Genomic DNA, 139,190 nt, shown 5'->3' with positions numbered 1-139,190 from the left:
TCCTAATGAGTCAAATTGCCTCATGACATTAACACTGACATGTAAAATAATATTGAAGAAATAAATGTATCAAATCTAATTAAAAACATAAATAAGTGATAAGTTCTTTATTGTCTACAAGACATATTTCTTCTTAGTACTAGTTATGGTCTCAACAAACTCATCGCAATTCAACAATATTATTTGACCTTTTATCTGAAAACAGTGTCTGTTTGCCCATGGAAGGTTTTTTTTATTTTATTTTTTATTTTACTTTGGTTCATTTTTCTGAGGGATACACAGTGAGGGTATCGTGATTTTAGTAATCACATGTTTATAAGATCGATATTCTGTTGTCCTTTCATGGAAGCGGGCAGACGGACATTAAAACACGCTTTAATATAAGTTGCTGCTTTGACATGATCACAGCACTGACAAAACATATGTATAAAAATCCTCAATAAAACATAAAATATTTGAAAATCAGACACCAGACAAGTGAGTCGCAGCAACGTCATCAGCCGGTGTGACGCTGAACTGATGCGGTGAAGCTACCAGTAGCAGGAGAAGCTAACAGACACTGAAGAGGAGGAGAGCTGCTATTGATACAGCTGCAGCCAAGCATGTTTTAATGTTACACAATACAGTTTTAGCAAGTTGATCAAAGTATAAACTGGTGGTGTTGTGGATTTAAGAAGTAAAGTTTACCTTCGACCAAAAGCCCCAGCGCCCCCTGCCGTCCTCTGACCGCCCCTGTTTAGAAACGCTAGGTTAGAATATCATAGTGAAAGGGCAGCAATGATACAAGGCTTGTAATGTAAATTTATGTATTTTATTTTTATTCTATGTACTTTATCATTTTTAAGTAGACTGTCTTTCTTCATTTTGCATATTAATGAGCGGCTCACTCATTTGGCCTCAGCTTGAGATTTGGTTCAATTGTAAAAGTAAAATTTATTTTTGTTCTAAAATCTAAATATATATATCTATATATCTATATATAGATATATATATATATATTTACTCCAAAGCTGTCAAAATACGAATAAATAATTTTTGGTGCGTACTTATGAGATCTTTTTTTTTTTTTTTTTTGGTTCTAGCTATATAAGTGTAAAACTAGTTGCAAATGTAGCGACTATCACCTTTAATATGAAAAAAAAAACTCTAAATGTTTTAAGGATGCTTAAGTTAAGACTGACCAATCCTTGCTTATCTTTTATTTGCTCTTTTCTTTCATTATTTTATATAGTTCAAAACTATATAAATTATTTGATGAATTGCACACAATGTACAGGCATGTTTTCTTTCTGAAGATAATCTTCTCCCCTGTCGGGCCAAATTTTGCTGAAAAGACTGAAAACATGATATAAATTTCTATCTCAACACGTTTGCACCTCAAGTGGACGGTGAAAAGTGAAAAATGTGTTTTCACAGAAAGATATTTAATCTGGTTTGCAGGTCATAAACTGTTTTTGTTTAGACTATATTTTGGCAGGCGATATGAGCTGAATATTGAGAGTTTAATGTCCTTTCTGAACGTAGCAACCAGAAGCCACCGATCTGAAGCTCCCAAAAAATAAAGCTCACAGCAGAGCGTTTCTCTGAATATGTCACTGAACTATGAAACAATATTCTTCCATATTCACTAACAAATTTGCATTGTGTACCAACCCTATGCTCCAGCAAAAGGAATGTGAGGTATTCACTCCATTTTTCTATTTTTTTCCAAACATCATAAATCATCTTAATTTAGATAAACTAAATTAACAAACCAACTACGGTAATTAACTTTGTTGAATACTTTGCCGTTGGTGTGTTGTGTACTGTTCAGTCTGTTGTTAGTGATAGTTTGCCGTTTCCTGATTTAGCCAGTGAATTTCCTCATGTCTCAGCTCTCTGCAGCTGTCTCTCACCTGCTCATCAACTCACCTGCCTTCCATCACAGCAACCAACCCTCCCAGCATAAATACCTCTCTGTTTTTCTCAGGGTTGTCCAATTATTGTCCCCAGTCTGTTTTGCTTCGTTCCTGAGTTCAGTTGCTATAAAAATCTGCTGCCTTCACACACCTGCAGTCCTCACCTCCACTGCTTATTGTTCTCGCGTGTGTGCTGGTGTGGACTTTTACTCCGCTTTGCTTTCCGATAAAGTTCTTCGATGAAAAACCTCGTAACATCGCGGTAACAGAGGTCAAGTATGGCTGCTGTGCCTGTCCAGGTTTCTCCATATAAAGCATTATGTAAGCATGTGGGAAATCACCTGACCAGGGGGTTTCTGTGCCAGCTATTACAACCCTAAACATGTAAGAAGTGAAAGTAATGAAGGTCTAATCTGTGTGGACGAGAATGTGATCCGATTTGTGGTGGAGGCAGCAAGTGGATCAAAGTCTGCACCACCCGGAAAACTTGTCAAACTGCACATACTCGGCGTTTCCATGGCGTCCGTTCTACAGCTTGAAAATTAAGGATTACAAAATCATCTGAAAGAAGTTTAAGAAGGTTACAGTCAAGCCTTTCCAGTTTATACATTCAATTTTTCTATGATTTGACATTTTCAGCTGGGATAATGCGCACAAAGTATTAAGCTAGCAGGACTGCTAGGTGCTAGCTAATGTGGTAGTGTTGAATTATATGAATTAATTTAAAATTTTACTGTATTTCTATAATAGCTCAAGCTTGAATGATAGAGTATTGTCTACACATTGTATTTCTGACAGATAAATAACATGTTTATTTATTTGAAATAAACATAAAACGTCCCTAGCAGCTAGCTAGCTAGCAAAAATATTTATTTTGGACTATCTTGTTAAACGTAGGATGTGCTGAATGTAGGATTCAGCACATGGAAATCATCCCAATAAGCATTATGTTTAATTAATTTACACTAAAAAATATTTATTAAAATTTGAAGCAAGCAGCTGTAGTTCTTTTTAAATCTCGCTGTTGGAGAAATTGCTGGTAACTATACATTTTTTTAAAAGTATTTTAGCTTTTGCCAATAAAATCCTCTGCAAGCAATATTGGACGAATTTATACCTGTCTGAGTTGTTTGTTTTTTTGTTGCTTTTTTTTTTTTTTTTTTTTAGAAAAAACTTAAATAAATGATTTTATTGACCAATTGCATTTTGCACCCTTCTGAAGACATCCAAGGTGCGCCTCAGAGTTCTGTTTTGGGGCAGGAGCATTTTTTTAATTGAAAAAAATATATATCTATATTTTAAATGTTCTTTTTCTTTTTCTTTTACCGGCACACAATAAATTAAACATACTTTTCACTACCAGGTAAAAGTCTGGACACATCTCATCCAAGTCAATATTATGTTGTGTCCCCACTTTTGATTTGTAGCACATGTCTTGATTTTACTGGTCAGCTTTGGGTGGAGCTTAAAAGCGGAGCCAAAAACTTCTTTTCTCAAAGAGCCTTATTGGTTTGTGTAGCTATTTCTGTATACAACTCTACAGGATTTTATCACATTTCTCCAAACAAACTCACAAAGAATATTTTATAAATTTTATTACTGACATACGGGAGAAAATATTGAAAAAACATCATTCTCGAGGTACAATCAGTGATTGCATGATTTCATTCTTTTAAGCAGTATAATGAAACATGACCTCTAGACTACGTCAGCTACGTCGGAAACACCGGGGCCTATTGCTGTCGACGAAACTGCAATGCCTTCCTCCTTTTCTTCCTGTTGAACTGTGCTCTCGCTCGCTCAATAGAGAACTGAAGCGGACTCGTGGGTGGAGCTGCAGACGTGGTCGTCCAGGACCTTTCGGATCTGACCTTGATTGGCGAAGTTGGAAGCGTCTCTGGCTCGTTTTGTTCCTGGTCGGATTTCTGCCGTTTCCTCAGAAGCACGTTGAGATTTGTACTCACTGTGGGGGCGGCCGTTGTCAAGAGCCTCAATTCATCATGAGCTTCTGTGTCTTGCAGCGCAGGGGTGCTCGCGAAACCCGGCCGACCAACCAGGGTTTGAGGAGTTGTGGGAACAAGGTTAGCATTTTCAGGGCCGCTGTGGGAAAATAGGTTTTGACTGGAGAGAAGGATGGCAGTTTTCCTCCTTCTGTTTCTCTGCACGCTCTCTTTTGACCTTCGCCTCTTTGAGGCAGAAAAGTTGGGGCTGAGAGCCGTAACCTGACTGTCCGGTCTGTAAAACGGCGTTCTTAAAAGCAGCAGCTCCGTGCGTGGGGCTGGTGCAGAGGTGGGAGACCCGGTGAGAGGGAACGCAGTCTGACTCTCTGGAGAGGAATCCCGAGGGTCAGAAGGCACAATCAGAGCGTCTGAGCTAACTTTCTTTCTTTTCTTCCTCCTCTCCTTGTCTCCTCTCTCCTTTGACCTGCTCCTTTGCACTTTGGGGGCTACAATAGGAACACTGGCAGTGCTTGTAGTAGTGGAGCTACGTTGCTCCAGTTCTGGCAGAATAATAATTGGAACAGAGTCTACAGAGTTTAATCTACGGTGTTCACAAGAAGGAGGTGAATTTTTCTTGCCGCTCTTTCTCCCACCCTTTTTCTGCCCTCTGCCTTTTACTTTCTGTGGCGTGCTAAGAGTCATCAGGTTCTCTGACAAAGGGACTTCCTCTTTCATCCCCTCAACTGACTCATTCGGCATCTTCCGGGCCTTCAGAGGTGATGATGTAATGGAAACCGTCTCCTTCCCCGAGGCAGGCTCATCTTTCATGACGTCATTGGAGGGCTCGTCTGTCCTTCTAAGCTCAAATTCCCTGTCATCAACTATGTTTGCATTAATCCTTGACTGGTTGCGTTTGTTGGACTCACTGATGAAGTTGCTCAAAGACAAGAAGATGTCTTCTGCCTTGCTTCCTGCAGCTCCTTCCTCTGCTTTCACAGCCGCCTCCGTTTTCTGCTTCCTCTTCCTGCCCTTCCCTTTCTTTTTATGTTTCCTGTTTGCTTTCTTCTTCGCCCCAGCGTTCTTCCTCCTCTTCTTCTCCGAGGTTTGCGCCTCCTCCTTGTCGGAGTCTGCGTTGGAGCTTTGAGACGTGGAGACGGTGGCGAGCACCTTGATGAAGTCCTCGGCGGCGGTGACGACGTTCCTTAGCGACGGCTCCGATATCGTACTTTGAGTGGGACTCTCCCGCTGCTCCTCCTCTTCGCTCTGCTTGGATTCCTCCCGCTTGGGTGGCGCCACCGTCAGCTCGTCTATGACGTCAACACCGCCGTAGTCGTACGGCACCGCTTCTCTCAGCACGGCGATGGGGAACTTGTCGTATCGCTTGCACCTGCGGGACGGAGGAGGCGAACGGAAAGGAAGTCCATAAAGAATTCATGATGAACTGCAGCCTTGCGAGTTGTTGGCGGTGATACTTACAGGCCGTACCAGTGCCGCTCAGCGCACTGCTCCTCGTAGGTAAAGTCGAAGCAGGGCACACCGATGACGTTGAAAAACGCCTGACCCACAACCCTGGAGGATGTGTCGTTGACTTGTCTCAGGCAAGCTTTCAACCTGCAGGAAGAAATAAAAGAGTCGATCAAAAGGGAAAAAAAACAAGAGGATATGATGTGGGCAAAATGGGGGATTCTCTTGTATCTGACAAGTTACAAGTTACATGTAAAATAATGCTTAATTTTTTTTACTGTACTTGATTCTGCTTTAAATTTACAAGTGAATCTTTTTATTTTGTCTCAGTTGAGCCAGGACTTTAAAAGGCCTTATGCAGTGGTTCATTGATATGGGGTCAACACCAGTGACCATCCAACTGGTCCTCCATGCTTGGCAGCTTTTTGATTTTAAAACCTGCTCTATAGTACAGCGCACATGAGCCGACCAATGAATTAAATTCCCTAAATGACAGAGCATGTTTTCCTTGACAATCACAACACTCGCTTAGTATAAAGTGGTTATTTCAAGCACTTCTTTATTTTTCGTTTTTTTCTTTTCTTTTACAGAAACCCATAAAGCTTCCGAGTTCACTGAGTAAAAATTGTTTACAGTCTGTTTTCTCCTTGTTCTTTAAATGGATAGATTTTTTTTCTACAAATTTCTTGTCTTATATAACTGACACAGCAGCAGAAATGAGTTGAAATAGTCGCCATGAGAGATGCAGGGATTCCTCAAACCTCCATGAAAGGATCACAGCAACATTCCAGATTTGATAAGGGAATAACAATATAATGTGATATAAAGATCAGAGTTGATTTTGCATAAGTTCTTGGTTGTCCCAGGCCAGCTGGTGACCCTAAAACAAACATGGAATATTTCTACCCTGGTCATCTTAGTTTAACACTTTGGTTCCTGAGTTAAACGGTGCATTAAATATAATATCATCATCATTCTATACGGACAGCTCAAAATATTTAGTTTAATGATTCAATACAACAATAAAAACTAAGCTTCCAGTGTTACTCACTCCTCATCACAGTCACAGTGGCAGATGGAGTGCCACTTGAAGTTGGTGTATCCGTAGTTTGATGAGAAGGCGTGGATGACGTGGGGGCAGTGGTCGTGGGTCCTGCAGCAACTGTCCGTGTCTGCAAAGTCTCCTGCGGAAAGGAGGTCACGGGGTCACCGTTTAGTCAGGCGTGTACATGCGCGTGCGATCATTTCATTTCGACAACGCGTCGCCTTCTCTCTTACCCAGCTGGTTGTAGTTGTCCGCATTGTTCCCGGCTCCGCACCAAAGGGTCCCCGGGTACGTGAAGCCCCTCTTGGATCTCCTCAGACCCTTCCCCTGCTCATCCTCCCCGCCGCCGTGCGCCCTGCTCTCCTCAAACTCCCGGCACGCCAGCCTGGCTTCATCCATGCGCGCAAAACGCGCCTCCTCCTCCTCTTCTTCTTCCTCCTCCGGCCGCCGGCTGGTTCCTCTCCGCTCCTCCAGCCCCAGGCTGCACTCGTGCGCGAACGCCTTCGCCTCCGTCCGGTTCACGACCACCGAGCAGGTCACCAGCTGCCCGCCGGGGCTCACCACGGTGCGGACCACCTCGGCTCCGTCCGACACCTGGTAGAGAACGTTCCCCGCCAGCGGGGACAACTTTGCGCAGAAGGTGCCGTTGACCATGGAGAACATCTCCTTGCTCTCCTTGTCCGCGTCCGAAGCGCGGCTCGGGAAGTCGCCCCTGGCCACGTTTCTGTGCAGGTAGGACAGGAGGACAAAGATGACTGACCACATGATGATGGTGGGCAGGTGGCACTTTTCAGCACCACGCGTAGCGCAGACAGCTCCCCTGGCGAGCCTCTTCTGGCGCTGTCTGGCGCAACCCTCCCACTTTTAAAGCCAGGCTGAGGTGGTGCGACTCGTAACGCGCAGGGTGACCACATGGGGAGGAGTCAGTGCAGCGAGATTAACCTGTTTAGCCTGGGGGGCATTGTGTTTCTGGTGCGCGGCCAGCAGGTACAAGCCGCCCGGTGTAGGGTTGCACGGAAGGAGAGCAGAGGGTTAAAGCCGATCTGAACTTGAACACCCCCCCCCCCCCCCCTCCGGAGCTTCACCAGAGAGACGTGACCGCAAGTTACCTTCCAGGCCCCTCCCCTCAGAGAGGAGAGGAGTCCGACTCTCTGGGAACATGCGTGGAGGAATTCGGGCTTGCCTACGTTTCCCATGGTAACGCAAGCATCATGGGGTGGTTGTGCCAACACACCACGGACGTTGGACATCCTTCAAACGCAACAAAAAAAAAAAAAAAAAAACGAGGCGGTGAATCGGTGTCGACCTAAACTCCCGACGTCGGGACAAAACTCTCCGGCTGAGGAATGTGGAGAGAGAGAGAGAGAGAGAGAGAGAGAGAGAGAGAGAGAGAGAGAGAGAGAGAGAGAGAGAGAGAGAGAGAGAGAGAGAGAGAGAGAGAGAAATGGCTCCAAACTGAACTCCAGGAGTCAAAGCGTGTCAAGTTTAGGGGCCAAATTCAGTTGTGGGCACCGAAGATGTAGGTCATCTTGGTCCAGAAGAGTTTGAGATGAAGTTAGAAGATGTTTCCTCTCCTTGTCTAAACTTTTTGTGTGTCTTCCTGTGCTGTTAAAAATCCTAGTGAATTAAAAAAATTCCTCTATTTACATTAAGTGTCAAAAAGTTTTTATAAGATTTCTTTTTTTGTATTTGTTTTGAATCCTGCATTCAGATTGCAAAGGTTCCAATTTCAGACGGTGTCGATTTATTATCGGCAATATTATTACTTTATTATTATCTGATTTTGTTTTCCTCTTCATTGTTAAGAGTGTTATTTTTATTATCATAAGCAATGTAATGTAGCTATTATTATTATTATTATTATTATTATTTTTCTTCTTTCAAAAAACGCACGCCATACCTAACATACCTACAGGACTGCACTGTACTATGCTTTTTTCCCCGCACATTTCGTTTTGTTTTCGTGTACGTTCACTTAATCTTAACACATATTTGATTTGTTTACATCATAATGCAAGAAAAAAGGAGATTTTTCGAGACGACCAACACAAATTAGTGACATTCAGAAGCACAGTAGAAGGAAAGTGCTTATCCGGAAAAAGAAAATAAAATAAAAATTCCCCCTCATTTGCCTACAGAGCTCACCTGTAGGGAAATCCCCAACAGCACAACTATTAGCAGTGGCGGTTTGTTTATTGGCAGTTGCCCAGGGCGGAACTAGAACAGGTGGCGGCGGATGTTTTCATTGGTCCAGAACGAGGGATTTGACTATTAGTCATCACTGCCCAGAGGCAACATTAGCACATTAGCTTAAACACAACGAGCTTTTCTGTTGATGGAGGACAAACCATATTACTAGTGTTATAGCTTGGACCAGCCAAAGCGTAATAATCAACAGCAGGAATTAAGTTAATTATTGATATTTATTGTTGAATACATGAAGGGTTCCCCGCTAACTTTATCCGTTCGTTGTCAACCCAACATGGGGACCACGCCAAACAGGACAGAAGAGTTCAGGGAAGTGACACAAAATAAACAAAAAACAAAACAAACAAAATGAATGAAAAAGTTGTCAGCCCGCCCTCACAAGTACTACAAGCTGAAAAATGATCCTAACTGGGCGGACTAACAAAAAAGAAAAAAGAAAAACCAAACGCTAAAAGGACAGCAGGAGGCAGTCCAAAAACTGTGAAACAAAAACACAAAGATTACTAAATGCGTATTAAATCATTTTAATCAAATCAACCTAAAAAAATGGCTTAGTCAAAGTTCAAAGTCTTAAACCTAACTGAAAACCCTTGACCCTCGACAAGATCTGAAATCTGAGGTTCAGATAAAATGTCCACCCAACTGACTTAACGTTCCAAAGAGGAATGGGCAAAAGCATCAACCGTACATGTGTAAAGCTGCTTGACTTGACATTTGACCTGGAAAGATTCAAAACATATTCAATACATTTGTGAAATGTGAAATAGAATTTTCAGATTATCTGTAAAAGAAAATGTATGAGAAGCATTTATGAATTTGCTTGCACTTAAAGTGACAAAAGTAAAAAAGTTTAAGAGGTAAAAGAAAATATTCAGTTTACATAATCATACATAATTGAATACCTCTGTAAGGCAAGGTATATTTTCCTAATCTGCCATTTTCATATGATGCCTCTTGCTAATAAGTGATGCATCTCAGTGGAAGTGATTTTTTGTCCCAGGACAACAAAACCCTTCTTGTCAGGTTGGCTTTCTAATGAGCCCAGTGTTTTTGTCACATGGTTGGTCTTTACTCTGAGGCGCTGGAGGAGGAGATCCAACCCACACAAGCCGCTGAAATCGGATTGCTGGAAGGCGGAGAAAAATGATGTAAAATCACCAGAGGCAACATTCGATCACATCTCGAAGGAGTGAGAGGAAGGGCGGGGAGGGGAGAGAAGAAGAAGGAAGAAAAAAAAAAGTTTCCCATGAATTGAAATGCTCAGTGGTGGAAGGATTGGGGGCAAGAGAACAAGAGTAATAATCCTGCAGTTCCTGTGGAGCTCGTTGAAGAAATAACACAAAACCATTTTGAAGGGGTATAAAATACTTAAACATTGAAGAAATAGACTTTTTTTTTTTTTTTTTTTTTAGGATTTCCAGATTTTTTTTTTTTTTTAAATCTAGGTTATCAATTAACGGCCTGTATGCATAAAAAGTCTCATTTGTTTTTCCACACTGAACTATCTGGATTGTTCATTTAAATAAGATGCTAAAGTGGCCATTTTTGATATATTTTTTGGAACCTGTGGCATTGATTCTTACAACATTAGAACCCTCCACTTTATTGCACACAGAACAGCACCCTCTGGTGGCCGAGCAGTGAGTGCTGTTAATGTACTTTATTTGGGATGGGGGGGTTGTGAGATGTTTCTCAGATTGTTGTTAGTTTGACATTGTGCTATTTTTTTGTAAGTGTAGTTTGTAGTTTACGCAGATTAAAGATTTTCTTTGTTTTTTCTCCCACCTGGAAACTTCTGGAATTTGCTGATTCATCACGATCTGTTACACATGTTAAAGGTTCAGCGTGTAGCTTATACTGACATCTAGTGGAGACATTAGATATTCTGTACTTACAGTATGATATGATCTATCTATTGCTCACCTGAACACCAGCATTGGTTTGTATCGGAGGAAGCAACCGAGGCATCCTTGAGGAACTTTGTTCTTTTTCAGCTGTTTTTTGTTGGTTTTCTTTTTTTGTAAATGAGTAAATTTCCGCTTCTAGACTCAGAAATTTATAGAATAATCTAAGAAATTTTCTAGAAAAAAGAACAAATTTCTGAGTTTCAGAAGTTGAAAATCTGCTAGAAAAACTAAGACATTTTCTAGGAAAAAGCGTTGAAATTTCTCAGATTTCAGTGAAAATTCCCTTTTTCTCTCTCTACAATGGCCCTTTTAGCCTGCGGTGGCTAACATTTTGTGCCAACTATGAGTTAATTTATACACACATTAAGGATGTTTTAGACCCACAATGACAACCAAGAATTTAGCATTTGAGTCCAATAACTGCTGGAAATTTAGTTCACTATAAGACAAATATGGCTCTGCAGCATCAGTTTATTCCTGCTGGACAGTTATTAATAACAGGGTACTTTCAGTTTAATCAAGGGTCATAACCTATCAGATTTCATAAGAGTCGACTGACGAAAGTAGCAGTTAGCAATGGGGTATAATAAATAAAATAGATAATTAAAGAACTAAATTCTGGGGGAAGATTTGACCATTTTTATGACCTTTTATCTCTTTATTTGTTTAAAAATATTGAAAAAATAAACTGCTACATAATGGCTTAATGGTGCGTTCACATAAAATGCGTTCTCAGCGTCTGGACTTGTCTGGTCGAGTGCGTCTAACACATCCGATGTTCCAAATGGACTTTGAATGTCAACCAGACGTGCCTGATGCTCAAAACGCGTTTCGTTTGAACGCATCAAAAGTGAACATGAGTCGAACTTGAAGCCTCAGACGTGTTTTTGACGAGCGTAACGTGCTTAGTGTGAGCTCCCGCTTCTTTCATCTGGTACCTAGGTACTTACCAAATAGGTACTTACAGTAGCTAGGTACCGTAAGTACCTGTAATGAAAGAAGAGGGGACTCAACATGGCAACGCATGCTTATGAAATGCAGGTGTGAGACAGAGGCGTTTGGTGCCCAAATATGCTTTTCCTCCTTGTGTTTTTACCTCCTTTGGCGAGACTAGTTCAATGTCTATTAATGTCTGTTGCATTATGTGACAGTTGGTTTGCATTTTGTAAAGGAAAAGCCTCAAACGCTTCGTAAAACAGCATCAAACTTCATGCATTCTTCTTTTTCACTACAGAGCACCTCATTTCATAACAATGAGACCATACCTAAACATGAAAGCTTGTTCATTCTAAGGTCATACAGCCATAATATTCACCACACAATTCATTGTGGGGTCATTTGGTTTAAGCCACTCATGAGTCAGACTGTGGGAAAATGTCAAGGCTGCTGACTGAAGCGTCAAGCACTCAGCGTGAGTTCTGGAAACTGGGATGAAATTTCAGATATGAGTTTATTTAAAAACAGTGAGCAGCTTTCAGACGGAGAGCTGTGAAATTGAATGTGAATACACGGAGATGTAGGGTCAAGTTGTGGCTACAGTGAGAGTGAACTCCACTTCAGCTTTCTCAGAAATGGATCCTCTCTGGCAGCAGCGGCTTAAAGCAGGTACTTACAATAATAACCTCAGGTATGCATGAAGGAGGCTTTGAGATCTTTTTTTCTTTTTTTTTTTTTTTGCAATCTGTGGTTCAACTTCAGCAAGCGCAGTTGCAAGACGGAAAGAAATTATATGTTATTTAAAGTTTCTAAATAAAGCTTCTCCTTTTGAGCATTAAATAGCTTGTCTTTGTAAAATGGTAAAATATTTGCAGTTGAATATAGGTTGAAAGGGATTTGCAAATTATTTCATTTATATTTTACACAACATCACAGGAATTGGGGTTATTTGATTTTATTTTTTAAAATGTGGCCTCTGCTATTACTTACATTTAACATTAGTCTTTGTGACTTGTCTAGAATTTGGGATTTGGTTTATTTATGATAATTATGTCTTCCAAATTTGTATACAAGTCATAAACATTAATCATGTAGCTAAATACCAGCAGAAATGAGCATTTAGCCAAATGTTAGCAGCAGCTAGCTAGATTATAACAGAAGTTAGCATCTGGCTAAAGGTAAGAATCAACTAGCATGTGTATATACAGTATGTAAGCAGAAATTAACATCTAGCTACATTTCAGCAGCAGTTAACATCTACCTAAATGTAACCAGAAGTGACTATATAGTTAAATGTTAGTAGCAGCTAGGATCTCGCTAAATGTTAACTTATTAATTTGATCTCTTCTATGAATGTTATCATCTAAATGTTAGCAGCTATCATCGAGCTAAATGTTAGCAGAAGTGCACATCTAGCTATATGACAGCAGCCTTTCACATTTAGCTACTTCCTGGTAGGAGTTAGCATATATCTTAATGCTATCCATCTGGCTAAATGTTAGCAGCAGCTAGCATCTAGCTAAATGTTAGCAGACAATTATCTAAATAAATTATAGCGGTAGCCTGAATCCACAGTGGAAGTTAAACATCGAGGTAAATATTGGCAATATCCAAAATCCAAAATCATAAATAAAGATACAGGAACTGAAAACATGAAAAATTAACCATACAGGTTGATCGAAGTAAACAAACAAAGAAATTGAAAAAACAGAAACACAAATGAAACCGAAAATCAATCACAAAACAATCCTAACAGAATATTTTAAGATTATAACAACTATAAGTTATTATAACATATTATATTATATATAACGTATATTATATTAACTTAATTATAACTTATATTATACGTTATAATAACTTATTATAAAAACTTATAATCCCAGATGTATATAGATAAGTTATTAGTATAACTTAATATAATAATAACTCTTATAAGTTATAATATTATAATAAGTTATAATAACTTATTATAAAGTTATTATAACTCTTATTATAAGAGTTAGTATAACTCTTATTATAAGAGTTATACTAACTCTTATAATAAGAGTTATAATAAGTTATAATAACTTTATAATAAAGGGCTGCACTGTGCGGCAGTTGTTAGCACTGTTGCCTTGCAGCAAGAAGGTCCTGGGTTCGATTCCCGGCCCGGGGTCTTTCTGCACAGAGTTTGCATGTTCTCCCTGTGCATGGTGGGTTCTCACAGGGTACTCCGGCTTCCTCCCTCAGTCCAAAAACATGACTGTTAGGTTAATTGGTCTCTCTAAATTCTCCCTAGGTGTGAGTGTGTGTGGATGGTTGTTTGTCTTGTCTGTCTCTGTGTTGCCCTGTGACAGACTAGCGACCTGTCCAGGGTGACCCTGCCTCTCGCCCGGAACGTTAGCTGGAGATAAACACCAGCACCTCCTGATCCCACTAGGGACAAAGGTGTTAGAAAATGGATGGATGGATGGAACTTTATAATAAGTTATTATAACTTATTATAACTATTATAATAGTTATAATAACTTTATAATAAGTTATTATTATAACTTATTATAATAAGTTATTAGAACTTATTATAAAGTTATTATAACTATTATTATGAGTTATAATAAGTTATAATAACATTATAACTTATCATAACTCTTATTATAAGAGTTAGTATAACTCTCATTATAAGAGTTATACTAACTCTTATAATAACAGTTATAGTAAGTTATAATAACTTTATAAGTTATAATAACTTATTATAAAGTTATTATAACTATTATTATAAGAGTTATAATAAGTTATAATAACTTATTATAAAGTTATTATAACTATTATTATAAGAGTTATAATAATTTATAACTTATTATAAATGCCAAATGCCAAAGTTTAACATTTCAAACTTTGAAATGTTTCCACTGACATTACAAAATTTGCGCTGGATTATTTGCTGATTTTATTTCCCTATTTCTGGGATCTACAGTATATGTGGGATATAGATCCCAGAATTCAGAGTTACTGGGGAACATTTTGAATATCCAATCAGATTACACGAATGGTTTTTAAAAGGAAAAACCGGAGAACCCGGTGAAAACCTAAAGTTCAAGACCCCAGGTGTACAAGCGGCGGCCATTCTTTTCAGAGTTGACCTTTCTGTCACCGGGGAACATTTAGAATATCCAATTAGAAAACAGGAACTGTGAGACTCCAGATATAAAAGGGCCAGGCTGTGGGTTTTAATTTTGATGCCCAGACCTAAAATATGAAATAAATAATGGGTTTATGAGCGTTTATTCCGGAATTTTGTTTAGTCTGTCATCAAATGCCAAATTATTTCTCAATGTAAAAAGTGATGTTAGCTCTTTTTACATTGAGAAAAAGATGTAAAGTTAACCAGTTGTGGTTAACTGGTTAATCCCAGTAAACCACAATGTTAACTGGGATTGTGGTCTGCCCGCTACTGGCAGGTAGAAGAGCCTCTCTATTTTCCGTAGAAGCTCTTGAAAGGTTTTGTGACTGCCGAAAAGAACTTGTGAACCGGACCTTTTGGGGGTGTGGATTGAACGTAGCTTTTTAAATATGATATCACGGCACCCTTAAAAGGACGACCGCCGTGCTGTGTTGCGGCCCTCCACACGTCTTCAGTTGAACCAAACTGGCTTTTCAGATTGCTGTAGAGGTCTTGAACAAAATGTTTAATGTTTTCATTGTCTTTGCTGATGGCAAAGTCTGCGATGTCCTCTACTTCCTCCCCGGACAGGTAATACAAGATTTTCTTCATGTCAGTGGACTTCAGGGGCCCACCGTTTTCCTCGGAACAGCTTAACACTGTCCTCATCACGAAGCACGCCATGCCTTCCTCTAGTTCGATCATCCTCTGCTCTGGGGTTTCAGTTTTCTGCCCCTGCAATTTACGGATTGCCTCGCCAATTGACATATTTCTAATATCTGGTGATGCAAACAGATCGCTCAGTGACGCCTCAGTGAGACTCTGCTCTGTCTGAATCACGGAGTCAGCGTACGTTTTTAAAGGAAGTTGAGATTGAGGCTGCTCTTTCACTTCACTTGGGACGGCTGCGGCGAAGTCCCTTTCCTCTTCTGCCTCACAGGGTTCTGGGCACATGGGTCTTGGGAGTTGGTTCGACGTGTTGTATATTTGTCCAACTAGATCATTGATCTCCGAGATCGCGTTGGACACCCTGTCGGTCTCACTTATGCGATTTGTTTCCTCGTTTTTGATCCAGAGAAAGATGTTCTGGATAAATCTCCTCACTTCGTCTTCTATTCTGGCGCAGAAAACCTCAGGGCAAATCACTGTCTGGCCGGATATGTCGCTTATTTTCTCGTCGGAGAGGACGGAATCTGAAGGAATTTTTGGAGGAACAGGAAGTGTATTATAATAGCTCCTCATGATATCGGTATATATTTTTTCTGACAGTTCTATTTCAAACTGTTTGATCTTGTCCTTTAGCTGGGGGTTTTCCATGAATTCTGCACACAGCCTCTCAATTTGAGGTTTGATGGACTGAAAATCCAGTTTAGGGATTCGGTCCGTCTCGGCGTGGTCAAGTAGTTTCACCCTCTCCTCATCTGACAAAGCGCCAAAGAACATCAGTTTGGTTGGGCTACCTGCGCCACGCTTCAGTTTCACCACGTTGGTCTCACTCGAATCCTTGACCGAGGTCTCCAAAGACGACACCATGCGGGTGAACTGGTCACTGGCAAATCTGGAAAACTCTGGTTTTCTGACTATTTCTTTTTTTCCAGCACGATCAGCTTTGCCCTTTGACAGGAAAAGGTTCTTGATGTCACCTACAATATTCTTCAAGTTGAAATGAGGTGCACATGGACAGTGTGGACCGACCGGTGCAGCCGAACCCTCAGCCTTACAGTAGTGAAGGTCGTCGATAATTGTTTTGCTGATTCCGTCTGCAACTTCATTCACTTCGAAGCTATCCGTTGAGAGAGAAAACCCTGCGTCGTCGCCTGCCCCGTTGCTGGCACCTGATTCGTCTGAATATTTCTCTAATATTTCAGTGACGCTCTCACAAACGGAGGCCACAGAAAAGATGGATCTTACATCAGCAGAAACGCTTTTCTCTGAAAGGTCAAAAGCAATTTCTGACTCGGTTGCAGGTCCGCCTGAGATTCGCTTTTTTGTGAAGGCACACCAGTATCGTTCGGCGCATTTCGACCTGACTATGTTTATATGGTCTCGGAGACACTGAGATGTGTTGGAAACCATTTTGTTTAAATTTTTCAGGTTAGAAATGCAGCCACTCGCAAATACCGCAGGTGATTGAGGAATACTAGAGGTTTCTTTGATGCCATTTGTGATGGACGTTACTTTTTCAGAGACCTCCTGCTCCATCAACGAGTTTAGCTCCACGCCATGGTCACAGACCTCTGGTGGCACCTCCAGGACGGTGGCCATTTCTGTGGAAATCATGTTGGTCAAATGCACGCTGATGTCTTCATCTGGAATTTCACTCTTCATGCCCGGCACAATGCTTTCCTCCATTACTGGCACCAGGAGTGTCAGTGAATTTTCCACACAGTGCTGGAAAATGTTGTTAAGTATGTCAGACATAACGCCGGTTATATGTGAATCCCTTAAGCCCTGTGAAAGCAAGGTCCACTGTGCTGGTGACAGTGTGTTTAAACGAGGTAATATGATGTCCTCCAAATTGTCGATGGAAATGTGGATGTTTCTTTTCTCTTGCTTGTTGGACTCGGCCATTTTTCAAAGTTTTTACTAATATTATTATTACTATTATTATTATTTCAATGTTTTCTGTAAAGATATGACGACCTACTCACTACGGCTTCTCTTTTCGGAATGACGTTTAACTTAAAACTAAACAATACGCCGCATTTGCCTTTGACAACTGTTCACGTCACAATCCATTACGACGTAGCCCTCCTTTCCACAAACCTTATCACGCATGCGTATTAGACAAGACTTGTTTACCGAGCGCCCTCCTGGGAACAGCCGGTGGAAGCGCATTCATGTCTATGGGTGGAAGGTTGACGCCTCCACTGTCACGTGGTCTACTTAGCTCTGTTACCATAGAAACATAAACTGCGCCTTAAAGCTATAACGTTCTTTCTGACCATTTAACGTATCAGCCTAGATTGTGAACCCATAAACCAAGTTGTATAATTAAATTGACAGGTTAAAGTTTCTACCTGCTAAAGTTCTCCACATAAAGCGTCAGCTGCTGCCTCCGATTATAAACTAGTACGAGGGAAGTGGAAGGAAAATATATTGTAAGGATTTTGACTTACAAAATATCCAAGATGGCGTCGCGGCAGAAGCGCTCCAAAGTATGGTTACATTTCTCACACACAAAGAAAGGAAGGAAGAGAAGAGAAGATGATACTAGGGCCAGTTGCAACATGTGCAGACCTTTAATCACAATAAAATGTAAAGTGTTTCATACGTTGCTTAGCGACCGTGGTGATCCTCAAAGGGGGCAGAGGGGCGAGGTTTGAGCACATCGTCATCCACCAGTGATGAAGGGATGGGAGAAACTGAGCACTCAGGCAAATATTGTGCCATCATAACGTTTTCAAGATGACTGTATCTTGAAAACTGAGCTGTTTAATATGTCGCAGTTCTTTAATTTAATGTTATAGCATCAACAATCCAATTTGTCTTTAACACATTAATTTATTCAGTGCATTTACTCATATTCACTTGGTGACATTGTAAAGTAGAGCTCCGTATCAATTATAGTAACTTACCTTACTACTTACTATAGTCGTGCACATATGAAACAACAAGGGCCCCAAGATGGAACCTTATTGGCTCCAATGAGAAGTTACCTGCTGAGTCAAAGAATCCCTGTTTTTCAGGTAAAAACTCCAACCTGTCGAGTACCAGAGAGTCCAACCCACACGTAAAACACTCGCAACTTTGCAGATGTAACGTGACAACATGTGCGAAAGACGAGGAGGTTTGAATACTCCTTCTTGGTTTTGGATGGAGTCATCCAAAAGACAAAGTTGTTTTCACATCTGAAATCTCTGGCCTGTCAGCGGGGTTTAAAGGTGAAGTCATAGACTCAGACATCCAAAAGAATACAAAGCCAAGTTTATTAGCAAGTCTCATGAAAGTCCTGAAGTGATTCTCCCATGATCCTGATTGCCCTCTGACTCATAACAGGGACACAACAAAGAGTCTAGTGTTCAACAGTCTGCTCACGCAGGCTGGAAACTCCCTCCAGAATGTTTTACTTTACATAAAATTAGTTTTCTAAAGGTTCTTTTTCCTTTCAGCAACCATGATCAATACATACATTATGTCATATTTGACTGAAGAAACGTGCAAAACATAAAGCCAAGAAATTAATAATAAAGCTAATAAATAAACAATAGTTTGTAAGTTTTCCAATCGATAAGGCAGACTTCCAAGTAAGTGTAAATTTATGTAATATCTCTAGATATAAACTTTACATAAAGGAACCTTAGCTATGTACAAAATCTGAAGAAAGATCCATGGTTGTTGCAGCAACGGCATGAAATGCTGAAATTGTCATAGTAGTGGAAAATAGCAGTTTCACATTCTTTCTTGTACTGTTAATATGGACATTTATGGCTGTGTATTAGGGATTTTGTAGATAGAAGGGAATCTACTTCCTTTCTAAATCACTGAACAAAAGGAAAAAAAGGAATACATTTCTGCCAAAACATTTCTGAGCTCCAAAATGATTTTTTTAAATCAAAACTTTCAATAATAATCAAATAAATTTTCTAGAAAAAACATGGAAATTTCCTATGTTGTGATGACTTCCTGAAGGCGGAGTTTCAGATAGAGAAGGAGCTTCTTAAAGAGACAAAGGCCCAATTTCAAGGCAATAAATTACAAAGTCAATTTTCTTTAAAGTCATATTTGAAATATTTATGTAGCATTTTTATCAATCAGTCAATCAATCAAATTTTATTTGTAGAGCATATTTCAGCAACAAGGCATTTCAAAGTGCTTTACATCATAACAAACACAAAAACACAAAGTCATGCAACATAGAATCAACAATCTAAACATGACATTAAGTCAAGTTCCATCAATAAATTCATAATTGAATATGTTTCAAATACAATTCTAAACAGGGGGGTTTCTAGTTGAGATTTAAAGGAACTCGGTGTTTTAGCTGTTTTATAGTTTTCTGGAAGTTTGTTCCAGATTTATAGAATAGAATAGAATAGAATTACTTTATTCATCCCAGCAGGGAAATTATTATTATTATTATTATTATTATTATTATTATTATTATTATTATTATTATTTTAAATAATTTGTGGTGCATAGAAGCTGAAAGCTGCTTCTCCATGTTTGGTTCTGGTTCTGGGGATGCAGAGCAGAACCAGAAGACCTGATTGGTCTGGAAGGTTTGCACAACAACAGCAGATCTTTAATGTATTGTGGTGCTAAACCGTTCAGTGATTTGTAAACTAACAGTATTTTAAAGTCTATTCTTTGAGCTACAGGGAGCCAGTGGAGGGACTTTAAAACTGGTGTTATGTGCTCTATCTTCCTGGTTTTAGTGAAAACACCAGCAGCAGCATTCTGGTTCAGCTGCAGCTGTTTGATTGATTTATTGGACAGACCTGTGAAGACGCTGTTGCAATAATCAATACGACTGAAGATGAATGCATGGATGAGTTTCTCTAGATCTGGCTGAGACATTAGTCCTCTAATCCTGGAAATGTTCTTCAGGTGATAGAAGGCCGACTTTGTGACTGTCTTTATGTGGCTCTGGAGGTTCAGGTCAGAGTCCATCACTACTCCCAGGTTTCAGGCCTGATCGCTGGTTTTAGTTGTAATAACTGAAGCTGTGCATTGACTATAGATCGTTCCTCTTTATGTCCAAAAATAATAACTTCAGTTTTATAACAACTGAACTAATAAAGTTCCTTGATTATGTTATGAAATGATCCTATGTGGCTAGAAATTACTGCCCCTTTAACAATATCGGAACATTAGGAATTCTTTATGAAGTTACCTAATTTTACCGACTTTAAAGTCCAGCTCAAACAGCAGAGTGAATCTGTAACAGAGTCCAGTCCCACCCACCAGCCCCAGTCGCCCCTCTGGAATCTGAAGAGGGGCGACTGTCTCATTCCCAGTCCGGCTGGTTTTCTTCTCCAAGTTTCTCCCTCTGGCTGCACAGACCGCAGCGTCGCATCTACTTCAGATGGACGTGCTGGACGTTCCCGCAGACCGCCAGAAAGGATGGTACCTTTCACTCATGGCCCCCAACACAAAAGGACCAGAGTTCGCCTGGCTGGACCCGTCCAGACTCTACTGCAACTCGCAGGTCCGATAAGAGAGAAGCGGCACGCGCTCCGGTCTGTAGCTGGTGGTTTATTATCGCTTTGCATGGTGTGAATTCTCCCTGTCGTTTTGGACCTGATCCAGGCTCTGGCAGACTGCGTCAAAGACCTTCTGGGTCCGTTTCACAGCGACCCCGTTGACCTGGTTGCCGGGATCGATGCCATGGGATTTATTCTTGGTGAGAAAACAAAGTCGTTTATCTTGAATGGGGAAGAGGGACGGTGGGGGGAAGCAAACACAGTTCAGACCGATCTTATTCAGAACGGCTGCTACTGTGTGACTGCAGAAGACGGGGAAACCTGACCCCTTCAGGGTGCAATGCTAAATTTAGATATAACTAATATAAAACTTGTCTCTCACACATGGTGTGACTGTGAGGGTTTTCTGTCTTTCTTTCTTTTCTTTTTTCTTTTTAAAGGGGCGTCTGTCGCCACGACTCTTGGAAAAGGTTTCCTGGCCATTCGTAAAGCGGGTCATCTGTGTGTAGCGACCCGAAACCAGAACTACACAGACTACACAGGGAGAGAAAAGACTATGGAAGTAAGACTGGATGTGCTAAAACCAGGTTAATCATCACATTTCACTTAAGTTACACAATCACTTCTTAGAATAATGTTTAGAGAAAAAAAAAAGACAACTAAAAGATTTAAAACCAAAAATTCAACCAAATCAGTTCAATCATGTCAAACGAACAATGTTTCACAAAACAAACAGTCAAAAGTAGCTGCTTAAAATATGAAAGGAAAGCTTTATTATGTATTGTTTACTGTCATTTATGTGACCATATTAAAGCTAAAGGGAACATTCAAAACTAATGAGCACTATTTGATGATTGTTAGGGTAAGAAAACATCCCACTAAATCGGGCAGTAAATCAAAGTGCAGTCATTATTAAAAAATGGCGGCAAAGTTGTAAAAAGTGAAAAAAAAGTTTTTTGGTGAGAAACCGAGAAACATATTTTCATAACTAGACATTTTAAAGCACTAAAGGAATTGAGATATTTACGTTTTTATTCCATAACCAAGGATTAGTTTGACTCAGAGCCGTAAGTGGGTCACGGGAAGTGAAGAATGCCGTAATCATTTCCATGCCGTTGTTTGCCACAGTGCCATCTAGTGATGGTGAGAGTGTATTGCAGTTTACATATACCACATAGACAAGTTTACCTTTTTTCTAACTGCCTAAACCTGACTAAAGGCAAGTCAGAGCAAACTTCTTGTTTTATGTCAGTTAGTTACTAAATTATTTCTATTTTTAGATGTGTGAACCTCTAACTTGTTGACAATCAATAAATCAAAACTTTTAATTTGCAACACTTGACCTAATGTAGTTTTTCTACACCAGGACTGGGCCAAATTCATACTTGCAGGCCAAATAAAATAGAATTTTTAAAAACTGAAAAGTTTTTTGTTGTTTTGTAATTTAAAAATGTTTATCGTAGGAACAGGATTGTAGATCCAAAACCTCAAACGGTTTCTGTATGTTTTTCTTGTGAAACAAAAGGCTTCCAGTTTTCTTTTAATTTTGGGATCTGGAAAACAGAAAAAATATTTCTGTCCTCAGCAACTAAACCCATGTAAGTCAGTCTTCATTTGAAAACACAATCTAAATATAAATTTAAATACACTAAGGTGTTTTTTAGAATACAGGTCAATGAGTGAAACCAGAACGCTCACTTTGTGTTTCATCTAACATTTCTGTATGTAGATTTTGATTTAAAAGTTGTAGTTTTGTCCCAATCTATTCTTGAATTCTGGTCCGGCAAAAGATCGGCCCAGGGTCTGCACTTTGACCACCCTTCTGCTTCAAATGCTAAAACTGAAGATCCTTTCGGACGTGTTCTGCGGCAGGTCTGAGGGTCTTGCTGGTGGACCAGTGGATAGAGACGGGCGGCACGATGAGGGCCGCCATCCAGCTGGTGGAGAACCTGGGAGCCACGGTCGCAGGTCAGCCGGCCGCGGAGACCTCGGTGACCAATCAGAGCTCGGCAGCTGAATTCGAACTTGTCTCCTCGTTTGCTGTGCAGGTGTGGCAGCCGTGGCCATCGAGAACACGGAGGGAGGGAAGTGGATCAAGGAAAACTACAAGTTCTCCCACTGCATCCCAGAAGGGCTGCAGAGCCAAGTGGACGGGAAACACCTGGACTCTTTCAAGAGCCTCACCAAGTAGAGGCGACCCTGAACGAAGACGACTAAGACGCATTTTACGTGAAATGCTTTAATTTGCATAGAGATACTGTGACGTAGTAAGTTTAATTTTTTTTTTTTTTATTAACTAAAATTATTTGACATGATTGTATTACTGGCATGAAATAAAAGATTAAACACTTAATGATTAAACAGCAACGACTAGTCGATGCAAACAGAAAACAGACGCTACAACAAAGTTCAGTCGCTGATTTGATAGAAAGTCGTGTAAAACGTACCCATCAGGATTCCTGGAAATGTTTTTAAAGTAGGGAGCAGCGAGCAGCATGAGGCGTGCCAGAGAAGACGGTGATCATCAAAGAGTGTGGTTAAGAAATGAATTTGGAAATGAATTTATTCACTATCAGTGTTTACAACGCTCAGCCTAAGTCTGTAATAAATGGCAGCTTCATGCTGAAACGACAGTAGTGTCCCTTTGTGACGACTTTCATTGTAATAGCATAATCTCACACTGATCCAACCTTTAATGTGAGCACATTTTTGTGGAGGACAAAGAATGTAGAGCAGTAACAATAAAATCACAAGTCTTATAATAATTTGAAATTGTGTAATATTGTTCAAAATAACATTATTTTGGTAACACTTTGACAGGTTTGCATAAGACATTGCACTGTCATAATCAGGACATAACACCTGTCATGATGATGAAGGAGTCTTCATGAATGTTTACAACTGTTGTCATAAAGTGTAATTAGGTAAATAATGACACATTTAATGAGAAGTTGCATTAAAACTTTCCTTAAAAGTCCATTAAAATGGTCAACTTTGCATTAAAAGCGTCATAATTGACCAAATGACACTTCATGACAACAGTCACAAACATTCCTGAAGACTCCTTCATCACTCCTTCATCATCATGACAGGTGTGATGTTATGATTGCGACAGTGTCATGTCAGTCTTATGCATGTCAAATAAAGTGTTGCCATTATTTTTTCTTCTGGTCAGCGTGTTCACACATCCTTTGCGAAGCCTTAAATGACTTGAAGAATGTGTAAGTTGGCCTTAAACACGTTAATCACAGGTCTTACATGTTCGTTGTGGCTATGAAGGTTTTATTCTTACGAGACTTTTATGTCAAGGTTAGTACAGTTAACAAAACCTAACAAAATAAAGAAAACTGAGATTGAGAAAACATTTTTTGCCAACTGAAATAAGTAATGGTAATTAATGGTGAAAGACTATAACCAACTGGAACTATATTGTTTGTTCATAAAAGTAACTAAACACACTGAAATTAGAGAAATTTTTCGTTTTAGTGTTTTGTTTCAATTGTCAGCAAATTACAGCACTTAGTGACCCAAAAAAAACCTAGCAAACACACTCTAAAGACTGACTAAAACTAACTGAATTAGGGAAACAGAAAGTCGCAGCAAAATCAAACTAAGCTACAAAGAAGAACCTAAACGTATTACTTCTAAATTATTGCATTTTCTTGTCGAAATGCCCTGACTTTAAACGACACGTAAATATGGCATCTCTGTCCTTTCTTTCCTATTCTGAAGAGAGACTAACAGAAGTGGGTGTATAGTGAGGCTTCAGGCAGACAAGAACTCCCAGGTTAGTAAGTAAAAGTTCACAGCCACTATAAAAATGAAAAAAAAAAATTACTGAGAAAATTTAATAGTGTCATTCAGTTTAAAGTAAGGGATTCCAGTAGTTTTGTATAAAAAAAAAATTCACCCACATAATAATTGCACTTAAATTAAAGGTTGAATTTCGTAATTTTTTCAGTATGAAAATGTGCCACAGCCTTAAAAGATACATTCATACTAAGACGATTTACACATTTTTATCAAGTTGCCAGAACATCTAAATGGCAACGAAGGAGTTGAGGGGAAGAAGTAACGATCTAAAAAGTGGGAGTTGGGAAAAACAATCAAAACTTCACTTCTGTGTTTGAGCTAAAAACGCAACAAGTAATTGGTTCTGAAAAACTCTACAGCAGCAAAACTGGAGCTACAAGCTGAGTAAGAATCTGAAAACTCTTTGGCAGTTTGATGGCAGCACTATCGCTCTGTGTTTAAAGTCCACCACAAATATTCTCACTTTTCCTGCTGGTCAGGAAAAAAAATAATAATAATACAGACTTTAAACATGTCATGAAATGCTCCCCTCCTTTTCTGGCCACAGAAATCCTCCCAACTAAGCTGGACGGCAGCCACACTCATCCACCACCAGGGAAAAAGTCTCATTCAGAGTCTGTGCGTTTGTTTGTTTTTGTGTTTTTAAAAACCGTTATCCCATCTTTACTGACAGCAGTTGGCCTGCTTCTTCTTTGTCGTGGTGCACAGATTGCTTGAAGTGCTGTTAATTCCTAAACGCAACAACAAAGAAGAGTGTTAACTTGTGGGACGTTTGTTTAACTTCTTGAGACAGTTCACATCACATACTCACTGACAACATCGCCAATCTGTCTCGATCCGCTTTTCTCCAACTCGGCGAGAACGTTTGTCTCAAAGGCCAAACCGGCGACTCGAAAGAAGAACTCTTTGACGTTTTCCCCTGAAGAAAAGCAGCCACAGATCTGTTAGAGCCTAGTTGGAAACCACTGCAGTGGCCAAGTCACACTTCACATGTCTCTTTATTTAGAAATATTTTTCCTAATTTTCTAAATCTTTTTTTAAACTGCTTTTGACAGAAGCCTTAAAGTGTCGGAAATTATGTTAGCATTAATGCGTCTGTACTCTGCCGATATTTAAATTATTCTGTTAATATGACTGGGTTCTCGTAGTATGATGGCTTTATTCTTGTAAATTTGAAAATAAAAATCTCTTGTAGCTACTTCTACTGGCTGGAACAGGCAGCCTGTTGATTAGTTTGAACACCGCTGCCACCTAGTGACCGGAGGCTTGTTTATCAGTCAAGTATGAATAAAGACAATTATAAAGTCCTGCTTCTCGCGCCCCCCCATGACACTTCGCCACCAGTATTTGAGAAGTACTGCATAATGTATATTATGTATTATGGTATATCTGGTGTTTGATTTATTATAATATATTACAAGCGTTTTATGAGTCCTCTTAAGTGTTCAGAGTGTTGCTGTTCATAGACAGTTGTGCTTTTTCACCCTCAAAACAGTCAGAATGTTAAACAGTTAGCATAAAAGCTAAACAATTAGCATGATTACCAGAATACTAAACTCAGAGGTATTATTACTAAATTGGCCATTTGACTTTGGATTCATTATAAACTGTTGCTTGTTATAGATGCTAGTTGTTTTATGACTTGGAGAAAATAAAGCTATTTTACTTATTGTCAGCCACAGATTACACTAAACATCATAAAGGGTAGACAGAGACTTGGTGTTTTATCAACAAAAAAAAAAGTCAATATATTTTAAATACTTTTATCTTCGTGTTAACCCGCATGCCTATCTTCTGTCACGTTGCTGCTGTTACACCTGAATTTCCTCACAAGTTGGGACAGTAGAGCATATTTTTATCCCACTTTTTGATTTATACAGAGAGTGATTGGCGAGCTGTGTATACAAAGGTGGAGTGTCAAACATGAAAATAGTTTTCACAGGAATGAAATGCATCGACTCACCCGTCAGCGATGAGACAGCCCAGTACTCGGCATGAATCTCTCTCGCAAATTTCACGGCATCTTGTTCGATCCGGGAATACTGAGCAGGAGACTGTTTGAAATGGCAGGAGAAACCAGAGACTGCTTTCTAATATGTATTAAAAGCGTGCTCATTTTCATTGGAAATACATATGTGCAGTCGTATTGAAAAAGTTACAGTATGCGCTCCAAAGAAGCTTATTTGTTTCAAAAGCACCACTTGAAAATCACAACGTTCAAGGAGGTATTAAAAATACTTTTCATTAAGTCAATGTGTCTACAATATTATTAATATTATTGTTAAATTGTTGGTCTGTGTGATATTCTAATATTAAATGTCATGTTTCATTAGTTATGAACAGAAAATCATGGTAATTAACAAAACGTGAAGGATAAAAACCAAAAGACTGTTAAATTAATCTATATGACATGTTACTTAGTGAACTCATTTACTGAAATATTCAATTCAAACTTTATTAAAGAAAAAGTATTCTGATTCATAGTAGAGATCAAAAAATACAATAGGGAAATAAGAGAGAAGGAAATAGCAATCAAATAAATGAAGTTTTTGATATGATCCTAATTTATTGAATATATATAATTGTGTGTATTTGGTAGATAATTTGATATGCCAACGTTTCTTGAGTGGAGAACTTACCAAGAACTCCTGCAATGCAATGTAACTAGATGAGTGACATGTGAGAATACAGAAATTGCCACATATTTGTGCAAATTATGTATAAAATTGTAAAAAATTTTAAGATTGACAAAACATCCATAATTCACCACTAGCAGCAAAGTAAAAGAGGAACTTTTACAAGAATCAGGCGAAAGTTGAAGAGCTGAGACTCATCTCAAAAACAGCCAATATTCCTGCCTGAGTCAGAAAAGCTTTTGGGGTTTTTATGGGGAGGACGAAACATTCCTGAGGTTTCAACCAGAAGAAGAACACAAACTGTGTGTGTGAGTGAGAGTGGGCGTGTGTGTGTGTGCCTGGCGTTGACCCAAGCACTTCCAGAAAAAAACCCAACATAACACATCCACAGGCAGTGTCCACTTTAAACAGCGTTAAGACTCACACTCAGGTCCTTTTTTGTGCCGACGAGGAAGAGCTGAACGCTGGTGGGGTCGTTCTCCTTCAAGGCGTCCTCCAGCCACTGCCTGCAAGCAAAAAAAAAAACATGGCAGGACATCAAACCGAGCGAGACAGAAATCATGAGTCCAGCAACACTCCCGTGATCAGAGAGCTTACCTGGCGTGGCCCAGAGAGGCGATGTCATTCACGTCAAACGCGATTATCACAACTGAGGACAGAAGAACATTTAATTTGAAGCCTTTTTGAATTTTTTCCCCCCCAACACCTATTTCCTGTTTAATCCGCGGCATATTTGGAAAAGCTGGACGGACGAACCCTGAGCTCCTCTGTAGTAAGTGGAGGCGATGCACTTGAACCTTTCCTGGCCTGCAGTGTCCCAACTTTAAAGGAGTAAAAACTCAGCAAAGTCACAGCAAGCGGATTAAATAAATAATAATAAAAAATGAAGAAATAATCAGACTCACAGCTGCAGGCTGAAAGGGACGCCGAGCACCTCGAAGCGCTCCATCTCAAAGTCAACACCGATGGTCGCCTTGTAGTTCTTATCAAAGGCATCCTTGCAAAATCTAAAGCAGAAATCTGGTTTGACTTTCTGGATCACTTGGTCACGTTGCTCACACAGCTATACTTTTTCTTTTCATGTAAATATCTACTATTAAAAATGTGTTCTCACATTTATAGATTTCATGTCTTTTGTTATCCAATTTTATTTTAATACTTTTGCTTACATTTTTATTTCAAAAGCAGGACTTCATGCCTTTCTTCTCAAAACTTGTAATGCTTGTACTGTGTTGTCTTAGGCAGGATTTTGTTCACCCAGCCAAAGATCAGTAGCTGTTAGCGATCAGTAGCACACTGCTGGCCGATGTTTAGTGTACTACGGAGAAGAAAGCTGACTTTGTTGTTTCTCCCTACATCCAGTGGGTGGCGCAGGTTGCTATAATCGATAGTAGCCACACAGGCACACTCCCTAGAAGAAAACAAACACACCCAGTACAACACTTTCATTCTATTGGCTGAGAGGTTACCAGGCGACTGCGCCAAAAGGCAGTTCTATGTTTCATAGAACTGTGAGCGCGACGAGAAGTCTTGAGTACAAGCGTTACAAGTTTTGAGACGAAGTCTTGCCTTCAAAGTAAAAATGTAGGCAAAAGTGTTAAAAGTTTTGAGAACAAAAGACATGAAATCCTGTTTTCAGACTGAAAATGTGCGCTCTTGGATTATGGCAGAAACATTCCTCCATATTCCTGGTTACCAGTTATGTTTGACTGGACAACAGTTAACACAGGTTCACTCTCCTTCCTGCTATCTTTAATAATTTAACTACAAACCCAGTCACAGTCACACTCACTACTCATACTCAACAATGTTTGCAGATATTCTCAGAGGTAACAAAAATAACATCCAACTCTTAATGTTTGCACATTAGTAAATATTTTAATGAATAAATCAAGCTTCATGCATTCATTAGCCTGCAGCGTTTACCTATTAATCAGGCAGGTTTTCCCCACAGCCAGATCACCGACCACGATGACCTTGGAGATTTTAAATCTGACACAAGGAATGGTAGAAGAGTCCGCCGATGAAACATAAATAATCACGTCAAGCCGAGCTCACAGAGAGTTCAGGTGTTCATTCTCACCCCACAGTGCCGGTCCGCTGCTCCTGGCAGGCCGTCCTCACTTTATTGTTGAATTCTTCCGTAACGTGAAGAGCCGCCTCCTTTCTGAAAGCCTAAAATCAAAAGAGAGGAAGAGAACGTGAGAGCAATATTGATTTTCTAAAACAGTAAAGTTGCTGCTGACGCTCCCGCTTTTGATTTTCACCTGAGGCAGCTGAGCGATGATCCGGTCCCGGCGAACCGGAGGAAAAACGCTCATGCCTGAAACTCTGAGAGACATGAAGCCTCGGGGTAAACGACGTCTGGACGAGAAAAACACAAACGTTTCAACTCTTTGGGTTTGTCACATTATGTTGCCGTAGTGCAGGGATAATGAAATGGGTGTGTGTCGTGTGGATCAAAAAAATTGACAGATTTGACAGTTTTTGAAGTGCATGTGTCACTTTTGACGTCATCTTGCTCAGAATAGTGCATGTATATTGGGATCAACGATGTGGTTGCAATACAGGGTATTTGCAGGTTACAGCAAGTCGAATTTAAGACTTTTTAATCCCGCTCCGAATGAAATTTAAGACAGAAAAAGCTTTAGATACACAGTGTTCTGGGGGATCCTTTGTCCTTCTCACACTGCATATGGCTCTCTACTAGGGGTTGAACCAATTAGTCGACTAGTCGACTAGTCGACTCTAGGACGTCTCGCGAGTTTTTACATTTCATGTCGACTAGTCGCAGTCATGTGATTGCCGGTGGTGACAGCCTGTGCTGATCTGACAGCACAGTATACGTCACAAGACAGAAGAAAAATAAGTTAATACATTAGTTTAAATGATATGTAGATGGATGCATATTTGTGGTTTTACAGTGTTTTTAAAAGGAGATGGAGTTGCAGCTGCAGTCCACTACAAAACACGAGCCGTCTAAAACTCGCCCCCTTCCCGCTAAGGATGTCACTTAGCCGGCTCGCGAGTGTCTTTGTCACGACGATCTAACTAATACATTATGATGTTATGTTGCTGATTAAATAAAGATCTGTGGTAATGATAGCTGCTGATTAAATAAAAGCCTGTAGTTGGTAATGACAGTGTATACTTGTCTGACATATATATAGCCGTGAGTTCGTGCTAAGAATGACACTTCGTGCTTAGAAGTGTCATCGGATCAGCTGTCAGAAGTGTATGACACTCTGACAGCTGATCTGACAGAACACTGGCTAAAAAATGGCGTCTTCCAAACAGATCGAGGACAAAACCCGCATCTTGTCAAACAGGTAGAAATTACTGGGTCCTTGTATGACAATGTGCTCTTAGCGAACTCTTAGCGAAGAGAATATTGACAGCGAGTGAACTTTATTTACCCCCCGGCCCCGTGCCACCTCTTTTTATTGTTTTTACATGCCATCTAAAAGATGTGCGTTTCCTTTTGAATGTTGGTTTCCCAGCAACTTATTATTTATCATAAACTATCCCGATGTTTTGTTGTTTCACTTGTTGCTGTTCTGTGTAAATGCCGTATTTTTCCGTGAAAACGGGTAATAAAGCCTCTACGTTACTCCAAAGCTTTGCGTCTTGCGTTGCCATGACGTCACAACGACTAGTCAACTCGACATCGACTCGACTTTTATCATGTTGACGTTGACTAGAAAATATCTTAAATCGTTCAATCTGCTGAGTCAGCAGAGCTTCCTGCCGCGCATCGGGCGGAGGAGAAGCAGGTGGTTTCGTTGAATTCAGCTGTAACCAAACGGGATCCGTTCATAACAAGTTTGGCTTGTGATGTTCCAAAAGCACCATGTAGTCAGTGTGATCATTTGACTCCTATAGTAACTATCCAGAGATCATCAGCATCAGCCGGTGTTTAGAAAAAAAAAGTCAGACCCGACTTTGTGCAACAAACTTTTCCCCGCTGCTCACGAAGAATCTCCATAATAGACTTAGTAAAAGCAGGAGAAGGGGAGAGAGTGTGTGTGTGTGTGTGTGTGTGGGGGGGGGGTCAATATTTGCCGTGAAAATAGCTAATAAAGCCTCCAAGTAGTTGTGAAGGGTTTTTGCGCTTACGTCACTATGACGTCACCGCGACTAGTCGACATCGACTCGACTATTATCATGATGTAGTCGACCTTAAAAAATATGTAGTCGTTCAACCCCTACTCTCTACACACTTAACCCCCAAACTGCCAAGCTTAAAAGTTTATTTTGCATATAAAGCACCCAGACTCACATGGGTTAACGACACAAGTGAGACAGTGGCGTAAACAAACAGCCAGCTGTTTGTTGGCTGTTTTGCGCATAAAGTGGCAGTAATGTAAAATTTCTAGGAACATAGTGTCATTTCATAGCACAAAATGTCATGGTCAGGTTTTATGAAAACACTATACATATCAAATATGACTTAGTAATTTAATGCTTTAAAACTGGGCCTCTTTAAAAAAAAAAATCCAGCTCTTTACATTTTTTTTCTTCTGTTGAATAAAATGACTAAAATCAAAGGTATTTTTTCTACATTTTTCAGTGGAAGACAATGCTACTGCAATAAAAATAGATTTTAAGGCTTTCCACATATCTTTACCATTTTGGACGGTGTGGTAAATTATTATATTTGTAAACTGGGTATCAAAACACTATCAGAAATACTTTAGTGTGGCACTAGGTTATAACTTGTAATGCTTTTTTTTTTAAGTAAACAAAAAACGTAAAAAAATATGTAATGTTAAATATTTATTTTTTTACATATATAACATCAAATTCCTCGAGATTAGTTCATACAGTAAATAATTTGAATCAATATTTCTGCTCCTAAATTCGTACATCTTTACTAGGTACTATTACAGCGTTACACCCAGAGGCTATAGAATACAGGCTCCTACTACTACACACATATCCCGAGACTTCCTAAGAACTACGGCAGCCTAAAGGAGCCAAAGGTTGATTACTCATGAAATGAAAGGTAGCCGGGGCAACTGTAATCAGTCCCGAGCCACTCACTGTCTGTTTTAATCCTATTGTTCATCAAAGCTGCGACTGAAGACAAAAGAAGTACAATTTACTTCATTCAGTTTCCTTCTACGTTCAGCTGTAGCGACGTTTTAAACTTTTACGTACCAACAAACCGTAAGTAACAAGCGGAAAAGAGAGAAGGTCGCTGTGAGTTTCCTAAAGTAAACTGTAGCGTTTTAGCTGCAGTTGATGTTACAGGATACCTCAGCGGTTCAAGATGGTCCTCTTCAGTCTCACTCCCCCAAAAGACGCCTCTTGCTCCGCACTAACGCAGTTCACGCTTTCCGTGTTAAGTTTAAAAAAAAAAAAAGTTAACATTTATTAATGGGGCTTAAGTCGAGCCACGGAAGTTGTGGGGAGCAGCCGAGAGGGACCGCAGCAGCTGCTGACTCAGTTCCCCTGGATTCATTCTTTCCTCCCACATTTTCCCCTGCTCGGCCCCCTGCTGGACAAAATGAAGAACTGCCAGGAATCTGTTGATCTAAAAGTCTCCACTACTGCATCCCTGACAAAAGCAAAACTTTAAAAGAAAACAAATTTATTTACTAAATTTGAATATACAAAAAAAATCTGGCTTAAATCTCAGATTTCTACTGACTTTTGGCTCTTTTAGTGCCATTATTTGAGACAGGGTGTGTAACACAGATTGACCAGAGAGCAGAGCTGGAATTCTGACTTTTTAAAAGTAAGAATCCTGAGCAAAAAAGTTAGATTTATGAGATTAAAGTCTGATTCCATATGTAGTGGCATAATCTTACATTGAAAATGTTAGAGAAATCCAACCTTTAATCTGAGTCCTTTTAGTAGACATTCTGATTGCTGTTTTCTGACACTGAATTGGCCGCACAACAGGATATTTAATCTGTAGCTGCATTTCCACTGGAAATGTGCTCAAAGCTTTGTCTGTATTCCCTAACCCTAACCCCAAAACCCCAACTCTACCTAGCACCTAAACGTTTTATCAAAAATCGAGTATTTTTGAAATTGCCAATGTTTCTATCCATCCGTCCATTTTCTTACACCTTTATCTCATCGGGGTCGGGAGGTGTTCCGGTGCCTATCTCCAGCTGTCAATGGACAACAGGCGGGCTCAACCTGGACAGGTCGCCAGTCCATCGCAGGGCGTGTTTCTATTGTGCGAAAAATATTTTTGTAATGTAAAATTACAACAATATTGAATTATATGGTCAATGGAAATGGTGCTCTTTTGATTGTTGTCAAGTCAAGGTTCTGATTTGTAACATTCAGCATCCAATTGAACAATGGTATTTTCTGAGCTGAACAATTCATTGAACTCAGTTGTCTCAACTTTTGGCTTCATACATTGGATGGGCAAATTTTCAAGATTTTATTGGTAGAAAGTGCTGTGGACAAGAAAGTGCTTATTCAGCTTTCACACGCAAACTGAAACACAGAAAGAAATCATGACCCCTGTGATTTTAAACACTTTTTTTTATTCACTCAGTGATTCGAAAGACACTTTTAATACAAGAGTCATTTACATTATTGTGCTGATGATCAATTGAAATAACTGTCGCAACTCCTTCCCTTCATTGTGTGGGAAACTTAGAGTTATTGTAGTCTCTGCTTATGTTCAAAAGGCACTTTGGTATGAAGGCACAACAGCAAAGGTCAGACGCACATCAGCTCCGTCTATGCCTTTTGTTCTTGCCGTTGGTTGAAATATAAAATGAAGTTTACATCGATCAGCCACAACATTATGACTATTGACTATTGGTAAAGAGAGTTATACGGGGGTTGTTTTGTTACGCCCTGATGATTTAGTACTTGCAACATCCTCATGCCTTTTTGGAAATAAATCAAAGGTTATATGTTTCTCTCCATGAGGAAGACTGGAGGCCATCTAATGTTGTGTCTGAGGAATAAACTTGTCAGTAAAATCTTACTGTCATCAGCAGTTACGACTTATGCAATGATCAAGTCCACTTAGAGCCAACAAACACGTACATCTTTAAAAATGAAAAAGACAAAAAGATCTAAAGGAACGTGCACTTGAGGACAAATATTTACAAAGTGTTTTACATCCATTTCTGAGGAAATAAGAGAAAGAGGAGACATACGTCAATCAGGTTCAATCTTTAAAAGTTGATCATCTCCAAAGTGTCGCTATTAACCAAACCAGCAAAAGAGATACACAGTGTCTGACCACACAATTGTGCTGCTGCCTGCTGGGTATGAAAGATTTTCTTTTTCAGGGTTCCTTCTGAACAAATGGCAGAAAGATCCGGTTTCAGCTCCACTGGAGTCAGTTAGAAACAGATTTGATCAAAGAGTCATAGAAGAAATGATCCTGCATCATAGCATGTTAGCACTTCAATTGGTCATGAACAACTCTGTCCGGTCCAGCATCTCTTCAGCCATACCTGGAGACATGGCTTCATTCAGACAGAAGGATTGGTCCACATACAATATTAAAATGCAAATTCAGAAAATTCCAAGTGTCAACAACATTAGTCAAAAAACCCTATAAAAAACCAACACTTTTTCCCATGCAGATGTAAAATATATTGCAACATACCATATAGTGAGTGTGCTGTACAAAAAGCAGCAGACGAAACGCGATTACCCATTTCAAATACATACTGAAATATTCTTAACATATACTTCAATGGACAAGTGTAACATTACCACAAGATGTTGGCTTTCCGGCAGCAAATAATATAGATCTAAATAATATCAGTACCTCGCTTGTATCCAGCGCCCATTTAAAGTAGCAAGCAACAATCAACCTGACTCAAGACATTAGCCACATCACGTTAAATAAGGAAATCCGTCTAGCACCTATGAAGGTAAATTGTAACTGTACTTAAATGTCTTTTACTTTTTTTTTTTTGCTTAAGTTATAATAATAATTGATTCTGAGAGAGATTTTAATGAAAATATCAGTACCATTCTCATGCTTGTAAGCTAAATAGGCAGCTCACTTGTAGCATTTAGACAGGGAATGAATAAGAAAAAAATGCTTTTTGAAAAGTAAACAAAAGTTGTATATCATCTACTTTAAACATACTACCTAACTAGTTAACTACATTTCACTAATTAGTGTCATATTAAACAATAAAAGAGAAGCTAGCTACCTGTAGCTTTAGCGTTTAGCTCGATAGCTGCAAGTATATACATTAATAGTGTCAGGAATGCAACACGTTTCTTTAAATTAGCCAAAGGTTATTATAAAATCAATAACTGGATTTTTTTTTTAAAGTTAATTTCTAATCCGCAACCATTAATTCTGTAATCTCATATGGGCTATGCTAGCTTCTGTGTTCCATTCACTCACTGATAGGCTACAATGGTCACTCTGGTCGAAGTTGTCAGGGTCTTAACATAATTTATTTTTATTAATTTGTTTTCTCTCGTTGGTATGTTTCCATTGAAAACTAGGCGGTACAAGTTGTTTGTATTCTTGTCCTATTGCTGACATCCCGACTAGTTCCATCCTTAGTATTAGTACAAGGAAAGATCTGTGGCATATTCTTTATATTTAGCTTACAGACATGGGATGGTCATCATTCTTTTCATTGTTAAGTAAGGCTAATGAATGCATTTTACAAGCATTACATTATCAAACGATTAATAACTTTAAAGGTGGTTTTTGTCACCTCTACATAGACGCCAGTGGATCACTTTTTGAAAAAGAATTACTGCTCATAGAAAACTAAACAGACCAAAATCTATTTACATCACACTGCTTGTTATTAGCTTTCCATTAATGTTATGTATGTCAATTTAAGAATCCCATTTCATAAAGCCAAGCTTCCCCTACTTCTTATGTATGCATACTTATCAATAGCACACAGTGCTTATACACAGTTTGATACAGAAGTTAATCCCACTCAGTGCTATCGCTACTTAGTCGACTCTGTATAGTTTATTTATTATGTAGTTACTTTATGCTTCATATGAGCTGGTCAGAAAAATTGATCTAAAGGCCAAAAGCTTGAGTTCTTCCAAACTTCCATTTTAACCTTCAGTAGGAAAGTGATCAAGAGAAATGCTGATCACGTTTTTACAAAACATCTAAGAAACCCTATTGGTATTCCAACAAATAAAACATTGTCCATTACGCCAAAACTTGTACAATTTCAAGGATTTGTCAGTTTTCACTTAAACTCGTGTTGAATTTAGTTAAAATTTCCTACTTTAAAATTTCTGTGTAAAAGCAGCACCCGAAAAAGGCTACGTGTTTTGGGGAGCTTATTCTTTGGCAGTGAATCTGTTGTCAGGAGCACATGTTAGTATGAAAACACAACACAATCTGTAAACTTTCCGTCTTAAATTAAGTACGTGGTGCAGTCCTGTAAACCGCTCCCCCCGGTCAGTCGCTGAGAAACTTCTTGGAGTTGTTGTTGTGCGTGCCGTTCTGTCCCGCGTACCTCTTGCTTCGGGGAAAGAAGTCAGTGCGGAGCAAACGGTAGAAATAAATCACCATCATGATGTTCATCATCATCATGGAGACGAGGAAGTACCCGCCGCGGTCCATCTGGGAGTAGTTGTCGACGATGTACCAGGTGAGGTAGAACTGGGTGCCGAGGCGAAACATGACGTAGGTGAAGAGGTTGGCGATTTTGTTGATGTGGTACATGGAGGAGGACTGAGCATTGGCCAGCTTCAGCATCAGCCGCAAGTGCAGGGTGACGCTGTTGACCTCCACGAAGAGGGCAATCAAAGCACCGGCAATGTAGAGCTGGGTGTAGAGGGCGTACAGGAAACACCAGATCACCTGGAGACAGAACATCACGGTGAGGGTGTTTGTACCAACGGACGGCTAACCTCGGGTTTGGTTTTGGACAATAAATCATTAACAATATCAATCGCAATATCAATATCAGTATATAATCTGATAGAACGCTCAATAGCTTCCCTGAACTCTTATCCAGAACCGCACGGCATTCTGGGGGATGTATTCAAAGGAAAGACTATAGCTGCTCAACCTTTCACGGCTAGCTAAGCTAGGTTGGTGGTACCAACAGACCAACTGACTCTTTGGTTATCTAGCAACAATGTGTTGAGTAACTTGTGGAGACGCAGTTAAATGTTTGAGAATAAAGAAAAACAGCAGCGTGGAGTGAAAGCTGTGGCTAAAAAAGGAAAGATCATGGCACCAGTTTACTCTGGAAGTATTTCAGATACTTAAAACAAAAAAGTAATCAATAATTATTAGGGCTGTCAACATTAACACATGTGATTAATCTAAAAAGTTTAACGCATTAATATTACATAATACCAATTAATCGCATTACCTATAAAACATCTCTCCCATGGAGGGTTACCTAGTTCAAAGCAGTAGGTCTTGTACTGCGGTCAGCAATGTAGAGTCGTAAAAACGAGTGAAAAGATGAGTGAGGAGATTGAGACTGGTGTGCCAAGTAGGATGTACTTATTGCAATGATGAATTAACCTTCCACTGAAGCACAACCAGTTTATTGTTGACATTTCTAAGTTACTTTTGAAACAAAATGACTTATTTTAAACCATCCTGAATTCACAACCCAAACTCAGTTTGGTTTGTCTCAAACCAAACTGAGATGTTTGGTTTGAGACAAAAAAAGATTTTCGTGTATCTTTACATTTCAAGCTTACATGGTTAAAGCACTGGTAATAAATCGTGACTAGTAAACACGTAAACAGAAACACACGTAAGTATGACGTCTCTGTAAGCGAAATTGTTCTATAAAAAAAAAGGGCTAGTTGAGACCAAAGCATCATCCAATTTTTGGTACAAGGAGAAAGAAAAGAGAAAACCGATAAATCACACAAGTGGAAATTATTGCGTTTGTTTTAATTGATCAATTAATTGATTCATTTATTTATGAATCAATCAATTATTTATGTTTATTGCAACAGGCCTAGACAGCACTAATAATGATCTATGTCTACTGATGTGAAACCTTTCCATCGTAATACATTTTTCAGCCATATCGTCCAGCCCTATCTAAGAGCGCCACAATCTGTTTAAAAGTTGACTTTTTCATTTTTTCGGTGTGAGATTATACTATTGCAGTAAAGGTTGAATGTGTTAGCTTTATTGGACACATTTTGAGTAAAAATTCTACTAGCATTCATTAATATTTAAAGAAAAAAAAAACATTAAGTGGGACAAAAGTCCAGTAATGTTTCTGCATCAATGGAAATCCTGTTTTCTTTTGTCATCTACACCTTGTTTTATAAAATAAAAAAAAGAGGAAAAACGAAGCTTTCTCTGTTAATAATCTATCAAGTCAACTTCAACTCTCCTATTTTTTTTCCCCATGTCCTGGGAACCTGTCCAACGCATTGCAGAACTTGATGTTATCTTTCTTTTGCCTTGTGACTCAGATATTCTGTCGGAACCAGAAACGCCAGCTTGATCGAGTTAAAAACAAAAGCACGAGCAAAAACATCTTACCAACGCATGATGGAGCAGGAACTCCCACGATCCTCTGCCGTGTCCCGTCAGAATGATATCGCCTGCATCGTGCACGAAGTAACCTGGGGGGGGGAAAAGGAGTTTTGTATTAATGTGGTGTGAGGTAAAGACATGGACCTTCCATTAAAAAATAACTAAAAAAGTAGCCACTGCTTGGTGCGCTGCAGTCTTAATTTTGGACTTAATACCCCTCCGTAGTTTACTGCATTGGAGTTATTGCTTTTTTAAAAAAAACAATTAGATAGCATTCCTCTTTTTTGTGTGACTGTTAAACAAAATGTCTCCAGTCATCATATTCCAGGCATGCAAACTAAACGTTTCTCATTTGGTTATTAAACTGTGACAGTCTGATTCAGCTGAAATATTTCCACTGCCTGGGATTTTTTCATTTATGCATTTATTTTATTTTATTTTTTTACGAGTGCCACTCTGAGGTGAGCATGACACACAAACAGCTGCTCTGTTAATGCGCCTAACCTCTCATTTCATTTGTGTTTGGGCTCTGAGGAGCTGTTTGCAGTTGTTGGGGGGAGGGAAGCTCTTCACCAGACTTGTATTCTCCTAGAGACATGAAAACCAAACCACACACAACAGAGAGACTCGAACAGACCACCGAGGCTCGAGACGGTTGTTTTCGGTGGCCATAGCGTTTGCCTGTCAGGATTAAAGGAGGAGCTGCCGACTGCTTCAAACGACAGAAAGTGAGATAATTACACGCTTCTTTTGTAACAGGAGGCAAATGCAGTTGAACTCCTCCCACACTCTGCCATGGGTGCAGTAACATTTCAATATTCTCACGTACAGATCAAACAACTTGGCTGTTTTTAAGTCAAAGCCTTTTTTCTTTGTTTTTAATTGCGTCACCTTCTCAGATATAGACCTCCCTTCGTATTTTAACACATCCCAACGACAAACGTACAGTATTGTGTTGTGATCTTATGTACATAATTGTTAGGTGCCTGGAAGGAAAATGATAAAAGGCGTTGGAACATAAAAGTCTGAAAAGTGGCCTTCAAATTTCAACTGCAAATGGAAAACTACAGTCATCAGCTTTAAGTTTCCCAGAAGATCAGCAATGATAACAAAACAAACATCTAGTCAAGCGTTACAATTAGGTGCTTGTGTAGGAATATGGAAAAATGAGTCATGGCTTCTCCGGTAAGTGAGAAGCCAGATGTTAAATTTAAAAAGAAAAATGTTAGTTTCTCCTCATGTTTTTTTCTCTACATGTCATATTTTCACATTCAAAACGACAATAAAAAAAAAAACACTCTTTTTTTTCTTTTTTGTTCCCTTTTGTTAAACCGAACCAAAAATCAAACTAATTAATTACATTGTTTATGTTTGTAATGTGACAAAAAACAGAGAAAAACTATAAGCGACATGGATGTGGTTTTGGCACATAAAACAGACAGAGGTGCGTTTACTGACCTGTGGAGACGCAGATGAGCAGGTAGGACAGAGGGGTGTGAAACGCGCGGATGTTGCTGAGCGTCTCGGGCCAGATCACCACGCTGCAGAGAGGGACACACACAGGACGGATTAATGACTCTGAATATTCACCTGAGTCAGACAGGCAGCGGCTCGTTTGCGGACAGAAAACCCTGACTAAGCAGAGGCGTCGGTAAGAAAGGCCTTTCAAACACCTTCTTCCCCCAACAACAGCTATCAATGCTTCCAGGGGATGTTTGAAAGGTACGGCGCCTCTCTCAGCTGTATACACCAGAGGTTTTTTTACTTAGAACATTTTGACAATGAGAAAACATATTATGAACATTTTTCCACACTTGATGTATGATTATGTTTGCATTTATCAAACATGGCTTTAAAAATTGACTTTACAATGTAACGCCTTGAAATTGGGCCTCTGTCTCTTTAAGAAACTCCTGCTCTTTCTTCTGACACGCCAACCTCACAGCATTGCTCCTCCATTAACCCTTTAGCCAGCGCTCCACTGAGAAGCAGCTCCTACAATGAGTTCAGCAGATGCACAGTCCAACAAATGTTTGCTAATTACTGCTGGCTAGTCTGAAGGAGCTGCGTGGTGTAGTCGTAGGGGAAAGGTTCTCTATGGATTACAGTCTGGGAAGGTTAGATCCTCCAAAGAGGCAAAGCTAGGTCCAACCAAGCGTTTTGCACAGCTGACTGGTTGCCATGGAGATTAAAAGATTTCTCAAACATGCATGGAAGAATCAAGGCAACACTCCAGGTCTGTTTTTGATGAGGGAACAACATTATAACTCGACGTAAAAGCTCAAAAAAGCCCATTTTACATGATACCGTCCCTTTAATAGCCCAACGTTTTGTGTGTGTGTGTAAACACCCCACAGTGAAAGCTTGGTTCTAAACCCTGCCATGCGTTACTGAGTCATTCCTTCACATTTCTGATTCAGAAATTAAAGAAGTATTTACTTTACTGCTGACTCTTAATGTGGGGAGATAAGTCACGTGCGTCAATTCCCCGCCCCTCTTTTGATGCTTTCACAATACGAAATCAGGTTTTTCCAGTTGATTTTTTTTTTTGTCTTTTCTTATTCTGTCTGTAGCTCAACAGCCGTGTGTTAATTCAGTAACAGAAGCAGCTCCGCGTGTCCCTCCCCACCTAAGAATGCCATTGTCCCAGTTCAAGCATGCCCTTCTTCTTCTTCTTCTCCTGACTGCCACAGACTGTCACTGCTACACACACACACACACACGCACACACACATTCTCCCACACGTTGTACTACATCATATGAACCGGGGACAAGACAATGCCACCTCAGTGTGGAGCAGCGGGTGGATGGATGGAGCTGTCACTCACCAGGTCAGAGCCCAGGTCCCGGTCAGCACCGAGTGCACCATGGACACGGACAGGTTCTTCCACTTCCAGGAACGGAAGGCGTCCTGCCGGACCACCGTGGGGACGGGCAGCCTCTGCAGCAGCTGGTGGGCCACCCTGAACAGCAGAGAGCAGAGCAGCACCGCCGGGCCGGGGTGGCTCTTCAGCACAGGCAGCAGGGCCTCCATGCTCTTCTTTACGTCCCTGCTCCTCTAGAATTAAAACAGGAGCTGTTGTTTTTGTTGTTGGTGTTGTTTGTTTGGTTTTTGTTGTTGCTTTTTGTTTGTTTTGTTTTTGTTGTTTTTAATGAGATGGATTCCCTCCGTATGTGATGGGGAGCGTCGTGCAGGAGAAAAAGAAGAAGAGGAGACGATCCTCCGCTCAAACCACCGCGCAGCGGGTGTCTGGCTGTTGCCGCGTCTCGCGTTTTTACGCACAGGTCCAAGTCCGGGTCCGGCAGATGGAAGGAGGGGGGATTCCGTGTCGGATCATTCCAGGGGGACGACGGTGGTTTTCTCCACGCCGCGCTTCGTAAACATGACGAGGCGAGCCGCGCTCAGCTCGGCTGTCCGTGCAGAATGACGGAAGAAAAGGAGGAGGGAGGAAGGCAGTGGGGGTGGGTGGTGTCGCGGCTGATCCGTCGGCTCGCAGGAACAAGGAGGGGCAGACACACCGAGATTATGTCACGCAAAAAAAACTCCCAAAAGCCAGATCTGCTCCTGCTGCTGGAATGCGGTTCGGAAATATGCTCGTCACAAATAATAATAATAATAATAATAATAATAATAATAATAATAATAATAATAATAATAATAATAATAATAATAATAATAATAATAATAACAAAAAGAAAGAAATGGCATCAGTGGAGACCGTTCAGAAAGAATGATCCCCGGTGATCATGGGCCGCACGTGACGCGCTTACAAGGTCCGAGCGGGTTTGGGTAATTGGGTTTTCTCATCAGAAACAACACCAAGCTGCGTTTCCATTCCAAATGCGCGCAAGTCCTTGTTTATATTCTGATAATGTTAAAAAAAAAAAAAAATAAAAATAGAAGAAGAAAAAAAACAAACAACAAAAAAAAAAACAATTTTGTGGATGTGGCGTTTCCACTAAAAAAGAAATTACACTAAAATCACACGTAAATAAGGTTGTTCACGCGATAAGTCCTTACAAAATCATGGCAGCGACAGACGTCAACAGTTACACGAGATACATTCATAACTCAGCTGTGGCGCTAGCCAATCAGAGGAGACTTTGGAATCTTATTCAGGTGGATAAGCCGCTTAGGCCTTGGGGGAAATTGTAGTGATTTTGCAGAGGAGCTTTGGATTCAACACTTTCAAATGACTCTCCGGTGGAGCCAGCTGCACGTTGACGAGAGAAAATAAACAAACCTCATGCTATTTCTTCTTCGTTTTCGGAAGTAGCAACATCCGGTTATACATCGCCTCATGTGATGGGAAAAGGTGTTTCCGATGACTGAGAAACCAGGCCAAATCTAAACTTTTATCCGAAAACGTGGACTCTCCCCCAAACCCCCCGAAATTGCCGTCTTTCTATTAAGCAAATTTATTTTCGTAATTTCAACTTGGAAATGACAAATTAGAAACACAGATAGTGGCACAGATAAAGAAATGGTTTTAAAGAATTTTGTCAAATATTCTTAAAATATTTGACAAAATATTTCATCTATGCTTGTTTTTCTCCTCACAAAACAAACATAGGCGAGAATTGATCAAATGTACGTAAAAAATTCATAAGAGGTTTGGAGGGGAACGGTTCAGATTTTTTTTTAACTGATTGAAGTCCATAATCCTGTAAAGAAGAATGAATACTCCCAAATTCTAATTTATTAACACCTTATGACATGACTATTTCAATATAAGTCATTCATTTTTGAAAACTGGAAACATTACAGAATTGATTTATTAAATGTAGCCGGGTTTAAGGTGTTCTACTACAGCAGTAATGCTATTGCATCATTTTTGTTTTGTTTATGTGATTTTATTTGCCATCTGCCTGTTCCGCACACTTCAACGTGCCCACGTAGTCGGTCTCTGTTGTTGCACATTTTGGCCACTAGAGGGCAGCGCTGTGCTTAAAATTGATGACCGTTTTCCCGAGGCTGTGCCTCAAATGTTACGGCTTCATTTCAAGAACATCATTCAAACCGTCAACTTCGCCCATCAAATTCAGCGGGCGGGACGAGAGGAACGTTCTATAGAACCTGGCCTCTGATTGGCTGTCAAGACGACTTCTTCCAAATTTGCAATGACTCTGAACAGAAACAACTTCATCCACGTAATTAAATCGCTCCAATTTGTTTACCACAAACGTAACAGTAAAGACACATCTTATTTATTGATTGATTCGTTGTGATTTGGCATTCTTCACAAAGGCAGACACATCAGTGTGATGCTTGTACAGTTCTTTGGATTAAATTGGATTTCATGAGGAATGTTGTCACGCGGCTATTTTACAAGAATACAGATTCAGATTACTAAATTTGTGCAGTGACGTCAGAAGATAGTTTGCTTGTGAAAGACAAAGTGTGGAAGATGCCAAAAAATTTGCAAATGACTTTGGTAATTTTATTTTTTTTTTGTTTCCATCTGAAGCCAGTAATGATAGCACAACAAACCATCTAGTCAGGCATGATCCTACCTGTGTAGGAATATGGAAACATTGGTCTTTTCTTTTTTCCAGTAAGATATTTTAAGTAAGATTTTAAATATGAAAATATTTCTATTGCTTTTCTTAGTGCTTTACTTACATTTCCGACCACTGGTGAGTGGACGCCCCCCTGTGGCAGTGTTGTATATTTCAGTCCTTCATGTTTCTGTTTCCCTGTAATTCATACAGGAATCGCCAGTGAAGATACTGGATAAGAAAGCTAAATAATTATTTTGCAAAATAAACTCTAAAACACTAGTTTTAGAGTTTGTTATTTCAGTAAGATTACACTATTATCAAAGGTAGCTACGGACAATGGCGATTCTGAGAACCTTCAGACTTATCTTGGGAGTTCGGAAAAGTGTTTACAGCCTTTTCATTTTGAAACACTGTAAAATTGTAATTCTTTTTCCTCTCATTTACCCATCAACCATTTTTTTCTGTCGTTATGTTTCCCTCTACGGTACACAATACAGGTAGAGGGGAAGCATCCTATCAGATCACATTAAGCTTCATACAAACCTTGGAGGCAATGAGACTTCTTTGTCGTAATCACATTTCGAATGATTACATTTTTGTTTTATGTGTTTTCATGTTTGTATTTTTTTTTATTACACACTCTGTCTTTAACTGAAACTTATCTGCTTCAGGTCTTGACAGCTTGCAGCCTGACTGCACAAACTCTAAGGTGTGTCTGGAGTCTCTGAGTCAACCGGAAGGGAGCGACAATCTTTGAGTATTAGCCCTGCATGGCCTTTCTGCTGTCTGGTGATGCAAGGAAGTGCACCTCATCATTAATGAAATAAATCAGTTTATGGGCAGAGGGGGTGTAGAATCTTTTTTCTTTCTTTCTTTCTTTTAAACTTTAAATCATGTTATAACATTATTCCCTCATCAAAAACATTATAGTGTTGATTTGATTCTTCATGCGTGTTTAAGAAACCCTTGAATCTCCCATGGCAACCATTCTGGGGTGTCAAAATGCTTGCTCTCACAAAGCTCCTCCTATTTTCACAAAGCTCCTCTCCAGCCAGGCTTCTGCCTCACAGAGCACCTCAGCTCCTCCAGACTAGCGGTAGCAGAATCAGGTGGGCTCATCTTATGAACTACTTCTCAGTCAGTGTAACAGTCCTAAGAATGGTTGCATACAGCAAAATGGACTGTTGTGATGACATGCTAAGGGCAGAGTGTCAAAAAGGGCAGGAGCTTCTTAAAGAAACAGAGGCACTAAATTACAAAGTCAAATTTTTTTAAAGTCATGTTTGATATATACACAGCATTTTTAAAACCGCTGAATCTACCATCATTACTTGATTGTGCTAAAAGAAAATGACACTATGTCCATGGAAAATACAAAACACCGCCATCTATCCATCTGTCTGTCTGTGTCTATTAGATGGCAGCAAGGTTTCCCTTGAGAATCACACATCTGCATCCACTTAGTTACCTATCACACCACCAGAGGGCGCCCTCCACTTCAATCTTCTTCTGTGACTTACTAGAAAACTTTTTTGATGATTTCTTTAATTGATTTCAAAACAACCTATAAGCGCTTGGCTTTCCAACGGCTTCAACTAATTCACGACATGTAACCGTGCTCCATTAGACGGTGTTTGTAACCTCTGCAGATGTCAGACCTACCGGAACTCCAGGCGTGAAAGACGTGTCATGTAACATCCACAGGCCCCGTGGAACAGAACAACCTGCACTAAATGTAACTCAACACTGAAGACTCGGTTTCCTGGCCGCCTCGCCGAGAAACGCCAAAGGACTTTCGCTCTCTTTGTCCTGTCGAACAACAGAAACTTGTAATTTGTCAGGAGTTTTATGAATCTCCAAGTCTGGAGCAGAATGTTTCAGGACAGGCGCTGTTGTTCTCGGCTCGAGACGGTTTGATCTGTTGAGGAACCCGTATGTGTCCGCGTGGTTTGTTTTACTTCTTTGTGGAGGCTTTGATTTTTAAATAGAAAGAAAAGGTGGACAACAAATTGATACAAGCAATTTATCGGTTTTGTGAATATAAATAATTCGAACTTCGATTTTTAATTAATTTTTGCTTCGAATTACTTCTGATTCGGATTCAGTGGCACCCCCAAGGAAGGGTAATGGGGGCCGTAGCCCCCACTTGAAATCTGCTGAAAAATGTCTATAAATTATAGATTTCTATTATTATTATTATTATTATTATTATTATTATTATTATTATTATTATTATTATTATTATTATTATTATTATTGTTATTGTTATTATTATTTATCTTTTTTATTTTAGCTGTCCTCCCCTAAATATTTTAGATATTTACATTTTCTGAGGCCGCCACTGTTCTGATTAAGTCTGAAAATTCTGATTAATAATCTGTTTGATTATCAAATAACTATAGTAGAGTTCCTCAATATGGCTAACTTAATATCTAATGCTATTTATAAGCAGACAGTAATTTAGATTCTTATTTGAATTTCTTCTTAAATGATTAGTGATTACAGAGTTAAGTTAAGACAAATCTGATCGCTCTTATTGGTCTGTTGTTGCAAATCTCAAACCTGAACTCCTCAGCAAACTGAACAAAATTATGTTCAGTTAGCGCTCTGATATCTCCACCACACCCATGCGTCCAGTGGGGTTCTCAGACATTTGGGGGGGGTCAGCTGCTCGAGAGGAAAGAAAGGGTATTTACTGTGAGAATTAATACAGGCAGAGTTAAAAATGTGGGACACTTAATATCATTTTAAATCTAGAAAATGCTACATTGAGACAGACCACACACTGTCAAGGAAACAAACTAAAAAAAGATTTCACAAGGGCACCTTTTCTTGTCCAGAGAAAACGGAGAACAAACCAGAATAAGGAAATAATGAAAATAAAAAAATCCAGCCAAAATAAAATAAATCAAAATTTGAGTTTGTCACCTGACAAAAATGAGGTGTGAATATTTTCTCCAAGGCGCTGTGTTTGCACACGTTCCCAACCTGACGCGCGGGCACGCGTTCAGAAGGCTTTCGTCACCTTTAAAGTTCACGGTTCTGATTTATCTGCTGCTGAAACCTGCTGTGTCAAATGTCAAGAGGGACTTTGTGACATGTAAAAGCAAAACAAAAAACAAACCCAGCCACCCACAGCTTCCTGTCATTATTTTTAAGAAATCTCCAGAGATTAAAAAGATTAAGCTCCTCAGGCGTGGGCTCATACCTCATAATCGGCATCGGTTTCTCTGCGCCGCTCGCTCCATTCCTGCAGGATGACTGAGCGGCGGGCCTGCTGACAGAAGGTTAAATATGTGACTGAGCGGGTCGGAGGAGTGGCACGCTGAGACCTCAAGGCTCCTTCAGGTGCTGCCATACTATATTCCTGAGAAAGAGCAAACCATTGTTTGTGAAACCGGCGACTAATCTGACTTCCATCGGAGGAGCTTCTTTATTGAAAGAAAAAAAAAGAGAGAGAAACAGGGATTGAAGAGAAGGTTCGGTTACGCGCAGATGATTGTTTGTGGCAATGCATGATTATTTCAGATTGATAATGACAGAGGAAGCATGTACTTCACCACACAGAGCGGGCTTTGTTGCTGCACAAAGCATTTATTATCCCATCGTGGCAGACAGAAGACACAGTGGTCGCAGACCCTCCTTCCTGCGTAGGAAATGGGGAGGTTGCTTAATAATTACCAGGTATATGGAAGCAACACTGCAGCACTTGATGCCCCACTAATGACAAAATGACATCTCAACCTAACTTTTCACATACCCTGTTTATGTCCGCGTGGGTAAAGAACATATTTCATGTTGTAGACCTAACGGCAGTCGATTGGAAGGTTAAAATAATGAGTAACTTTAGAAAAATGGCAGCTTAGGTTGACGACATTCTGAAAAAAATGTAAATTATACGCTCACTAGAATGAAAATACTAGGTTTTAGAATAATACATGCCTTTATCTCAACTCGTCTCGACTATTGCAAAGCTGGTGTCAGTCAGACATCTGGCACATCTTTATCCCTCCTATTTATATCTACATGCTCCTGCTAGCATGTAGCTTGTTTCTAGCTTGCTGCAGCTAGAAAGAAGCAATAAGATTACTTACCATAGCTATGCAGATGATACACAGGTTTTTATTATGATGTCACCAGGTGACTCCAAAACAATCTATGCCTTGAACAAAGGCTTAGAACAAATCAACGTGTGTATATGTCATAACTTCCTCCAGCTGAATAGAAATGAAGATTAACTTGTTTTCTTTGGCCCTAAAGAGGAATGATCTGTGGCCCTAATCCTCTTCCGTATGATCTAGATACGTAGAAAGTCCAGAGAAAACTTATTTATACTCATCTAGCAACCCAGAAGACCAGAGCATACTTCTACTTACTTACACTTATTTAGCAACCCAGAACAGGGATTAGAACAAATTTAGAATCCAGAAAACTACCTTAGCAATTACGTTTTAGACTTCTATTCTTCCAACCCAGAAAAGGAATTAGACCAGAGGATACTTACTTATACTTATCTACCAACCCTGAATAGGAGTGTCTAGTTTATTTAGTTTGGATCAACATTATTAGACTACTTTTTAGACTCCTGTTCTTCCAACCCAGTCATGGAATTAGACCAGAGGATAGTTAGTAACGCTGAACAGGAGCACCTAGTTTATATACTTTAGATCAACATTAGATTCTTTTTCTTCTGCTGCTCTTTCCTTTGGTTTGTTATTTTGCTTGTATTTCCTTTTAATTCCTGTAAAGCACTTTGTATTGCCTTGTTGCTGAAAATGTGCTATATAAATAAAATTACCTTTACCTTCACCTCTAGAATCAGCTCGCAGCTTCAGCTTGTGATCAAGCCGGAAGCTTGATCACGAGCCAGAAACGTGTGATCAGGACCAAAATCTGGGTGCAGTGATGGACTCAGATCTGAACCTTCAGAGTCACATGAAGGCAGTTGCAAAGTCGACCTTCTATAACCTGCAGAACATTTTCAGAAATAAAGGACTGACGTCTCAGTAAGATAGATAGATTATAAAGTTTCTCTGCTAGTTTTTAAATCACTGAACGGCTTAGCACCAAAATACATTAAAGACCAGTTTGTCGGGTTTGTCTGGGTTTTGATTATTTGTCTCCAGCTCCATTATTAATCTGTGTTCCTTTGTCTCTTTATTTGATTATCAGCCTTGTTTCTGTTTTTACTTTAGTTCTGTCCCTTCTCAGTTTATTACGTCTATTTCTACCCCCCTCCCTGTGCCTTTTCCTCTCTCTCTCCTCAGCCTTCCTTCTGCTCTCTCCCCTCACACCTGCAACCCATTTCTAATCATCCATCTGTTCTTTGTTCTAGTAATCAAGCTCCCCAGTACATATGCAACTCATTCTCGGTCACACCTTTCTGGTTCCTCCTTTCAAATCCTGTTACTTTCCTGCTTCACCCTGCTGGTTTTTGTTCGTGGAGTCCTGTTTTTTTTCTCTCCTCTGACTCCATGAGTTCTCCAAGGTTTTTGTAAGTTTTGTTCTTCCTTTCTTAAAAATTAAACTGCTTGCTTGTACTCTGTCATTTTACACCATGATATTTTTTTGTACTGTAGTTATCGCAGCCTTATAAAGAGTATCAGTTGACACTCAAGGGAGAGGCAGAGCCAACTGATGGAAAACAGCAGGTTTTAGTTTCATGAATGGGACGAGAGGTCAAGAATGTGCTGATAAAATAGCAGATGTTCCTTGAGTTTTGTTCTTTATCGTGTCTAAACAGGTTTAGACCACACTGTTGTGTAGCTTTCTTGGTGATGTTTTGTACCTTTAAAATGAAAACAACACTACGTGGATATCTAAATGAACCTTAGTAGACATTTTTGTTAAATGTTATTTAAAGTATAACCTGATGGACCAATGTCTCTCTCTTTCTTTCTTTTTCTCCTTTTCTCTTTTTCTCTCTCCAGGATCTGTTTCAGAGAAGCTTCCGGAACACGACTGTGAACATTGTCAGAGACTCCTCACACCCTCTCTGTGAACTTGATGAACTGCTGCCATTATGAATAGTGTGATTTCATAGAGGCAGAACCACCAAGCTGCTGTACAACTTTCTACCTCAAGCTGTTGAAGTTTTGACACACGCTCTATATTATTGCACATTTTGTTCCAGCTATTTAATACGTTTTCCACAAATCTGTTGAGCATTTCAGAGTTTTTCTGTGTAATTCTAAGTTATGCAATGAATGCATAGCTAAAAGCAGAAGTGACCGTTTTTTTGGAACAAATGCACTTTTAGGAGTCTTTTTCTCTCCAAAAGAATATGTTTAACGTTTACTTGAGCAATGATATCAGGAAGCAGCTAAACCAAATAAAGAACAAACATGTTTGAGACATTGACATCTAATTTTAACGTGAGATTTTTCTTTTCTTATTTTTGTTGTTTTTCCACACAATATTTGTTCTGTTATTTTCTATCTGCTGAGCCCGCTTGAGCCATTTTGAAGTTGTCTATAAAGTACACCAAGTACTTTATAGACCATAAGTACTTTATTCTGTTATAGCATATTAGTATATGTTTTAGGTTGAAGATGATTGATTTGAAAAAGTTTCTTCTGCCTGAATTTTTGTAATTATGTTAGTGTTTATTTGATTCCATAAATAGATAATAAATCAGATGTGGACAAACTGTTAAAGTAATGCTTCTCTTATTTGAGTACAATCTTTGGTTACTCTATACCCGCCTCTGGAATAATGAAAGGCAGTAGAATAATGAATTATTTATAAATTGCTGTACTTGCAACTTGTTAACTGCCAAACCATAAAGAGAAAATGAAGCAAAAAACGAGCCTCTGTTGTTGCCAGTTTAGTTACCTAAAAAGGAGGGGAAAAGTATATCTTTTTTATTTTTAGTCCCTCGCTGGTTGCCGTAGTGCCGTGGCTCGGTTGCCAGGAGACGGGACTGGAGACGTTTGAGGCGCAGCGACGATGGAGAAGTATGAGAAAATCAAAGTTGTTGGGAGAGGAGCTTTCGGGTAAACTCTGCTCTTTCACACACATTAACATTGCTTCGTGTTATAAACTTTTGTCTGCTTGAAACAACGCGGCTGTCTGGAGTTTATTAAGAGAGCCAGAAGTCGGTAAAGGTCCACTTTTTTTTCTTCAAATCCAACGGAATGTCTGTCTTCTGCTGAGAGGAAAAAGAGGGAGGAGATAACGGAGCGTCCGGACACTAAGAAAAAAGTGAATTATAGTAAGCAGCCGTGATAAAACATGGCTGTCTTTAGCTATAAAGACAGCCATAATTATATAGGGATTTAAAACTGCCGTTATGTATGTGGAAAAGTATTCACACCCCACTCTTTGACGGCACAACACAAAGTACAACATAATAAGGCGTTAAAAGTGAAATGGCATGTTTGTTTTATTATTATTTTCCACAGAATAAATTCAGAATTGCCCCATTTACTCACAAATGGAGTCCCAGAACAACCAGAAAGGGACACAACAACAGCAACATCTTAAGCTGTCAAAAGTTCATCCAAAACTGTTTAGTGGGTTAAAAATGGAGATTGCGGCATAAAACAGACCTATTTATGGGCCAGGGGAAGGACCAATACAAGAAGGAGTTTGGTTGTCATGTAGAGAACAGCAGGCGTGGCGGAAGAGATGCAAAACGCTTAGAACTAACTCTCCACACAAGCTTGGTGGCGGTAGCTTCATATAGCGAAGCCTTTTATCAGTAGTAACAGATATTGGTCAGAGTTTATAGACTGAGTTAAATACAGAGCAAACCTGGACAAACTTGAATGGTTTCGTTCAGAGAACTGCCCAGTCAAAGTAAATGTAGGTAAATATTTGCTCTCCATCCAACTGAGCTGAACTTGAGTTAGTGAACGGGCAAAAATGGCCCCTTTGTGTGTAAAGTTGGAAGAGACACACCCCCAAACGGAGAGCTGCGACTAACTAATATTTTAGTATTCGATTAGGAGATTATTTGGACGATTAATCGGATAAAACAAAATTGGCACATTCTGCAGATTTTTCAATTAACCACTGAGCCTTATTTCGTACAATATTAGCAATACGAAGGTGCAAATAAACAAATGATCCAATTCTGTTTTTAAATAATAAAAGAACAATTTTATTGCCTAAAGTAAAATAACAGAGCATTCCTTTAGTGTATGAATAATCATTTGTAGATTAGTTGGCTAATTTTAGCATTAACCAATTAATAATTGGACAGCAAAGGTGCTTGATAAAGGGACTTTGGTTTTCACAGAATTTGAAGCAGGTGAAGTTAAAACTAGGAGTTCTGGATAGAATATGTTTGCATATTTACATTTTTAAAAATCTTAAATGCAAAATGTATATTTTTTTTTGTACGGTTTTGGCTTAGTTTCTGCTCTGAGTGTGATGTTTTTTCAGCAAATGGGCTTCTTTTTTTGGGTCAGTATTCTCCATTTAACAATTAATCGGTTACAAAATTAGTAGAAAGTCATTTCAATAATTGATTAATCATGATTAATACAATTCATTGTTTCAGCCTAAAACTCCGGTTCTACAAACTCACTCAGGCGAGGTCGACATACACTTTACAAAACTTTATACTTTTCTCGGTCGTTTGATAAAATACTTTAAAAATTATATTTCCCTTTCACTTAATATTTTTTGCTACACTTTCGCAATGCATTGGAATGATATTTGCAATGTAAATTTGTCCAAAGATGGATTTGAAATACTTAAAGTTAAGTCAAATTTCAAATATTTAATCTTGTAACAGATGTGTGCAAAACTTTTTATTAACCCAGTTAAAGATTGTGAATCTACATTGGAAATCTTAGTTCATAAAAAAAAACAATTGAGGAACTATTGACTCTATGATAACAAAGAGAAACTCAACCCATTTTTTTTTCTAAGTGAGATGCATCTACTTCAGCTACATTAAGTCCCGATGACTTTATCAAAACTAAGCTGCCATAAATGATCATCTCTCTTGTTATTTCTTTTTTTTTTTTTTTTTTTTTTTTTGGGTTTTTGTTTTTGAGGACATTTTTCTCGTGTCTTCTGGTCGGTCAGGATCGTCCACCTGTGCCGCAGGCGCAGCGACGGGGCCTTTGTCATCCTGAAGGAGATCCCGGTTGAGCAGATGTCACGGGACGAACGCTTGGCGGCACAGAACGAGTGTCAGGTGCTCAAGCTGCTCAACCACCCAAACATTATCGAGTACTACGAGAACTTCCTGGAGGACAAGGCCCTGATGATAGCCATGGAGTACGCACCAGGTTAGCTCGCTGCCGGAGACGGTTACACCGTGCTCTTTTGTCTGGGCAAACCAGTTTACTTTTCCCATGCCTTAGGGTTCCACACACAGACCACTTGAGTGCATCTTAACATCTAAGTCTGTGTGAAGTAGGTGTTTTTCAGGACTGTGTAATAAGGGAAATTACATAGCTTTGCACCGGTGATTCCACAGTTCTTTGCCGTAACTAACTTCTTTACCCCCTGAAATCATCAGATTAAAAGCTTAAACTGTCTTCATTTTCAGACTAAGAGAAAAAAAAAGCTTTGAATAAGCTTTAAAAAATGTTTTATTATCTTTCTGAGCACTTAAATCACTTAATTGGGATTTTTAATGTTGGTCTCTTAATGATACCAAAATAATTTTAAATATTATGTCCCCATGTGCGGATCATTTCCTGATTTAGCTTCTCGTCAATTGTCTTTAATATTAGCTTGTCGTTGTGTGTTTCTTTTAATTCTTTTAAATAAAGTAAATAAGCAGATTATACATCATTACAAAGGATAAATATGTGGAAAAAAAGTATTTTATATCCACTGTAAGATATGGTGGAGGATCATCTGATGCTGCGGACTTGATTCTTTGCTCAGATCCTGAGTAGTTTATTGTCTAAGTTGTGGTTTGTTCAACACTTTGGCCTGTTTTAAGCCCCAAACCCTTGTGAAAATTTAGGCCAATTTGGATATCAGACATTAATATTCTTGTTATGCCCGATAACTTGCCAATTAAAAAACAACACTCACGTTTTTTGATAAAATGGTGGTTTTTCGGCCGTGTCTAGATGGACACATTTCTCAAAACTGTGACCGAAACACTTTTTTCACACCCCACGAGTTATGTGATCAACAGTCAACAGTGAAGTGGTAGTGAAAATGCCGAAGACAAAGACAGGAAGTAGTAGGAGGACGAGGGTTTGTTTCTCAATCAATGGAAACACCACGATTGAGAAATTTGTGTTTTTTCGACATTAGAGGAATATCAACAAAGATGCGCACACACTCGTAATAGAATCAGAGCTACTGATGGCTACAAAACACCACGTGACCGACCTCAGTTAAAGTGCCAGATATTCATGTTCTAGATTCTATTTCCTCTTAAGCTGACATTAAGGCTTCCCTCACATTATGAAGAAGAACCCTGTTCTGTTCTTATTGTCTGATTTGATTTGATATCCCTATCTGTCATACGCCAACAACATTTCACCTCTACAGTGTGAATGATGCGTTTCATTCGTTCCCCTGCAGGTGGGACGCTGGCTGAATACATCCAGAAGCGCTGTAACTCCCTCCTGGACGAGGACACCATCCTCCACTTCTTTGTGCAGATCCTACTCGCTCTCTACCACGTTCACAACAAACTGATTCTGCACCGCGACCTCAAGACTCAGAACATTCTGCTGGACAAGCACCAGATGATCGTCAAAATCGGAGACTTCGGCATCTCGAAGATCCTCGTCAGCAAGAGCAAGGCGTACACGGTGATCGGATCTTTCCTCCTGGTTTAAGAACGTAAATGAATGAATGAATCGATCGATCAACTGTATTTGTCTACCATATTTCAGTAACAAGGCAGTTCAATTTGCTTCACATCAATTTCATAAAAACATCATGCAGTCACCAATTGTGAAACCAGTAACAGACTTTACATTTTGTCAATTGCTGTCATTGAAATCATCAATATACATCAAATATGTTGGTCAGTGTTCCAGTTATTATGGTTCAAAAGCAACTCTGATCATTTAATTTAATCTAATTTAATCATCAAACGTTGTTCCCAAATAGTCCGGAAAAGTCTGGAATTTGTTTTAGGCATTTCCTGTTTGTCTGCCTGTCCGTCCGTCCGTCCGTCCATCCATCCATCCATCCATCCATCTTGGGAAAATTTGCTGTAACCTTGTGTTTTATGAAAGTTGACTGAATGCTATCTGACTTTGGGAAACTTTGATATAAGCAATATGTATGAAGACTGGTTGAAGGTGTCAGTTGATCCTACCGCCGCTAACAGTGGCTGCTCTGTGTGTGGGTGTGGGTGTGTGTGTGTGTGTGTGTGTGTGTGTGTGTGTGTGTGCAGGTGGTGGGGACTCCCTGCTACATCTCCCCAGAGCTCTGTGAGGGAAAGCCGTACAACCAGAAGAGCGACATCTGGGCTCTGGGCTGCGTCCTGTACGAGCTGGCCAGCCTAAAGAGAGCTTTTGAGGCGGCTGTAGGAAAACAATCCTTCATTCTGCTTTACTTCTGGCTTATGCAGTCACAACAATCCTACTGCTTTATAACACTGTAATACAGAAACTCCTAGTGTTCGGACAGGACAGGAATCGCTCCTAACCAACATGACTGCTACGCTTTTCCAACTGTACACTGCAGTTGGTCTTGCTTTCATTATTGAAATGTTTCGTTAAAGCTCAGGTCTGTCTTCATCTAAAACCTGTTTTCTTTTTTTCTTTTCCCCTTCCAGAATCTTCCTGCCCTCGTCCTGAAGATCATGAGCGGAACCTTCGCTCCAATATCGGACCGCTACAGCCCAGAACTCCGGCAGCTCATCCTCAACATGCTCAACCTGGACCCATCCAAACGGCCCCAGCTCAATGAAATCATGGCTTTGCCCATCTGCATCCGGCCGCTGCTTAATCTCTACACAGACATAGGCAATGTGAAAATGCGCCGGTACGCAACGGACAAATGATTAAAGTAATTGTACTCATTTGTGACAAAGACTCATGAGATTTTTTTTTTTTTCTTCCAGGATTGAGAAACCGCTGTCGAACGTTCAGCTGCGAGGCAGACCAGGAGGGAGAGTTCCTGCTAACCGGACAAGAGGTTATATTAGACTTTGCGTAGGCCGGCTTTCACTCTGTGATTCTTATCATTCCTGTTTTTTGTTCTTGCCGTTAAGCAGACGCATCTGCGGGTTTGGGATCAGGTAAGGTGCATTCTCTCCCGCTGTCCTCCGTGTATACCTGGGGAAGTGGGATAACGGCGCCTCTCCGGCTGCCGATGCTGAACACCGAAGTGCTTCAGGTCTCACTGGGCAGGACTCAGAAGATGGGAGTCACCAAGTCCGGCCGCCTGATTACCTGGGAGGTAAAACAGCATTTTCACACTTCCCTCACATCCTAAAGGGACAAAATGCTTCACAGAAAGTCCTCTGGTCAGATTTTTTTCCCCCCTTCATTTTTCTCCTTACAACCGGAAACTCCGATGTGTTTTAATGGAATCATCTGTGGTAGGCCATTGCAAAAATAATAAAAAATCTGTTGATTTATGTTCAGCTCTGTTAAATCAATACTTTTCACTGCAAGGGCACAACTACAAACCAAAGTTGTTTCCCTTGCTTCTTTGCAAAAGAGTTCATGTTCTGTTAGATTCTCAATTTGATCCAGATTTGGACCTCTCACACAGGGAAACTCTTTCATTTAAACCCTTCTGTTTTTCCTCTGGCGGTACCTTTAGGGTGGTTGTCCTGCTGGACGGTGAACCCTTCGCTTCAGTCTCAAGCTCCTCTGCCTCCTCTCAGTGATCCGACTGCCATCTGCAGGAATACTCCAATTTGAAGCGACCAATCAGGGGCAGGAGGAGGTTCTTAGCTCTGTCAATCATGTTTGTGTACGCTGCTCAAGATTGCCAGTTAGCTACTCAGTGTGGCGTAAAAAAAATGTACAGTTCCAGGAAAATCGTTTGTCTGCCATCAGCAGTGGCCATGCTAACGAGACGTACAGTAGCTTTAGCAGAGAGCGAAAGGGAGGCTGTGAGCAGCACATTACAGCAGCAAGATTGACAGTGCTAAGATTCTCCCCATGGCTCTGATTAGTTGTTTCTGACAGAGCGGTATATTTCTGCAAATGGAATAGGAGCACAGGGAGGAGCCAGAGGAGCAACGGTTTTAAAAATGTTTAAAAAAAAACATGTTTTTTTTTATTTTTTATATAAGTTACCTATTGCAGCAATGAAGCAACACCTAAGTAGGACCAAAATATTCCAGACAATGCGTGATGGCGTGCGTGGCTCTGTGTGTGACCTGGTTCCAGGCTCCCTCCGTTGTGTCTGGAGAGGCCAGCCTTCCAGGCCTGGTGGATCAGATGCAGCCGCTGTTCATTTCCCGTTTCCTTGAGGGTCAGTCAGGGGTCACCATCAAGTCCGTGTCCTGTGGTGATCTGTTCACCACCTGCATGACAGGTGGGTCAGCTCTTTATGCTTTGAACCCAACAGAGAAAAACTAAAGGAAACTGGTGATTGGGTTGTGGTCTCTTAACCTCTCAGGCTGCAGGAAGTACTCCATTAAAACTGAGGCACAAACTGGAGGGGATTAAAAATTGTTTTCTTAGTTGTTTTTTTTTACCCCCTTTTTTCATTATAGTTTATTAGAGTGACACAGATAAACATTTCCTAAAAAGGGATTATGAGAATTCTGTTGGTCTGTGCAATAGTTCGTGCCAGCTCATCAACTAAAAGTGCCGTTAATCTCCGGTTTTTATTTTCCCTTTGCAGACAGGGGTATTATCATGACATTTGGAAGCGGAAGCAATGGTTGTCTGGGACATGGCAACTTTATTGATGTAACACAGGTACGCCTTCACATTTCTGCCCACATAGTTGTTCAGATACATTAGAAAAATCATTTACCACTAAGTGAAACACTCTTTTTTTGATCCTGGGTGTCAAAGGCAATCAAATCAAAAGTACTAACTTGCCAAAAACTGTAACTTTTTTAAGAGCAAACGCTGCAAAAAAAATTGTCAGTTTTCTTTTACCTCTTCAACAACAAACTAAGCATGTAACATTTTAATAAAACAAAGTCGTCCATTTTTTTGTAAATTTGATGTTTAGCTAAATCTTGAACCAAAACCTAAGAAAGAAGTTTTGCATTTTTTCCTCATTAAAAAAAAGGCATCCATCCATCTATCCATCCATCCATCCATCCATCCATCCATCCATCCATCCATCCATCCATCCATCCATCCATCCATCCATCCATCCATCCATCCATCCATCCATCCATCCATCCATTTTCTAACACCCTTGTCCCTAGTGGGGTCAGGAGGTGCTGGTGTCTATCTCCAGCTAACGTTCCAGGCGAGAGGCGGGGTCACCCTGGACAGGTCACCAGTCTGTCGCAGGGCAACACAGAGACAGACAGGACAAACAACCATGCACACACACACTCACACTTAGGGAGAATTTAGAGAGACCTATTAACCTGACAGTCATGTTTTTGGACTGTGGGAGGAAGCCAGGAAGTACCTGAAGAGAACCCACACATGCACAGGGAGAACATTTACGAAATGCAGATTTGGGTGCGTTAAAGTTTGCCTTAGATTAGAAGTCACTGGTTGAATGTGGTTAAATTTACTATACAATTTAAAAAAAATTTAAAGGCTAGGTATAAAACGATGAACATTTTTGTTGTGCATAACTTTTTTTGTCTAGTGTTAATAAAATAACTACTATTTCTGTCAACCACTCACCTTTGCTGGGAGTCCAGATTTGTCAGATTCTGAAATTCAGTCAGGGTTGATAAAAAATCAGTTTAGGGGCTGGAAATGACCCCCAGGCTGCAGTTTGGACACCCTCATATAGATTAATATGAGGGTTACACACAGATGGATGTTTGAAAGCCTTTATTCCTGTTAATTATAATTCTGATGATTTTCCACTTATAGCTAATGAAAATATAACATTTAATATTGGAATATCACATCACACCATTAAAAAAGACATTTGTAATACAGAAATATGTTTAGTTCCTGGGCAACGGTCGTTTTCAGACGGTGCTTTTAATCTAACAAGCTTGCTCTGAACGTGTATTCTAATTTATTGAATATGACTGTAAATTATTAATTGTTCCCTGATTTCAGCTGCTTTTTTCTTCTTATGACAGTGAAACTTTAAACACTCCACTGGGGAGTCAGACATATATACACATATAGAGTATTAGAAAAGTAAAAGTCCTTTCAACTGAGATTGTAACATTTCAAGCCCATTTTACCGACAAGTGTCACCTCAAGCTCCCCTGTTCACACTCGATTTCTCTTCGTTACTCTACATCCACACTCAATACGTTCCGTTTGCTTCAGTTTACCCGCTTTGCTTGAGCTTCTTCTGCACATCAACTCAGTCATTCAGCATGCAGCATGTGATACCTGCATCATCTCTTTTTGTGTTTGTGTGCGCAGCCTAAGATTGTGGAGGCTCTCCTGGGCTACGAGTTGGTCCAGGTGTCCTGCGGAGCTTCTCATGTCGTCGCTGTGACCAATGAAAGGGAGGTGTTTGCTTGGGGGAGAGGAGACAACGGTACAACAAACGAACCACTTGTGGTTTTTTTGTTTTTTTTAAGGTTGTTTGAACACCAGCGATTTACGACGACTGATTGTTGGCTCTCTGTCCTGAAGGTCGCCTCGGCCTGGGCACCCAGGACACACACAACTGTCCCCAGCAGGTGTGTCTGCCTGCAGAGTTCGAGGCTCAGAAGGTGGTGTGTGGCGTGGATTGCTCCATGGTTATCAGCACGCGGTGCAGCATTCTGGCATGTGGAAGCAACAGGTTGGTGCTCTGCCTCCCTGACACGAACAATGACTTGCTAGTTTTACACCCTGCAGACTTGTGTTTATGTTATGAGGGTGTGTGGGATGGCGACGGATTAAAGGTTTAAAGAAATAGTTCATCTGTGTATAACCTGTGAGACGGCATTCTCCAAAACTTTTTCTGCTGACAGGATGTAGATAAGTGTGTTAGTAATGGGGAGTGAGAGCGAGGTCTGGTGTAACGCTTAACTTCTGTTACATCTTAAGTCTGTGTTTAATGTCTATGTTTAATAATCACTGTGAGTGTTAAATGATTTTTGGACATTTAATGTGTGTTTAAATGCTGATTTAACCAAGGATCAGAAATAGACAATGAAAATGCTCAATTCTGAATTTTTTTTTTTTTTTTTTGCTCAAATCCAATATGTTTTATTTTATTTATTTTTGCATGGTTGTTTATCCATTTATGCATCAATTATGATCTTTTATGTCAGGATTTTTTTTCAAACTGTTTTAGATTTTCTTTAAAGCATAAAAAAAAGAAAATAAAAGGTGGGAATTTAAAAAAAATATATTTATATAGTTTGTTTTAGGATTTTTTGGTGATGAGTTGTAATTGTCTCCAAATACAAAGTTGCTATTTGGAAAATACATAAGTAGTATTAGTTTTTAGGGGTCACTTGATGTCGCAATAGTTTTTCACCTGTAAGAGTCTTCTACAGTGGAAGGAGGAAATGTTCATTCCTGAGTTGCTTTTTCGTCTGTCTGCCATATTGGATTTAACAAAAATATTCTTGCACTTGCAGTGGATGGACAGTAGCTGACAGTGTATTTCATGATGCACTAGTGGATTATAAAAAAATACATTATTTAATGCATTTGCATCTAGTTGTTGTTTTTAAAACTATTTAAATATTTTTCATAAATAATCATTCTACTCAAAAAAAAGAAAATAAAAAAACAGATCAAATTATTACAAAATTCATGCCTGTGGTGCATGTTACTTACATGAGACTCTATATAAGTAACTTTTGTTGTAAACTGTTTTCGTTTCAGGTTCAACAAGCTTGGTCTGGACACGATTACAGCTGGGGAGGAACCAAATCCTGTGAATCAGGTTGAAGAAGTCCATTCTTACGCTCCAGTTCAATCAGCCCCACTCAACTCTGAGAGGATCGCTTACGTCGACATTGGAACGGCCCATTCTGTTGCTGTCACAGGTTGAAAACTCTACTATAATGATCACATGCCTGAAACAGATTTGTTCCTGCAAGCGTCTGACCTTGTTAGGTTTATGTATTCCCCACAAAAACGAAACCCGATCACTGTTTATTGAGTATGAAGAAGTTTTGATCTCATCTGTTTATTTAAACTCCTGCCTTTTCAGCTGTCCACTTTGTTAGAAATCATTTCTGCGTTTTGTCCGTTTTGCTCTCAATATGCAGAAGAGGGCCGGTGTTACACGTTTGGCAGCAACCAGCATGGTCAGACGGGCTGCAGCTCCCGGCGCAGCAGCCGGGTGCCCTACCAGGTGCTCGGCCTGAAGGACATCACCTTGGCCGCATGTGGTGACGCCTTCACCCTGGCCATTGGAGCTGGTGAGTGGATGATGTGTAGCATCTTTAGCGTGACAAAAATCATAAACTACGAGCAAATTTAACAGCAAGATTTAAACATTTGTTCACTCCCAGGATTAAGAGTTACTCTTTATAGTGTTTAGGGTTTAGTCATACTGTAAGGAAGACTCATATTTCATCTTGTATATTCTCCAACTTTTCTTTTTCCTTGTGAGACTTTTCTGTCAGGCGAAAGTCTGAGTCGTGCTCGAACATCTTCTTTAGGTTCTATGGCTAGAAGCGGTTGAAGCTACCTGTAACTAGTGGCTAATATACTGTGCCATCTAACTGGGCTGCAGCGGGACTCACTTTCAGCCCTGTAGTTTCAAGCCTCAGACCGGCCCACTTTGGAGAGCAACCTATCATCATTAAAATCATGTAATCATAATTTTACATGTTAACTCCACAGTAAGGTCTTGAAATTCAGTATATTTTTCTATAGCATTTCTAATTCAGTGCAGATACTTCATTGACTTGATTGAACATTTCATCGTCCTTATTTGACGTCCTCATTTTTGTGAAAAAGTTGCAGTGTACATGATCAACCCATGAGTGCACAGCAGGCCGATTTTTAAAAAATCGTGGCCAAAATGTCATATTGACATACTGGGATTTGCCCAGAACCTCCCAATTAGCCAATTTGTGTCTGTTAGCTAGCTAACTAGCAGTTTGTGTCTGTCATGGGTGATGGGCTGGATGGAAGACAGTGGCAGGCAAAAGCCACATGGTGTGAAACCCAACACAGAGGCAAAGGTTTGAACATTTTCTTGCATCTTGTCTTAACTCAACTCCAACTCAGAACAACAGAGTAACGGAAAGCGCCCAAAACACACACAATCTGTAAACCGTAACATCCTGTAGTCTGGCATTGAGTGAAGCCCCCTAAATGAAAAATGGGGGCTTCACTCATTATAATGATATAAAAAATCTGTTTGATATGAAACATTTCAGTATATTCTAAGATTAAAACTGTCCCTGCGTGCAGATATTTAGTCATTCACCGGCAAACTAACAACACCTCCAAAACAAAGGCGATTTGCTGAAATGGACAAAATAACCACTTTCTTTTTCTCCCTCTTCTGTTGTTACTGGTCTCTATGTGGCGCACAGGGCTTGTTAAACCTAATTAGATAAATCCATTTATACACTGAAACTGCCCTTTTACCTTGTTGGCCCTTAGATGGGTAACAGATGTCTATTGTTTGTCTGTAAATTTTGTTGTTGCAGTTGGGTGTAAAACAGTAAAAAGCTGTATGGTGAAAGTGAGTGGCTCCCTGTGGAGAGGCCAGCAGTGCCTGTAGGTCTCTCTTTGTCGAAGAAGTGCTTTGTTCAGCTCAGACCTCCTATAGATATAACCATTATGAATCCAAGACAGAGCTGTCAGTTAAAGATTTGAGTGGATTAGCCCCTCAAGAGGAGGTTTTCCTACAAATTTGGTGATTAACTCGTTTTTTTTGGTGTTTTGTTTTTTTTCCGGCAGAAGGTGAGGTGTACACGTGGGGGAAGGGGGCCCGCGGTCGCCTCGGAAGAAAAGAAGAGGATTGTGGGATACCGAAGCCGGTGCAGCTCGATGAGAGCCACCCGTTCGCAGTGACATCGGTGGCCTGTTGTCATGGCAACACCCTGCTGGCAGTCAAACGTAATATTTTTTTGCTTATTGCCCCAACTTAAGAAACGCCGTGGCGAAATGTGACTAATCCGATGAAAGGTCGTCTGAACTGCAGACAAGCATCTTCGGACGGAGCCAAGCGCGTGAATACTTCTGCCGCATCTGCTGCTCCTGGAGTTCATTTTGCACTGAAAGTATCTGCAGCGTTACGGGAGATTAGAGTTACAGCGGCCAACTCGCCTCCAGACCGAGCAGCTTTGTTTGAAACTCTGAACTCTGAGACACAAACACAGTGACCTCTGGAAAAGACTCCGACAAAGAGTCGATCCTTGACCAGCCTGGTTTTGTGTGACACGTGAAAGAGAACAAAGCAGCAATTAGTGTAAAAGGGGAAAATAAGTAACAGGGTTTAATGTATAGAGCATTTTTACAACAACCAAAAGTAACATATGGAAAATTCTGAATACCGTACCAGTCCTTTAGCATATTTTGTACCAAAAAAACTTTGGGTCCGTATCGTCCATCACTACATCGTTCGCCAGCTTTCCTCAACCCCACCACATGATGTCAGTAAGAGGGATTGGATCCAAATGAACACCACGCTTTAAGACATTTATTGGTTAAAAGAAATTAAATATACATCTAATCATGTTCTTCCATTTTACAGCTAAGTGATTTCTGTGTTTGTGTCTCTGATTTCAACTTTACAACTGTGAAAAACAAGTGAAAAACTCTCTGGGTGTGGGTATAAAAGTATTCAACAACACACTGCATCCACACAAATCTCATTTGTCATCTAAATATAACTATACATAATATATTTTTAGTAATTATATGTCTTTGTTCTTTAATCAGTGGTTTCTAGACACACATAAAGGTTTTCTGGGAAATGTTTTTTAGGTCTTGTGCAGAGACTTGCCAGTTGTGCTTTTTTGAATAGTCTGTTAAAAATATGATTCCTCTTCCTTCCACTTCAAAATGATTCACTGTATTGTTTTGGTCTGTCTCATAAAACCCTAATAACAGGTTGTCTAAAACCTTGTAAATACATGCATCTAAAATGAAGGTCTTGAGATGTCTTGAATTCATTTAAAAAATGTATGTTAGCCTTAACTAGGTTGTTCACAGGTCTTAAATTTGGTTGTGACAGGACTACTTACTCATATATTCTGTGTAGACTATTTTTCTTGTGAGACTTTCCTGTCAGGTAGAAGTTTGAGTTGGACACAGACATTTTGTGACTCGAGGTGGTTGGAACTACCGCTAAATAGCTGCTAATAAACGCTTGCTAACTAGCTTTTTTGCGTCTATAAATGGTAAGTGTACGTTGTTATCAGTTGGCTGGGCGATGTTTGTCTTCGCCACTGGCTCACTTCTGTTGACAATCCGTACGGTGCTATGTACATAATGGTAAAAAAAAATAAAATTACAAATCGGCACTACGATATAAGATATGCCATTTTCTTGTCATGATACACGTCTTAAATTTCATTTCAAGTGGTGTTAAAAAGTCTAAAATTAGAGTTGTGGAAACCTGCAGAAACCCTGAATAAAATACACTCAAGTTTTTGGTTCGAATGTGACGGAGATTGAACGCAATTAAGGTGTGTGAATACTTTGACAACGTAGTTTTGACATTTTAGTCCTTTTGAACTTAGTGTTTTAAGATGTTAAAGCACCCTCTGGTTTTCAAACTCGTATATTAGAAAGAAAATGTAAAAAACTTGATGCTCATATCTTCATCACTTGGCTTCTTTCAGATGTACTAACTTTACCTCTTTTGTGTTTCAGCTTTGTTCGAGGATCCTGGTTCCAGATGACTTTGAGCTGAACGCTTTCGATGGAGACCTTCCCTACTCCCTCCTCAATCCTCCTCTGCATCCAGTCTTTTTTTTTTTTTTGCTAATGAACAAATATTCGTTTTGGTTGGCGAACACACACAGAAAGGTCAGTCGGAGGAAACAGGTGCATCGCACTCCAGACACGCCAAAGGAATGTCGCAACACTGATACCGAAGCTGGATTACTGCAGCTCATTAGGCCGCTTCTCATGTGGTGAGCGATTGTCTTCCCTCGCGCGCGTCTTTTCTGCCGTCAAAAGCCAGCGAAAGTCAAACAGGTTTTGTTCCCTCTTAAGACGGCCGGGTGAATGAGACGACAAGAATGAAGGATGAAGTCAGGAGACGAGAGCGCGAGGAGGGGAGTCGGGTTTTGGGGCTCTTTATTGGATTAGTGCTGCAAACCCAAACAAGCAGCGTTCAAACTAGATAATGAGGAGGGAGTGGGGCAGGTGGGGGGGAGAACGTAAGGGGACATGTTACCCCGCTTGTTCAGACACATTCACAGCTTCTTCAGAGCGGAGAATAGCAGCCTGTAGAGTAAACAGGCAGCTATTCATGCCACCGCCAGCGGTAAACAACGTACTATTAACGCCGTTGTTTTTGTTCCACCGCAGGAATTTTTACTGGCTGAACAGCTGAGACGGTTTTCACGCCATAGAAACCGAAAATAGCGAGAGGCATATAACGACATCTTTCCGGCTTCAAGTACATACTGTACCTCCCATTGAGTTGAAACAAGATATTTGCGTGTACTGAATAAATAGGCACAAGCACTTTTTTGTGTGTTTTTTTTCTCAGTGTCTAAAGTTAAATCAGACCAAACTGTTCTTGTTCTAGGTTACTTAGAATTACCGAAATTATTTATATTTGCTCAATGCCAGAAAGCTTGGCGAGAACATTTTTTAGACAGTTTTTGTTTGTTTGTTTTTACTTTCTTCAAATTCAAAAATGTGCGTACATTTGGTCGCAGACAACTGTCCTTTTTAAAACTGTACAACTTAAATTTGAAGAAAGAAAAAAAATCTAAAACGTTTTCCGGCATTTAGCAGACACAAATTATTTTGGTCATTCTAACTAGCCTGAATCAAGAAAAGTTTGGTCTGATTTAACTTCAGACAGTGATGAGGGGGGAAAAACAATGTGTTTGTGTCTTTTTATTCAGTGTATGTAAATAACTGGCTTCAAGTGGATTTGTGGTAAAAAACTAATAGATTAAACAGAATAAACAACTTTGGTTTCTGTAGATCAAAAACATCAGAATTTATAAAGACAATTCCCCCCCGGGGCAGAACGAGCGTCGAAAACGTCCCGTCTTCATCTGATAAGATCTGATTAGAGACAAACGGAAAAGACGTAAAACATTGTGAAAGAATAGGGTGCCTTGTTATTTAATGAGGCTTCAAATTAGTTAAATAAAACTCACGACCTGATTAATTTGACAAAAAAACAGCAATAGAACAGTGTGGAAACTATCTATAATACATTAGATTACCACAGAGTCATATTTATTATGCTGGTGATTAATGTTTAATACCGCTGCAGCTGGTAACAGTGAGTAGATTAAAGTTTCATACTTCAATCTTTAAAGGTGAATTATTGATTCCTAGTTAATTATGTCATCATATATTCACTCGAATGCTGATTAGTGAGTTAAGCAAAGTGAAGAAAATCTTTTTTTCATGTGAAGTAGAGCATGAGCAAAAAGTAGAAAACAGCCTGTTTTTTGAACTGCACTATTAAAAGTGACTTTGAACATTGGTGCAAATGAGGCATTTTTGACTTTTTTTTTTAATAAAAACTTGAGAGTAGAGAAAAGAGAAGAAGGATGTGAAACGTCAGGTTTAGTGGTTTAATAAAAAAATAAATAAAAAAACACCACGAGAGAATTTGTTAATAAAATTTGCTTTGTTCAAACACATTGCATTGCAAAGTGTTTATGTATGTATTTGGTCACTTTAAAATCACAAATTGTAATTTTAACAACGAAAGCAGTGCAAAACTGCAACTCATATTGCCCAACGTTGTTGGCTGATGGGAAGAAGAATCTCCTGTCTGTATTTTGGCGGCTATAAAGAATAAATAGAATAGAATAGAATTCAACTTTATTGTCATTGCACTGTCACAAGTACAAGCAACGAGATGTAGTTAAAGATGCTTAGAACAAATCGATTTGTGGATGTGCCATAACGTTCTCCAGCTGAACAGAAATGGAGATAAAGTTATTCTCTAAAGAGGAACAATCTAGTCAGCTTCAGTTATTGCAACTAGAAACTAGCGATCAGACCCAAAATCTGGGTGCAGTGATGGACTCTGACCTGAACCTTCAGAGTCACATAAAGACAGTTACAAAGTCGGCCTTCCATCACCTGAACAACGATTCCAGGATTAAAGGACTAAAGTCTCAGCAAGATTTAGAGAAACTCATCCATTCGTGTTGATTACAGGTTCTTTGTAGGAAGAGTTTCGGGGGGTAAAGGGGTTCTGTCTAAGGCCCCATATTACCTTGGGCCGGCCCTGCATGAACAGCCGCTGCAATGCTCATCTCTGGAATCCACCTGGAATCTACCTGGAATCCCCTGGTGGTCTCTATGTCAGTCCTCCGATGTTTTGGGGACAATTTGATTCATTTACTTGTGGCATGCTTGGCTTTATGCTGCGGTTCTAATTATTGCTACACTATTTTCTCTGATGTTTATTTTGTGAAGTAAACTTCCTAATTAAATCCTAAATGTACTTTTTTTCTCAGCTGAATGCATTAAATAAAATTTTATAACATTATCATTCTCTATAAATGATGCTACAGGTTTAGATCTATGGTCTGTGTTACAATTAAACCATTTCTAAGGGGCCCCTGGATGTCTGGAGGCCCCTGAATGGCCCCTACTAGCAGCTACTGAGTTTTCTTTGCCTTGATATCTCAGTCTTCAGAGGTTTAACATCAAACTATTATATAGTTTTAACCCCTTTGAGCTTTTTGGATCTATAAATCAGTCTGCAGCCAAGTTGTTCTAGAGGTTAAATAGATATTATTAGGGCTTCATTAGTAAAATAGCAGCAAATTAGCTTAGTTCATAACTTATAACCTTTGACCTTCTCTCCTCTGGTCTGTTTAACAGCTACAGTCTCAGATCAGCTCAGACCTCCAGGACTGTCAGCAGCAGAATCAGAAACTTTAAACCTGTTGGGGAAAATATAGACTAGATTTGCTTTGCATTGTCCCCACATGATGGCAATGATATAGTAGGATCCAATTAGATTCTTGATCAATATGGTTGTTGCTACGTTGTTGTACGGTGTTTTTGGTCAATGTGCCCCTTTTTTAACTTTGAGCCCCGGCCCCTCCAAAGGTCTCTGCACGGCCCTGTCCTAATACGACAAAGGTGAAAAAGTTCAAGTCGTATGAACACTTAAGCAACGCATCGGGAAAATTACCACAAAATTTTTATTTTGTGGTAATTTGTGGTAATGTGTGTTTTTGACCAATATGAATTCTTTCTCCCAGCTATCAGGCTCATGTTACTCCTCGGAGACACCTTCTTTTGTGGGGACACGGCCCCGCTGCCATTGTTGTCCTTGTCCCGGTGATGTAATGGTGATGTAATCCGGAGCCAATGCAGCAGGTGAAAGAAGATCCAGATGTGTGGGGTTGAGCGCTGGTCTGCCTCTGTTCCTCCACCTCACATCTGCGGTGTTCGTGTTTTAAATCAGCTGTAGCAATGTCAGCTGGAGGGGATTTTAGGCGCACAGGTGCTGGATTTTAACCGAAATCACAAAGATTAATATTTAGTTTGTGCATTTATCCGCCACCAGAGGGCGTAGTTGTCCCTCTTTAAAGTCTGCTCAGATGTATTTAAGTCAAAACCTTGCTTTTTACTTATAATCTCTCACCTTTTTTTGCTACGTTTTCTCACAGGTGAGCGTATATGACCCTGTACGTCGGGTGAATGTGAACCAAAAAAAAGTCTAATTAAAGATCCTGGAGAGGAGAGGCAGCGGACGTACAGGGCGACTCCTCCCGCTTGGAGGAGGAGGAAGAGGCGGAGGAGGAGCTGCGTGTGCACCTAAACAGACGGTGAGGGTAATGCATTGTGTTCAGTGTGTCAGTCCTGCACGCAGCGCAGTCAAGAGAGCGGCCCAGCCGGTCAAAACAAACCCAGCGGAGGGGAGGTATCGTTCCTGCTGCTGCGGCTGTCCTCTATCGGGAAGGAGCGGCGGCGGAGGACGAGTGCTCCGTAGCTTTGACGTGAGCTGCTCTTCGCCTTAAACGGCCCCCCACCCCCAAAACAGCTCCCTGCTCCCAGAAGGGAAAAACAAAACAAGAGGGCATCAGCTGTATCATTTTTTTTTTAACCCGAAGGCCCCGAGAGAGGGATAAAAAGCGACCGCGAGCCCCGCAGACATGCCCGGCTTCGACTACAAGTTCCTGGAGAAGCCGAAGAGACGCTTCCAGTGTCCGCTCTGCAGCAAGGCGATGCGGGAGCCCGTCCAAGTGTCCACCTGTGGACACCGGTTCTGTGACACCTGTCTGCAAGAATTCCTCAGGTAGGGTCTCCGTGTGTGTGTATATAGCCTGTGTGTGTGTGCGTGTCTGTGTGTGTGTGTGTGTGGAGAAATATATGTATATATATATATATATATATCTCCAGTTATCTGCAGGTGATATTGTACCCTGCTTCTGTTTGGCGCGAGCCTGGGTAAATAAAAGCTCGTGAAGGTGTGTCCTGCTCACCTATTTTTATAGTTAGTCTTTTGTGCTTCTGCTGCACAAAGCATCTGGACAACCCGAGGCCTGGTGAGCAAGCAACCGACTGTAATTTCACTCTATTTTTTTTATTTATTTTTTTTTGATTGATTTTTGTTTTTCCACATGTGCAAAATAGCTGGAATAAGCCATTTTTCTGAGTTTTGTGCGCTGCTGCAGGCCGGGTTTTATTTCTGCCAATATAATCTGTAGGTTGAGGTGATTCTGGAGTTTGCAGCTCTCTTGTTGTGGTGCTGGTGTCCTGCAGAGGGCCCCTGTGTCCTCATCCCTCGCAAAGGATGTCTCAGTTAGTAGTCCCTGTGTCTGAAATTAGACAAGATCTTTTCTCTTCAGGAGGGGGGAGTCAGCGGGGGCCACTCTGAGGGGACCTTTCACTTTGGGGTCATGACTACAAGAGACCTCCTCACCCTCCTAATCTGCTCCACACTGAAGTCTGTTTTAAGACTCCTACAAAGACAGCCTTTGTTTGAACAGTTTTAAGATGGCACCGTCAACAATTATCTCTCTACACTTAAAGGAGACTCGCATTACGCCTAGAACTAGAGCCGTATAGTTCACGTGTCCCTTTTCACATTAATCCGCTACATCGGTCCATCAGCACGTCTCTGCTATAGATGGAGCACATGTGACTCCTTGTTTGTCTTTATGGAGGTTTTAAAGGCTTATTTTCCCCCCCCCCTCTCCTTGCATGAAGGCTCGGTTCGGTCTCTTTAAAAACTCTTGGAAAAGCACGACTTTGTTGTGGTTAGAGTCAAATCTTCTTTTCCCAGAAACCAAATTTTTGAGTTTGAGTTTTGCGGTTCAGGCTCTGACCTGTAGATACAGATTTTGGCTGACACAAGGACATTTAGGGGTTTTTTTTACTCATGAAAAGCAGACGTTTGCGGTTGTGAGAGAACAGCTGCTCTAAAACAAAACTTGACTTAAATTTTCTTTGTAATTTTCTTCATAAAATTACAAAGAATGATTACAAAGTTTGACAGTTTAAGGTATTTAGCGTTTTGTAGTGTTGAAGTCAAAACCTCTAATTTAATCCGAATCAAAACCAAAGACTCTGAACGTGCGGTCTTAAGATAGCTCTAGAGTACGACACACTATGTTTAATAGCAAGACTAATTCAGCTAGCATTGCTAAAATAGTTGTCACTGCTTTGGATAATTTTGAAAACCTGACCTTATCTTTGACATATGAAAATGTCTTCGCAATATAACAAGCTCCATAACAAATACAGATAGAAAACTCTAATGAAGTCTTGCTCTCTCTCGCTCTTTTGCAGCCTGAACGAACCACAGGGCATCGAACAACTTTATTAACGTCATTAGCATCCACTCGGATAACAAAGTCTTTATTAAGAGAACACTTGATCGTAGAGTTGTACTTTAAGTGTCTACAAGTTGTTTTTATTGAATGAGTGCCGACGTATGAAAGGAAATTCTAACAAATCGCTATCTCCTGATTCAGTTAATTACTTTAACTTTGAATTCCACTTTAGGAAGCTCTTTCACTTTAAACAAAATGATAAGTTCTGCATAATACATAGGGAGATACCACCAACTGAGTCATGGACCTCACCTGTGCTGACTCATATCTGACTGCCAGTGATCAATTAAAAGGATTAGCCTAGAAAACATAAACCGGATGTTTACAGAACTGATGGATGTTAAATTTGACATTTTATTTGTAATTCTTGTTTTCTTTTTCTATTTTTTAAATACTTTTTACTTTATAATCTACTAATAGGCTAAATACTTGGCAGAGAAGTCTGAATATTTGAGTCTGGAAAATTATTGAGAGAGCATTTTGATGCAAATGATCTGTACTGTCATTTCAACTTCACTAAAGCTGAATATCGTAATGTTTTCGGTTTTGACTTGGTGCAACATGAAGAAAAAAAGCTCATCAGCAAACAAAACTTTTCTTAAACTCCCCACTGTCTTTTAAGAAAAACAGGAAGATCATGTTTGGTGATTATTCTGAGCAAGTGCGTCTGCCGGTGGAGTGATGCTGTGAATACATTATCCGGTCGTGAGTTCCCAGTCTGCAGTGGTTTTTGAGTCATCAGGAAGCCTCCTCTTGTTTATTAAGCAGCAGCATCGTGAAGCAGAAGTGAAAGAACCAGCGAGAGCGAGGGAGGAAGAGTTTTCTTTTGCTTTTTTTTCCGTGATCAATGAGTTTTGCCCGACTCTTTGTCTGCATCATCCTGCTCGCCTCCATGCGCCTCCTCCTCTGGACTACGGTCCATTTTCTCCTCCCACGCGCCGACTCAAGTTACAGTTTCATAACTTTGCAAAGTTTTAGTATATAGAAGTTGTGCTGCTGTGGGGCGTCGCAACAGAGGATGACACGACCTAAAGAAGCAATGATTTGGTGAGACGTGTGTAACACTTTTTGATTACAATGCAAAACTCTATCTTGGCCTCACTACCGATTAGAACAGTCTTTGAGCAGCAAAATTGGGCAAACTCCTACTACTACCTAGGGATGCACTAATCAGACCAGCTGTGGTATTCTTGTTAGGGAGCACAACCACTCACAAAAACTGGAAATCCTCAAATACATAAGACCCTGTCTAAAGACACTAATAACTGCGTATTTTAATAGTTCAAACACCAAATATGTTTTAATATGCATTAATACACAAGGTGGAAATCATTCTAGCACTGCTGCAGAAGCTAACGTCTACAGTCTCTCTTATCTTCGCTTTTGTCGCTCCAGCCAATTGATGACAAGGAAAATAAATGACGCTCCTGCATTGGTTGCTTTGTAAATGGCAGCCAATAGTGTGCGAAGAAGTATTGTGTCTGTGTAGTTCAGTTTCCCACGATGCATTTAAAGAAGGTAGTCACAGTATAATTGCAGAGTTGACATTTTAAACTGTCTTTCGCATCTTAGCACTAGCCTGGTAAAAACCTACGTTTTGCTCATACAGAGGGTCTGGATCCTCTGTACGAAGTCCAGACCCTCGTACAGATTGAGAAACGATTGTTTCCTAGAGGCATGGAATCTGATGAAGTTTTAAATTTTATCTCATTGCTAATGTTTTGATCATGACATGTGTAATGATTAGCTAGCTGACAGCACCAAAAGTTGAGGTGAAGTTTGAGTCATCAGGAAGACTTATGTTCACCAGGGAACTCAAGCTCAATGGGAGAAATCCCAGTAAAGGGAGATGAGACTCCAGCGGAATTGCGTAGAAAGGCAATGGTCATGCTAGCTTAGCGCTAGCTTAGGACAGTCAGCATCACAAAAAAAACAATAGTCTCTTTGTGTTTATTGTAGAAAAATAGATCCTTACCTGAACTCAGACTTCCTAAAGGTCTCCAACATGTTCCATGACAGACGTCATGTAGATGTCTATTGTATACGTGGATCTACTGGAGTGAGAATTTATGAGGAACAGAAAATCTTGGTGTGTGACAGAACGGAAGATGGCTTGAAAGTCTCTGACCACAGCTGAAAGTCTTTCTTCCACTGTCATTTAGTAGCAATAAACAGGTTGAAAACATCAATAAGAAAATCAGTGATAGTTGCTTTAACATTGTATTTCCTGGTTCACTTTGCCAATGTATTAAAAGCAAATAAACATCAATAACGGCAGCAAACTCGTGGGCGCTGACAGATCCACTCGGCCGCCTTCGTTTTCACCTCTTTAATTAACGAAGTGTGCCGGTCGAGGTCATTGAGCCGGGGAGCGCCCATTGTGAGCGGAGCTCAGGTTTATTGAGACTGACAGACAGTAGTTGGCTAATGCCGTGCCCATTGTGCAAGCACGAGTTGAACCTCTTTCCCACTAACTATTAAAGGTTGTGTCACAACCAGTCCAGGCCTGCCAACCCAGTCAGGAAACTTTCACACGTGCAACTGATTGTGCACTTGTTTTCATAAGCCTTTTTAACATTTCTTCCATGTTACAACCTTACATTTGGGAATTTGCATTTTTCTTCGGCAGGGCCAATGAGCTTGTAAAAAAAAAAAAAAGTTGAAATGCCTGCATCCTTGTTGCCATTTCATAATTATACACTACTTTTATGTTGGTCTATCTCAGAAAATTGTAAAAAAAAAAACAACAATCTAAAATTAATGGTTTATATTTGCCAGAATGTGAAAAGGTTAAAGTGCTATATTTGCTTTAGCTCTCATTCAGTTTATTACATGACACAAAGTCCCTGTAGTTTGGAGTATATTCTGAAATTCATATCACTTAAAAATAATGTCTTTTCAACTTAGTTCCAGCTTCAAAATGCTAAAGAATAACTTTTGTTTTTTTTTTTTTTAGCTGATGTTTAGCTTGATTGGGTCTCGGGAGGCAACACGTGAGTGGTTTCTCCGTGTTCGCGCGCCTCCGTTAGCATGTGATGCTAATGGACGGCGTTTCCTCCCGAAGCAGAGCGGAGAGGAATGTGCAGCAGCAGCAGTCCTGCAGGCTGCCCCCGCTCCCAGGGAGAGTTGTGGGGTAAGAGCGGGTCTGCCTCCCTGCTTCAAATATGAGTCACATGCTTCAGCGTTCGTCAGGGGCGGGCCTTTGTTTTAGCTCCTCTGCCTTGCTAAATAAAGGACAATCGATGCTTAATAGCCGGGCTTAGCTCCGGGCCATGTACGCTGGGTTCGACAGAGACGCGGTGTGACAGCGGTGCCCGTTGTGGGTGCGAAGGCCTGGACGGGGGACGGAATTGGGTCGCTCAGCTACTGCTGACTTTTTGTGCACTGAGACACTAGGAACTTTTCTTATGCCTCAGTCGCCCTCTGACCTGGAATAAGTGGAAGATTCAGTTTCATGTTTTAACTTTGCAGCTGGTCTTACATGCGGTGCAACGTTTGCATCCATCACTCATGCTGCTTCCATGTTCTGGTGTTGGAGGTACGCAGATGGAAAAAAAAAAACTGCTCAAAATGTTCTTTCCTTCTTCTGCCTCTATATTTCAGTGTCTGTGTAATAAATGAAATTGGATGAACTGGTTTTGTTTAGATGAGATTTTCTTTTAATTTGTTCAAACTCTCTTAAAAAGCATAAAATGAGCTCCAGGTTGACAGTGCCAGAGTTACAACAGTTCTGATCAGAAGTTTGCATACAGAGTTCAGTTGAATGAATGATGATACAAGAGATGGACATAATCCACTTGAAAACAGCAATTAGGTTAATTCATTTCAATTTTGGATTTTATGTAACCTCCCACTGTGTCAAAATTACAGATAACAGTTTATCTGTTTGTCGATCCATCTTTCTGGCTGTCTGTCTGTTTTCCTGTCATTCTAGCTGTCTTTATCTCTGTCTATGTGTCTTTCTAAATGTCAATATTTCTGTTCTGTCTCTATATATCTTTCTGGATATCTATGTTTTCTGTCTGTCATATCTATGTTCATTTGTTCTTAACTAGATTAAGAACAAATGAACTGCACCTGGAAGCCATTCTTGGATAAGGAAACCAACCAGTTTCTACAAATCCCCCTCAAAAATCGAGTCACAGCTTCTCCAGAAGCTGGTTTGCAGCTCCAAGACGCTTGCGGTTCAGGCGCTACTTTCTAAAAGGCGTTCAGCCAGCTATTGGTGGGGGTGTGACTATTTGTTTATGACTGTTAAATCAAAATTAACCACATGAACATCCAACACAAGTCCAAATTTGCTGAATGAAACCTCAAATGAACCAAATAAGGAGACGATAGCTCCTCTTCCTCACACACCAAAGTGCTGTGCGGGAACGTTGTTTGGGCGTTTTCTCGAAGTGCCTGAATGGAGTTTGTGTTTCATCAGCGCCCGGTGTTGTGTAGACGTCTGCCACTTCGAGGCAGCTGGGCCTTTGAATCTCAGTGGGTATCTGTGTCTAAATGGCGGCAGCGCCAAGGAGGGCTGATGAAAGGCCGCCTTCTCATCCCTCCCTGTCCTCACAGAGACGCACAGAGCCTCCGCAGGTGTCCTCGGGCGTCCAAAGTCCAGATCCGGAGAGCTCTGTCCTTCTCTGTCACAGAGAGGCTTTTTGGGCCTCCGTTCTGCACATCGGGGCGACAGAGCTGGAAGTGGCCCAGTAAATCTCAGCGCAGTCAATGCAGCGACAGACACATGCAGAGATCAGAGAGGTTTGGGAACAGAGCGGTGCTTGTTTGAGGAAAAGAGGTTTTAAGATAAGTGGGCATCTTTTCCTTCAAGAAGCCTTAATTTACCTGTAAAGTTAAAGAGGGGAACGCTTCTATAATGTCAGCAGACTGAATGGACTTTGCACTGCAACGTTCCGTTGATGTTTACTTTCTGAACTGCAGCCAAAATAGCATAAAAGTTCACTCAGTTTCAGCTTTAAGGGCTTGATTTGGAGCAACTTATTTGCATTTAATGTCATCATGTTTCACGGCTATCATTTCTTTTTCTATGAAGTTCTTTAATATATAACTTGGAGCCAAAAATAGTCCGTTTGTTTTGAGAGAAAGTCCAGAGAAACAACCGGAAACATCTCCAGATTACAGGGTTTTATGGAGTTTGGGAGTGGATGTTTATCCCAGTTACCCTCGTTTAGTTTGAAAAACTGAACCTGCAGTTTGAACCTGCAGCATCTTGTTTAAAATGGAGGGGTTTTTTCTTGCCAGTTTTTCTATCTGAACCGTTGTGCTCAATGTGACCGTTTGTTTCCATGCCTCTGCATTTCTCATAAGCAAACTCTTCTCAGCTTTTTCTGGGATAAAAACTGGCTTTTCGCAGAATTAACTCATCTCGACGATGTACCTTAAAAAGTCTGGAATATCTCAAGGTTTTCCAACATAGGTCTTTAATGTAATTTATTTGCGTATCCTGAAACGTTTTCAAACCTCATGTAAATATTCTTTTTCTGCGTTTTGTAGCTCTAGCTGTCAAATTTGTGTGTTTTAATGCTAGTAGCTTGCGTCGGTTTTTAAGGCCTTTGATGTAAAACTTTGCTAAAGCCTTTCTGGACTCATCGACATATACTCCAGAGACTGGCAGATGTAGACCGGCCAGCTTTGGGATTAGATGATTGTCTCCTGAGAGGAAGCAGAGAGGCTTCAAAGATGCAGCTGCATTGATGAGAGAAAACAAACCCAAATATTTCACACAGCTGCAGAGACGCGCCGAACACAAGAGCGATGGCCAATGCCAGCCCTCTTCTGCCTCGGATGTGAGCGAATGAGAGCAACCTCACACAAAATTGACAAAACCTTCATGTCAGACTCATGCTGGCAGACTCTGTGTGAACCTTGACAGACCAAAGAACAGTTTTTGCCCTCGGTCCAGCCAATAAAAACTCATTTAGAGCAACAAATGTTGCGTTACTTTTCGGGGTGGAAAAAAAAGACGGCCTATAATCTTTACTAAATATCTACCATGGGGATTCTGTTGTCATTTTTAAAAGGAGCACCATTTTACTACTAATTTTAGGTTTTAAAATATTAACCTAAGCATTTTCTTTTGCGGGATGTTGATATTTCTGGAAAATTATATATATATATATATAAATATATATATTATATATTATAAAATTATTAGAAATTATTATATATATATATATATATAATTTTCCAGAAATATCAACATCTGTTGATATATATAGATGTATATATACATCTATATATAGATGTATATATACATCTATATATATATATATATATATATATATATATATAAAGCAAATTTTTCAACCCAATGACAAGAGAAGTCGATCTAAAAAATATTGCTGTTAATTTCCATAACATTCTGTTGTGGAAATTAAGTCTAATTACTGATTGAGAAGCTTCTGTAAGCTGTATTAGTTATTATATCTAAGTTTAAAACCATTAGTTAGTTCTTTGTTATTGCTAGCCAAAGTTATCGAGAGCCATTTTGGATGGTCCGAAGAGCCACTCGCGGCTCTGGAGTCTACATGGAAATACTTGCAGCCTCTGCCGTTTGTTGTAAGTAGGCATAATGAAGGCAGTTAGTGGTTTACAGGAAGAATGTGAGTCAGTCTTTACACCTGGATGACATAGATTTGTTTCACATTACATGCAATGAAAAGCTTACGGAAGAAGACGAGTCAGGCTATTTTTAGTTCGTTTTGTTTAGTTTTTAATCAATTGATACTAAACACATCTGACGGGTTGAGCCAGTTCTCCGGATGTTTTCTGATTTGTCCCCATAAAGTTTGCTGTGTTATGCAATCAGGAGGCAGTTCAAGGTGTCTTGTTTGTCTTGAGCATATTTATTGGTTAAGTCTTTTGTTTTTAGCTTTACCTTGTGTAAAATCTCTAAAATTTAATAGTACTTTATTAATACTGAAGGTAAAGAAAACAAAAATTCCCCAGGAGGACATTGTACTTTAAAGCCTAGACTGAAAAGCGTTTTTATTCTGCTTACTGTTTTTTGTAGTTTTCAGCAGATTGATCCATCTCGAACTTAAAGGTATAATTGTGAATTTTTGTAATGGTTAAAAAGATTCCTCCCAATTTCTCATGGCGTATTTTTTTGGCTTAAATCCAAATTAATTGGTCACAGATGTCAAAGTTGGTTTGAGGCCGGCAGCAACCAAAGCATAAACTGGCTACATGTTGGCACTGGTTGCAGAGACTGCCGATTATTTTCTCTGGAAATCCAACTGAGCTGGTGCAGCACCAATGAGCCTCCCTGTGAAACAAGTTGGGAGAACAGAACGTGTTGTTAAAAGATGTAGAGCAAGTGTTTCCAGAGCAACCGTTTGATGTAAAAGTAGTTTTTCTGCTTCGGTCCATCACCCGCTTCGGCTAGCCGTTAGCTTGAAGCTTTGGCATCAACTTGCCTGGGTTGCTGCTGGCAGATTTACAAACTGTACCCTGACGACACATATCTAGAGTTGGATTTTGTCACCAACAAATCTGTTCCTGATTTCTGGATTTTAAAAAATTGTAGATAAAGAGATACTAGATTATATGGGTGAGGGTCAGCCAGAAATCTGGGAAAACTTTTTTTATGTGTTTTGGCCTAAAAATGAGCATGTTTAACTAAAAACAATTATTTCTAAAAAAATAAATATCCAACCACAGTGAAAATGTAAGAAAACTCAGTATTTGTGTCTGCATGTGGACATGGAAAAACAGATTTATGGGCAGATATATCCATCTACTTACTTTGACATGATTCCCAATTGACACTGTCTATGTTTTAACATTGTTTTATTCTAACAAGATATGTAAAATCAGTTAAAACCTATATATCGGTTCACACAAATGAACGTCCTGTCGGCATGTGTAATTAGTAACAGCAAGTTCTGATTGTTTTGAAGCAATCCGATTGGCTGACGTAGGTTTCAGCTTTGCGCTACACTGCCCCCTATGGGTTTGGCATGTTTAAACAATGTGTGCGGGTTCACGTGGCTGAAAACATTTCTGAATCCGATCCCATGTGCGATGTTATTTTTATAAAACGATATGGCAGACATGTTTATTTTTTATAAAGACCCGGCTACATGTGGACAAGACGTATGTTCTTACTCTGGTTTTGGGGGTAAAGTCAGACATTTCCTTCTGTTTTTTCCCCACCAAACATTTTCCAGCATGCACCTTTTACTAATATTCTAGTCCCTCTGGTCTCTTTAAATATTAAGTAACCTTCATCAAGGAGTAGAAAAACCTTTTGGTTACTTGAAGTGTTTCCTTGCTGGCTGTAGTTTGCTGCCCACGAAGTGAACAGCATCTCCCCAGTAAAAGTAGCAGTCTAGTCTGGACATGTCTCGACTTGCCCTTTTCTATAAAACCTCCTTTTAAAATGAATATTGCTGCCTTTTCGGTTAAAAACAAAGGCGTGAAACATTCCAGCTATGTGCTGAACCACCTTCCCCTCCGCTCAGCGACCATGCTGGGACGAAGCGCCTCGCCTTGGCCCGGCCCCGCCGCTGGACCGCTGCCAGCTGGCCCAGATCTGCCGAGCGGCGTGGCTGGCTGCTTCCACATGCTCGGGTATGCACGTTATGCGAAAAGGCAGCCCAGACAGAGAGGTGTGTTTTGTAGAAGCGCACATGCTCCCTGCCTGTTTCCCACTGCACAGCGTGCGAGTCGAGGCTTGCGTCTCCGGAGCTGTGGTTGTTTTTAGATGTTTCGTAGCATCCGTGGTGCTTTATCTCTGCTTCCCTCTACTCCTGCCTTCAGACCGCGTTTGTGTTGTTTATAGGTCAACGAGCAGAGTCACTGCACATGCATACGGACACACACGTGCTGGAGCTCCCACACAAATTACTTCTGCTTTCTGATTTCAGGATTTAAACGTGTACGTTTCAAGAGGACGTTGCAGTCAGACGACTTTGGGCAAACTCTGTGGGCTTATTAGTTGATTAAGTCAAGTAATTTATAATTGATGGAACAAAAGATTTCTCTAGTTGAAAGTTGAATGTTTCATATCTTTAAAATGAAAAAAGTAACATTGGTTTAATGGTATTTATATCAAGATTTAAAATCAAATTAATATACCTTTATTGTATTTTTTTTGTTTGTTTGTTTTACGACAGCTTAGCAGTTCCTTTTATGGCAGTCATAGTTTTAAACAATTATTTAAATAGAAGTGATGGGTGACCCTCCTTTAGTTTCATGGTACCGGTTTTGAAATGTCATTAGTAAAAGTTAAATAATCTTAAAATCAGGCCTTAAAATGTGTTAAAACAATCAGATTTTCAGTGCAAAGTCTTAAATTATGTTTTGTTCAACCTCAAACAAAATTGCTTAGTTATTTCTTAAGCCTTTTTATCTGAGATTTTTTTTTTCTTCTCACTTTATTTCCCACCGACTTCTTCATATTTTGTAAACGAAAGCGGTTTTCTTCTTCCATTTCTCCGACTATAGATAGACTTCTGAGAAATGACCCTGATGAAGCAACAGGTACCTTGATCCTTAGCTTCTCAAGAATCCAACTCTTAACGGAGATGCCACCGTTGCTCACGGAGCAGCGGAAGCTTATGTGACGTTTAACCCCCAGCGTTTGTGTCAGGAAGTCATTCTGTGGCTCTGATTCAGCTCCTAGTGTGGCAGGAAGGCACGTGAGGAATGTGTGTCTGACAGCAGGGCAGCTGGGGCAGGAAGCTCCGGGGAAAGCGGGCGGCTTGCTGCCGAGGCACCTGTCCTCAGTGAAAGGCTTCTCTGTGGAGCCGAAACAGGTGTCGGCAGAGACGTTTAGCCCCTCGCTAAAGGCCGACGCTTACTGTGAATCAGCCATTTAACCAACGGGGGCCCTCGTCAATGTTAAGGTCACTGCCCAGTTGCGTGGGTTTTTTTTTTCTTTCCTGTTGAATTCAGACAACTGTTTCCTTCCTGCCAAGGTTGCTCAGTCCTGCTCTCTTCAGCTCAATGAGAGCCTCAGTCAGAATAGCTTTAGCGCTCTGAGCCGCCTCCATCCTGACTGAGCGGCAGAGCCCATGAAAGGACGGCACAGGAAGTGCTCCGTCAGGTGCAGCTCCAGATGTCAGGGTAGAGCCACTATATTCCTAATCTATACTGAGAAACGGGAGTCATTTAGTGATAAACTACTGATTATGTTGAATGAATGTGGTAGTTAATTTACTTTAAAATGTTATTTATGGTGCTAGAATAAAAGATGAAGGTGATTTTACGGCTTTTCACACGTTTTTATGAGGATGCCGATAAATCTAGAGGGCAGTGTACACATTTGGCATTTGCTCTAACTCAACCCTTGTATTACAGTCACACTACAAAGTTCTCTTTGGGTGTTTCCTCTTTCAGCAGATTTGGTTGATTGGGGACCAAAATTGCAACATTAGTTACATTTTCAGCTGGTGCAATCAAATAAACCATTAGTCAACAATTCATTGTAAGTCAATTAATTCTTTTCATCCCTTCATCAGTCTATTGTTTTCTCTTTTGTGTTTTTATTGTATTTAGAAAAAAGAATCAGTGCTGGCCAAGAAAACCCCAAAGCAAGCCTAGAGCTGAGGACCCTTAACATTTTTCTTTTTTAAAGAAGTTATTGTGAGTTGTGGCAATGTCAGCAACCCACCAGCAGCACCTTTTGTTTATTTATCTGCCTTGCTGCTTTAAATCACTGTGTTGCTCCTAAAGCAGCCGAAGAGGCTCCTTGTTTATCTGCTAGGATTCAAAGCGAAAGCACTTCCTCCTGACAGTTGCCGTGAGAGATGGGTGACATCTCTGTTTGTTGCTAATTACTCCCATTGCTCTTTGTTTTTTTTGTTTTGTTTTGTTTTATCATTCAACAACTGAAAAATCTTGTCATCTACCTCATTGTTGCTCCTGGAAACGGGAGGGGGCAGGTTGCAGAATTTCATGCCTCGTGCGAACAATGCAGCTGAGGCGTTCCGAAACAAAGGAGGCGATCTGACGTCAGCCCCCCTCGCCTCGCTGAACAAAGGAGCCGCATCCACGAAGCAGAGAGGTGGACAGCAAAAAGGACAGCCAGGCGCTTGAGCGAGTGCGGCTCTCCGTGCTGTTTTGGTCTCGCGTCACGTGCGTGCGAGTCTTCGCAGACGGTGGCTGATAAGGTTGGCCTGCAGCACGTCTGAGATGTGACTACACCAGCTGATCCATGCCTGCTGTTTTTTTTTTTGTCATGTAGCCCACCGATGTGTGTAAGCCATCCCCTTTCCCTCCCTGTTTCCATGGACACAAATCTAAATTTGTCCCCTGCACACCTCTCGGGCGTCAATCGAATCACCGACAGAAGCCTTTATGCAAAATTCAAAATAGGACGGATGTTCGGGTTACGTAAGGCCACGCTCTCCCAGGGGATGGAACAGCGGCGACGAGGCAAAGTTCAGACATTGCCAAGAAGGAAAAGTTTTTTTTTAATTATTATTATTATTATTTTCCCCGAGAGGAACCAGAGTGACTCACAACACATCAGACTCACAGCTGTGCCGCCAGCACTCGCCGCTGCAATAAGGCTGAATCACAGCCTGGCAGATCATACGCTCTGACAGGGGAAAATCCAAATGATAAACCCTGGAAGTCTGCACCTTTGAGCTCATGTGATGCAGTAACAAATGTGCTTATCGGTTTACCAGCATAGAGGCTGAATCGTTGGGTATGTCTTCATAAACACTGTATGGGTTGGACTGGCTGCCCCCTCACTAATTCATCTGGCCAAGGGTGCGCTTCTGGGATTGGACCAGAATAGTTCGCCTGCACAGGAAAGCTGATAACGGCTTATTCACACCTGCTATCTCATATGCGGGTCAGCTGGAAAAGGTGCGGGTTCGCCTTCGTGCAGAGTCGTTTCTGTTTCCCGTTCCACGGAGATACGAACCTGTGTAGAAGGGGAAGCAAAGATGACTCGTGGATGATGGCGGAAGCCGGCGATCTTATGTAAGCGGGGATTTCAGAGCGTTTCTGTGCCCCAGAAACATTCAAATGCTCAAAAACGCGCAAACTGACACGCTTGGCTTTTTAAATCACCAGCTGGTTGTGTTCGTTCAGTAGTCGGGTGCCATTGAACAGCTTTGTCGTTAAATCTACTCAATTTCACATACTGCACAAAAATTTCAAAGTTAGGACAGACCAGAACCTTGTGTCTCAGAACCTTTCCTTCCAACTTGAGCTAGTGTTAGAAAAATATTTATTTGTGATAATATCTATTGTAATCAACCAGTTTCAAGAAACGTTTGTCTTTTCAGTTATGTAATTTCCTTACTGCTCTCCATGGATTTGAGCATCTCTGGCCCTAGATAAATACTCCTGTTAACATTAAAGGATGTTAGAGGGTGTGACACTTGAAATATTATATCCCACTAATTATCTCAAGTAGTCCCTTTTGATTACAATATTGCACACACGATTGCAATCTGATTGTGCAGGTTTGGCACCGACATGCTTCAGGTCTTCTTATGAACATTTGGTATTCACGGGACTGGAAGGATTTTAGTCACTTTGCTCCTTCAACATTTTATACTATTGTTCTGGTGGTATTGTACTGTTCAAAGCAGTGCCATCTGCCATTGGACATTTTGTTTCATACTGGCATCAACTGGCACATTGCTCTCCCACACTATTTTTAATACTTTTTTTTCTTTTTTTTTCTCTGGTGGGATTTCTTGCTAAATTCAAGAATTTCGAAATCGTCAGCTTGCCTTAAAATTCTCAAATGATCATGCTAGGGTCATTCTTGTACCCAAATATTTCTGGTGTGGTAGCGTGACCTGCCTTAAGATGTTTCCTTTCTTGCATGCTCTGTCCACACCCACCCTATAGACACGTTCCATGTTGTTTATGTCTGAAAAATTGGTACATTCGCACAACACCGGAGGGCCTTAAGACGATTCCTTTACTGCCGCAGCGGTGGGACAATTCCGTTCAAATGAAATGTAGATATTATCAATTTAGTGCAGTGCGCCACAGCAAAGGGAGAAGAAAGCAGAAAAACGTGTTGAACAGCTCAATACCACTCGTATTCTTCTTTTTCTCGCAACGCCACATTAATTAGGATAGCAACTGACTTACAACAGCTCCACTAGTGCTTTACGTTTCAACACCAAAAAAAAAAACAGGCAAAGAACAAAACATTCAGCTGGTTATGTTTACAGGCATGAAACACACTGAACTCTGCAGCACATCTACCTTTTAAGGTTGTCAACATCAAGCTAGCATAACTGACCTAATTCCCTCTCCCTCGCTATGTTTCTTTTTATATCAAAACTTTTTTCTGACTTTTGACATGTGATACCCTTGGACCTCGTGATCTAGTTGTAGTGTTGACAATTAATAGCAATTAGCTTCTTTTGCATGTCACATTTAAGGTTTATTGCGTTATTGTTGACAACTTGACAGGGAAAACCAATGGTCATCATCGTCGTTTTCACAGTTTTGTCCTCTCCAGCAGGGAGCTGATGGACGGGACGTTGCGCCCGTGACATCACGTTGCAACGTGTCTACAGATATTTGGTTTCTATATTGACGTCACGACATCACACGTTGTTACACAATGGTGGCCGACAGCTAGCGAATTAGTCTTTTTAAATTACTTTTTTAAATCAATTTTGGAACGTTTTATATGAATTCAAAATTTTAGTGAAAGAGAATTGTGATTTTTATTTGAATGATTTTTTTAGGCACACCCCTAATAAGTCATCCTTATAACTGTCTATTTTAAAAGTTCAACAAACAAAGCATTTTTAGAGGAGGGTCTCAAGTATTTGCAGGTTTCAGCTATTGGCCGGCAGTTTTGGTCCCTAACCTCTCCGGATACCGATCTGTCTTCCTACGCATGCTGACTAACGCAGTTTAAATACTCTTTAATCCACAGCAGCACCTTCACGTGTCTCATTGACTTGAATAAACCTCCTCCTACTCTTCAGCAAAGTATCATATGTTTGTTCCCTTTTAAACACTCATTCACCACATCATTTTAAGCCATTTACACAAGTAACACACTTGAATATTGCAAAATCTTGCCAAACTCGATGGTTTGCAGGTCACAATGTCATTTTATTGGAAATGACGAGCTAGAATAATTATTTGCAACTCCGAATATTTAAAAGATCAAATAAATCTTTGACTTGCGGATTTTCTTTCTCCGTTTTTTTTCCCACCTGCGTTTGGTAAATAAAAATAAAGCAGTTGATTTGTTGTGTGTGAAAAGTATTATCAGCTCTGTAAGTGCTCCCTGGAGACAGGCGGATGTAGCAACAACAGCTCTACTCAAGCATTTAACACGACACGTTACGGTGGTCTGCTGTTTTTGTTGTTTTTTTTTCTCTCTCAGCCTGTTGAAAACACACTTCTTTGCACATGTTTTTCAGAGGTTTCAGTCATGCAGCACTCAAAGAACTTTCTTTTTAACCGGAGGACGATCAGAGCTGTGTTTCTCTGAGGCTCCTTTTCCCCTTGGGCATACAGAAGATCTGCACACATAAAAAAACAAAACACAACAACAGTCGTCTTTGTCCACGTTGAGCTTCGGGAATGAAAGTCGTCCCCATAAATAAGCAAACCAAAGACTTCTCTGTAGCATTAGTGTGATTTATGAGGAGAGCGGCAGCTCATCGTCCCGTTCCTCTCCTGAAACAAACTCTTGTCTGTTGGTGCTGCTAAATGGTAAAACCTTTGCTCTAAGTGGCCTCTGATTGATGTCACAGCTGTTGGCCAAGCCTAAAATAAAATGTTCTTAATCTTTCCCTCTGGGTTTGTGGTGTTTCTGGAACTAACCTTGGCCGATTTTGAAGACGGAACTAAAAGGTGTTGAGTTTTTCTGTGTGTTGATGTAGCAAATATGCTGTGTAACGCAATTTTATGTAAAAAGAAAATGTGTTCCTTTGCATTAGATAATCATTGAATATTTTTCACTTTTGCTGAATTCATAGCCGATTAGCTTTTTCTTTTAACTCAGGGCTGCATCTCCCGCTCTGACTGTGTAACAGGATTTATTGTGAGATTTGAATCCTTAGCTAATCCATTGTTTTCGTAGAAGAATGGCTTCATGTCTGGGATCATAAATGGTAAGGGAAAGTTTGCAAATTTTGTTTTATAATAAGAAAATCCTTTTCTTTGGACTTAGTGGGCATTAAGCTCCTAACCATCCCATGCACCATCTGTCAGGTCTTCTGACAACATTAAATGGCAGTGCTGTGCGCCACATGTTTAGAAGATCTAAACAGGTCAGAGGATTTATACCACGTATGCTACATATGGGGCTAACATTACATCTAACAGCTTTGTTTAATACATAAAGGTGTTAATGACCTGATTTTGTACAAAGGCTTTTATAGGATTGAACAGACAGAATATGTAGTGGTAGATTATTAAATAGAGGTGTTTGTGATTTGATTTTTATTATTATTATTGAGGCAAATCAGATGTTTTTTATTCTCTGCTAATTTAACCTACAATGAAAATTCCAGTCTGAGAATTAGTTGGAATAGAATGGAGCGTTTATCATAGCGCGCCTGTACACAAATTAAATTGTTTGTGTTGCGCTAAAACAAACTAAACTTAATAAAGCAAGTTTTAACAAATCAAATAAGAAACAATCAATTTATCAATGTGCAACATATGCCATGTTAAACAAGCTAAACTCAACCAAGATGATCTTAAATAAATTCAGCTAAGCCAATTCTGAAATTATAATTAATTTTCTACATTAAGCCAATAAGTCATGCAATGCTACATAAATCTAAGCTAACATCTTTCTAAAAGTGATCAAACAATTTGTTAAAGAAAGAAAAGAAAAACAACAATCCATTTAATAATAGTCAACTTTCCAAAGCTTTAGTGAGGTAAGCTAAAGCAGTTTCTAAGAAGTGCAGGTTCATTTATTTTGTCCTTGTCAAAATAAAACATGGTAAACAAAGCTAAGCTAATAACAGCTAACCCGAGCTGAGTGTTTTCTAAAATAAGGATAACAAATTGTTTAATAAATAAAAAGAGAATAAAGCAAAAAATGCCTACCTAGAATCATCTTTCTTAATATGTAATCCGAGATTAACAAATTTGTTTGTTCCCAGTTTTTGTACTGGGAACAAACTAAGCTAAGGTGAGATGAAATTAACTAAAGTAATGTAAAAGCTTTTTCAAAAAGAATATTTATAAAAAAGGCAAACAATACAACCAATCTGGAATTATCCAGTACAATAAATCTGTAATCCAACACTGGCAGTCATTCTCGTTACAATTATTGTGGTGAAACAAGCTACAAAAGGCTAAACCAAGCTAAATTACAACAAGCTACAACGAATCAATATGAGCTGAACCGATCTCAGCAAATTAAAAAAAATAAAAATATTCAATAATGTCTCCCAATATCATAGTGTTTTAAATCTTTTATAGTTATTGTGGTTATTGAGGAGGTGGTTTAAAAAAGGATCTTGAAATCCAGCAGCCTGCATCCTCTTACATAAAGCATTAATTTTAGAGACATGGCACCGATTTAAAAAATGCATTTCATCTTGTCTTTCTTGATTTGACTGACAGCTTGAGCAGAAGCTGGAAATACACTTCTCCCTTCACACTTAATCTGTGTTAGAGCTGCGATTTCACGCTGCGCGTCGGGATGATTGTGACTCCAGTAGCTGATTCATTGATGCTGCTTGGAGGAAAAACGACGCGACTGTGTTTGCTGCTGCCTTCCCATCACCATATGCAGCATACAGTTGGCAGCCACCTTCCCTTTTTACTAACCCACTTTTTTTTTTTTTTTTTTCGGGAGATTCTTAGATCGTTTAATTTCATGGCAGGCATTTAAATCCGACTGTCGTCACTGCAGATAGTCCTTTTCAGCAGACATCTGCCCTCTGACGTGAAGCTAAAATTAGAACAGCCATCTGTGATTAAACCAGCCAGAATTTACATGTGCATGAAAGAAAAATAAACTTTTATAGGCTGTAAACGCTTCCATTTGTCGCTAAATAACACTCTTTGGTTCTTTGGTATAGCATTTGAATCCTCACAGCAGTGTGAAAGTGAGTAGTAGAATCGAGAGTGGGACGTTTCACACCTTCTACAACCTTGACGGCAGCTTTTAACACTTCTTTGCGGGCCAGTAGGTCCTTCTCACGTCTTTGACATGCTAGAGCTATGGACTTTTTATTGATCTCCAAATTTGGTCCTTAACTAACCGCTCTTAAACCACATCAGATGTAAAGTGTGTCCTTTCAAGCCCTCCTTTCCTTTCATGTACGTAGGGCAGACCATCGTCTGCGTGGGTACGCTGCAGCTACGGAGGTCTCTTCTGGGTACCATGTGGGTGAGGGCGATCGCTCTCACACATCGGATGGGACTTTTGCTTTCTATCATTCACTCATCCATTAGGATCAGCAACGATGGGGAAAAAGGTTTTGGTATTCCGATACTCTAAGCTTAATCCGAAAGCAGAGAATCCACAGTCATTACGAAAAAGGTATTTGTTTGATTTTAAGCCGTTTCTTGGATGTATTAAGACTTTGTGATTAAATGACCTTTGTTTTAAATGGAGCTCTTTTTTTAATAGATAATTTCATATTTATAACAGTTTTATTTTTTAGTCTCTTGCGACAGAAGGAGGTCACTCAAATGGGAAGATGCCATTATTAGGCTCCATAACTCCCAGGCCTTTTGCGATTCGCCCATTTTACAACATACTGCATGGTCTCATTCTCTAAGCAGTAATGTAATACATATGTTTTATGTCTGTATTTATACATTGTTTGTCAGAGCTCACAACTAAAGACTAAAGGCTTCCACATACTTGGAAGTACCATGCAAACTCTGTTAGTCACGTGGACTCCATGGACACTGTCCTCTGACAGTTCAGATTCTGTCGCTGAACCTCCCAATTGTGACAAATTCCTTCATTTCCAAGTTTAAGGAGCTAGCTAGATGCCTAGCCTAGTTTCTTCTCCACTAAGGCAGCTACAACACCCATCAGTGCAGCACACAGTGATAATCATGCTAGTTGCGCCGACTCAACTTTAACAGCATCAAAAAAAACTTTTTTTATGCTCGGTCTCGCATAAAAAAAAAGTCTCCATGTGAACACTGTTTCCTGCTGAGCAGTTTACTGTGCGACAGAGAGTACGATCACGCAATCGTAAAACACTCCTGCAGTCTTAACAGACGGAGGCATTTGGACCACCCAAGTTTTTTTTACTCTGCACTGATCCCTAATGCACTTTTATGAGGGTGTTTTTGTGTGTTTGTGTGGTTTCAGTAACTGACAATCTGACATGACAGCCTTTCCTGCTGTGTGACCGTGACATTTGCTTCACTCCTCCTGAGCATCGCGCCAAGACCGCAGCAATAATCCCAGGTCGTGTGTATTGTGCTTCCTGATATTGCTGATTCAAGTCCTGTCAGTACTGCATATAATAAATTGATAATTCTTCAGCTACATTTGCTGAATGGAAACTGAACAACCAATCGCAGGAACAGCCAGTTTCACTTGATGAAGGGACAACAGTGCCAGGGGGATTATGACTTATTCATCACAAAGCCACAAGTTAAGGTTTCTGTGACTACGGCAGCAGCCAAGAACTACACAAAAAGCACCAGAGCTTCACAGGAACATCTTCATTAGCATGTTAATAAAACAAACTCAAAAGGAAGAAATTGTGTACATTACACGCAAATTACTTGGAGACATGAAGCTTATCTATGAAAAGGCCACAAAGTTACCAAGGCTGGGAATTGACCTCTCTATATGGGGTTCTTGCTCTACTTCTACGTCAGACAGTGCCTCATAATGAAGTTTAGTTGTTGTTTTAATGTGTCGTTTCATGGGCTCTCTCTTTCATTTGAAACGAAGGGGTAACTCTACAGGGTTAGACTGGGACTCTCTCAAGACATCTTTCACTTGGCAGAGAGCCTAAAATAACTTGTGAACTTTTGAACTGTAAATCGTGACATGATACTCAGAACTTGAGTGGAAATCTCTCTAGATATTAGCATATTTAGCTCCCCTAAAGTCAAACTAAGCTTACAAGCTTTTAGTATTATCGTAGATTAGAGGAGTGTATTTTTTCCTCTTTTTTAAAATGTTTTAGGAACTCCGATTTAGATCCTAGAAGTCAAAAAGTTTGAGTCCTGTAAATTCATAAAATTCCCAGAAGAAGCTAAGAACCAGGATGAAGCTCGTCGGGTCATGAACATTCCCGCAGTGATATGGGCTCCATGTCAGAGTCCAATCATGCTGATGGAGGACAACAGTGCGAGGGGGATTATGACTAGTTATAAGCTGTGTCTCCCCTCCACTCACACTTAAGAGTGGATTATGCCAACTCGCAGGCTTTTCCTCTCATCCTGCAGATGGCTTCTCCTCCTCCCTCTGACCCTTTGCGTCCAGCCTGTCCTTCATTTCTGGAGCCAGCCCACCCTCAGGCAGGTGGCTCCCCGTCTACTGATGGCTGCAGTCGTGTGTAGAGCTGCGTTTCTCGTAGCATTATTATGTTTTTAACCTCTCACTAATTCAAACTGATTTCAGCCATTAAAGTGAGGACGGCCGTCCAGGGAGGGTTTTGGTCAGGACTGGAATCGCCAGATAAAATAAAATACATTTATGACGAAGTATTAAGGCCACGCTAAGAAAAATAATAAATAAAACATTGCGAATAAAGTCATAATATTATGAGAATAAAGTGGTACATGAATAGTCATTCTATGACTATATTCTCATAATATATTGACTTTGTTCTCAAAATACTGACTTTCTCATAACAGCATGACATTATTCCTGTAATTTTCTAACTTTATTCTTATAATTTTATGACTTTTCAAACTATTATGACCTTATTCTCATATTACGATGTTATTCTTGTAATACTACAAACTTATACTCGTAATTACAACCGTATTGTCATAAAATGATAACTTTATTCTCATATTATGACTTTATTCTCGTGATTTACGAGTTTGGTCTTGTAATTTTGTGTTTTTATTTTTTAGTTCTTCTCACTGCGGCCCCGATACTCTATTGTAGAATCCGAAAGCCGACCTCTGAAAACTGGTTCTGAGTCAGTCCATGCAACATAAACACGGCATTAGTAGTCTTTATCTGGTAAAGGTGACATTTCAGGAAAGCAAAGCAAGGTTTTTCCAGCGACCTCGCTCACAGATGGCCCGAGCTCACAAACATCAACATGGCGAGGTGCACCGGCACGGAGAAACCAAGCTCATTACATAAGCAGTGACGGCAGACGCAGCGATCGCGGCCCCAGGTGTTCTGGCTCAGTGCTGCGTTTTACACAGCCGGAACATACTCTCTGTCCGAATCAAAGTCCAGCAGCATCAGAATCCGATTTGTATTTCGTTCGGTTCTCTTTTTAAACTGTGTGGAGCTCGTAGTAAAAGCATCCTTTCATGTGTTCCTATCTGGAGCCACATCGCTGTGAATGGGTTGCATGGGGCGCAGGGAGAGAAGCCAGGGAAAGAGGCCAGATATCCACCCACACACACACACACACATACTACTTTAGTAGTAGTGCCTTTCTTCCACTTGCATCATTTTTTTCCCTTTTTGCCAAAGCAACAAGACAAAAATAGTATTTTTTTTTTCTTCCTAGAGAGAAGCGTGAACTAGAAAGGAGCTTCAAAACGAACATAAAACAAATGTAGGCAATGAACGGATCGTTTTCCACTTATCCTTTCAGGCTCGTCTGACAGAGAGTCAGGCGTGATTTATTTCGGTCTTTCCGATGAGCGTGACCTGCAGACTGTCAGCCATTGTTGCTTCATTTCAGACGGCTGTGGGGAGGAGGGAAGGAGGGCTTGTGGCCAGAGATGATCCTGCAGGTGTCAGATTTCAGGATAGTCATTTCACTGCTGGCTCCCAACACGTGCATGTCAAAAACCACAACAGAAAACTAGCCTCAAATTTCAACTGAGAGCCTGTTAATTTGTTCATTTGAATCTTCTAATCTGCTTGGTTGATTTACAAAAGCGATTTAAAAAATAAATAAATAAAAAAGCACAAGATCAGAAACCAAATTAAAAGCGAGAACTATTGTTGTTTTCTTTATCGAAATACTTTGGCAGTGCATCACATTTGCAAGGTTAAACATAAAAGGATGCATGTGATACTTTTTGCTTTATGTTTTTTTTTTCCATGTACAAATCATTTGCCAACAGCTCAAAAGCTACTATTCTAAAGGACAGTACAGTCCAAAAGTCTTGAGTTACTTGCTTATTTTGTGGCACCAGTCGCTTTTATTATTGTTTTTTTTTAGGCGGCAAATTGGCAGAGAGAAGTGGGCTTCCTTCAAAGCTCCAGAAGTTGGTAGTCAAACCATGGATGTAATATCCTCCATCTGTTACCGTTACACCTCCTACTCCTCAGACTGTGTTGGAATCTCTGTAGTGGACTTAATAAATTGTCCCTTCAAATTTTCTATTGTCTTCTTGTTACAATACTTGGAAGAATGTTTCTTTGTGCTTGTTAAGCCACTTAAATCTGACCTACGATTTGATGTTTAGGTATAAAAATTCCAAAAACTACTAATTTTGGTGTTTTTAAAAAAATACAGTCCCTTTTTGTTCATAGTTCTGAGACGTGTTGATCTCATCACTTTGCAGTCACCTTTTTTTATTTTTTTACCATTTGCAAAGACATTTATTGGTGACTATGTTAAACTGGACATAGATTCATAGATAAACATGCCATTGATTTCAATGAATTATCAATAGAACGGGAACTCTGCATCTGCAAATACCTTGTCCTAAATAGCTCAAATGTGTCAAAGAACGAGCATTTCTGATGGGGATATTCCCCATGTTAACAGTTGGACAGGAAACGAATAAAAAGCCGTTCAAAGGGAAACTTTGAACTTTGTAAAGGTTTTATTTTTATTGCAGGTTTTAAATGATCACAAAAAAGTCTGGCTTTTGGAAAGTAAGAAAGAATACTTTCAGTTTCAAACTTTTCTCAGGACTATGTAAAAAAAATTAAAAAAAATAAATGATTGCTTGTTACAAATATGTTTGCCCATGACCGGTTATTGTTAAATCTTTGGATATCGGTACTTACTTATACTTTGTTAACAGGCTGCTAACATGGCTCTGACTTCCTGTTAGTCTTTAACAGGAAATAATCTCCTTCACACCACAGGTCGCTCATTATGTAGGCATTACATCCCACATGTAGAACTGCATCATTTTGCAGGGACATCCTGCACAGAAAGAGAAGCTGCTTTCAACCTGTGGGCAGGTACGGGGATACGTTCTGTGAAAGTAAAGCTGCTCCTCCCCATCTTTAGTCTAATAAATTCAGTGCAGTTAAACAAAACATACCTGCCGAGCGAAAGCCAATGTTACAACTCTTTCACATTTCAATTTCTGTGACACAAATGTCTGGGTCACTTTTGTCCCAGTTTGCGCTGCGCTGAAGAAATGCTAACCAGTAGCTCATTGAGTGTCATTTGGAAGAAATTACAGCAAGTTTGTGGTTTGTGGTCTGACAGCTTCAAAGGTTTCTGGGAAAACACAACAATCTACTGTTAAATCTTTGGAAAAACATTTAGCTTTCTTTTGAGTGAAGTTTCTCTTATTAAAGTGGAAGAAGTCGGGGTATAATTTACCCGAAGATTTTTTTAGTTTTATTTATGTGGAAACATGCCGTACAAACTTTTACAAACAGAACACCAAAATGTTGAGGCAGTTAAAGCTGAATCAAGACCCAAGAATGTATCTTCTGAAACATTTCTGAAAGACACGAAAGAAGAGAACAGCTTTGTACAGTATGCTGTATCATACTGTACAAGGACTCGGATACATAACAAACCCAAAAAGAGACAATTTTATGGCCCATTCCCAATTTCCGACTTTGATCTATTAAAACAGATTTTAACCAGTTATATTTCATTCTAGGGACCAAAATATGAGAAGATAAATGAGCAGGATTTAAGAAATGTTCTGCCATCAGTGGTTTATCTCAGGAATGGTTTAATATAAGGAGCAGATGTGACATCAGGTCATTTGTATGAGAAAACAGCTGCTATAAAAATGGTATTTACTAATATTTTAAACAAAGACAAATTGGGCACAGAGTTGACATTTTAAAGTATCTTTAGCGTCTTATATTAAGAATTAGCATGATTAGCAATGTTATCATAGCAAAAACCAAAGTCTTGCTAACAGGATGGATGTCAGCAAGTCCATCATGTGCCATTACACAGGCTGAAAGCTCAAAAAAAAAGAAAACTTAAAAGGAAAAAATATAATTTAATTATCCCACGTCATAATCTACCACGGAATATTAAGTCACTTCTAAGGTACTTCTGCTCAATAGGACCACAAATGTAAAGGTGATAATCAGCTGATTCCAGTTACCAGCCAATTTCTTGATTCGTTTCTAATCTATACGTCATTAGTTTAGGTTGTGCCACATTATTTTGCATATCAATTTGAACTCCGTTGCCAAACATCCCTCTCTCCTGGCTGTCTCAAGGAAAACAGCCATCGTCATCGTTATAAACGGGAGGATCAGACAAAAAGGAAATCCAGACTTTTCACACAGATTTTGAGGGATTACAGTAACCTGTGTGAGATGAAGCAGAAGTCTTACTTCTCTCCAAACTTCCTGAGCGAAGGGTTGGGTTTCAGCCTGCAAGGCAGCTTCTGTTTGAGAAAATTAATGTTAATCCCAGTTGTAGCTTGAAAAGGCAAGAAGGTTTGGCATAAGCATGAAGATGAAAGTCTGTAGAGGTAAATTGGCGGTTCGGACGAGGCTCCCGACGCCTCCCGGGTCGATGGCAACGGTAAGTTCAGCCCATCGGAGTGCTGCAGTCTTGCGCTCCCGAAAGCGTTTGGTTGGGTTTGTTCAGGGCGTCTCGTCGGTTGGTCCTACCTCTCTGGTAAACATGGGGGTTTGTTTAGGAGTCTCTCTGTTCTGTTAATCGATAGACGGCACTTCAAGGTTCCTCGTGGGACCCTGACTGTCACCAACTCGTCCTCCGTGTGTGTGGTTGGGGCTGGTTGCTGTCACTTGGAAAAACAAAACCCCCCTCCCTCCCCACGATTCGGTCTGCACCGGTGAGATTAATCTGGAGGGATTTGTACCTCTCGCCGTCTGCCTGTCAGGAGCGCTGCGCAGAGGGACCAAAGGATGTTGTGACGGCTGTGTTGGTGGTGTGTGGACGCTGGATGAATGGACGCTGCCTAAGACGATTTGGGGATGAGTGGGGAGAGAGAAAGGGCAATTATACAGGGGAGAGGGGGCAGATGTGAACGTGAGTATCTGAGCAGCCGAGCAGATGGAGGGAGGTGGTTAAATTTTAATGATGTGATTGTATTATACAGTACGGAGTCCAGTCAGAGCTGCTCCCCTCGTCCCCACACAGAAGAATTGCTGATGAATTTGTCCCCTGATGCTCATTGACTAGGCAGTAAACGGTAGCTGTTAACATATCAGCCTAACTTGGTTTAGATAATTTATTATTTTTAGAGGCAATTTTTTACCGTTGAAGCCTTCACGACTCTTATTATTGGTAGAGAAATTTCTTAATCATGCATGTTTTTCTGACAGACCTGCTTAAAACTTAAAACTTTCGGTTTAAAAGGAAACATCAGAAGAAATTTGTTGTGCTCCATGTAGTCTCCCTGTTTTATATTGGAAGTCCTGCTCTCTCTCGCTCTCTTGCAGCCTGAATGAGTTGCAAACATTGAACGTGTCGTTGACAGTACTGTTTAATTTACATCCTATAACATCCTGTTTCACCATTCGTGCTTTCTCTGGCTTCACTGGTGAACACCTCACTCACAAACATATAAATTTGTTTGTTTAATTTATTTTATTTTTTTTCACCAAACCGGTTCTGAAGCTGCTGCCTGTGTTTGCTTTACACCAGTTCTTTGTGTTTACACTGAGGCTAAATCTGGCTCTGGGTCCCCATCATCAAATAACAGCCTCTTTCAATTACCCAAAATGTTACTTTAGTTTTTATTCTTCTTAATATAAGACAGACCTGTAAAACCACCAATCTTCATCATTAATAAAAAGTCTGATTTGCATCAGACTAACAGAATCTTACTGTCTCTTTTCATCCAGCTACTTATTTTTTTAATCATCCACCACTGAGTGCTGCATAGAGTTGCTCTGACAGGGGAAGTTTTCCGCTGAATCCATAAACATAATTTCAGAGTCCGTTTTCCTGTGTTTTAATATTAGCAGACATTGTTCATAACGCCTGGTGTTAATGCTGTGGTGTTTGCTGTTTTTCTAGCACTGCTGGTAGCGATCACGTCAGAGATCAGCTGATTGGGAGATTTTAAAAGATGTAAGATATTTGTTTGCAGGGATACTGAGATAAAACAAGATGAATAGTGCAGCACTGCATTCCTGCATGAAACGCTCACAGGGACACAGTGATCCAACTCAATGTCGACTCCAGTGTCAGTAATGGTTGGCCTCTGGAAATGCTTTAGAAGAGAAGCGTTCGTCCTGTAGACTCGGTTCAATTGGGGTAATTGAACTCCAACACAATTCCAACAATTGTTACATTTTCAGCTGCTGCAGTTCTCTTCCACACTGTATCGTGTCAGACAAGCCAAAACTTTTCAAAACCTGTTCCCCTCTTCCTATCCACCAAGAAGCACTGAAGGAAATGACTCTAAAACCTCTCAGGAAGAGATTGAGCGTAACTTCCTCTTTATGAAATGTAAACAGAAAAAAGTGGCATCAGATTTTAGCGGTTGTAGGATTTCTCATTTTGTCTTAAGCAAAAGACCACAAGCTATTTCTCCTGCTCACGCAAGACTCGCTTGTTTTGTTTTGGTTGTATTTACACAGAACGCCCCGTTCATTAGTCGACTTCCAGCTCCGGCCTGCTTTGCTTTCACATGTGCATTTGAACCGCGCCAGAGTTCACTTCAACCGAACCGAGACTTTGGTTCTTAGGCGAACCACTGAGCAGGAAAAATTGTGGCCATTAGCTGATTTCTAACATACAAATGAAACTGTAGCTCTACCACATGTCATTGTGGTTTCACCGAGTCGATGTGAATTCAACCCATGAGTGAACTGCATGCAGTTGTTTGCTAGTGGTGCTAGACACGTAATCGTCTCTGCAGCCAGGACAGGAAATCATCCTGACTCTTGGTGACTCGGCTCTTTTTCGCCTTTCTGCCTCTCCGTGTCTCAGAGTTGGACGGCGCGGGGCCGTCCCTCTGCGTCTCCCCTATCGGAAGCCGAGGCCCTGTCACTTCCCATCTCCTATCGGGGTCTACTGTCGTGGGACATTCGGAGCTGGCTGGCTGGCTGGCTGGCTGTCGCACACTCTTCGGCGATGATGACGATGAGTTCAGTAAATGGTTTCACACAAGAGATGCTGAGTGGACTCTCGCAGGCTTCCAATCGATCGACCCTCCCTCACGGCCCGTTGTGGTTTTGTTAATTGGTCTCTGGCTCACTGCTGACACAGTAACCCTAATGGAGAAGAATTACTGCTGTGCCGTCATGCATTAACCTCCCTCCTCCACCCCTCTTTCCATCAACCCTCCTTCGCTCGCTCTCGGGCCTGACCTCTGCTCCCATCCCCCCTCCCGTCGCCGTCAGCATCAGCAGGCGCGTTTCACAGCTGGGTAGACAGAGAGGGCAGTGCACACACACACTCCCGTCCCGTGTTCCTGTGCCTCTGGGACCTAAGGTCAGGTGACGCTGATGACCAAATTAAAGCACTAAAAGGCAAACACTCTCTGAACAGCACTGCTCCCTAATTAGTTTAGCTGTAACCGAGGCATGGTCTGGGTTAGAGGAGGCAATTTTGTGCAAGATTTGAGCTTATATTCAATTCATTGTGAAAATATTCACACTGCTTTAACTTTTTCACATTTTGTCACATTAAAACCACTAACTTCAATGTATTCTATTGGGATTTTATGTGAAAAGCAAGGTACAACTAAAGTATAGGGGAAATGAAAACTTGAACGTTGTGTTGCGCATTTATATTCGTCCCATTTTACTCTGATACTCATAGAGGTAAACATCTAGTGCAACTAATTGCCTTCAGAAGTTGGCAGATTGATTGGAGTCTATCAGTGAATAAGTTAATCTCGGGCCTCAGAGGTTTGTTACAGAACATTAGTGAACAATGAGCTTGATAAAGACAGAGGAAAACAGCAGACAGGTCAGGGAGGAAGTCGTGGAGAAGTTTGAAGCAAACTTTCCAAGACGAGAATGAGTTAGGGTGCATTCACACCAACCCCGTTTAGTCTGCTTTAATCAAACTCTGGTTTGGGTTTGTCGACGAACCTGTCGACTACGAAGGCATGAATGCACAATCGAACTCTGATGCAGACCAAAAAAAGCAAACTCTGGTCTGCCTAGAAATCTACGTCTTGGTTCAGTTGACGTGTGTGGTGCGGTAATACCAAGCAGACAGGAGACTGCTCCAAAAGTAAGACTCGGACTAAAGAGCAGGGCATTCTGGGTAAATACAACCACAAAAACATGAGAGTCTAGCACTACAGGGAGAAGTGGCTTTTGGTCTTTTGCCCAAGACAAAAAAATAAATCCTATAACCGCTAAAATCTGATGCTTCTCCATTTTTGTTTACATTTTACGAAGAAGGTTTTGCTCAGCGTCGTCTTCAGAGGTTTTTGTGTCGTTTCCTTCAGTCGTTCTTGGTGCAGTGCCCCTACAGGTTTGGAAGTGAACAGGTTTTTCAAAGGTTTTGGTTCGTTTGACGCAGTGTGGTTTGAAAGCGAACTGCAGCAGCTGAAAATGTAACAAATGTTGCAATTTTGTTCCCCAATCCAACCAAGTCTACCAGACTGTCAAGTATGAAAACACCATGAGTAAGAGAAGCAGACAAAGTGCACATCGGAACTATCAGGACAATTACCAGGACACCGTTTTAACAACCTCACAGTCGTCTTTTTTTTTCATATACTTTGTACTAATAATGTATAATTGTTACATTACATATGTGAAAGGTCGATAATGAAGTTAATTTTCTCAAATATTTTTGTTTTATTTCCATTAATTTTTTTCTTCTTATTCTTCTGTTTTCTGTTATATGATGCTTTGATGCTTCCTGGCCAGATCATTGCTGGAAATGAGATTATGTTCTCAAGGAACTTATCTGATTAAGTAAAAATAAAAGTGAACAAAATGTAGTTTGTAGCTTCCTCTGCAGCAGCTCTATAGCCGCTCTACAGAGCACATCGTCTGCAGGGGGGGAGTGGATAAAAGAGCTTATTAAAGTCAGTTTGCTTCATGGCGCATGGAAAAGTGTGTTCCCTGTACGTCACGCAGCCTGATGAGTCAGAGGAGTTTTCAGAGTAAGGGTGAGCTTGAAAAGACTAAAACTCTGTGCTCTGCAGTGATGCTCAGAAAATCCTTTTGACTTTTTGACAGCACTTTGTGGTTCATTAATACCCGTACTGTATAATTATCTGCGTGTTTTTCATAAACCAACATTTTCTCTGTTTCGTTTTGCAGTGAGGGCGTCTTCAAATGTCCAGAGGATCAGCTGCCTTTAGACTATGCCAAGGTACGACGGATACACCGGCCTGACACTAATTCACACCACAAACTTTTGAGTTGTTGAGCTAACGACGCTTTAAAAACTTGTGTGCATTTGTGCATATTCCCTGGAAGTCTTGGAGCAGTCCAACCCTACTTTTAATATTTACACTCATAACAAGCTGCAACATGTATTAGATTGAAACAGTGAATATGGCGTCCCGTCTGTTCGATACTCTACAAACACAGATGTAGCCGTCTGTGGCTTAGGCGTGGGCTGCTGCGGGATTGTTGGAATAATACAACCTTGAGTAAAACATGCCAGTTTCAAAGCATTTATCCAAACACTAGTTATCACTAGATAACTGCTGTTATTATTTCTGTCACTGAGTATGAGTGTCGGTAATATCACAGATTAGACAACCCAGAGTTTCCTCATAAAAGACCAAATTTGTTGTTTCTGGTGCCCAAAAATACAAGGTTAGCTATCCAGTTCATTGCTTTGTCAGTTGTTTTTAGGGTCACGTTGTAAATTTGTTCAAGTTTATGACACAGGATCCAAAAATCTAGCTTTTAGTTTCAAAAAAAGCATAACAATGACAACCCAAGATGCTGACCTCCGTCCTCTAGAATCTCGTCTCCAAACGAATAAACAGTCTCACAGACGTCGCATCCATCAGCTTTATTCAGATCAAAATGTTTATACAGGTGGGACATTTAACTGAATAAATATGCTCTGCTTTACATTTTACTGTTATCTGACTTAATGTGAGCACGGTATCAAATCTCTTTAGCGTTTTATATCACTAACATGAAACAAATACAAAAGTGGGTTGGAAACAAGACAAAGCTAATCCAGTTAAAATGGATGTTTGTTTGTTTTTTTCCCACCCTAAGAAAATTGTCTATCATCTGCTCGTACGAGGACAAATACGCCGTCTCAGAGGAGACGAGCAGTTATTATAACAAACCTAGTGCATGCGAAAATGTGAACTCACGCGAACCCTGCAAACATCTGGTATTGCTTTATGTATCTTGTACGAAGGCATCGGGCTTTGACAGGTTCGGACTGCAGCTGGTTAGACGCCGTGACTTTTACTTCACATTAAAATAAAAACCTGAGGGTTTGTGTCTCTGATTTACTGTAGTGCATAAAGGCAGTAAAACACATCTTTGCCCCCAAGTTAGAGGTTGCAATTTATTTCATTACACCAGAACATTTATTAAAACCATTGCACTCAATCACTCCCTGAGCAGAGTGAGAAATAAAATTCAGCTGTCCTCCAAATGTAATGTAACCAGATTGTGCTCAGGGAGAGGGGGGCATTCAGAGTCAGGACTCTCTCACGTCTGATCTCTGCTTTTCGAAGCAACTACATTTCAGGGATAAAGGACACGGAAGGATCATCTCTCTTTTTTTTCTTTTCTTCTGCAGCTTTTGGGATATTTCTCTGATGCTAGACTTTGTCTTATGCAGTCTACTTAAACAACAAAATCCACAATCACAAAAAGAAAAACATTAAACATAATAATGTCTGCAGATCTCTTAAACAAACGCTCTCCATTCTGATATCTCACCAGACTACTGAAAAGATGTAAATAAATCTTAAATATTTGTGTTGTTTTTCATGAATTCCAGTGCTATATAGTGGACACAGGTAATTAGTTAAACTGGTGCAGATATTATTGGGCAGAATGTGATGATGTGTTTGATGGCTGTAAATCTCAGCTGCAAAGAACAAACGTGGTGTTCCTCAAGGCTCCGTTATTGGGTCTCTTTCTTTTTTTTTTGCTTTAGTGTTGAAACAAACATTTTAAAAGCACACAGACTGCTTATTCGAGTATCTTGAGTGGCGAGCAGTTTTTGGAAAAATATTTAATAACTTCTCTTTAGGTAAAAAAAACACAATCCGTTTCTCCCAGTAGCACTAGACTCGCATGTTTACCCAGAATGCCCTGCGCTACAGTGTCCCGCTTTGGGAGCGGTCTCCAGTCCACTTGACGTTCACATATTCATTGAAACCACATCAGATTTCACTTCAACCGAACTGAGAACTGAGGTTTATAGACGGACCAGAGTTCGGTTTTTGGGTTTGCAACACAGTTTGATTATGCATTCACTCCTTCCCAAACAAGCCAAACTTTCTAGACTTTAGTTCGCTTTAATCAAACAGGACTGGCGTGAATGCACGCCTAGTGTTTTCAGGATGAAGAATTAAGGGAAGGGGACGTTTAGCTTGGATGTCCTCAGCTATGTAACTGACGCCCTGAAAACCTGAGATGTGCAAAGACTGGACAACACGACATGAAGAAAAAGCGAAAGTAGAGATGTTTATGTTCAGCAGTGAACCTGAACTGCTGCATGATCTGCAGGCCCCAGTGCTGGGAGCGATGAAGGCGCCTCTAATAGCAGGAACTCTCCTGGGGGGGAGGGAGGGGCTCATGGCACACCTGTCAGACATTGTTATTTACCAAGGCGCTCCCAGGCTCCCAGTCGCCTGCAAATTACCCCCATCTTGGTGGTCTCCTGTCAGGGTTATCGTAACGCTCACTGCACGCTGTCCCTCCTTTCCAAAAAGAAATAAAGTAAAAATGCATGAACACAACCACATAAGAACAGCGGTACAGTCATTAAAGGATTGTCCTGCTGCCACTGCTGCTGTAGTTATGGTGAGGGGCTGAAATTGCTGCTGCAGACAGAGTAAACCCCCAACTTGAACCGAAGAGCTTAACATCTCCCCGATGAGCCGGGGACTAAGTTATTAAAAGGTCATTATTGCAGCCTTCCAAGCAGATTCTAAGACTGGAACAATGAGAGATTGTTCTTTAATTTCCCCCAAAAAATAAGTTACAGCAAAATACTTTGTGGACAGGAGTGAAAAGCTTACATATCTGCACTTGAACATGACCCGAGTGAGCCGAGTTATTTTAAGACATTTCCAGGTGCATTGTGTCTTTGGTTGGACCGTGCTTACTCATGTTTCAGTGTGGGTGCACGTGACTGAACAAATCACAACTCAACAGCCAGGCTACAGAGGGCCGTTGTGACATTTGTTAGGAAGTGGCTTTTCTTGTTTGACCGGGTTTTTATTTTCCCCGGCGGGGGCGGGGGGGTTGGGAGGCTTAAAAGCCTCAGGACAGCGACTTGATGGAGAGGATTTGAGGGGATTTTAGTAGGATGCAGTCTCTTTCTCATTGTTCAGTGACCACGGATAAATATTTCTCTGCCTCTTTACTGCTTATTTCTCTCTCTGAGGTCCCATAAAGTCCTAAACTTCTTCATTATCACTGCAGTGGCAGGCCTGACTCACTGCTGCAGTGTAGTAAAATGAGAAGAAAAAAAATTTATGTGAAATTCCCTCATTTCTCTGTGCAGCTTAGTGCAAACAGTGTCGCTTTTCCAACGTTTTGGCGCAGCGTAACTTTTATTTCTGCCGACAATCTTGTGGTTTTAGTTCAGTTGGGGATGTTTAATGATACTCGAAGAATTCTCGCGTAAGCTTTTTTTTTTTTTTTGCTCCTTTACTACCACCGTCAGGCTGCCACTGTTTCTGGTTAAACTAGACCTGGCAGTCAGGCTTGATTACGTGTCAAAGTCCAAAAACAGGGTGACGTTATCATCAATCAGGTAAATATGTAAACTTTCCTAAAAATGTGACAACTTAAGAGCTGAAAAGAATCTAAATCTAAGCTCACATGTGATTAGAAAATGTGACAAATAACTTGTTTAACTTCTGGCTTTTGCTAATATAACTGTGGGAGCTAATTCTCAAACGATATTTAGTTTTTACATTTTCAAAAAAATACTTTATTGGTCTTGTGCCCTCATGCTCGGTTAAGTAAATTGTGTGGCCGTTATTTTATGTTTTTTCATTGTGTTGAAAGGTTAGGGAACTGTATGTATATCGGTAAATATAATTATTGGGCATAATGGCAATATAAATATTGGATGTCGACATCCCAAATTTTCACATTAGTGCATCTTTAGAAATTAACATTTAAAATATTATTTTCCAACCTTTCTGCTACAAATCGTCATTATTTACTTATCAGTCCCTCCAGTTTTTCGTGGATATTCATGGAAGATCAACAGATCAAAAAGCCACACTTACTGTCACACATAAGTGCAGAATTTCTTGCAATTTTTTCTAAAGTAACACCACAAAGACATTTGTGAAATTGGATTATTTTACATTGGTGGAAAAAAACAGTGTGGCTAGCGATACAAAAAGAGCACTCTTTATGTTCATTCCTTAAAAATGTACATGCCGATCTTTTCTTTAAGCTTTACAACCATTTTCAAACAAAGCTAAGCATTTGCCTAGCACCCCTTGTTTGGGATTAGCACAGTTAGCATAGTTAGCATAAGCTAACGCGATTTCTCTGAGGTTTTTTAAAAGGTTTCTAACATTTCCAGATCCAGAATGTTCCATGACAGACAGATAAACAGAGCACCTTAGCTGCTCTCTGTTTAGCCCTTTTTTGTTGTTCTTGAAGTCTTGCTCTCTCTTGCTCCCTTGCAGCCTGTGTGATATGCAGACATATTGTTGTACATCCAGCTTCCATTTTGAAGTTTCCATCTCTTTACTTCCTCGAATTTCGTTTTTAACACCTCACTGAGGCTCAAGTGATCCATCTTAACTACTTAGAATCTTCACTCATAATTGACAAATACATCCTAAGTGTTATCAACACACGTTTCTCAAGCTAATGTCACATTCAGCCTGGTGGGCGGAGTCTTACAGGACACACCAGACACAGATGAGATTCCTCAAAACGCTACCATTGTTAGTGAACAGCAGCGGGTGTCTGTATCTGACTTCATGCCACGTTGTCACCCTCAGATCTACCCGGACCCGGAGCTGGAGCAGCAGATCCTGGCGCTGCCCATCCGCTGCATCCACAGCGAGGAGGGCTGCCGCTGGACCGGACAGATGAAGCAGCTGCAGGTGAGAAGAAGCTCTTGCTTCTCTCTCTCTCTCCATCATTCACTCGCCCGCTCCGGTGCCCAACACATGGGGCAGATCTGCTGAATGTGTGGCTGGTTTCTCCTCCACCCTCAGGGCCACTTCTCCACCTGCGCCTTCAACGTGATCCCGTGCCCCAACCGCTGCTCCGTCAAGCTGACGCGCCGCGACCTTCCCGATCACCTGCAGCACGACTGCCCCAAGCGCAAGGTCAAGTGCGAGTTTTGCGGCAGCGAGTTCACCGGCGAGGCCTACGAGGTAAACGCTGCTTTTTTGGTTTTTTGTTTGCGTTTGTTTTTCTTTGTGGTTGTGTGAGTTTGATGGAAAAAGAAACACCTGGAGAGAGATGACTCATGGCGTCAAATGAATGAAGTACCTGTTAAAAACAGCTGGAAGAACTCGGGCCTGTGCATCACCATGTTAGGAAAATATTTTCTGGTAGCACAAATGATGGAAGAGGAAACAACTTTTTCATGTTTTTTCCTCAGCAAGTGAATGGAGGGGCCTTTTACTCCTCACTAACACCTCTGTTGGTCCTGACTCCCTTCTATTTACTCTCTCTCTCTATGTACACATTTCTTGAACCACTACCTTTCACTTTCAAATAAACAACATAAAAAAAAATTGTTAGAAATGTTATATGAAGGTTACCATCATTCTGGTCTATCCACCCCCTTTCCTTTCTTTGCTTCTGCCATTGTGATCTGCCTTCTTTCCTTCTGTGTTTGGGTCTTTTCTCCTTTCCTTTCTTCCCTTCTTTCTTCTTGTCTCCGGTTTTGTGGATTCCATCTTATAAGTGTAAATGTCTTACATAAATTCACTGATTATTATGCTTATTTTAACATAAGCATAAAGAACTGAGACGTGTTGGAACCCTTACAGAAAGGCTAACCCTGTACGTACAAGGGCTAGCAACGAGACACAAAAAAGTTGAAAATTGTTAAAACTTTTATTGCTGTCGTTCGTATTGCCTCCAGTGAGTTGGGTTTCACATCAAGTGGCAATTACTTTTTCCTTTCTCAATCATTCATCAAGCCTGTCACTCGTGATAGACATAAAGTTCTAGCTAGCTCTCTTAGTGGCTCTTAGCCAGCTACTAGCTAGCTAACTGGTGCCTAGCTAGCTACCTGTTACTGGTAGCCTCATTTGCCACAGAAGGCGAAGAGGTCGGTGCTCAACTCAAAACTTTCGCCTGAAGGAAAAATACGTACATATACAAGAATAAATGAGGTTAAATATTTTTGTCACGACACAATGTAAGACTTATGATTAACATATTTAAGACCAATGCACATTATTGTTATACGTGAATTTAAAACTTTTTAAGGATGCGCGGACAACCAAAGTTTGGATTTGGATTTTTTTTTTTTCTTTTAAATCATCAATAATTTCTCTAATCCCATTTGTTTTTTTTTTGTTTGTTTGTTTGTTTTGGTCAGAACCACCAGGGCGTGTGTCCTCAGGAGAGCGTTTACTGTGAGAACAAATGCGGAGCGAGGATGATGCGCCGCCTGCTGTCCCAGCACAGCATGGCCGAGTGTCCCAAACGGACGCAGCCCTGCAAGTACTGCGGCAAAGAGTTCGTCTTCGACACAATCCAGGTGAGTTTCACTTGAGCCAAAGAACAAAAAAGAAAAAAGAAATTGGTCATTGTAAGAAAACAGAACTAATCTGTATTTGACACAAGAACGGACAGAGACGCATTTATTTTCATCTGAGTATTCCTGCAGCTGCTTTCTGTCTGAGGCCTGAGCGGGGCAGGACAAAGAAGAGGTGCAGCAGCAGGATGTTTCCTTTCAGGGTGTCTGTGTCCTTCTCCAGCTGGATGCGGTGTGAGCCGCTGCCATTAGTGCTTTTAAGTTGAGCTCTCTTCCCCTCAGCACTTCTCTGACAAAGGCAGAGCTGTGATTTTCCCCTCCTCTCACATGCTGGGTCAAGATGTGCTGACGTGACCAAACGTGGGTCGCAGTGCTGAACAGCTGATTTCCTGTTTTGTTTTGTTTTTTCACGGATTTTCATTACAGTGTGAACACAGAGAAGCTTTAAAGTTGTTGAAACTGCTGAAACTTTCTTCTCTGCGAGCGACAAACACCAAACGTTAAGTTGCGTACAATTCTTCTGTTGTTGGCAAATGATGCAACTTTTAAGCTTTGTCTACAGCGACTTCAGTATCCATCAAAACAACAATTTTATCGTTTATCGCAATAACTTTTGGGACAATTTATTGTCCAGGACAACCATAAATGTTTCTGCTTCACTTTTAGCTTTTTCGGCTAATTTAACCAAATCAGTCCAATTTAGAGCATTGCAATAAAAACAGCAAATTGTAGTATTTTTAGCATGCAAAAACGTAATCACTACTATTAAATTCACAATTTACCCCAAATTCACCAGAAATACCATCTAAAGTCAGAATACAAGACAAAATTGATCTGATTTATACAAAACATGTAGTCAAATCAACCCCTCCATAGACTTGTATTTTCCATGCATTTATGTTCACTCTTGGTTACAATACAGTGCAGTTAAATTTAGTTTGAAGTGCCAAATTGCAAAGTGTTTCCTATTTAGGGAAACCCAGATGATTATATTGATTCACTGACTTTGCAGCAAACCCGGAGGGTCTGTACCTTTGTTTGTCACCTCGTCAAAAGTGAACAAAACAAAATGTATTTATCCCGAAGATACCTTCAGTGAATGGAAAGCATATCGTCTCTTTTTCATTCATTAAAACCAAAATAATGTTTCCGTTTCCGTTCTCTTGGACGCAGAACCACCAGTATCACTGCCCTCGCTTCCCTGTCCAGTGTCCAAACCAATGCGGCACTCCCAACATCGCCCGGGAGGACCTGGCCAACCACGTCAAGGACAACTGCGGCAACGCACTCGTCCTCTGTCCTTTCAAAGACGCCGGCTGCAAACACAGGGTAAGACTGACCTGCATCTGTTCTCATTAAAATTCTCCTGACTCTGTAGGAATGTCCTTTTAACACGCCCATTGTTGTGTTAATCATTAGCCAGGAAGCTTTTTAAAAAAATACATAATCTTTATTTGGCCTTGGTTACCAGGTCCAAAGATCCAGGTTGTTGCCTAATAACAGAACGGATGCAAACAAACTGACATATCTATCGGTGTCTTTTTTTAAAGGTACCAAAGTCTGGAAATGTGGAGACATCAAATGCTGTGATGTCATTTTTCCACTTTTTGTAGACTCTGAGAGTCAAGAAAGCCTGAACTGGAAGCAAACAGAAATACATATAAGCAATAATAATAAAGGTAAAATTGAGACTATATGGTAACTATGAAGAAATATCAGATGCAAATTGGTTTTTAAACAAGCTGGTTCATATCAGGACGTTCTGATATGAATAAATGTTTTATAAATCATGAAGGCAACCAAGATCTCTAATAATGTTGGGGTAGACTTACAACTTTTCCAAATGTAGCCTAATTACCTGAGAGGGTACGTCTTGTGTAGATTTAGATTTGTTGTTCCACATTTTCCAGAGTTGGCTGCTGTTTAAAAATACAAAGAGTTTTTAAAGAGAGAGAGGCTCAATTTCAAGGCATTAAGTTACAAAGTCAAATTTCTTTTAAGTCATATTTGATACACATGACATTTTTAGAACAACTGAAGTTAACATAGTTACTTGGTTGTGCTATAAAATGGCACCATGTGACTGGAAAGTACATGATACTGCTCTCCTAATCAAAAGAAACTTCTGGATAAAGTTACAAAGAAACTTAACTTAAGATATGGAAAACTTTAATTATCTTGACCCATCAACCTATTATGTTTCAAATCAACCTGACGCATTGTTTGATTGAGTCACATGAACAAAATGTTTGTTTTTTTACTGAACAAAGACTCATAAAAAATAATCAAACGTATTCAGTAGGGAATTAACTGTATTTTATGAACTCTTAAACAGAAGTGATTTGTTTTTCTCCCTGCAGTGCCCTAAGCTGGCAATTAGTCGTCACTTGGAAGAGACCACCAAGTCGCACCTCACCCTGATGTGCAACTTGGTCGGTCGCCAACGGCAAGAAATCCTGGAGCTGCGACGAGAGATGGAGGAGCTGTCCGTCAGCCAAGACGGCGTCCTCATCTGGAAACTCAGTGACTACTCCCGCAAACTCCAAGAGGCCAAACTGCGGAGCAACCATGAGTTCTTCAGCCCGCCGTTCTACACGCACCGCTACGGCTACAAGCTCCAGGTGTCGGCCTTCCTGAACGGCAACGGCAGCGGCGAGGGCTCCCACCTCTCTGTCTACATCCGCGTCCTGCCGGGAGAGTACGACAACCTGCTGGAGTGGCCCTTCTCCTACAAGGTGACGTTCTCCATCCTGGACCAGAGCGACCCGTCCCTCTCCAAACCCCAGCACATCACAGAGACCTTCAACCCGGACCCCAACTGGAAGAACTTCCAGAAGCCCTGCAGCAGCCGCAACTCGCTGGACGAGAGCACCCTGGGCTTCGGCTACCCCAAGTTCATCTCGCACGAGGAAATCAAGAAGAGGAACTACATCCGAGACAACTGCATCTTCATCAAGGCCTCTATAGATATTCCCCAGAAGATAATGGGTTGAGACCCAAGTATTCGTTTTTCTGTCCATGAAGGAGGAAGATGGGTTAAAGACTGGAACTGACGCTTAACCTTGAAAACTTCCACACGTTCACCCTTTAGATCCTTCCTCCCCTGATAGCCTCTCCGCCGCAGAGCTTGAAGCGAGTTTGGTTTGTGCGAGCTGACTTGGAGGAACTCGCATCACAAGAGGGGAGAAAATGTTTGGTCTGCAGAACTGTCACTCGTTGACGTTCCTTTTTTACGTTGTTTTTTCTATGCGTTTGCTGACCTTTTGATCACCCTCTGCAACTTAAAGCCTTTGAAATCAAACAGTGCCTAGAATGTTTATCTTGAGTTATACTTCTGTTTTTGTTTCTGCAGTACCAACACAAGAAGAATGTGGTAAAGATATAGATGTATAAGGTTTGAAGGGCATTTGTGAGTGGAACGAAGCAAATGTTCAGCACCGCCCCAAAGAAGAGGGACCTACCAGATTCACACTCAAGCCCAACTGACTTGTTTACACACTCAGACAGTATCATGATCCTTTAACAAACACACCGTCCCCCATAACTACTACCAATAAGGTTTATGTAAACACAAACATACAAATACTTTTAGGTGACCTTAAATATCTAGATGTTTTAGTAAAATGTCTTTGGCAATTCATGACTCTCCTTAGGCCATGAAAACTCTTACGATATGCTAAATGTGAAATTTCCGTTCCTTGTTTGTTTAACTTACCTTACAGATTTGAAGACTGAAAAACAAAATGGTTTTGTTAGGGGAAACCACAGATAAAAATTGTAATCTTGAATCTAAACATAAACTTCAGACTAAGCAACTTCCTGTTTTATTGATTTTCGGTTTATGTACCTCCACCGAACTTGGAATTTCAGGTTAACATGTCTGACCTTTAGCAGAATACTGACCACAGCTTCCAGAAACTTATTAAAAAGACTTAATAATTGAGGCTTTATAGTTTTTACTATGCGAGAAAGAAAATTCATTTGTGCTGATAATGAAATTAAAGCTGGCTTCAGAATCGCTTAAATATCTTGAATAAGAACCAGAACCGGGAAGAACTTATAAAACCTCTTTTCATTTATCTCTAAAAAAAAACTCATATTTTTATTTCCCTAAAACTTGACAAAAGCACATAAAACTAAAACTAACATCCATTTTCAAATGGCTAGGTTTAACTTAAACATTTGAAGAATAACCAACATGAACAACTATTACCAACATTAAATGTGAGTCTCACTCCTGGACCTAACCCGTTAAACTATCTGCTCTGATTTTATGTTTTTATGCTAAGCTATGCTAACTACAAATTAGTAGCATAGCTTTGCATTGACAGCTACATACACTTTCATTTACTTTTTGTAACGGTAAAAAGTCATTTTGAGTTTTGTTTTTACCTTTTAGCTTTCCAAAAACACTAATGCAAGAGCGTTGCAATTATACAGCTGAAGGCGATCTTTGAATAGCTAATCATAGCTTAACTCTGAATAGAAAGTAAGAACCAGCATAGCTTTTACCACCCAGCAGTAGATGTAAGATGTAATTCCTCCATACATATAGATGGAGCAAGTTTACTGTTTGTTCCAGATTTCAGTCCTTTATGGGTTTTGCATACTCGCAAGAACTGAGAAAGATTTTTATTTTCTCAAGGTGTCAAGATTTTACAGAAAAGAAACGGCACAATTCTTGGGACGTCAGCAAAAACTTTTCCCCATTAAACACATCCTGTCATTTTAAATTTCAAAGGTTTTCCTAGAAATTTGTTTTCCGAGATGATTTGTTGAGAATACTCTGCATTCATTTCCTACTGCCCTGGAATTTCTCTGCTCTTGCGTAGTATGCATAGCCCTTTAGGCTAACGATTGCTAACAATTTTCATTAGCATAACTTACCCTAAATATTCAAACATCTGTTCACTTGCGTCCTCTAACAGAGAAAGACTGATTTTATGTACTTTTTAAAAAATATTGCCAAAACCAAGACTACACTTAAAACAAATTACACGAGAATGCTGAATATGTGTTGGTTGTTACCGTAGCAGGAACTAGCTTGCGCTCTTGTGTAAGTTGTAACCAGATCAAAGTGTCAGGGGCTCTCTGGTGTACTGAACACACACACACACACACACACACACACACACACACATACACACACAACTCTAACTGGCTCCTTATTTATAGAGTCCTCACACTAATAAGAGAGGTTACCGTACCTTTTGTCCACTTCCTCCCAACTATCGGGATACACGCGTTTTAAGAGTGAAGGAAAAGCCATGTGGCCTTTTTACACAGTATGTCTTCGCATGAGAGTTTTAAGGGTGAGCAGGCAAACGCATGCTTCATGTGTCAAAACCTCGTTCTCACGTTTTTTTGTTTTTTTTTTTAATGTAAGCTGTATTCTTGAAATCCTCACTTGTTGATGACTTTTTGTTATTTTTCTTTAACCCTTTTCAGTTGACAAGAACCTGTCGGGAAAAAAAAAAACTTTCTGATTTTGTTTTTATAAAATGTGAACCTTGGTGGCATAACCTATAAGGACAATGAACATTTGACATTAGTGTGTTGTTTAGCACACGTGGGGAATGGAAAGGCGTTCAAAGGCTCGGTGTAATGGGGGGCACTGTTAGCTCAACACACAATGTGACAACGAGCAGCCCCGTGCTGTACGCGTGTTTTTGTCAAAGCACCATAAGGAACTGAGAAGACTTTTGCAGTTTACTTATGATATATGTGAATACTAGTGTAAAAAAATGCAGAAGCACATTCTGTCTTTTTATTATTATACATGGGGGGAATTCTTAATTTCTTGTCATGAATACCAGCTGATATTTTACAGTGACACAAAAAGGCAAGGAAATAAAAAAAAAAGACCAAAAAAAACACTTTTTTGTAAGATTCTGTATTTTTCAAAACGCTTAACTGTTTTATACAAGCTCTTTATGTTGGAGAGTCGGGGTTGACTTTGGGAGTTTTCGGACCCATTCGTCTTTTGAACATTTGGATAATTTGTTTGTCTGTGTGGTTTGAGCCTGTTCTGTCCATATTGTTTTCTCTTAAAAGTATTTATTTTAAGGAGCCATCTGGAGTCTTGACTGATGGCACAAATGTTTTATTATGTTGATTGATGAGTGCTTGTCAATTTCTTATGTAAAATAAAATACCGTATATCAGTTGTTTTACTTATTTCCATATGTGCTCCACAATGTATTTTAATTGCTTCATTGTGTTATGGAAACACTAGTTGACATTTTATCACCAAAGTAAAGGTAGTGTTATTGTAAAAGTAAACCACGAGCTTAAAAAAATGCCTCCAATATGCAATTTTATTTGCATAGCACGGAGTGTGCTTTACAAGAAAATAAAGAAATGTAGAGAGAATTACTTTGAAAATAAATATGACAGAACACTTGCATAAGAGGGAACATTAAAATGAAATTTTAAAACTGGGAGTTGGTTTGAAAGTTACGCATTACAAAAAGTAAACGCTGCCTGTCCTTGTTTAGTTCTACGACATGGAAAACGAGCAGGAGGTGCGTTCCTTTAAACCTCTTAGAAATATGGCAGACCTCCGTATCTAAAATCCGATCCAAGCTGATTTTAAACAAAAGGAAACATAGAGAAACTGATGACAGTAATAAAACTTTGACCTCTGATTCTTAGACGTACATCTTACTTAATCACTGATTTACCCAGCAGGTTAAAGTCAGTTCTTTTGAATTTGAACATTTTAGAAAATAAAGCAGAGGCCTACAGAGTTCAAGATGTGACTGTACTGTACCCATACTTCAAATACTACACTTGATGAGTCCCTGGCTTCCTATGATGCTAATTAAAAGCCTGCTATTAGCAGTGGTGGCGGTTTAATGAAATGTCCCCATGAACAAGCAGTGACTTTAGCTTAGCCACTGCATTAGTTTAACCCAAATACAAGAAGTCCCCCAGTTAGTTTTATTGCTGTTTTTTTCTTGAAACTTAAATTAATTAAAATAACTAATTTGTTTGACTTTTAAGTTAGCTTACGACCAAAATACGTAGCACAATATTGCAGTTTAAATCTGCTCTGAATTTATATTGTGCTACTTTTTTATCGGTGGACCAGGAGTTTGACAGAAATGTGTACTGGAAATACAAAATGTTTAAATTGTTAGACCAGCGCATTAGCCGCCACCATTACATTTAAAGTATCAACATACTTAGAGCTTCACTGAATTATTGATTAAATATACCACTAATGTTAATACTTAATGGAACTGAAAGCCGATAAAGCTCATCTAGCCATCTGTCCTGTTGTGACTGCTTTATAAAAATTAAAGCAGTTGCAATATTCATCTTCTATTGACCTAAACCAGTACAAAACGCTTATTCAGTTACGTAGCTTTCCTGTAAAAAACATCTTAAGTTTGTGCTGTTGAGAATTTCTTTTGCTTCTATCTAGATATCTAGGTCGGGGGTCATTGTAGTTTTGCAAGTTTTTTTTTTTTTTTTCCAGTGTCTCCAGTCAGAGATGGTGGGAATTGAAGCAGCAGAGGAAGTGAGGCAGACGGGAGTTTGCATCAGCTATCCATTTGGCTGTGGTGCGAGATTACAGAAGAGGAAAGTGAGCTTTTAATATCGAAATCTCTCTGCAACCCCTAAAGAGGACAGTCTTGCATTTCACTTGCTGTACAAACGCGGGCCAAGGTCCTGCAAAAGCTATAATCTCGCTTCTCCTAGTGCTCATTTCATGGCTCAAAGATAAAAACATCTGTTTTTTAAAAGAAGAAGAAGAAGAAGAAAGGGGTGGGCTTCTTTTTCAATTCAAGAGCCAGTTATTCAATAACGCAGAGAAAAGTTTGTAGTTTTAAATTGAAAGCTTCGCGGATTCCTGGCATGGAGCGAACAACCAACAACCCTGTTGCTCCTTCACGGCGACGGCAGCATCAAAATAGTAACAGGCTAATTACATGTTAGCGGAGCTTTTTCCTCCCCGCGCAACATGTGGAGTCAGAGTCACGTGCGCCGCGCCGCATACAGGCCCGCTCTCTGAAGTGACCCTCTGTTCCCTCCGGTAAATCATTTGCAGGTAGTCACATTCCCAACACTGTGAGCACACAACACGTAACCTTTGGCCAAAATACACACTGGAAGAAACAAAAAAAAAAAGAAGAAAGAAGCAAGATGCCGGCGGGGTCGGAGGAAGAGGAGGCGGTGAAGATGGAGAAGAGCCCGACCTCCTCGTGAGGCTTTCCTTGCCTCGTGAAACCCGGCACATCAAAGGGGAGCTGCGGCTCGTGAAGCGGTGCCAGGCTGTCGCTGCTCATGCTGGAAGTTTAACAATCGCGCCTCAGAGCCGAAGCGAACCGGGCTGGTTTATGAGTAAGGTGGTGTCCCATGGCGGCTTTATAGAAAATCTGCGCCTGGATTAACGCCAGAACCTCCCTAGAAGATTAACAGGACGAGTCAGAGCAGTCATCTAAAGAACAAAACTCACAGCGTGTGTGTCAGCACTGACTGCTGACCTGGAAATGACAATTTGTTTTTTGAAAAAAAAAAAAAAAATTAAAAATGTCAGAATGTAACTTTTATTTTAAGAAAAAATATGTCACCATGTATTGACAGTATAATATGACGCAGATAATCTGAAATTATTGCTACTACCAAAAACAACCAATCAGAGCCAAGAGGAGGGTCTTAATGCTGTCAATCATCCTCATGTACTCGGCTCAATTTGCTAATGCCAGAGAAACGATTGATGGAGGAGAAAACATTTTGTAGCTGAGTGAGGAGGGTGATTGACAGCACTAAGACCCGCCTCCTTGCTCTGATTGGTAGCTTCCAGTTAGCACTGGGAGAAGATGGAGGAGCTACTGTATATATATTTTTTCACATACTGTGTGCTCACACCATACTATCACGACTTGGTGACAGTTTCTCAGTTTCTACAAATGTGTAATATATATATATATATATATATATATATATATATATATATATATATATATATATATATATATATATATATATATATATATATGTATATATAAGCTGAAAACATTTAGTCAACTAGGGAGACAGAGTCTGGGCCAAGAGTCAGCATCAAAGCAATCAACAGTATTCAAAAGCTATTCTTGTGAATACTATTCAGTATTCACAAGAATAGCTGATTTTCACAAATATGACATGAGCAAAAGAGAATGTCTAAAAGCAGCAAATCTGTAGAAACAGTTGATAGACGTGCAGAAGCATCGGAGCTTCTTACAATGACTGAGAAATCGCTCCTGTGACATTTATCAATGATTAAATGTTGCATTATTATATATACTTCTGATCAAAAAGTTCACCTGAAAACCTGAATTGACTTAAAGATAATGAACATTATCTTTAAACTTGACATCATCTCCATCAACATTTGGAGCCTTATTGGTCAAAAGCTGAAAGGTTTTAGAATTATAAAGTCTTTTTTTATTTAATCTTTTATTGCATATTGTATTAATTTGCTGCATTATTATTATTATTATTATTACATGTTTTATTTTAACTTTGACAGTAGAATTTAACAGCTGATACCACCGGAACAGCTTTGCCGTAGCGTTACAGTGAGATCGTTACATTTCTTACAGCATAAAACACACATCTAAATATATTTATTCCTCAACTGCCTAATAATCATAGAAACCCGGTTACGTCTACCTTTAAACGAGAATTGCTGCCTGACGCTCAACGGTTTTTACTGAAAGGTTTCAGATTATCAGCTCTTCTCATTTCCATTTGTTCTCTACGCCTCAAGACTTCCTGCATGATCCTCTCTTTCACCAAGGCGGCTCCACCCAACCCGTCCCTCTAATGACTCACTCACATTATCTTTGACTCACTCCTACAGATCCAGTGGCATGAAACACAATTGACACGCAGATCATTCATAACCCAAACTTTATAATCCCTGTTGTGGCGATGGCACACATTTCCGTTTCCAAAATGCCTTAACTACTTAATGTGATAATAAAGGTCTGATTAAAACTGTCCAAACATTCACACAGGTCCACTCAGGTCTCCAGCCGGATCGTGAAACGTTTGAGGAGAAAAACCAAACGTGTGGTCCATCATCCACTGCATTTTCTCTACGTATCCATGCAGCAGCAGAATAATGAAGTTCAGCTGGGAAACTGGAAGCTATGGCCCCAGGTCAAAGGTCAGTGAGATCCACTGTGGCTGCCTGCCAGTAGCAGCGCTGCCAGGCATGGATCAATTACTGTTCTGGGTTAATCAAAACACACAGAGGCGATTTTTATGAACGAGATGCTCCCCCACGCATCTGACCGAGCTTTCTGACTGATCACAACTCTCATGCTACAGATACACCAAGCCACACATTTAATGGCCCACCTGGTAAAGATATGCAAAATGCCTTAAAACAAATTTAATGCAGTCGGAGGGGGAAAAAAAAATCAACCTGAAATGACGTTTTTTTAAGAATCGGACTTGCTGTTCCCTCAGCAACTGAAGCGTTTTATTTTCTAAGGCTGACAGTCCATTTTAAACACCATGACCGTCTTATATGACATAACACGGAGGAGACAGGACAGCATTCCTCTCGATTAGCTTGGATGAGGGTTGACCATCACAAGTCAGGAAACGACCCCAAGGAACAGCTACTGTATGAGCGATATTTAAAACTTTTCAAATAACTTAAACTGCGGATAGAAAACTCTGAATCAAGGGTTGAGACTTGGAATCAACATCGGCAAGGAAAGATCTATGTCTCACCTTCACAAACGTAAAAACAATACATTTATTGAGGTGGACTGTATTCCTGAATAGATAAAAAGTTATATATATTTATTACTGTTTTATGACTTATAAAGGTATATATTTGTGGTTGTGACAGTGGTCTAGTTGCTGGCGTTGTTGCCTTGTAGCACATGAGGCTTTCTGCACTGAGTTTGCATGTTTTCTCTGTGCCTCAATAGTTCTTATACAGGTACTTTCTCTCCAAATTGCCCATATTGTAGATATAAATGTGTGGAATACAAAATTGTTGGATGGCAGGTTGTTTTTCCTCTCCATTGTCGCTACATGCGTGGTTGGTATGAGGAATTCCTCCTGTAAAGTCAACTACACAACGCAAAAGCGATTGTCAGCTGTGGCTACAAGGAGCTACAAGTCAATGACTTCACGTGATCCACTGGGTTTCCTTAGATAACTTTAAATGCATTTGAATGATGACTCGAACTGAATTTACTGTTTGGTAGCTAGAATCAAGTGGAATCTTCGTGTGATTGAACTGAAATGACTTATTTTGTAAGCTGCCTCAAAAGGACATTTGTTGTGAATTAGTCCTGTACAAATAAGCCGAATTTAATTGAACGTAGTTGTGACTCAAACATGGCAAAAAATATTTATTCCATGCGTTATAAAATCCATCCATCCATCCATTTTCTAACACCCTTGCCCCTAGAGGGGTCGGGAGGTGCTGGTGTCTATCTCCAGCTAACGTTCCGGGCGAGAGGCGGGGTTCGCCCCGGACAGGTCTGTGTTATAAAATATCCAATATTTTTATGAACAGCATTTTTTTTTTTTTTTTACTTAAATCAAGATAACATGTTTTGTCTTTCTTATTATTTCCACCTGTTGCAGTCAAATCCGCGCGGAACATGAGCCACTGATCTCGACAGAGTATTTTTATGAGACACGTTTCTCATAAACTCCACAGACGCACGGAGCGAAGCGTCGTCTGAAAGGGCGAGTCGTCGGAGAAGATGTAAACACTAAGAGGTGCAAAAAGCAGTCAGCTACTGAGAAGAGACTGTGAAAAACAGAAGTGTGTTTGCAGCATCAGTCAATAGACATCTGTCGCTCATGTCGCCGAGTTCTGTTCGCTCAAATATGAGAGTTGTAACACGGATCAGCCTGCCGGACCGACAGGGTTCTTTATTTTTATTTTATTAAGGCTGCAAATCAAGGACAGGAACATGGAGTAAAGAAACAACGAAAACAAACAATAGCATGATTTTTTTTTTTTTGAGCTGCTATTATAAACTGTAATGTCTTTTTATTGAATCTTGGAAAATGGATCATCTTATTTTCCAACATAGGGTTTCAAGACCAGTAAGGACATATTTACCGTATATCTGGTTATAAAAAAATGGTGGATTCACAAATTTTGTACCAATTTTGTACAGTGTGCTGCAATAATATTACATAAATGTTAAACTGAAAATGCTTAATTGATGGAGCGTGCTGTGGTGGCGCAGCGGGTTAGCACGCCCCACGTTTGGAGGCCTTAATCCTCGACGCGGACGTCGGGGGTTCCACTTCCGGTCCTGACGACCTTTGCCACATGTCTTCCTCGCCCTCCTTCCTGTCTGCCTACTGTTGAAAAGATACGAGCCACTAGCGCCGCAAAAACTCTTTGGAAAAAAAAAGAAGAAAATGCTTAATTGGGATGAAAGTATGCAGTTTCTGTGTGGATGTGATGTTTTAGATTTAGATCATCCAATGCCTGTCCAGTTCAGATTTCCATTTAAAACTCCTGGTTTTTTAAAGACACAATGATAAGAAGGTTTTCAGGGCTTTAGGGGTGTTTTATTATAGTTTTTGTTGCATGTCCAGTTAAAGTATTTTGTGTTTTATTACTCTGTGTGTGCAATGGCACTGCTTTATGCATTGTGTACAGCACTTTAATCTTTGTGATAAAGTAAAATGCTTTGTAAATACAGCTGGATTGGATTGGGAATATGAGCGGAACCCACAGCATCACAGATCCCCTACCTTACTGAACAAAGAGCATAAATGTGGGTGGGTTTGTGTGCACATAAATGATTTTATATGTTGTAAGTTTGCAATAATTAGCTAAAGTAGCTTAATAATTTGGGTCGGATGGATTTAAAATGTATGTGGCCATTTAGATGAGATAATTTCCCCACGCATATTAAGAAAATTAATGAGGATGAATATTTTTAAGAACAGCAACATTTGGTACATTTTCAGCTGCTGTGGTTCGCTGTCATACCGCCACACTGTCTCAATCAAAACCCTCTGAAAAACATGTTCCCCCCGTGGCCTGCGGTGGCGCTGCGCCAAAACCACGGACGGAAACAACACGAAAACCTCCGAAGAAGACACCGAGCGGTAAAGAAGTAAAGAAATGGAGAAATGGCAAAAAAAATGTGGAATGAAGATAAGAAAGGAAGATTATATGAAGTACAAAAGTCAGTTCGAACTCGAAGCATTAATGAAAGAAACAGAAGAGAAGAAATAATAATTAGTAGATTAATAGTAGGTCATACCTACTTAAATGACATGCTTTATACAATAGGGAGGAAAAATAATGATAAATGTGAGAGATGTGGAGAGAAAGAAAATGTAGAACACATATTGATGAACTGTAAGTCATATGAACTCGAAAGGGAAGAATTAAAGAGAATAGTTAGAAATATAGGGCATGAATGGAATCTTAAAGGTATATTAGGAAATGAAGGAAACATAACAGATATTCACATATTAAGGAAAGCATTGTTTATTTATCTTAAGAATACAACATTAAAAAATAGAATTTAATAGATGTGAAGTAATGCTGCTACACACTCATGTACAGAAGGTGGCGGTATGCACCTTAAAGTTGCTTGTGATCCGCCATAATAGAAACGAAGAAGAAGAAGACACCGAGCGCAACTTCCTTCTTCACGAAAGAAGGTAAACAAAAACGCGTCCGATTTGAGCGGTGGTAGGATTTCTCTTTTGCCTTTGGGTAAAGACCAGGAGACATTTCTGTTGCCATCACGATAGACTCGCATGGTTGCGTTTTTCCCGGAACACGCGGACAAACCTTCTCATTAGATTTCTAACGTGGCCTTTAACCAAAACGCTCGCCGACCACAATTAGCTTAATTCAGCTGTTTCCATTCTGCAATCCTCCCAGTGATAAACACACTGGTTGTGTTGACAAGCCAGTGGAAACATTTCCCGCTGGCCAGCGGGCCTGCATGTAATCTTAATTCCAGCCTTTAGCTCATAAGTAAAGCCTTTCTGTGGCGCCAGTCATGCAGCCCGTAATCTGGCTGTATGCTCAATGGCCACATGGCAGATTGTCAAGAAAGAGGGAAAAAAAGAACGTAGACTAAAAATAGAACTGTGACCCAATTTATTAAAATCTATTTTTAGCTGCCTGTTTTATAAATAACTACTGAAGAAGGTGTTTCTAATAACTACAGTTAGAAACACAATCCATTTTCTCAATCCGGCACTTAAATGTTATTTAATAATTGCATCCATTTGTTATAATTCCATTCGCTCACACAGTCAGGGTACGAGTCAAAGAATGCCTTTAAAAATATGTATGGTGAACAAAGATTTTACGTTGCTAGATCTATAATTCATGCGCAACAATTTTTGTGATCTACACTTGGACCCCTCACACTTGGGAATGCTAGTCAAGAAAGTATAAGTAACCGAGGTTACTGTAATTGAGTACAACAAGCAATATAATATATACACAAAACAATTATTAACGGTGTAATGAGAAGTATTGTTGTGAAGACGAGTGTTGGAAAGAGTAGGAGCTTCTTAAAGAGACAGAAGCCCAGTGTTAAAGCAACACATTTCTTGTAAGTTATTTTTGACATATATACAGCGTTTTTATAACATCTGAAGGTAACATAAATAAAATGGCGCCATGTGCCTGAAATATACATAATACCGGCCCTTTAAATGTTGTTTGCTTGAAGTAGACTTGTCGGTAAAAAAAAAAGACAGGCAGAAAATTAAATATCACAGTTTATGAACTTCAGACGTTTTCAAGGCCACATAAAAATAAATATTTTTTTCCCCAAGCATTTCTCCGTGCATATTTAATTTCAAGTTCACTCATCCGCTCTCACATTAGCATACAAAAATATGTTTTTAAACACAAAATACTGCAGTTAAACTGTAAGGAAGTTGAAGTGGAGGTTTCTCTACTTCAGAACAGAAAGGAAAGGAAGTGTTTGTTTTTGTTGGGCATTGTCGTCTTCTCCGGCGAGCGCCTCCTCACTTCCAGGTTTTTCTTCTTTGTAGTTTCAAGGCTACGGCAGGTCGTACATCACAAGGACAGGAATCGTGAGCTGTGAATTATTGGACTCTGCGATGTAGTCTTACAGTTTGAGCCAAAGCTGAGTACAAAGACTGAAAACATCATGCAGCCTTAAATATCTGTCCAGTCCAATTGAGAATCCGTTGCCAGACTTAAAAATCACTTCACATTCAACCAGACCGAGCTGTTTCGATAATACAGTGGGGAAAGACTTCACTAGATATACAATGTATGGGTGTATTACTTATACGTATATATTATCAACTTTTAAATTCCTTAAATTTATTCAAGTGACAAAATACAGTATAAGAATAGAAGGGATTAAACATATTATGATAATTTTCAAAGCAGCTTTAGATGATTTGGTTTTTATTTATTTACCTGTTCATCCCACTCACCTGTTCCCAGTCCATCAACTCCTCCAGTACAAACACAAACAAGGAAGAAAAACTTTCCCTGTATTGGCTGTCATACAATTCAAATTGGTTGAAATGGTAAAGTCATAAGAAGCTCACACTCAAAATGTATCAAATCAAAGTCATGTAGCACAAGTTTGGGGTAATTTTCTCTTTAAGCGAGAAAGACCTTACCTAATCTTCTGAGATTTATGTGGCAACATAAAAAATAGATTTGTGGCCAATCACGTTTTGAAAAAAAGTAGACATTAGCTATGTTTCATTACAAATGTACACAAAACCTTTTTTTTTACATTCTGCTAATGTAAAAAAAAGTAGCAAGTTCACAATCGGCGTGTTTCTATTAATTAATAAACACAATTAAAGTCACACGTAAATAAGTTTGCTCACGTGATAAGTCATTGAAAAACATGCTGTGCCATCATCCTCCAACAACTACCTTTCACCTTCTCTCCGACATCCGGTTGCCATCTTGGCTGTCGATCATGTGACTCGTGAGTTTCCATCGCAGTTTTGTGAGATGAACCGTTTTGATACGGGTAAAAAAAAAAACTCCACCTCATCCAAGCGGCAAAACCTTTTACCGACAACCGAGAGATTCTTCAATGTTGCCGTGTTTCCACTGAGCAAATTTATTTTCAAAGTGTCAAATACGGTGGAAACGCAGCTGTTGAGAAACATTTCGTCCCCCCATCAGTGACATTGGAGATGATATGTGGAAACAATATTGCTTCTACAGTAGGGTCTATAGAAGCAATGTCACAACAGTGTCAACCGCGTTCAATCCTATTACAACCACTTTCCTAATCACCAAGATTTCTGGATTAAATTTCCCGTGTCAGCGGCGATTAAACTGGGAGAGCAATGGGATTGCCGTTGCTTCCAGATGGGCTGACTCAACTGGAAGTGACCAGTGGCAGCATAAGTATAGATTATATGGTTCACCGCTGGCTTGGGGTTTTGGCGTACAAGCTGCTGCCTCCTCCAACCAACGCCACCAAGACGCATTCGCTTCAGAGATGTAAATCAGACGATGTCCCTACAAGAGGACTATGTTTTTGCTCTGATCCTTGGGAAAATCCAGGGAGAATCTTGACCAGATGGCCCGGCTGAGATTATCCTCTAAACATGTCTCCATTTCTGTCACTCAGCCGCCCTTGGCATATCGACGTTTCTATGAAGACTTGGAGGGATAAACACCCAGTGAGCAGGTTCCCCCTTGTGTACCTCCGTTGCGTGTTTGTTGCTGTGTGCTTACATGTGGCCGGGGAAGACTTGCTCAAACAAGCGCGGTTTGTTCTCTGGCCCGGCCGCTTTGAAAAGCTCGGCACCACCCACTCTTGTCTCTAGCCGTGTTCCCACATCTGTGCAGTGGCTCAAATATCACTCCTTCCCCCCACCAGCATCTGCTGCAGGCGGAGGACTCAGTTCTCCACAAACTCTCAGATTATCTCATGCTTAACTCATTTGAACCCTCGGAGATAACCTCGCCGATCTAAATGATATCAGGACGCCCAAAAAGAAACGGCGATGGGGAGGGGTGAAAAAGGACTGGGGTGTGTGGAGCAGTGGGCCGGTTTCGGTGGACCGGTGGGTGTTATCCTGTCATTCTTACAGAAACTGTCTGAGGACTGACAGTGAGCAGAGGTAGAGCGGCGCGGTTGCCACAGAGAACAAACTGAGTTTTCTTAAGCCGGCCTGTGATTGGCTGAAGCCTCCACTGAAGGAGGTAGACTCTGCCAATGGGAAACTATTGATATTTTGTTGCCAGGCCAAGCTGTCCTGATACAAAACTCATGTTTATGAGCAACAAGATCACTCGTCAGGTTCAGAAAGTTCCTGTTTTCACGAGATGATTATATTTGAGTGCATAAATGTGAATAAGTCCATATCTAATTTTCACAATAAGTCCTGTTTCTTCTAAACTGTCAAACCATCTGCTCCTTCACATCAGACAGGCTTTTTAAGTCACTCCTTATATCACATTTGTACTGTCTGGCTTTTAATACGGTGCAAGAGATGCATTTGCTGGGATTTTTATTTTTCTATTTCTGTCTTACACATATTTTCATTTATGTTGGAATTGATATTACGTATTTGTTGTTTTTGTGTGTGGCACTTTGGCCAACTGCAGCTTTTCTTAAATGTACTAGATAAATACATTTTGTTTTGATAAATTAACCGAAAATCTACTGTAAGATGTAAATGCTCCTTTTAATAAATTACAGCGACATGTACTGCTTTCATTAAAAATGTTGTTTGACTCCAAATAAAATACTTAGCAAGTCAAGTAAACAAGAAAACAACAGGAGATACACAGAACAGAAGCAGAGAAAAGTAACGGCCTCAGTAGCTCGTTTAGTTGCTTCATTTTGGAGAGAAACACATTAACACACCTGTGTGGAGTTTAAAGGCTGTTTGGGAAACCATGAAATGCTTTAGATCAAATAATAATGAAGTTCTAATTCAATAGAAAGTGCTGGTGATAGATGCTCTCCATCCAGTCTGAGCTGTTTTGCAAAGAGAATTGGACAAAAAAAAAAATCATATTTATCAAAATTTCATACAAAATAAAAGAATAAGAATACATTATTTTCTGATCTTTGTCTCAATAACTATAAAGTACTTAGTGTTTGTCTATGACAGAAAATCCCAGCTGAAGTTTGTGGTTGTAACTTGACTAAATGTGACGTTTCAGGCCATATAAGTGCTTTTGTAGGCGCAGCCTCAAACCATTCCCCCACAGCCTGCTGGCAGGATGGAGCTATAAGTGTGTGTGTGTGTATTTGTGTGTGTGTGTCGGGGCGCAGGTTGCAGAGCGATCCTGTTGGTACCTGGCAGGTTTCTTATGGGAATTTGCTGTTGACATATAAAGGGTGGTGAGGCCCCCGGAGGGGTAAAATAGCAGGTAAAAGCCTGTCGTGTAAACAGAAGGCGTGTGACTGTGTTCACTCTCACTCAGAACTAATTTTCTTTTAACAAAAAATAAATAAATTAACTAAAATAAAACTATTAAAATGTTCATTTGTCATTGACGCACCAACTGAACTACTTGCTTTTACTAATACTGAACCGTCGACGTTGATTTCCATCTCTTTTTCAGTGGTGATGCTGGTTTTTCACCATTTCACCATGGGTAAAAAATATTTGCTGTTTTGAGCCGACTGTTAAATATCTCAGAACGATCCAGACCAAAATGCACATATCAGCTCACGCTTCCTTTTTCTCAGATGCTTTATTATGTTTGATCAGTTCATGCAAACAGATCCTCCCGGTTTTTAATAAAGTGTTTTCTGTCTTGAGTTTTCAGGGTGTTTGAGGCTGTGGGGCATTAACTTTATGAAGTTTATGAAGAAGATGGAAAAACAATGAGCGCACATTTCTCTTTGGAGATTTCATTTTCTTCAGTGTATCCTTAGTTTTTAATATGCCCTTCATAAACCCGGGTGTGAACAGGAAAACGTTTGTGTGCATGTAGAAAAATAAAGTTTTAAATTTAGCCAAGTGTATCTAGGTATCTCGCTAGCTAACTATCTAGCTAATCTTGAGCTAGCTAGAAAGATATGCTAGCTAGCTAACTATTCTTGAGCTAGCTGGATAGATACGCTAGCTAGCTAGCTATCATTTGTTGAAAATAAGAAGAAAGTGAAATTTTGTGGACAATAAGAGGAGTGCTTAAGCGTCCAGCCAGAGTTATGCTGGATGTGTTGGATGGTTGACAAATGAAAGTTTTGTAAGAGTTGAAAACATTAGCTTAGCATTCAAATGACCAAACAAAAGGCAAAAAATACAGCTGTATTCAGACTGCAAATCAAACTTTCTGCTAAAGTTTTACATTTTTATTACATGAGGATGTTATTTTCCAATATCTGCAACTGAACTGAAGTATATGAAGCTCTCAGACATTCAGACCCTCTCAGTCGATAAAACGCTGACTCATGCTCTCAGCAGCTTTTACTGAATTTTTCCCCGTGTCTAAGTAAAGTGATTATGAGGTGATAAAAAGGAAACTGCTTGAGGTAAATGTGGTTTAAAAAAAAAACCCAAAAGTATTCAGGACTGAGTGAGGGTTAAGGCACGACTCAGTACTGTAAATGTAGCTGTCATTTTGTTTTGGAATTTATTTTCTTTTTATTGTAAATCCCTCCAAACAGACACCTGGAATTGTCAAATAATACAAAAACTTTCACGAAGGTAACAAAAACAAACAAAAAAAACATTTAAAATCTTCAAATAGCAGCAGCCAGAGGGAGCGATGTTTCTGGTAGCTATTAAAGGGGCAGTAGAAAGTAAAAGCAACAATTTTGAGCTTTACATCATGTTATAATATTCTCTCATCAAAAACATACCTGGAGTGTTGTCCTGATTCTTTCATGTATGTTTGAGAACTTCTTTAATCTCCATGGCAACCATTCAGCTGTGCAAAACGCCCGGGTGGTGCTAGCTCCGCCTTTGACAAGGTAGCTCCTCCTTGGCGTTGCAGTTTCCAAGCTTCTGATCTTCCGTGCCCTCACTCGGCTCCTTCAGACTAGCCAGCAGCAATTAGCAAACACCTGGTGGAACTGAGCATCTGCTGAGCTCGTTATCGGAGCTACTTCTCAGTGTAACGCTGGTAAAAACGTTGTTAAAAGGTTAATAGAGGAGCCATGTTGTGATGACTTCCTGAAGGCAGAGATTCAGAAAGAGCAGGAGTTTTTAAAGAGACAGAGGCCCGATTTTAAGGCCTTAAATGGCAAAGTCAAATTTCTTTTAAGTCATATTCGATACATGTACAATTTTTAGAACAACTGAAGTTAAAACAGTTTCTTGATTGTGCAATTGTATAGCACAGTGTGCCTGGAAAACTCCGACAATTTTAAATCCCTAAAACTGAGAAAAGTGCACGTCGGCCGTTATTTTTCCAGCATTCCGTCGTCATGCGAGTGCTAATCAGAAACAGGCCGGCTGGACCGGGTCCAGCTTTCGCATGGCTGCGTCAGAGAGGCTGAGAACAATTAGCGTGCGTGAGGGCCCGCCTTCCCTCGGCGAGGGAGGAATGACACGTTCATTTCTCAGGACTCATTTAAGGAGCTCCACTTAAGTGAGAGGGATTATTTAAGAAGTGGAGCGACTCCATTCCTGCGTTGTTGAGTCAGAACTAAAGCAGTTTCTCAAAGTAGGAGAGGATCCGTTCAAGTACTTCCGTCCTCCTGCTTGCATAAATTAGAAGTGGGTGAAACAAAAAAGAATGAAAACGTTTTGATGTCACCACCCAGGAGCATTTTTGGGTGCCACAGGGAGGAGGTGTGTGTGTGTGTGTGTGTGAGTGTTTGCGGTGTTGGCTCGGCTCGGACTGGCGCCATGTTTGGCCCCTACGGCTGCGGCCGCTCTAGATGTGCTTTGTCTTTCTTTCGTTAAGGACAGGCTCAATGAAAAAAAACAAAACAAAAAAACGTCCGAGCAGGAAAACACGGAGTCTGCAGCGGGAATGACGTGGAGCACCAACGGCTGTGGGGATCTTCCCACCCTCCACCCCGGCACTAAACTGCTCTGTCCTGGGAGAAACTCCAGTCTCTGTGGTCTGATGCTTTTCATAAAAAGTTTTTAAAAAAACTTTTATTACTTTCTAATACCAGTGCTTTGTATCAAGCCTTTCCCGTCACTTTATTTTATCACTCTGTGCTCAGTTTTTCCCACAGTAAACTAGTCCACAGCCTCTTCTCTGTCTCCATGGCTGATGAGCTGGATCCAGAACTCCAGCACTGAAGGCTGTAGAACTCAATCTGATTGAGCTTAGGGGTCTAAATTCATAAAATTAAAAATAACACTTAGGCTATGTCCTTTCATTCTGTTCCCCCAGTTGAATAAAGGTTTATTGGAAACGTTGAGCTGATATTAATAAATCTCAGTTCAAGGTTGAATAAACCATGTCGAAGTTCAGGTTTGAGATTTGTTGTTGGACTAAAAACAATCAACAGTCCTTAGAAGTAGTGAAATGCCGCTTTAAAATTCAACTTTTTTGAGCTTTGCATCATGTTCTAATGTTATTCTCTCATCAAGGGTTGCCTTGATTCTTTCATGCATGTTTGAGAAATCCTTTAGTGTCCCGTGACAAGCATTCAGCTGTGCAAAACGCCTGGGTGGACCAAGCCCCGCCTTCGAGGACAAAGCTCCTCCTTTGAGCCTGATATTACAACTTTCCCTCGTGACTCCCTTCAAACTAGTTAGCAGAAATTAGCAAACACCTGGTGGAAATATACATCAGCTAAGCTCGTTAAAGGGTTAATGGAGGAGCAATGTTGTGATGACTTCCCTAAGGCAGAGTTTTCTCTCTGAAACTCCGCCTTTTTAAAGAGCCAGAGGCCCAATTTCAAGGCGTTGAATTACGAAGTCAAATTTCTTTTTAAGTCATACAACATGTTTATATTTTTACAACAGAAGGTAACAGTTACTTGATTGCGCTGTAAAGTGGCGCGGCGTGTCTTTAAGTATCATTGGGCTCTGCTTTGAATATTGGTGCTTTGTACAGAACATTAATTTTTCATTTTTCGTTTCAAAAGAAAAACCTTTAAAAAACAAAAAACAGAGTAGTTTTTATTTCAGACTAACAGTGCCGCCTCGTCCGTCAACGGGAAGCTGTATTGGGCAGCCTGCAGGTGTCAGCTGAGCCGGGTAATGAGTTTAGTCATCAAGCGGCGCCGTGTCATCCTGATGGGCCGCCTGGGAGTCCTCCATCACCTACGGCTCTAATTGTGTCGTCGTGCTCCTCTCTCAGGCACCGTGCCGTTCCACTGGATTAACCAGCCTGGATGTGGCACTTCGACGGGGTGACGTCCTGCCCGCCACTTCCTGCCCACTGGATGCTTTGTTTGCTCTGTAAACACGCCGAACGTTCAAGACCTGTTGTCGCAGGACGCGGCTGTTTACTGAGGCCGAGGCCGCCGCCGTAAATCAGACCGAGGAATGTCGCTGAAATTCAAAACCCCTGCAGACTTGTTGATGGGTAGATGTGGAGAAATCTTAAATTCGTCCTGTTGCCGGGACAAGATGTTAAGACTGATTCATTTTGAAATCCAACCTTTAATTTGAGGGGGGTTTTATTCAGTGGGTGGTTAAAAAGTCCTAAATTTGCAAATAAAATCCAAGAGCAAAAACCTGTTGGGACATTTGGTGTTGATCCTTGGTTCTCTTCTAACATTTCACCAGTTTGGACATTTGACCTCTGTGAACCGTCCACATCCTGGAGGGTCAGAGGTGCTGGCAGTTCAAAGTTTTGCTCTTTAGAAGAGTCTCTAATGTCCTGTTCTTTTTGCTGAACTTAAACAACAAAAATTTAAACAATTGACACCAAATATTTAGAACCTGTCTTTGTTTTTTTTTAAATAAATTAAACATGGAAGACTTTATAATCATTTGCAAATCACTTGTGTACAGTAACCCTTTGAAAAAACGGTTCCCCTCCTCCTGTGGTGGCGCTGCACCAAGAACCACTGAAAGAACGACACAAAAACCTCAGAAGAAGAGACTGAGAGCAACCTCCCTCTTCATAAAATGTAAGCAAATCTGGAGTGGCATTTTTCTTTTCTTTATTGTAGACTTTCCTCATTTGCCTTTGACAGCAGACCACGAGACATTTCTTCTACTAGCGCTGGACTCTCGTGTTTGTTTTGGGGCTTTTTTTTTCTTACCCAGAATGCCCTGGGAGTGTAATCCACTTCCTGCTTTTGGAGTGGTCTCCGGTCGGCTCGGCGTTTACACATGCATTCGAATTGAGACAGGGTTCGTCGAATTCAGAGACAATTATTTATTCATACTTTAACAGTTTTTGAAAGGTTTTTTTGATCAACACATTGCGCCACAACCGTACTTTAAAGAACATTCTTCATCTTGATGTGGCTCAAAATGAAAATAAGTTTTAACACTCCTGATTTAGACAGATTCTCTTTATGAAACATTATGCAGAAAAAAAAACCCCAATAAAAACGGGCTTCAAGTTTTCTCTTTTGGTGTATAATTTGACCCTGGTATTTACATTGCTGTCCCAAAGAAAAACAAATGTTTATGAGAACTTCTGCAAACACAACCACATCAGTCATTTCTATTAAATCTTGACTGTAAGGGCGTCGGCCATCTTAATGCTGGTTAAGGCTTGCCTTCCGGTTTCTGTTTTGTTTGCACTTTTGCTCATGATAAACTGCGGTGATTACAGCACCTTTCCTCAGCAGGGGCATGATTCACACATTCCATTAACACAAAGGTAAACTCACTCACATTAAACATTAACAGTTTACATCGCTCACCCACACACTGAACTATTTATCAGCTCAGAAACCAAATAACTTCTTTTTGTGTGTGTGTGTGTGTGTGTGTGTGTAGTTCGGCGAGGGTTCGGCCTGGACACAGTGAGGCTGGAAGCGCTCCCACTTTTTCATCTCCCAGCTTTAAATTCAGATCTGACATCTTGACTGAAACTCTGGTGGTGGAGGAGGGGAGCAGGCGGCGGCCGGAGTCCGACTCTGGGTGTCCGCTTCAAGCAGCGCTCCGGCTCAACGTACAGTGAGTTTAATCTGAGGTCAGCCAGCTTTCCAAAGGGCATCCTAACCTAAACCGCTATTTAAAAAATCCCAGCAGAAAACACGGCACTTCTCAGCCGCATTTGTTGATCAATCAAATGGAGCTTTTCTGAAATGGATTGTTTCTCATAAAACAATTTGGTTAATAAAACAGTTTGATTCCATCGTGTCATAAAGTTAAATCAACCCCGGCAACAGGTTGATCTCTTCCAGAGATTCTTAGGTATATAAAGCGATATTTAACAAATGGACATTGTTTTCTTGTACTTTTCCAAATGCAATGACTTTAATTTCTCTTTATTTTCAACTAATTAATGTGTCAATTTCATCACTGATTTGTATGGACCAAAACAAACAGGATCAATATGAAAAAAATGCAATTAGACTTTAAAGTTAAATTATTTAATTAGAAATTTACGCTACGTATGTTAGAAATAATTTAAAAAATCTAAATTCTGCAGCAATACACAGTGTCTATAACAAGTATTCACCCTCTTGAACGTGTCTCCCTTTTATTGTTTTTACAGATCGATCCTGATCATGTACAAAAACATGTTTAATGTCAAAGTGGAAAGTGATTTCTAAAAAGTGAAATAAAAACATGTAATATGAAACAATCGACTACATGAATATTCAGCCCCTTTTGTCGCGGATTTGTGGCTAGCTACCCGACAGAACGTGAGCGTTTTTGCTGTTCATTTTCATCTGTTGGTCTGGACCTTTTGAGCAGGTGAATAAACTCAAGATAACCCTGATACGGGCCGAACAACCAGGCTAAGACGCGCTTTTTGAGGTGGTCTCCATCGGGTTCCAAACGAATTCTGGTCCGGTTCGCTTCTGGTGTGAATATGGAACAAAACCATCTACAGGGGATGTACTTCTTTTTGAACATCTTGAGCCACCGTTGCTGAGACAGGTTACCTTTTTTCGAAATGAGATGGAAACATGCGCTTTTCAACAGCATAATAAAATCACAGGGCCATCTAGTGGCCTGGCAAGACTACTGCAGTTAGTTGCTCTTTTTTTTTTTTCTCATCATATATACTGTCATGGTGGGATGCAAGGAATGGCCTGAAAAGCACTATTCCGTATTTTTAAGAAATACTGTATACAAGTTTAGCATTGATAATGATTTTTAAAAAAGCCCAGCATCCAAACAATCGCCACGTTGCTGTGAGCTCAGCCACATCTCTAGAATGACAAACTGCTCAATTCAGCCAGCTGAAAATAGATAGTGGTGTGTTATCGCTGGCCGAGGCTGAACGGTGTGTAACGGGGCCGTGTTCCCGGAAGTTTACGACGACACGGAGCGCGCGCGTTCCCAGCGCGTTCCTTAAGATGCCAGCAGGTTCGGCTGGGGGGTGGAAGCCATGTTGTTGATGTAACTCTAGTCACAAAGATGACATGATTTTGTTTTTCAGATGTCTTATTGTTTCTGCAAGATGTCTTCACAAGCAGAAGTAGAGGCCCGACTGGGAGAAAATGACCAATAAAACGACCTAGAGAGGAGTTTAGATGGAGATTTGTGTTTCTTCTGCTTCAATTTTTTTCCATTTTTAAGCTAACAGCAAACTGTTTCGATTGTGTTTGTGTTTTTCTCATTTCTCTTTTGCGTTTAATAATGCTACCCATAAGCCTGTCTGTCAAAAGTATTTTTCCTCAGCTGAGTTTCCACTTTCGTGGCAACATGGTGGGTTGATTGGTTGATTTGGGGAATTCGGTGTCCTTCTGATCTCTGAGGCTAATTTGCTAACTTCTTGGGCTCCTTGAAGACAAAACAAGACAAAATCATCTTCATCTTTGACAATATCAAGACTATAAATGTCCTCAAACATCTGCCGATGGCAGATTGTTAAAACTCCACATTAAGACATATTAAAATATGAATAAATAGCTGTCTCTGCATTTGGTGAGTAATTCTTGAAATTAAATATTGAACATCTTTTCACGTTGATGTAATTTGGCAAAGTACAGCAAAAAAAAAAAAAAAAAAAAAGAAGCTTTGATTGGATTGATAAAATAATATATAAGCACACAAATGTTTTCTTGAAGGTTCTATTTATGTGACCCTTTGGAGTCTAGAAGGTCACATAGATGAGGAGAGTCTCAGTCATGCTGGTGTACATGCTGCAGCGGAGAAACTACTCAGTTACGGAAAAAAACTGTTTATCCACCACCATCGATGGTTATGCCAACTAGCCTTAGCATTCACAACAAGCTCTGGGTTGAGCAGTGTTTACAGACAGATGATTGACAGCGGTAAGACCCTCCTCCTTATTCTGATTGGTTGTTCCCGATGGAGCGGTGTGTTTCTGCAGACGGCAGCGGGATCACAGGGAGGAGGCAGATCTTTTCACAAATTATCTCTCAAATTATACAGCCATGACATAATGACTGTTTTAACATTAGTTTTTTTTAAACCCACTTTTTAAATAAAATTTACATACTGCAGCTTTAAAGGATGCTGCACTTACCTGCAGAATATTTAACTCTGCAGGTTTGACAGAAAGATAATGACCACTTTCTGACTACAAAAACGATCAAATCAGTGTTATCAAAAAAAAGACCACGTCACAGCGCCGCTGCATCGGCTTGAGGGGAACATAACTCTGTCCTCTGGGTCTCCTCCGACATATCAGGACAAAACGCACGAGGTCGGACGGCCGATCGCTGACCTGGTGAGCTCATGAAATCACAACGCCTGACAGGTTGGAGTTGACTCATTCCTCCACGCCTGACCGCATACGTCTCGTCTCACAGAGAATGAAATATTTGCATATTTAGATTTAAATGTATTTGCTAAAAACAAAATCAACATATTTGAGAAACAAGAAGCAGGACAGAGGGGAAGAGCTTTAAACGTAATGAGTTGGGAGGTCTTCATCTGACGGGCCTGTGCTCCGACTGTCAGGGCGGGTCGTGACCCTTAACCTCAGCTGGATACCTTTCCTCCCCGCTGCTGCTGTGCGTCGGCTCCTCTAACTTTAGGAAAACGGTGTCGTCAGGGGAAACGGCCATGTGTCTTCCAGCTGTCTCCACCCAGAGACAATGATCCGTGCCTCCTGATCGTCTGCTGTACAGCTGACAGGATTGATTTTCTGCTGGAAATCGACATCAGGTGTCAGACATGGAGCAGATTTACGTCAAACAGCTCCTGTGACCTTTGACCTGTGCTGATGGATGCATTTAACCTCCGGATACAGACGGTCCTCATGTCCCTGTGGGTTGTGGCAAAACTTGATGTGAGAAATGTGGCTCACCGCCCAGGGCGGTTTGTCCTGTGGGACGACACATCGCTTGTCTTCATGTTCAACCTTCGCCTTCAGTGTTATAGAAAAAAAACAAGCTGTTTTACAGAAATGATGAAAACCTTCAAGACTGTGGAGAAAAACAGGAAGATGCATCTCATCTTTTCAGGCAATTTTTTTCTTACAATCTGTCCCCATAAAAAAGTTTTCATGGATATATTTAAAGACGAAATTAAGAATTTAACTATCCTTAAAGAAAATTCACGCAAAAATATTTCACATCCAGTGTTACAATGAGCATTCAAGGATTCACAGTGTCATGAAGTGGTGCGGTGAGGGGTGGTGAGGCAGACGCAGCGGAGCCAGGTAAGATGAATAATGAAATTTAATGAAGGAAAGCACAGTCCAAACAACTGGCAGCACGCACATGGACGAGTTGACAAAACATTGACAAGGACCCGACGAGGAACGAGGAACACAGGTGGAGTTAAATACACAGCGGGTAATCACAGAACGAGACACACCTGGGAACAATCAAGGGGAGGACAGGACAACGAAGAGACTCAAGGACACAGGAAACTCAAAATTAACACATAGAAAACACAGAACACGACACACAGAGGTTATTGTCATTTTAACCCATGCTAAAAACTTGATGTGAAATTAAATTAGTTACTCTGATCCTGGTGAAAGCCTAATATGGCTTCAATAAAAATGTATAAAATACAGTAAAAAAAACGGCTGAATAAACAAATGACATACAGTAGCTGACTAATACAAGTATCCAAAATAGCAAAATGAGTAATTACAGGAAGGGGAATGATGTAAAATGGACTTTTTTGGATTTATTTATGCTATAATGTTATTCCCTCATCAAAAACATACCTGGAGTGCTTCATACGTCTTTGACAAATCTTTGAATCTCCCATGGCAACCATGCAGGGGGTGCCTAAACGCTTGCTTTCACAAAGCTCGGCCTTTTCCGTGAAGCTCCTCCTCAGAGCTGCAGTCTCCAGCCGAGCTTCTGCTTCACAAAGCCAAAGCTCTGAGTTGCTCCTTCAGACTAGCCGGCAATAATTGGCACACACTTGGTGGAACTGTGAGTCTACTCATTACTGGAAATACTTCTCAGTCCATTAATGGTAAGAACGGTTACAAATGGCATAATAAGAAGCATTGTTGTGACAACTTCCTGAAGGCTCCGTCTCTTGAAGGAGCTTCTTAAAGAGACGGAGGCCCAATTTTCAGGTGTCAAATTGAGAAGTCCATTTTCTTTTATGTCATATTTGTCCCACATAATTTGCCCATATCTTATTTTCATCATTTTAAAATTCAGTTTTCAGTTCCACCAGTAACTTGTAATTTTTATTCTTTTTTTGTTAATTTTTAACTAATTTTTGCTGATACGTTTATTTTTATTGCCAAGTTTCCTAGTAGATTTTCTCCCTTTAAACAGCTAACTGATTTCCAAATCTACTGCTTATGTCTCAGTCAATGTCATATAAGTGACTGGCTAACTTATTTTGTTAGGCTGGTTATAAAATAGAAAACAAACAAAATTTGTATATGTCATGATTTTACAGGGAGTATTGTTTGCAGAAAAAAATGTGAAATAGTATAAATCCATGAGGCAGAAAATGTTTTTCTATTATTCTGATGTGAATCCCATATGATTTAAGACTGCTATGATAGAGATTTATGAAATATATCTACTGACTACATAAATAAATATCTCCTCACTTTAAATAATGACTTAAAAGGGGCTGCAGTTCTGCTCAGAGACTCGGACATAAAAGCAGATTTTCTGCTTCTGCTCCTTTTGACGCCGACCGTAACAGCTTAGTGCTTAAATTGGGCCGTTATTTTTTAAAAACAACAGAAGTGATGAAATGTAATGAAAGTTACAGTCGATCCAATCCGTTAATGTCAGAGTTTTTTCACATTTAATGAGTACTTTGCAAATGGCTGAATACGTTTTTAACGGGAACCTGAAGCCGCCAAGTAGGGCCTTTCACGCAGCAAAAATAAAACCACCCCGTTAACTTCATGCTTTTTTTTTGTTTTTACGCTCCTGTCATCACAGTCCAGCGGTGAATAATTTAGGGCGGGCACAGTGTGGCGTGCGGTGAGGGAGTCATTGCTCTCCGGCTCCAACGCCGTAGCGTTGGTGAGAGTCGTAAGCTCGTCATAAATAAAATATCTCTGCGTCTCAGCCAGGAGAGGGCTTACGCTGCAGCAGTTTGCAGGCCAACTGGGTCTTCAATTGCGGCAAGTTATTGCGATTTTATTTGACAAAAAGACACGGGGGCTGGAGGGTTCATAATTGTGAAGTGGAGGTAAATGATAGACGGCTTTTATATGTTTTTTAGATGAAAATCTGAAAAGGGAGGCAATGCGGTGTAGATTCAGATTCGTCGTTGATTTCTGTACAAACGTTCATCTTTCTAAAGTCGTTGTCAAAGATCATCTTAGTGTTAAGCTATAATAACGTCAAGTTCTTAATTTGATCTAAATCTTGAGTTTACTCTTGACTTTATTCCACTGTAGCTCGGTTGTCGTCCAACTGGAGATTGACTGGCATGTTCAGGATGATGTGCAGTAACTTCTAAATATTAGATCTTAAACAGGTAAACGTTTCTTCTTTTGTTTTTCTTTCAATTATGACTTTGTTTTAGCCACTGTTGCTTGGTACCAGATTTGTGGAGTACATGGAAAATAAAAGCTTTCTGTTCAACAGATGCTAAGGCTAGTTAGCATGGCAACCAAGGATGGGATAAACAGTTTATCTACATGCTAATGGTGGAGAAAATCAACGTCGTTTCTCCTTTTTGCAGCTGGCAGAAGGACCACAGAGAGGAGCCAGAGGAATTAATTTTTTTCCCAGATTATCTGTCTCATGGTATACAATCAGAACATAGTGAAAATTTTTATAAATATATTTAAAAAAACATGTTTATAAAAGTTATGTGTCGCTGCTTTAAACTTCTGAAGAAGTTTCTTCCTAACACGTCTTATGTTTTCCTTGGACTTTTATGAGATGCTGTTGGTTCTCTAGTGTCCTCTAAGGCAGGTCTCAAACTCCAGTCCTCGATGGCCGCTGTCCTGCAACCTTTAGATGTGCCTCTGCTGCACCACACCTGAATAGAATAATTAGGTCATTAGCAAGGCTAGGAGAACTGATCTACACAAGGGGGAGGTAATTAAATAATTTCATTCCAGTGTTTTGTACCTGTGGCTCATCTAAAAACTGCAGGCCCTGGAGGACTGGAGTTTGACACCTGTGCTCTAAGTCCTCATTTCCACTGAGTAACACAGACTTTGTCGGTGATTGGTCTGCTTCCATTTTAAAAGCGGCCCATATTGCTGAACCGCACCATGGCTGGACCCCCTTCAGTTGTAGTTCTATAGGGCTATGGGGTGGAGCTAATGATGTCACATTGGGGGCCTTAAAGATGTCACTTCTTGTGACAAACACAAATTTGTCACATTTACTTGAGCAGCTTTTTGGAAAAAATTTCCTCTTAGAAGTGTTTTTACTATTCTGTAATTTTTACTTGAGTAATTCGTACTGCTACGCTTGCTTGAGTAAAATGTCCGAATGGCCTACCCAGGCTTATGTGAATCATTTTCATTTTGGTCTTTAAACTTCCCACATAACTTTAGATTTTGGTGCGCAGTGAATCGGCTGTGTCGGACGTGCTGCTGGTGGTCCTGGCTGGCTCTGCTGGTGGTTCCAGTAACTGAACATGAGAATGAACCGCTGTCAGCACCGGGATCGTGTGTCGGTGTCAACAGACACAAAGGCTGCCTCTGAGTCTGTGGTGAGGACAGGAGGGACAAAAAGACCAACATTAGCTGCGATTCCAATACAAATGTGCACAAAACTTTGCCAATGTTCTGCTAACGTTGAAAAAAACGCAAATTTGCCATTAAAAATTCCTTTAAATAAGGAACACAATTAAAAACACATGTCAATAAGTTTGCTCACACAGTAAGTGATTAAAAAACATGCTGTGCTGTTATCCTCCAACTACTTCCTGTCATCTTCTTCGTCTTTTCCACCAGTAGTAACATTCGGTTGTTGACCATGTGGCTCATGTGCAAAATACACTAATGCTGTGTTCAGACCGTATGTGATTTGAGCGGAATCTCGCAGTGATAGATGCGCTGCGCGGTTGAAACGTTTCAAGCATTCGACGATCGTCAAGCATGTCCAAAGCAGCAGATGCCAGAGTTGGAGATTGTTGATGCCGAAGTGTTGCTAGTTTGGAACTCACCAAACTCGCAACACCCCTGAATTATTTGGTGAATTCAAACACGGTGTGGAGTCGACCAGTGGTGACATTCTCTCCGCTCAGTAAAATAAAGCCCAGACACTTTCTCAATATTTCATCCGCCATTGTCCAAAGAGACTGAAATAGGAAAAATAAAATTTAGAGGCTCCTCCCGACACGCTTCGTTCCACTCTTTGCTCAGATGTAGCAGGTCTAGAGCGATTTTGAAGCTCGATGTTAAGCCTCTGACTTCAGACTGCACAAGCGTCCAACTTGAGACACTGGACACGGTCTTGATTTACGTTCGGTCTGAACGCAGCATAATGTTGACACAGCCGAAAACATTTGATAGAAAAACGTGAATTTGTTTGAAATTGGCAAATTTATGTAATTCCAATTTGCGCAATTATATGGTCAATGGAAATTCAGCTTGTTACCTTAATTGTCTTGTTCCTCTGTTCCTTCCTGCACTGTAGGGGGTCTACAAACACCAAAACCATCTGGAAATCCCAGTTTAACCAGAAAACTCTCAATCAGCCATTATGACAGTCAGTCAATTTAAACTCTGAGTTTCCAGCTCTTCCCTCTCTGGTCCGGGCAGCAGCCGTTCCCTGATTGTTCACTAAATGACTGTGTGAACCTGTGACTCTGGAGTCACGGTGTGCTGCGGAGATAAGCAGAGCGCTGAAGGAGTCGGTGAGCTTAGGGGGGCCAGAAGGAAGTCCTCCGGATCACACAGGAAAGGGTGTAAAACGAGCCGCTGCACAAACAGGAAGTGGATGATGGATTGCAGCTTTTGTAGCAGAGGAAGGAGGGAATTGCTCGAGAGTCGCTCAATCGCTCCAGCACATGGCCGGGTTGTTAGAAAACTCTCAAGCAGGAAAAGAGACTTTTAAGGCCGATTGTAGGGGCATGTGGTGACTGGAGGTTTGTTTTCTTAACTGGCTTTTGAGTGTTTTTCTTCCTTAATTGCATTTTTATTACTCTAAGGATATCTTCGCATCAAATAAAATGTAGGTGTATGAAGCAATAATGCAATCACTCCGTTATTTACTTAGTTAATGGAAATTTTCTACTATTTTTACGTTGCAAATCAAATTAATCAGTTTGGTTTTGTTTGATATTTTGGATTTGTTTATTTTTTTTTACAAAAATGTATAAATCGTAGGCACTTTTATATTGTGGAAACTTTAAAACGCTTTTGAAAAAGTAAAGTCTGAGGAAACTAGATGGTATCAGTACTTCGTCTCTTGAAGAATTTATTTACTTTTAGTTATTAATCAATTAATAAATCAATGAATCCGATGAATCATTCCAGCTCTGATTGCGTTTTACAACTCAGATGTAACACAACGACACAATCATTTATTCCTGAGTCGCTCTTACTTCTACAGTTTAAAACAGAAGAAATTTGTAATTATTTAATTTTCTTACGCAAAATGATTTGTTTGTGCAACTTATTTTAAACAAACTGCAAAGTTATCAGAGCAACGAACACATCAGCAGACGAGAACACGGCTCGCAATACATCATAAAGGCTATTGCATGTACAGTTTGTCTAACCCTTTAATA

General features: G+C 40.2%; 6 protein-coding genes across 10 annotated transcripts; 3 read left to right on the top strand and 3 right to left on the bottom strand.

Annotated features, from left to right (window-relative positions):
• Window positions 1–3,492: 3,492 nt before the first annotated feature.
• On the bottom strand, window positions 3,493–7,352 carry proca1 (protein interacting with cyclin A1). Its single transcript, XM_023350826.1, has 4 exons — window positions 6,581–7,352; window positions 6,354–6,486; window positions 5,315–5,449; window positions 3,493–5,225 (listed from the first exon to the last, which is right to left on the bottom strand). Exons 1-4 carry the CDS (start codon window positions 7,110–7,112, stop codon window positions 3,632–3,634), a joined length of 2,394 nt encoding a protein of 797 aa, XP_023206594.1. The 5' UTR covers window positions 7,113–7,352; the 3' UTR covers window positions 3,493–3,631.
• Window positions 7,353–20,433: 13,081 nt separating this feature from the next.
• Window positions 20,434–23,319, top strand: LOC102238074 (adenine phosphoribosyltransferase-like). Its single transcript, XM_005810969.3, has 5 exons — window positions 20,434–20,691; window positions 20,793–20,886; window positions 21,127–21,273; window positions 22,559–22,654; window positions 22,735–23,319. The coding sequence occupies exons 1-5, from the start codon at window positions 20,569–20,571 to the stop codon at window positions 22,875–22,877; spliced, it is 603 nt and encodes a 200-aa protein (XP_005811026.1). The 5' UTR covers window positions 20,434–20,568; the 3' UTR covers window positions 22,878–23,319.
• A 632-nt stretch (window positions 23,320–23,951) lies between these two features.
• On the bottom strand, window positions 23,952–32,613 carry rab34 (RAB34, member RAS oncogene family). Its single transcript, XM_005810968.2, has 11 exons — window positions 32,394–32,613; window positions 29,403–29,499; window positions 29,219–29,310; window positions 29,062–29,127; window positions 28,041–28,142; window positions 27,892–27,956; window positions 27,733–27,784; window positions 27,560–27,641; window positions 26,463–26,553; window positions 25,311–25,418; window positions 23,952–25,230 (listed from the first exon to the last, which is right to left on the bottom strand). Exons 2-11 carry the CDS (start codon window positions 29,475–29,477, stop codon window positions 25,163–25,165), a joined length of 801 nt encoding a protein of 266 aa, XP_005811025.2. The 5' UTR covers window positions 29,478–29,499; window positions 32,394–32,613; the 3' UTR covers window positions 23,952–25,162.
• Window positions 32,614–33,624: 1,011 nt separating this feature from the next.
• On the bottom strand, window positions 33,625–42,040 carry tlcd1 (TLC domain containing 1). The gene is made up of 4 exons (XM_014473280.2): window positions 41,420–42,040; window positions 40,049–40,131; window positions 38,597–38,679; window positions 33,625–36,931 (listed from the first exon to the last, which is right to left on the bottom strand). The coding sequence occupies exons 1-4, from the start codon at window positions 41,623–41,625 to the stop codon at window positions 36,527–36,529; spliced, it is 777 nt and encodes a 258-aa protein (XP_014328766.1). The 5' UTR covers window positions 41,626–42,040; the 3' UTR covers window positions 33,625–36,526.
• Window positions 42,041–51,004: 8,964 nt separating this feature from the next.
• On the top strand, window positions 51,005–67,649 carry nek8 (NIMA related kinase 8). 3 transcript variants are annotated; one of them, XM_023350738.1, is made up of 15 exons: window positions 51,005–51,088; window positions 53,133–53,338; window positions 54,600–54,832; window positions 55,426–55,557; window positions 55,810–56,018; window positions 56,098–56,171; window positions 56,251–56,435; window positions 57,380–57,527; window positions 57,840–57,916; window positions 59,525–59,642; window positions 59,741–59,891; window positions 60,929–61,092; window positions 61,318–61,470; window positions 62,969–63,127; window positions 64,889–67,649. In XM_023350738.1, the coding sequence occupies exons 1-15, from the start codon at window positions 51,042–51,044 to the stop codon at window positions 64,915–64,917; spliced, it is 2,085 nt and encodes a 694-aa protein (XP_023206506.1). In that variant the 5' UTR covers window positions 51,005–51,041; the 3' UTR covers window positions 64,918–67,649. The 3 variants fall into 3 exon arrangements, with proteins under 3 accessions (XP_023206506.1, XP_023206505.1, XP_023206507.1); XM_023350737.1 differs by having other exon boundaries at window positions 56,248–56,435; XM_023350739.1 differs by lacking the exon at window positions 55,426–55,557 and having other exon boundaries at window positions 56,248–56,435.
• A 479-nt stretch (window positions 67,650–68,128) lies between these two features.
• traf4 (TNF receptor associated factor 4) lies at window positions 68,129–112,252 on the top strand. Of its 3 annotated transcripts, none has more exons than XM_023351411.1 (8): window positions 68,129–68,684; window positions 68,851–69,479; window positions 99,500–99,551; window positions 104,368–104,472; window positions 104,587–104,748; window positions 105,930–106,091; window positions 107,262–107,417; window positions 108,449–112,252. In XM_023351411.1, exons 2-8 carry the CDS (start codon window positions 69,337–69,339, stop codon window positions 109,079–109,081), a joined length of 1,413 nt encoding a protein of 470 aa, XP_023207179.1. In that variant the 5' UTR covers window positions 68,129–68,684; window positions 68,851–69,336; the 3' UTR covers window positions 109,082–112,252. The 3 variants fall into 3 exon arrangements, with proteins under 3 accessions (XP_023207179.1, XP_023207180.1, XP_005811024.1); XM_023351412.1 differs by having other exon boundaries at window positions 68,129–69,180; window positions 69,295–69,479; XM_005810967.3 differs by having other exon boundaries at window positions 68,129–69,479.
• Window positions 112,253–139,190: the final 26,938 nt, after the last annotated feature.

This window comes from Xiphophorus maculatus, chromosome 18 (assembly GCF_002775205.1).
Source record: "Xiphophorus maculatus strain JP 163 A chromosome 18, X_maculatus-5.0-male, whole genome shotgun sequence".
Classification (NCBI taxonomy): Eukaryota; Metazoa; Chordata; class Actinopteri; order Cyprinodontiformes; family Poeciliidae; genus Xiphophorus; species Xiphophorus maculatus.
Note: the sequence above shows the minus strand (reverse complement) of the source record. Positions and strands in the feature narration are given on the sequence as shown.

Bases quoted from the DNA above. Each gene is read 5' to 3' on its own strand.
- proca1 (XM_023350826.1), bottom strand. From the start codon at position 7,112: ATGTGGTCAGTCATCTTTGTCCTCCTGTCCTACCTGCACAGAAACGTG. The intron at 6,487-6,580 runs GTAAGAGAGAAG...TCCTTTCCGCAG, and splicing joins GGACAACTACAACCAGCTGG to GAGACTTTGCAGACACGGAC. The intron at 5,450-6,353 runs GTGAGTAACACT...TTCTTCCTGCAG, and splicing joins CACTGTGACTGTGATGAGGA to GTTGAAAGCTTGCCTGAGAC.
- LOC102238074 (XM_005810969.3), top strand. From the start codon at position 20,569: ATGGACGTGCTGGACGTTCCCGCAGACCGCCAGAAAGGATGGTACCTT. The intron at 20,692-20,792 runs GTCCGATAAGAG...GACCTGATCCAG, and splicing joins GACTCTACTGCAACTCGCAG to GCTCTGGCAGACTGCGTCAA. The intron at 20,887-21,126 runs GTGAGAAAACAA...TTCTTTTTAAAG, and splicing joins TGCCATGGGATTTATTCTTG to GGGCGTCTGTCGCCACGACT.
- rab34 (XM_005810968.2), bottom strand. From the start codon at position 29,477: ATGTCTCTCAGAGTTTCAGGCATGAGCGTTTTTCCTCCGGTTCGCCGG. The intron at 28,143-29,061 runs GTAAACGCTGCA...TTTCTGCTTTAG, and splicing joins AAAACCTGCCTGATTAATAG to ATTTTGCAAGGATGCCTTTG. The intron at 27,957-28,040 runs GTGAGTCTGATT...ACTCCTTTAAAG, and splicing joins GTCCCTTTCAGCCTGCAGCT to TTGGGACACTGCAGGCCAGG.
- tlcd1 (XM_014473280.2), bottom strand. From the start codon at position 41,625: ATGGAGGCCCTGCTGCCTGTGCTGAAGAGCCACCCCGGCCCGGCGGTG. The intron at 40,132-41,419 runs GTGAGTGACAGC...CCCTCTCTGCAG, and splicing joins GGGACCTGGGCTCTGACCTG to CGTGGTGATCTGGCCCGAGA. The intron at 36,932-38,596 runs GTAAGATGTTTT...TTCTGTCTCCAG, and splicing joins TCCTGCTCCATCATGCGTTG to GTGATCTGGTGTTTCCTGTA.
- nek8 (XM_023350737.1), top strand. From the start codon at position 51,042: ATGGAGAAGTATGAGAAAATCAAAGTTGTTGGGAGAGGAGCTTTCGG. The intron at 54,833-55,425 runs GTGATCGGATCT...GTGTGTGTGCAG, and splicing joins GCAAGAGCAAGGCGTACACG to GTGGTGGGGACTCCCTGCTA. The intron at 59,892-60,928 runs GTTGGTGCTCTG...TTTTCGTTTCAG, and splicing joins CTGGCATGTGGAAGCAACAG to GTTCAACAAGCTTGGTCTGG.
- traf4 (XM_023351411.1), top strand. From the start codon at position 69,337: ATGCCCGGCTTCGACTACAAGTTCCTGGAGAAGCCGAAGAGACGCTTC. The intron at 104,473-104,586 runs GTGAGAAGAAGC...CTCCACCCTCAG, and splicing joins GACAGATGAAGCAGCTGCAG to GGCCACTTCTCCACCTGCGC. The intron at 104,749-105,929 runs GTAAACGCTGCT...TGTTTTGGTCAG, and splicing joins TCACCGGCGAGGCCTACGAG to AACCACCAGGGCGTGTGTCC.